The sequence below is a fragment of the Oryx dammah genome, unplaced genomic scaffold, assembly GCF_014754425.2.
Source record: "Oryx dammah isolate SB20612 unplaced genomic scaffold, SCBI_Odam_1.1 HiC_scaffold_2, whole genome shotgun sequence".
Classification (NCBI taxonomy): domain Eukaryota; kingdom Metazoa; phylum Chordata; class Mammalia; order Artiodactyla; family Bovidae; genus Oryx; species Oryx dammah.
Genome location: NW_024070186.1, coordinates 68,824,413 through 68,968,591, shown reverse-complemented (window position 1 = coordinate 68,968,591; position 144,179 = coordinate 68,824,413). Strand labels below are relative to the sequence as shown.

The following is a 144,179-nucleotide window of genomic DNA, read 5'->3' as shown; positions in this document are numbered from 1 at the left end:
ATTATTGGCCTGTTGTCAGATGGTTTGAAAGAGAGAGAGAGAACAGTTAGGGCTGTGAAGTTCACAGTGTGAGCCCGCCCAATCTTCCCTTCCTGTCTGCTTGTCCAACAGATTTTGGATTTGCTTAGACAGCCTTCATAGTCAAATAAGCTAATTCCTTGTAGTAAATCACACACACATACCACACACTGAAAGGGAAAGGATTAGTGGGAGCAGCAGTTTGGGGAGAGAAAATCAGGAATTTTCTTCCCGATGTGTTCAGTGTGAGATAGTTTAGATCTCCAAGTGAGGTCTAAGTAGGAGAGGTCAAGTAGGCATTTAGGTAGCTAGTAAATGCGAGGGCTGGAGATATAAATTTGGGGATGCTTATGTTAAATCACAGATCTCCCGAAACTGAATGAGATTGCCAAGGGAGAAAGTGTATGTAGAGAAGATAAGGGGAACCATGACTGAGGCCTGGGTGGTCCAACCTTTAGAGTCCCAACAGTGCAGGGGGAACAAGGAAGCTACATGGAAGAGGAGCAGTCCCTGAGGTAAGAGAACCAGGGGACTGCCACATTAGAGAAGCCATGAGAAGGCAGTGTTTCAGAAAGCGGGAGGCCAAATAAGTCTTATGCTGGAAAGCTGTTGAGGAAAATAGGTGACCATTGGATTTGATAATAACAGGACATATTTTGGAGCACTTTTGTGAAATATGGAATGTCAGTTTTTTCTCTCACACGAAGATATTGGAAGGTATTTATGATTATTACTATCCCTCTTTTCTTACCAAGGAACCGAGGCTCAGATAGAGTTCAGGGAATTGCTCAAGATTAAAGTAGTTAGTTGGGCTTCCCTGGCAGCTCAGTGGTAAAGAATCTGCCTGCCAATGCAGGAGATGTGGGTTCTGTCCCTGGGTCAGGAAGATCCCCTAGAGAAGGAAATGACACCCCACTCCAGTATTCTTGGCTGGGAAATCCCATGGACAGAGGAGCCTGGTGGGTTACAGTTCATGGGGTCGCAAAGAGTCGGACATGACTGAGCTTGCATACATGCAAAGTATAATAGCTAGTTATGGCAAACCTGGTTAGAAGCAGATTTCTTCATTCCCAATCCTGATTCTAAATCCTGGTTGGCGTAGGAATCACTTGTCCCATTTTCTAAAAATACAAACACTGGTGACCTACCCCAAATATGTTTCATCAAAGCACTCTCAGATAAAGGCTAGGGAATGAGCATTTAAAATAAAGTAAACATGTACGACTCAAGTTGTTGAGTATCACTCAGGCTACAATGTATTCTAAGCAACCTTTAAATTAGACTTTGAAGGATTAAAGTCAATGCAGAGTTTGGTTAACCAAGTTCACAAAGGTCAGTTGAAACTTCTTTGAGTTTCCTCAGGGTGGAAATGCTCATTAACCCAGTATGTTAATGGCCTCAGTTCAGTCTGCTGAGGTGTTTTCTTATAATTAGTCTCCTGCTTCTGAATGGAGAAAGCATTTCCCAAAAGACAATTCTTTCCTTTGTGGCTGAACTTCCAAATTAGACTTCATTATTTCATTAGGTGAATTTCCATGACTGGTTCCTCCAGGTTGAAAACCAGATAGTGTAGTGAGAGATACAACTGATGGAAATGTGTGGAGAGTCACCTGCACGTTAATGAAATAAGGATAATGTCCAAAGCATGAGCACTTCTCACCTACTACAAAAGGCAAAATTGTGCCTTACATGTAATTTTTTTTTTTTTGGTTGAGCTGCATGGCTTGTGGGATTTTAGTTCCTCAACCAGGGATTGAACCCAGGGCCTCAGCAGTAAAAGTGTGGAGTTCTAACTACTGAACTGCCAGGGAATTCCCACTTTACAGGTAATTTGAAGCAGGGACACAAACTTATTAAATTCGAAGGTACTTTTTGTCAAATTTCAGAAGCATGTGCTCACTCACTGAGGGGTATTTCCAGTCTTCCCCTAGGTGTCCCTGCTTCACCTCTTCTTTCCCTGGGGTGTAGTCAGTCCAGACCAGAGTGACCCCAGCACTAACCTTGCTTAGACACAGCCACTTAGAAGGACCCTCTTGCATCTGTCTATCATTCATTATTCTCCAATATATTTCCTATCTCTTCTAAGAGCTGACTGCACATTAGAATAATCTGTGAGCTTTAAAAAAGTAAAATTGATACTTAGGCCCCTACTTCCAGGACTTTAATTTATACTGCTTTTATTACCATGTATTTAGACCTCTACACCTTTAGTCTCCTACCAAACTAATCCAGTCTACTTATTCCTGACAGGTTACTCTGTCTAAAACCCATCTTGATGAATTTAGAAGATTAAAGATTTTAAAAATGACCTGCCTCTTCACACCATGTGTTAATATAAAAATTAACTCAAAAGGGCTAAAGCTATAAAGTCCTTAGAAGAAAACATTGGTGTAAATTTTGTGACTTTGGGTTAGATAGTGGTTTCTTAGATATAAGTACAAGAAATAAAAGCAAAAATAGATAAATTGGGCATCATTAAAGTTAAAAACTTTTGTGCCTCAAAAACATTACACAGATTGGAAGAAAATTTTTGCAAATATACTCCTGATAAGGGACTTGTATCTAAAATAGAAAAAGAGCTATTACAACTTAATAATAAAAGGACAAATAGCTCAGTTTAAAACAGGCAAAGGAAGAGAGAGTTCTCCAAGGACATACACCCTACTCAGTGAGCACACGAGAAGATTCTCAATGTCATGAGTCGTCAGGAAAATGCAAATCTAAACTGTGATGAAATATCAGTTTATACTTAGTAGGATGGTTATAATAATAATAAAAAAGATAATGTCAAGTGTTGGTGAGGATATGGAGAAGTTGGAACCCTCATACATTGTGGTGGGAATGTAAAATAGTGAGATATCTTTGGAAAATGTACTGGCAGTTTCTCAAAAAGAAACGGGAGTCATATGACCTAGCAATTCTGCTTCTAGATGGGAGAGAGTTGGAAACCTGTGCCCACACAAACACTTGCATACCAGTGTTCAGAGCAGCATTATTCATAACAGCCAAAAATATGGAAACAGTCCAAGTGTCCATCAGCTGATGAATGGATAAACGAAATGCAGTATATCTGCGTAAGGAAGTGTTATTCATCAATAAAAAGAAAGGATGAGGACTTCCCTTTTGGTCCAGTGGCTAAGACTCTGCGATCCCAATTCAGTGGACCTGGGTTCGATCCTTCGTCAGGGAACTAGATCCCATATGCTGCAACTAAGAGTTCACATGCCACAACCAAAGATCTGCGTGCTGTAACAAAGATGTGGCACAGCCAAATCAATAAATAAATATTAAAAGAGAGTGTACTGGTACATGCTGCCATATGAATGAATTTTGAAAACATGCTATTGGAAAGAAACCAGTTCCAAATGACCATATACTGTATGATTCCATTTACAGTATATGAAATGTCCAAAATAGGCAAATCTATAGTTAGAGAGTAGATTAGTGGTTGTCTAGGGCTGGAAGATACCAAGGGAACATTTCATGCAAAGATGGGCTCGATAAAGGACAGAAATGATATGGACCTAACAGAAGCAGAAGATATTAAGAAGAGGTGGCAAGAATACACAGAAGAACTGTACAAAAAAGATCTTCACGACCAAGATAATCACGATGGTGTGATCACTCACCTAGAGCCAGACATCCTGGAATGTGAAGTCAAGTGGGCCTTAGAAAGCATCACTACGAACAAAGCTAGTGGAGGTGATGGAATTCCAGTGGAGCTATTTCAAATCCTGAAAGATGATGCTGTCAAAGTGCTGCACTCAATATGACAGCAAATTTGAAAAACTCAATGGTGGCCACAGGACTGGAAAAAGTCAGTTTTCATTCCAATCCCAAAGAAAGGCAATGCCAAAGAATGCTCAAACTACTGAACGATTGCACTCATCTCACACGCTAGTAAAGTAATGCTCAAAATTCTCCAAGCCAGGCTTCAGCAATACGTGAACTGTGAATTTCCAGATGTTCAAGCTGGTTTTAGAAAAGGCAGAGGAACCAGAGATCAAATTGCCAACATCTGTTGGATCATGCAAAAAGCAAGAGAGTTCTAGAAAAACATCTACTTCTGCTTTATTGATTATGCCAAAACCTTTGACTGTGTGGATCACAATAAACTGTGGAAAATTCTGAAAGAGATGGGAATACCAGACCACCTAACCTGCCTCTTGAGAAACCTATATGCAGGTCAGGAAGCAACAGTTAGAACTGGACATGGGACAACAGACTGGTTCCAGGTAGGAAAAGGAGTACATCAAGGCTGAATATTGTCACCCTGCTTATTTAACTTCTATGCAGAGTACATCATGAGAAACGCTGGACTGGAAGAAGCACAAGCTGGAATCAAGATTGCCAGGAGAAATATCAATAACCTCAGATATGCAGATGACACCACCCTTATGGCAGAAAGTGAAGAGGAACTAAAAAGCCTCTTGATGAAAGTGAAAAAGGAGAGTGAAAAAGTTGGCTTAAAGCTCAACATTCAGAAAACGAAGATCATGGCATCTGGTCCCATCACTTCATGGGAAATAGATGGGGAAACAGTGTCAGGCTTTATTTTTTTGGACTCCAAAATCACTGCAGATGGTGGCTGCAGCCATGAAATTAAAAGACACTTACTCCATGGAAGGAAAGTTATGACCAGCCTAGATAGCATATTAAAAAGCAGAGATATTACTTTGCCAACAAAGATCCGTCTAGTCAAGGCTTTGGTTTTTCAGTGGTCACGTATGGATGTGAGAGTTGGACTGTGAAGAAAGCTGAGTGCTGAAGAATTGATGCTTTCGAACTGTGGTGTTGGAGAAGACTCTTGAGAGTCCCTTGGACTACAAGGAGATCCAACCAGTCTATCCTAAAGGAGACCAGTCCTGGGTGTTCATTGGAAGGACTGATGCTGAGGCTGAAACTCCAGTATTTTGGCCACCTCATGCAACGAGTTGATTCATTGGAAAAGACCCTCATGCTGGGAGGGATTGGGGGCAGGAGGAGAAGGGGATGACAGAGGATGAGATGGCTGGATGGCATCACCAACTCAATGGACGTGAATCTGAGTGAACTCCGGGAGTTGGTGATGGACAGGGAGGCTTGGCGTGCTGCGATTCACGGGATCACAAAGAGATGGACACTACTGAGCGACTGAACTGAACTGAACTGAGGGCTGGAAGGGGAAGGGGTATCGAGGAGGTTATGGTTAGGGGTGTGAGTTTCTTTTTAGGGTAATGAAAATATTCTACAATTAATTGCAGTGCTAAATGCCCAACTTTGTACATGTACTGAAAGTCACAGGATTGTAAGCTTTTAAACATGAGCTTCTGAGTTATTTTGAGTGCCCTTGGCTGGTTTTCACTATCTACCACTGGGGCTTCTACTCTGTTCAAACTTAAGTTTTATTTCCTTTTAAGTCACAGTGAAACTGGATTTCTCAGGGTTTCTTCAAACAGGCCGTACATTTCGTTTCTCCTTGTAATTCTGTCTGCTCCCTTTGCCTGCCAGTCTAACCTTTGAAAGTCCAAGTGAGACACCTCCTCCTCTATCTCTGCTGCTGCTGCTAAGTCCCTTCAGTCGTGTCCGACTCTGTGCGACCCCATAGACGGCAGCCCACCAGGCTCCCCTGTCCCTGGGACTCTCCAGGCAAGAATACTGGAGATCCCTCTCAATTCCCGTAATATTTTTGCTCAATCTTCTAAGCACTCAATTATGATAGAATATGGGGAAAACCTTGCCTCTACCTTTTTATTTTCCAGGCTGCCTCCATTTGATTACTTTTACCCTCTGTTCTTAATTACTACAAAATATTGTGAGTAATATAGTCAAAATTACTTTTGGCAGAGGGAAGAGTTGAGAGAACAGTTGTATTTTCTGTTTTGCTTAAGCTGTTTGTGGGGATGTTTGTATGTTGGATAGTGTGCTTTTAGAATATGACCATCAAAGTCAGGTTGGCCCAACAAGAACAGATCTGGGGAGAGAAATCTTTACTATCTCATTTTATCCTTATACCAATCCTTTCGGGAATATTGCAGATGTGGAAACAGAGTTAGAAAGATTAATAAATTAACCACAGGGAAAACACCCTATAGGCTAGACTGTGTGCTTGTTTGGCACTTGGTTAAGTTTCAGCGGTTGAGCGCTAAGTAAGGAAGTGTACGCAGATGTTCTGTACTCAATCGTAAGCCCTTTCAGGACAGCTGCCTTCTCTTACTCAGTCCCCAGAGTGCCCAATAGGAGCAGAGGCTCCTCAATAAATGTTTGTTGAATGAATGAGTGATGGTTTATTTGAGTCTCTGATGTACATGAATAATACATTTTGACAGTGAGATTTTGTGTCTTTTTTCCTACGTAGTTTCCATTTTTTCTGAAATCATTTTGTATTCAGACAATATTTGAAAGAGGGTTCCAGAGCTTGCCTGTATCAGGTACTTCTTAGTCAGAGAATCCTTCAGAAATAAAGAGAAAAACAGATTTTGCCCTCAGAAACTAAGACCTTACTTTAAAGTTGATTGCTTGTGTTTTGTAACTATAAAACTATTCTTAAGGATTCTCTGACTTAGAAATGCCTAATATTATAGGCTCTGTATGCAGAAGCTTGTCAAATAAGTATGCAAGGATAAATATTGTTTCAACAGTTTACCTGGAATTAAAATTTAATTCATTGCAAAGTGACACATTCATTGCAGCATTTTTTGCCTGTTGAAAATAAGCTCTGAGGCAGGAGGTGCATAGGTGGAACAGCAGCCCATTTGTCTTGGTGCTCTCAGTGCATGTCACCTGGGATAGGACTTGGTCGTGTTGCATGAATCAACCCTGTAATGAAGAGGTGAGGACACTAAGGATGACTAAGTTGGAGAAGTCTTTGGAGAGTTGACAAGACTGCTATCTTTGTTTTTTGTTGTTGTTGTTGTTTATTTTTGGCCACACCCCACAGCATGCAGGATCTTAAGTTCTCCAAACAGGGATCAAACCCATGCCCCCTGCATTGGGAGCACAGAGGGTTTTTTTTTTAATTGGGGTATAATTGTTTTACAGTGTTGTGTTAGTTTCTGCTAACTAACAAAGTTTCTTCATTGTTAGCACAATGAAGTAAATAGCTATATGTATATGTGTATCCCCTTCCTCTCCACCATCCCTCCCAAACCCCATCCCATTCATCTATGTCGCCCCAGAGAACTGAGCTGAGCTCCTTGCGCTATCCAGTAGGTTCCCACTAGCTATCTGATTTATGCATGGCGGTGCACATACGTTAATACCAATCTCTCTGTTCATCCCACCCCCCACCACGTCCGCATGTCCGTTCCCTACCTCTGTGTCTCTATTCCTGCCCTGCAAATAGGTTTATCTGTACCACTTTTTCTAGGAAACCCTGCCCCAGATCTGTGTGGGACACCGTGTTTTAACCACCAGACCACCAGGGAAGTTCGAGATTGCTATCTTTGGATATTGGAAGGCCTAACCTGTAGCAGAAGGAGAGCCAAATAAATACATGAGTGAATGAATATCGGATGCTTGCAATAGGTAGATTTTTATTTGTCACATATCTGCAGAAAAACAACTCAATCACAAAACCAAAACGTGGAAGAGGAAAAAGTTGCATTCTTTTTCTGGTTTTATTTTTTTCAGGGCATTTTTATGAGGCACCTCTTCCCCCCTGTTATTTGTTCCCTTGTTTTCTCCAAGGTTCACTGAATTCCCTGATTCAGCAGGAAAACTCCAGCTTTCTCTCAGCATATCTACTTTCTGGGGGAAGATGATTCTCTCTGGGTCATTATGTGCACAGTCCATGGCTGTAATCAGTTAAAAAATAAGATCGAAAACCATAAAAAAAAAAAGATCTAAGACTTGTGATAAAACATAAATCAATCTCAGGACTACCTAGACCTTTACAGCATTGTTCCTGATGAGTGTCATATTGCTAAGGACTCCTCACAAATCAGCGTGAAAAATTAGTCTCTATAGACAGCACTGTGTCTGTCGTCCTTGGTATTATTTGCATATTATCTTATTGTCAATATGTGTGGTATCTTGGATTAAATTTATTAGTTTTACCTTGATTTTTGTTTGGATGATAAAAATCTCAATTACTGGGCTTAAATTCAGACTTCATCCCTTGTTTGGAAAATGCAAGTAATTTAAGAGAAGTGCTGTGACTTAGAGAGATATACCCAGAGCAGGAACATAAAGTGTTCCAACCTGAAGTCTGCTTCAGAATCCTTATGTAATCATAGGTAAACTGTCCAACTTCTTAGGATCTCATTTTTCTACCCATAAAGTAATATTAACAGAAATTTACCATATTCTTCCTATTGAAGAATGGAGGTATGGTTAAAGATTTTTGGCATGAAAATATTAAATGGTCTTTGAAAAGGTCATATTGTTTTTTGTCTTAGTTTTTAATCTTTATTCATACTTCTAGCTTGCTTTCTCTCTTTTTTTAGTTAATGTATTTATTTGGCTGCTCCCAGTCTTAGCTGTGGTGCTTGGCATCTTCGATCTGCACTGTGGCATGTGAGATCTTTGGATGCGGCATGCAGACTGTTTAGTATTAGCATGTGGAATCTAGTTCCTTGGCCAGGGATCAAATCCAGGCTCCCTGCATTGGGAGCATGGAGTCTTAGACACTGGACCACTGGGGAAGTCCCTCAATTATTATTATTTAACAATTATTACTATTATATAAGCTAAAGGCAAAGAAGAAAAGGAAAGATATGCCCATTTGAATGCAGAGTTCCAAAGAATAGCAAGGAGATTAAGAAAGCCTTCCTCAGTGATCAATGCAAAGAAATAGAGGAAAATAATAGAATGGGAAAGACTGTTATCAAGAAAATTAGAGATACCAAGGGAACATTTCATGCAAAGATGTGCACAATAAAGGGCAGAAATTGTATGAGCCTAACAGAATCAGAAGATATTAAAAAGAGATGGCAAGAATACACAGAAGAACTGTACAAAAAAGATCTTCATGACCCAGATAACTACGATGGTGTGATCACTCAGCTAGAGCCAAACATCCTGGAGTGTGAAGTCAAGTGGGCCCGAGGAAGCATCAGTACAAACAAAGCTAGTGGAGGTGATGGAATTCCAGTTGAGCTATTTCAAATCCTAAAAGATGATGCTGTTAAAGTGCTGTACTCGGTATGCCAGCAAATTTGGAAAACTCATCAGTGGCCACAGGACTGGCAAAGGTCAGTTTTCATTCCAATCCCAAAGAAAGGCAATGCCAAAGAATGCTCAAACTACTGCACAATCGTACTCATCTCACACGTGAGCAAAATAATGCTCAAAATTCTCCAGGCTAGGCTTCAACAGTATGTTAACGGTTAACTTCCAGATGTTCAAGCTGGATTTAGAAAAGGCAGACAAGCCAGAGATCAAATTGTCAACATCCATTAGATCATTGAAAAGGCAAGAGAATTCCAGAAAAGCATCTACATCTGCTTTATTGATTACGCCAAAGTCTTTGACTGTGTGGATCACAACAAATTGTGGAAAATTCTTCAAGAGATGGGGATACCAGACCGCCTTACCTGCCTCCTGAGAAATCTGTGTGCAGGTCAAGAAGCAACAGTTAGAACCAGACATGGAAAAACAGACTGGTTCCTAACTGGGAAAGGAGTAGGTCAAGTATTGTCACCCTGCTTATTTAACTTATATGCAGAATACATCATGTGAAATCCTGGACTGGATGAAGCACAAGCTGGAATCAATATTGCCGGGAGAAATATCAATAACCGCAGATATGCAGATGACACCACCCTTATGGCAGAAAGTGAAGAGAAACTAAAGAGCCTCTTGATGAAAGGAGAAAACTGGCTTAAAACTCAACATTCAAAAAACTAAGATCATGGCATCAGGTCCCATCACTTCATGGGAAATAGATGGGGAAACAGTGGAAACAGTGACAAACTTTATTTTCTTGGGCTCCAAAATCACTGCAGGTGGTGACTGCAGCCATGAAATTAAAAGATGTTTAATCCTTGGAAGAAAAGCTATGACCAACCTAGACAGTATATTAAAAAGCAGAGACATTATTTTGCCAACAAAGGTCCATCTAGTCAAAGCTATGGTTTTTCCTGTAGTCACGTATGGATGTGAGAGTTGGACTATAAAGAAAGCTGAGTGCCGAAGAACTGATGCTTTTGAACTGTGGTGTTGGAGAAGACTCTTGAGAGTCCCTTGGACTGCAAGGAGATCCAACCAGCCCATCCTAAAGAAGATCAGTCCTGAGTGTTAATTGGAAGGACTGATGTTGAAGCTGAAACTCCAATACTTTGCCACCTGATACAAAGAACTGACTCACTGGAAAAGACCCTGATGCTGGGAAAGATTGAGAAGTGGACGACAGAGGATGAGATGTTTGGATGGCCTCACCGACTTGATGGACATGAGTTTGAGCAAGCTCCTGGAGCTGATGATGGACACAGAAGCCTGGCGTGCTCCATGGGGTTGCAAAAGGTCGGACATGACTGAGGGACTGAATGAACTGAACTATTGTATAAACGCAGAAGACTGGTCTTTTGTGTAGCAGCTCTTCATCTCTTGCCTTATTTCTGTTAGGGTTATGTGTGTATTTGGTTTACTTTGATGCTTAAAGCGAAGAATTATTAGTAAGGGAAGAAAATGTTCTCATTTGTGACTTGTAATTCTCAATATGGTCTTAGCTCAGAGGGTAGAAATTTCAGTTACATTGTCCCCATGGGTGGTACAAGTGGGTTTCTTCTGTGTGTCTGCGAGAGTCAACCAAGGTAGCAGAATTCATTTGTTGTCCTCAGTCCCCTCGGCAAAAGTAGTGTTTTGTTTTGTTTTTACCTAACTGGCATGTGGGGTCTAAGTTTCCTCACCAGGGATTGAACCTGTGCCTCCTGCAATGGAAGTGTGGAGTCTTAACCACTGGACCACCTGGGAAGTCACAAAAGTAGATATCTTAAAAGGCTCTGATGAATCTGGCACTGTTTCCTCTCTAGAAAATGGCGAGAAATCACCAAAGGGATTTTTAAAAATGTAACCACCTGTCGGTTTTACTTTTTCCACCAGCCAATCAGCTGCATTTTCCTGGGAAGAAAAGGCAAAAGGGATAATCAGCCCCTGGAGATGCTTGAGTCCCCTGTACCATGAGCTGTGGGGCATCTCAGGTCAGCCCCACACCTTGACTGTCCAGGATCTGTGCTTTGGGAGCAGACCTGGAAGCTAAAAAATCTTCCTTTGATCTCACATTAATTGTTTTCCCAAAGTGCTTCCAGATACATAGGAATGCGGCATGCAGGAATGCCAGAGGCAGTCACACCCTGGACCTGCTGCTCCCTTAACCTGGGGGAAGCTGGGGGTATCAAGCAGGGTGGATGGAGCCACCTCATTTCTTGACCAAGTTCCCATGACTCCTCACCCTTACCTTTATTCCTGCACCTGTCACACGTCACTCCTTGGTAGCTCTGTCACCACTGGGTATATGAAGGCCTCTGGTAGAGTGCTAAGCTCGCAGGGGCCCCATTCACATGGTGAGTGTGTGTGTGTGTGTGCTAAGTCACTTCAGTCATGTCCAACTCTGTGTGACCCCATGGACTATAGCCCGCCAGGCTCCTCTGTCCATGGGATTCTCCAGGCAAGAGTACTGGAGCGGGTTGCCATTTCCTTCTCGAGATCTTCCTCACCCAGGGATTGAACCTGGGTCGCTTATGTTGCCTGCCTTGGCTGGCAGGTTCTTTACCACTTGCGCCACCTGGGAAGCCCATGTGGTAGCTGGCATGAATGGCACCGCCTGGAGGTGTACCCTGCCCAGCCTGAGTAACCCCTCTGTAGCAGCTCTGCTTTGGGATGGGGTGGAGTGGGTGGTTAATACATTGCCCTTGTGTGTTTTTTTTTTTCTCCTGGCATCTGTTGCATGGTAGGTGCTCAACGAGCATTTTTTGAATGAATGAGACTGGCCTTACCATTTATTTTAAGTTGATTTGAGCCTTTTTCCTGATATGTGGATCTTTCCATCTAGTTTTCCTATTAGTATGAGATCCCTGCTCCCTTCATCCAGGAAAGTCATTCAGTTTTAAAAGATTGATGTTATTGATGTTTCTGTGCATCCAGCAAAGCTTCTAATGAGGTGTGCTCACAGGAGGAGGAGCTGGGCGTGTCCAGGCTGCTCAATGCCTCTGGGGTCTCACCTGTGGGGGTAACCGGGCCTGCAGGTCCATTTGGTCCATGCTGCACACACTTTGAAGGCTGAGGAACAACTGAGTGACCTTCTGGCTTCATTTTCAGTGTCACAGATGTGGTTCTGGAAAAGAAACCAAGTTTATATTTGCAGAATATAATAGCATTGAGTTTGGGTCACAGCTGCAACAAAATCAACCTGAAACAGATACACGATATGTAAGCAAAGTGTGGATGAGTTCAATCCATTTTTCTAATTTGGAATATGGATCTGGAGAGGGAGATTGTGGATAGATTATCTGTCTTGGATTTTTCTAACTGCTTGAATTCCTACTTCATTGAGGAGAAATTTAGCCCAGAATGCTAATGGTATCAGACTGGGAAAGCCTCTCAAGTTCAGTGGATAAACAGTTATGGGCACTCATTGTGTGTCAGACCTGGGGTGGGCAGGACGGTCACTTCCTCTGGGTCCTTTCTTTGTGCACTGCCAGCTTCATGTCCTAGGGGAGAAGAAAATATGTCATCCTTATGGCTTTGGAGAAACTGAGCTGCCCAGACCTGAGTTCACCTGATCTGCTTCTCAATTGTTAGAAAGGAACATAAAGGTATGTAGAAAATCCTTTTTTTCTGACAAAGCCTGCCTTTGAAAATCTATTGTGCTCTTGTTGCAGAACCCAAAATCATATATTTGGGTGTCAGAGACTGAATATGGAGTCTCCTCTATTGACATTCCTACTAGAAAAATCCTATCCCCTTCTGTCTGCCCAGCGACCTCAGAGTTGTGTGTCTGTCTGACTAGTGAGAAGGTCACTCACATGGAGATGCAAAAGAGGAAAATCCATTAATATATTTTAAAAATGTTGCCCATAAAACAGCATTTGTATTGAGGCAAGAGGATCCACAAATCCTCAGCTTCCCAGAGGACAGAAAATATTTCCTGGGGAAAGTGGAAAGAGACATGGTATCAAGTGTTGGGACATGAGGATAATGGTTTTCTCTCCCATTTCCCAGGTCGTCTGTGCTGCCGTCTCACACTTGACCCCTCCCTCTACCCTCTTAGTTACCTCCCTGACAGTGGAAGCATAGCAGGGTACATACAAGATTTGTGAAATCAAGTGTCTATAATTCTCTTCCTGAGGAGCAAATGGAAATAGATTGAGCTTGTTAATAAAGGGCTTGTAAGACTCGACAGGCCATGCTACAAAACCTAGTTTGGAAAAGGGGAAGCAAATCTTTGCTTTTGGTGCTCAGGAGTCAGTCCAGGATTGTGATGTGTGGTTTCTTTTCAGGTTTCTTCCTTCCTTCCTTTCTTTTCTCTTCTTAAGTTGGCAGGGAAATGTGGCCTAGATATTTCAGCTTGGAGGAACCAGATGGGGTGATCCATGGAGCTGCTCATCGCTTTTGCCCATGTGGCTGCAAAGCCAAGTGCCTAATAAATAATGTGCTTTGGTGTAACACATCCTTTTAAATGAGAGGCCGGTTTTCTTGCTGCCAAAATGACAGATGTCTTATCATTTAACTCTGCCAGTATCAGTAGATTGTTATTGGCTTCAATTTATGATTAATAATTGACACAAAGAGAAAATTTGATTTTCTAGTCTGTTTGTTCCTTCATAGATCCTTAGGCATTTAAAGTGGGTGAATTGATGTATACTGCTCTCTTTATTATCTTTCCATGTTCAGGTCAGGTTTTCTTCCAGGAAAGCAGAGAATAGGAATACTTTAATATGTTGGTGAAACTGTTTCCTTTTACTGAATTGCTTAGAAATTGACTCTGTTTTCAGAGACAAATGACAGACACTCAATTCCATCCACCTTGAGCAAAAAAGTGAATTTATTGACTGATACAACAGGGAAGTGCAGCCAGGAGTGGATTAGTTTCAGGCACAGCTGGATCTGGGGGGTTCAAACATTATCATCCAGGGCACTTTTCTCTCTCCATCTCTTTGCCTGTTCTTTTCTGTTCTATAGGCAGGTTCCCTTTGTCTGATAGGTAAGACAGGTGACAGTAGCTCTGGGTACATACTCTCCAGCTTGGCAACCCTGAGTGAAAATAGAGGCTTTCTCTTCCATTGCTCTAACATTGCCCTCAGAGAAGGTGCTCATTTGCTCTGCCTGGCCCATGAGTTCATCTTTAAACTAGTCCTTGTGACCGAAGGAAACGGTACATGTGAACTGGATCATGGAGCTAAGCTTCCTCGTGGTGGAAATGACAGGTACAAACTCCAGAAAAAGTTGCTTCACGTCTGATTGGCTGAAGTTCAGTCACTTGGCCAGCCCTGAGTCACACAGCTGACCAAGGAGATGGACTGCTCTGACTGGCCAGGCCTGAGTCACCTCTGGAGACAGGATAAGAACTGAGAGCAAAGAGGGGCTGTGCCCTAAGGTAATTGGGGCACTGGAGAGGGAGAGCAGGAGTTGGCTAGTTAACTAAAAACTGTGATGACACGTCAATAAAAGCTTGTACTTACTGTTTAACTGTTGAAGGTTGGATGTTTTTTATGCAACTCTATACTGATGCTAGGGGAGGGAGCAATAACTTTTGAATTCTAGAATTAAGAAACAAAATTTATATATTGATGATAAAAATCTCATTCTGTTATGCTTTTAAGCTACATTAATTTCATTGCAATTCATTCCTCAAAGATCAGACATTATTACCCTTTAAGCACAAGCTGGAATCAAGATTGCCAGAAGAAATACCAATAACCTCAGATATGTGGATAGCACCACCCTTATGGCAGAAAGTGAAGAAGAACTAAAGAGCCTCTTGATGAAAATGAAAAACGAGAGTCAAAAAGTTGGCTTAAGGCTCAACATTCAGAAAATTAATATCAGGGCATCCAGTCCCATCACTTCATGGCAAATAGATGGGGAAACGGTGGAAACAGTGGCTGGCTTTACTTTTCTGGGCTCAAAAATTACTGCAGATGGTGACTGCAGCCATGAAATTAAAACACGCTTACTCCTTGGAAGAAAAGTTATAACCAACCTAGATAGCATATTAAAAAGCAGAGACATTACTTTGCCAACAAAGGTCCATCTAGTCAAGGCGATAGTTTTTCCAGTGGTCATGTATGGATGTGAGAGTTGGACTGTGAAGAAAGCTGAGTGCCAAAGAATTGATGCTTTTGAACTGTGGTGTTGGAGAAGACTCTTGAGAGTCCCTTGGACTGCCAGAAGATCCAGCCAGTCCATCCTAAAGGAGATCAGTCCTGGGTGTTCATTGGAAGGACTGATGTTGAAGCTGAAACTCCAATAGTTTGGCCACTTGATGCAAAGAACTGACTCATTTGAAAAGACCCTGATGCTGGGAAAGATTGAGGGCAGGAGGAGAAGGGGGCGACAGAGGATGAGATGGTTTGATGGCATCACTGACTCAATGGACATGGGTTTGGGTGGACTCTGGGAGTTGGTGATGTACAGGGATGCCTGGCATGTTGCAGTTCATGGCGTCGCAAAGAGTCGGACATGACTGAGTGACTGAACTGAACTGAACTGACATTGAAACCTAAGGAAACATGTTTATAAATCCTTTTATTTATAGAATATGTTTGCTTTTATGAGGTTCTTCCTCCAGTCCTTACAAAGCCCAATTTGTTGTTCAGTCGCTCAGTTGTGTCCAACTTTGCAATGTCATGGACTGCAGCACGCCAAGCTTTCCTGTTTTTCACTATCTCCCAGAGTTTGCTCATGTCTATTGGGTTGGTGATGCCATCCAACCATCTCATCCTCTGTCATCCCCTTCTCCTCTTGCCTTCAGTCTTTTGCAGCATCAGAGTCTTTTCCAGTGAGTCAGTTCTTTGCATCCGGTGGCCAAAGTATTGGAGTTTCAGCTTCAGCATCAGTCCTTCCACTGAATATTCAGGGTTGATTTCCTTTAGGATTGACTGGTTTGATTTCCTTGCTGTTGAAGGGATTCTCAAGAGTATTCTCCAGCACCACAGTTTGAAAGCATCAATTTTTCAGTGCTCAGCCTTTTTTGTGGTCCAGCTGTCACATCAGTATGTGACAACTACCCCAAGGAGTGTGTAACTATTCCATTCTATGGGTGAGAAATCTACGGCACAGAGAAGTTAACTAGCCCCACACAGTTCAGTCCAGTTCAATTCAGTCACTCGGTCGTGTCTGACTCTTTGCGACCCCATGAACTGCAGCACGCCAGGCCTCCCTGTCTATCACCAACTCCCATAGCCTACCCAAACTCATGTCCATTGAGTCAGTGATGCCATCAAACCATCTCATCCTCTGTTCATCCCTTTCTCCTCCTGCCCTCAATCTTTCCCAGCATCAGGGTCTTCTCAAATGAGTCAGCTCTTTGCATCAGGTGGCCAAAGTATTGGAGTTTCAGCCTCAACATCAGTCCTTCCAATGAACACCCAGGACTGATCTCCTTTAGGATGGACTGATTGGATCTCCTTGCAGTCCAAGGGACTCTCAAGAGTCTTCAACACCACAGTTCAAAAGCATCAGTTCTTCGGCACTCAGGTTTCTTTATAGTCCAAATCTCACATCCATATATGACCACTGGAAAAACCATAGCCTTGACTAGACGGACCTTTGCTGACAAAGTAATGTCTCTGCTTTTTAATATGCCGTCTAGGTTGGTTATAACTGTTCTTCCAAGGAGCAAGTGTCTTTAATTTCATGGCTACAGTCGCCATCTACAGTGATTTTGGAGCCCCCAAAAATAGTCAGCCTCTGTTTTCGTATCTGTTTGCCATGAAGTGATGGGTCAGATGCCATGATCTTAATTTTCTGAATGTTGAGCTCTAAACTAAATTTTTCACTCTCCTCTTTCACTTTCTTCAAGAGGCTCTTTAGTTCTTCTTCACTTTCTGCCATAATGGTTATGTCATCTGCATATCTGAGGTTATTGATATTTCTCCTGGCACTCTTGATTCCAGCTTGTGCTTCTTTCAGTCCAGTGTTTCTCATGATGTTCTCTGCATAGAAGTTCAATAAGCAGGGTGACAATGTACAGCCTTGACATACTCCTTTTCCTATTTGGAACCAGTCTGTTGTTCCATGTCTAGTTCTAACTGTTGCTTTCTGACCTGCATACAGGTTTTGAGTTTAAATCTGTGATAACATAGTGGGCCAAGGGAAGCAGGTCAGGTGGTCTGGTATTCCCATCCCTTGAAGAATTTTCCACAGTTTGTTGTGATCCACATAGTCAAAGGCTTTGGCATAGTCAATAAAGCAGAAATAGATGTTTTTCTGGAGTTTTGTTGCTTTTTGATGATCCAGTGAATGTTGGCAATTTGATCTCTGGTTCCTCTGCCTTTTCTAAATCCAGCTTGAACGTCTGGAAGTTCACGGTTCATGTATTGCTGAAGCCGGGCTTGGAGAATTTTGAGCATTACTTTACTAGCATGTGAGGTGAGTGCAATTGTGCGGTAGTTTGAGCATTTTTTGGCATTGCCTTTCTTTGGGATTGGAATGAAAACTGACCTTTTCCAGTCCTGTGGCCACTGCTGAGTTTTCCCAATTTACTGGCATATTGAGTGCAGCACTTTCACAGCATAATCTTATTAGGATTTGAAATAGCTCAACTAGAATCCCGTCGCCCCACACAACACTGTTAGTAACCAGGGCTGACCCTACAGCCCTTGCATTTTTCACTCTTCCTTGCAGAGAGAAAGATGGCTGAGTGAAAGAATTCCAGTGTGAATAGGAGCAGGGCACAGATTCAAGAGAGAGTTCTGATGAGTTGTCAGGAACAGATTGCAGTGGCTCACTGAGGTTGGTTGGAGGTGAGGAGAGGCGGTGACTCAGCCTCCAGCTCCAGGGACGGGTGGGGTCCATGCTGTACCATTAATCTCTGTAGAGCTCATAGGCCATGGTGATTCCCACCTCCTCTGGTACCCCCAACCTTCCCACTTCAGTCATTCCTGATAACACCCAAGTAATGACCACCCCTCTTTCCCCTGTGCCTGCCCCTGTCTGGTGGGGCTCCCATTGGCCTTGGATCCAGTGGTCTGGCTGGATCTACCTTTTACGGTGGTCTAGGGGTCTAGCCTTTATGCCTTCTCAGAGTTCTCCAGGACTCAGGCTCCTTTGCTGCCAATTTGGACCAAGGTCTTAGGGATCCTGAGAGTGAATCCTGATGCATGGTTGGCCTGAGTTCTAGCACATAATAAGCTGCCGCAGTTTCTCCTCCTTAGCCTTAACACTCTAGACTGCTTGAGGACCTTCCCAGTGGCTAGGCCTTGGTGTCCAACTCAACTCTTGGAGTCTCTGTCTGTCTGACTTGCTGGCGTGTTGATTAGGGCCATACCTCACATGGACAAAGAGCCCTCAGTGATGATCTGTCAGCTGGCTCCTAAATATCAGCCACAGCCTGAATGTCCAGGGCATTCCTCTGCCTGACTATCTACCTGCCTGGGGAGCTTACCTCTTCCTAGAGTCTTAGATGGCACTTCCCCACATTGGTGTTCCTGCCATAGTTATGGGGTTGATTCTTGTTTTCTTTGCTGATCAGACTCTTCCCACCTCAGCCTTCGCCCTGCCCGTCTCTGGCAGCCCTCTGCCCCCAAGCCTGGTCAGCGTTTCCTTGCCATTCAGACTGAGCTTAAATGTTACATTTCTATTCAGTTTTGCCTGACCTCTTCCCTTGACTTTCTAGATTCTCACCCCATTTCTTGTTCCTTGTCACACTATAGATTTGGAATTCTTTTAGTTGGGTCATTCTTCCTTATCTGTTTCCTCATTAGAATGAAAGCTCCTGGAAGGCAGGGACCTCCACTCTTAAGCTCACTGTTTTATTGGAAGGCCTGGGACAGGTCCTTCAACACAGCAGGTGCTCACTGAGCTACTTATGAATGATTCTTGATTGCTGAGCCCTCATTATGCCTGGTCTATGCCAGGGGGAGAAGATGCAATGGATTTTTGTGCAGGCTGAATTGGAGGCTGTCCATTTGGAGCCATCCAACTCCCTTTGCTGGAACCGTCCACCTGATCTGTCAAACAGACCCCTAGATTCAGCTTGGAATTGCCCTCTCAATTACCTTACCTTGCCCTGACCCCAGAGCTGTACCCCTTCTCCCTTGCTCTCGAAACACCTCTTCCCAACCTTTAATAATGCACAGGTTGCACAGCATCATATAGTTGTTCGCTGACCTGTCTTACTTCCCAATTAAACTGTGAGTTCTTGGACAGCAAGAATTCTGTGTGGGATTATACAAGTTGGTGAGTGTGTTAATAAACTGGATGTACAAATCTGGTATGCAAGAGATAAGTCAGGATTAGTGATGCAATAATAAAATCAACTAATACAGGGCCGTTTATCCCAAAACCATGTCACTGACGAAGCCTTTGAAACTTTGGCCACTCATGTGCAAAAGAGCTCATTTCATCATTACTGTGTCAAATTAAGTCTGTTTGGACCATCCTCCAATCACATGCTCCTATTCATTAGCCTAGGATAGAAATTCAGAGTTGTGTCCTTGTTGTGACATTCTCAGTTCTTGACCAACTCTATTTTCATCTAACCTGAGTTATAGTCAGTAGCTCTTGTGACTCCAGCAGCATTAATCAAAAAAGCATCTGTACTGGAGAGGGCGCCTATGTCATCCTACCCATGATAGATTAATGACGTACAGCATGAGGGTTAGCTCAGGCTCCTTCTTTCCACTTTCAACTCATTGATGAGTTTATTTTGTACATCCCTTGGCCCACTATGTTATCACAGATTTAAACTCAAAACCAAATTCATTTTGTAATTTTATGTATGTCATCCCAAGATGAAAATTTTCATTGTGAAAGAAAATCAGTTCTTTATTCACCAACAATTTATAAATTGCATAGTACATTGCAGGCATCATGCTAGGACTTGAGGACAAGAATGAGTATGATGTGGCCTTGTCTTTGAGGAGCTGATAGTCAAAAGGGTGATGCAAGACACGAGGGAAGATGCTTTCAGTCTGTTCTGGTGAGGGCCTTGGTAGCGTGAAGTCTTGGAGGATGAATACAAACAGGTCAGATAAAGGATGGGGAACAGGGAGGAACGGCAAGAACAAAAGACAGGAAAGCATGGACCTGAAGTGGCACGAGACCAGACCAGAGCCATCTCTGGACCCCATAAGGCGCTTGAGTTTTAACCTGTAGACGAGAATTTTTCAAAACATATTTGAGGGAATACTTGTTCTGTGTGATGATAATTGTCCTTGCATGGTAAAAGGGTTTCCTGATTAATTTGAGGAACACTGATTTTAAAGGACAGCATTAACACTGTTTTTCTCAAGTGCTGTGCACCATCTTGTGACAGCTGCCGGGAAAGAAGGGAACAATACATATTGTCCCATGCTTGGGGCTTACAGGCCAATAAGGAAGACAGGAATTAAGCAAATGGCTGCAAATGATTTCTTTTCCTTTTTAATTTATTTATTTTCAACTGTGCTGGGTCTTTGTTGCTGTGAGTAGGGGCCACTCTCTCGTTGTGGTGAACGGGCTTCTCATTGTTGCGGCTCCTCTTGTTGCAGAGCACGGGCTCCAGGCATGTGGGCTGCAGTAGCTGTGGCGTGTGAGCGCAGTCGTTGCAGCTCCTGGGCGCAATAGTTGTGGTGCACAGGCTTAGTTGTTCCATGGCATATGGGATCTTCCTGGATCAGGGATTGAACCTGTGTCTTCTGTATTGACAGGTGGATTCTTTACCACTGAGACTGGAGGAAAGCCCTACAAATGATTTAAGTCTGTACAAGTGAGCCACATCCCAGAAAGAAGTTCCTGTTATAGGATATAAGCTAATAGGTTAATAAGGACAAGAATTAACATTCTTTCAGCCCATGCTATTAGGCAGACACTGGGCTGAGGGCTTCACAGTCATTATTATGTTTTCACAAAGCTAATTAGGGCAATGTTCTGGGTGGTTTTGCATTTCCTGATGTTGGACATAGTCACAGAGCATTTTTCAAATGGATTAAGCATGGAACCTTCCTCCCTCCCCCCCTCTCCTCCCACCAACAGATCACTCATTCATTTCTATGGCAAGTTTGGGTGGGGAGCCATCAAAGGGTTCCTAGCCTTGGGGAGATATGGTTAAGTTCAACTTTCCAAATGGCAGAAGACATGAACTTTGTGATCCCAGTGACTCAAAAATGTTCAGAAGTTTTAGAATCTTCAAACTTGCCAGTGCATAAGACTTACCTTTGCTTTCCCAAATACTGACCCATCCAATCTGAGTTTCCTGGAGAACAGTCTGTAGCTTTTATAAGCTCATGGTTACATAGAAAACTGGTACTGTTGGTTACATCTGGGGTCAGGTCCTGGGTGACTGTGTGAGAGAGATAGTAGGAAGACTCTCCACTGTAACATAGTGGACCATGGTTACATATTACCTATTACAAAATAAATGTGGAAATTAAAAAAGTCTCTGTAGATGGTCCAGATGTAGCCAGGATTGAGAACCACTAGAGTTAAATAGTGAATTAAAATAGTGAATTAAAAGCAAAATAGTGTAAAAAAATAATTAAGACTTTCTATTATAAATAAGATGTGCCAAGATTGATTTGGGCATTAGAAGGTTATTAGCTTTAAAAAAGGCAACTTTCTGGTGACGACGCAGAGAAGTCAGACCACGAGGGATTAATGAGACAGAGAAACAGAGAGTGGAGGGTTTTCTGGGGGGAACCCTGACCTGTCTACTCACTAGCTGACTAGCTGTGACACTTGGGAAAGGTTCTGAGTCCTGGATTCCTTACTGTAAGGCAAAAATAATATTAGCTTAGAGGGTGATGGGAAAATCAAATGAAATAATAAGTGAAGGCTTTACGTGCACATGCACACAGCAGTGAATATGGTTGCAGTTGTTCAGTTGCTCACTTGTGTCTGACTCTTTGCAACCCCATGGGCTGCAGCACGCCAGGCCTCCCTGTCCATCACCAACTCCCAGAGTTTGTTCAAACTCATGTCCATTGAGTCGGTGATGCCGTCCAGCCATCTCATCCTCTGTCGTCCGCTTCTCCTCCCGCTTTCAATCTTTCCCAGCATCAGGGTCTTTTCTGATGAGTCAGTTCTTTGCATCAGGTGGTCAGAGTATTGGAGCTTCAGCTTCAGCATCAGTCCTTCCAGTGAATATTCAGGACAGATTTCCTTCAGGATTGACTGGTTTGATCTCCTTGCAGCCCAAGGGACTTTCAAGAATCTTCTCCAACACAGTGCAGAAGCATCAAACATGGTGAACGTGGTGCCTCATGAGATGTGAACAGACAGGGTTGATGCAGACATTTTGGTTGGGAGAACAAAAGGCTAAATTATAAAAACGAAGGTACTTCACGATCCTGCAGAAGATAGAAGGGAAAGGGAGCAAAAGTACCAGCTGAAAGTGTTTCTTGGAAAGGAGGGGGACCCCTTTCCTTTTGGGGAAGGGAAGGAAGGAGAGGCTGGGTGGGTGTAGGGGTGACTTGGCAGCAGAGACGTCTGGAGGGAGGAGGGAAGCTGAAGGAGACACAGGTAAGAACCCTTCTCTTTTCTGCAAAGAAAGAGGCAAGGTAAGAATTGCATAAAATGTTTCAAGTGCCAACAACATTTGATGCAGGAAAGCCATGTTTCTGGTTACAATAAATTGGAGGCAGTCATCATATCTGGATATAAATACAGGCAGCCTCCCTTCTGTATCACTTCCCTGCTTCGCCTCCTTTTTGCTGTGTTACCTCTGGTACAGATACCTTCAAGGGTCATTTATTTATTCAGACCTTTTATTTTGAGGCTATGGGGCAGCGGACCAGGATGGTCATCACACTGAGGGCAGCACAGGGCAGTGGGGGTGGGGAAGAGTAGGGAAGAAGAGTACAGTTCACCTCTGCTTGTGCACAGTGTATGAACTTAGAAACTCAGAGAAGGCTGGATGTTTCCAGTGCAGGAATTGTGTGGATTTCTCTTTGCAGGGATGTGTTAACACCTACGTATTTTCCCGAATGAGCTGATTGAGATGAGAATGTGAATCTACTTGAGTAGACATGTCCCATTTGGCCCAAGAACGATGCTGGCACGCTGTATCAAAGAGCCTGGAAAAGAATATGTGAGTCAAGCTTCAAAAATATTCCTGAAACATAATTGTCCACTTTCTTAACAAGGAGAACAGTAGTGTTCAGTCCTTTCAGACCCAGTATCCCCTTCCTAGCAAATACTTCCCTATTCTGAAATGAGATTCATAGATAATATAGCTTACTTACATATGTTTTTTTTTTTTTTTAATCATGCCCAAACTGTATTATACAGGAGAAATTGAAGTTGAGTAAGTTCTTGTTAAGTATGTAATTCTCCATTCAGATCCTTGGGCGTGGCCACATCAGTGGTACAATGAAGTACGCTCCTGACATTTATATGGATAGTCACCATGGATGTGACTCTGAAAACATAGGCTGATTTGGGTTTTATTATATTAGTGACTCAAATACCATGCACAGCTTTAGTGATGGTGATGCAAGTTTCCAAAATGGCAAAGAACATTTAATAAAGTTCTAAATAAAAGAAATACACATGTCCATCAATTTTCTCAGCAGATGCATTTTGGAAAATTCAGTGAAGAGTGAAAAAATGCAAAAGCCACTCAAAGATAAGATATTTTGTGTTCATATGTAAAATGGCATTTGGTTTTACCTCAGATCAGTATTGACAGACTTTTCACCTACATGAATGTCTAGCGGGACTGTGGAAAGTTCCATGGCACTCTAGGTGACTCTGTCGTGTGGGACTTTTTCTACAAACTGCAGGATTCTGCTGCATCTGGCTGTCCACTCCAATCCTGGTGACAACTGAGAAAACACCCCAGAGGTTTCCACAGTGTCCACCAGGGGGTGGCACCATCCCCTTTGAGAACTGCTGCTGTGTATTGTGTGACTGTAACTGAACTCTACAACAATTAATACACTACACTATTAAATACTTGTTGGATAGAATGACTAAGAGTCTTGCCGATCCTTGCAACCATCATTTTGAACTTTAAGTCACACCATGGAGAGGCTGTAGATATAAATGGAGATCCAGACAGGGACAGCCAAATGTTTTTTTTCAAGCTTGTCCCAACTGGTTGGTGGTTGCTTTAATGCTATACACAGGAATAATTTCTGAGGTAGTCCCCAGCTTGTTTAATCATTCAGGAACTATTTACTGAGTGTCTGTGCTAGGCACTGTTCTAAGAGCTGGCAGTCCAGTAATGAATAAAGCAGACAAATTCAGACCCTCATGGAGCTAAATTTTTGAGCTCAGGAGGAACTAACATTAAAATTGTTTGCAGTGGGATCAGGAGCCCAGTAGATACAAATTTCCAGGACAAGGAGAGTTAATCTGAATCTCTGCTAACCCAGGAACCCTCGTGGAATTTTATTTTTAAAAATTAAGTGTCTAAGTTTATTTCTCTATATTCTGTCATCTTCTCAGAAAGAGAAACAGAAAATGAAACAAAACAAACATCTTTTAGTTAGTTGGGAATTATGATTATTTGAGTTCTTATTCACGGAGTTATTCTATCACTGTATTTTATTGAAAAATGAAGTTATTCTATCACTGTATTTTATTTATTTTAGTTAGTTGAGAATTATGATTATGAGAATCAAAACATCTTTTAGTTAGTTGAGAATTATGATTATTTGAGTTCTTATTCATGGAGTTATTCTATCGCTGTATTTTATTTAAAAATGAAGCATCTACATAGCCATGTTTTAATGGGTTTTTGGCCATGCTGGGCTTCTGTTGCTTCGTGTGGCCTTTCTCTGGCTGCAGGGAGCAGGAGCTACTCTCCAGTCGTGGTGTGTGGGCAGCTCACTGTGGTGACTTCACTTGTAGAGCATGGACTCTAGAGCCTGCAGGCTTCAGTAGTTGCGGAGCGTGGGCTCAGTTGCTCCACCTTCCTGGACCAAGGATCGAACCCATGTCCCCTGCATTCGCAGGCGGATTCCTGTACCAGGGAAATCCCTATTCTATCATTTTAAAGGAAGCATTAGAATTAATGACCACATGTCACTTAACAAGAAATGAGGGCTTGTTCGAATCAGAAGCAAGAATTTATCTAAAAGTAAGACACCCAGACCTATTGTCAACTAAAAATAGATGTACAACTTGAGAGTTGTGAGTTAAGTTTTATTGGGGGCAAAATGAGGACTGCAGCCCAGGAGGCGGCATCTCAGATAGCTCTGAGAGACTGCTCCCAAGCGGCAGTGGGGGAAGATCAATATATAAGGTTTTGGTGAAGGGGGACTTCAATGCCATGAAGCACTCATTTTACAAAAGGTTTCTGTTAGTCATGAGAATCTGATGTCACCATGAAGGATTTAGTGCTTCTCTACATATGAGGAGATGCAAGGATTGAGATCATAAAATCTGTTCCTAAAAACATCAGTTCAGTTCAGTCGCTCAGTTGTGTCAATAACTTTGCGACCCCATGGACGGCAGCACGCCAGTCCTCCCTATCCATCACCAACTCCTGGTGTTTACGCAAACTCATGTCCATTGAGTCGGTGATGCCATCCAACCATCTCATCCTCTGTCATCCCCTTCGCCTCCTACCTTCAATCTTTCCCAGCACCAGGGTCTTTTCCAATGAGTCAGTTCTTTCCAGCAGGTGGCCAAAGTATTGGAGTTTCAGCTTCAGCATGAAACTCCTTCCAATGAGTATTCAGGACTGATTTCCTTTAGGATGGACTGGTTAGATCTCCTTGCAGTCCAGGGACGCTCAAGAGTCTTCTCCAACACCACAGTTCAAAAGCATCAATTCTTCAGTGCTCGCTTTCTTTGTAGTCCAAATCTCACATCCATACATGACCACTGGAAAAAGCCATAGCTTTGACTAGACTGAACTTTGTTGGCAAAGTAATGTCTCTGCTTTTTAATAAGATGTCTAGATTGGCCATAACTTTTCTTCCAAGGAGCAAGCGTCTCTTAATTTCATGGCTGCAGTCACTATCTCCAGTGATTTTGGAGACCCCCAAAATAAAGTGTGTCACTGTTTCCACTGTTTTCCCATCTATTTGCCATGAAGTGATGGGATTGGATGCCATGGCCTTAGTTTTCTGAATGTTGAGCTTTAAGCCAACTTTTTCACTTTCCTCTTTCACTTTCATCAAGAGGCTCTTTAGTTCTTCTTCACTTTCTGCCATAAGGGTGGTGTCATCTGCATATCTGAAGTTATTGTATTTCTCCCAGCAATCTTGATTCCAGCTTGTGCTTTATCCAGCCCAGTGTTTCTCATGATGTACTCTACATCTAAGTTAAATAAACAGGGTGACAATATATACAGCCTTGACGTTCTCCTTTCCCTATTTGAAACCAGTCTATTGTTCCATGTCCAGTTCTAACTGTTGCTTCCTGACCTGCATACAGATTTCTCAAGAGGCAGGTCAGGTGGTCTGGTATTCCCATCTCTTGAAGAATTTTCCATAATTTATTGTGATCCACACAGTCCAAAGGCTTTGGCATAGTCACTAAAGCAGATATAGATGTTTTTCTGGAACTCTCTTGCTTTTTCAATGATCCAACGGATGTTGGCAATTTGATCTCTGGTTCCTCTGCTTTTTCCAAATCCATCTTGAACATCTGTAAGTTCACATATTGCTGAAGCCTGGCTTGGAGAATTTTGAGCATTACTTTACTAGCATGTGAGATGAGTGCAATTGTATAGTAGTTTGAGCATTCTTTGGCATTGCCTTTTTTCGGTATTGGAATGAAAACTGACCTTTTCCAGTCCTGTGGCCACTGCTGAGTTTTCCAAATTTGCTGGCATCTTGAGTGCAGCACTAAAACATTCAACTATCTAAAGATCTAAAAACATCCAATTGTCTAAAGACCTAAAAACATCCAACTATCTAAAGACCTGTCCCACCAGATTCCCTGGAGCACAGAGTGCCTCACTCCACCCTGAACTCCCTCAGGGGTTGTTGAAGGTCGACAGCTATAGTAGTATAGGGTTTAATCTCCGTAGAAAGTGAAGTGAAAATCACGTTGCTCAGTTGTGTCCGACTCTTTGCAATCCCATGGACTGTAGCCTACCAGGCTCCTCCGTCCATGGGATTTTCCAGGCAAGAGTACTGGAGTGAGCTGCCACTTCCTTCTCCAGGGGATCTTCCTGACCCAGGGATTGAACCCGGATCTCCTGCGTTTCAGGCAGGCGCTTTACCCTCTGGGCCACCAGGGCTCAGTGAATCTCTGTAGAGGCAGATGGCAAATGCCTTTGTTGTTCAGTAGTTGGCAATGTTCTTGTTAAGTGCCAATTTGTAGTTTACACTATCAAAACTTGTGAATATCCTGACTCTATGAAGACCTGGCCTCCAACATTCCCGGGCAGACCTTGAGAGTAAGACCCACTTCCTAAGCCACTGAATGAGAAGGCCACTTACTGTCAGGAAAAGCTCAGCTTTGCATTTGATCCCTTCTGGAGTCTTGGACTCCCTCCTCCCTGCTGTGGCTTTGTGATTGGGTCTCTGTGTCTTCATCTGCAGAATGAGTGCCTCCCTCCCTCCTTGTGTGGTGTGACTGAGGGAAATGATTTTCCCAAGTCACTGAGCAAAATACCATAGTACGGGGCTGCTCAGAATGCCTCAGCTATTATAAGTTGTCTAAGAGAAATGGTTCAATAGCATCACTGACTCGATGGACATGAGTCTGAGCAAGCTCCAGGAATTGGTGATGGACAGGGAAGACTGGCGTGCTGCAGTCCATGGGGTTGCAGATAATGAGACACGACTGAGCGACTGAACTGAACTGAAGAGAAGTGGAGTGAGGGTAGATGGTTGGGTTCTTTTTCTTTCTAGCTGTCACTCAGCAGCTGAGGTGGGGTTGTTCTCACATTATTGTAATTCCTGGAGGGGAAATGACTTGTCCTTGCAAACTAACTTATGGTTGCATGTACTTTGTTGTGGTGGCTAAGTTGTGTCCAACTCATGTGACCCCATGGACTATAGCCCACCAGGCTCCTCTGCCCATGGGATTTTCCAGGCAAGAATATTTGAGTGGGTTGCCATTTCCTATTCCAGGGGATCTTCCTGACCCAGGGATTGAACTTGGGTCTCCTACATTGCAAGCAGTCTCCTGCATCACAGGTGGATTCTTTACTTGACTGAGCCATCAGAGAAGCTTCATATTTTTATTGGATCTTAAAGGTGGAAAGAGATGGGAATACCAGACCACCTGACCTGCCTCTTGAGAAATCTGTATGCAGGTCAGGAAGCAACAGTTAGAACCAGACATGGAACAACAGACTGGTTCCAAATAGGGAAAGGAGAACATCAAGGCTGTATATTGTCACCTTGCTTATTTAACTTATATGCAGAGTGCATCATGAGAAACGCTGGGCTGGATGAAGCACAAGCTGGAATCAAAACTGCCGGGAGAAATATCAATAACCTCTGATATGCAGATGACACCACCCTTATGGCAAAAGTGAAGAAAAACTAAAGAGCCTCTTGATGAAAGTGAAAGCTGCTGCTGCTAAGTCGCCTCAGTCGTGTCCAACTCTGTGTGACCCCATAGACAGCAGCCCACCAGGCTCCCCCGTCCCTGGGATTCTCCAGGCAAGAACACTGGAGTGGGTTGCCATTTCCTTCTCCAATGCATGAAAGTGAAAAGTAAAAGTGAAGTTGCTCAGTCGTATCTGACTGTTCGCGACCCCATGGACTGAAGCCTACCAGGATCCTCCGTCCATGGGATTTTCCAGGCAAGAGTACTGGAGTGGGTTGCCATTGCCTTCTCCGAAAGTGAAAGAAGAGGGTGAAAAAGTTGGCTTAAAGCTCAACATTCAGAAAACAAAGATCATGGCATCCAGTCCCATCACTTCATAGCAAATAGATGGGAAAACAGTGGAAACAGTGACAGACTTTATTTTTGGGGTCTCCAAAATCACTGGAGATAGTGACTGCAGCCATGAAATTAAAAGACGCTTGCTAGAGAAGGAAAGTTATGACCAACCTGGACAGCTTATTAAAAAGCAGAGACACTACTTTGCCAACAAAGGTCCGTCTAGTCAAGCCTATGGCTTTTCCAGTAGTCATGTATGGATGTGAGAGTTGGACTATAAAGAAAGCTAAGCGCCGAAGAATTGATGCTTTTGGACTGTGGTGTTGAAGAAGACTCTTGACAGTCCCTTAGACTGCAAGGAGATCCAACCAGTCCATCCTAAAGGAGATCAGTCCTGGGTGTTCATTGGAAGGACTGATGTTGAGGCTGAAACTCCAGTACTTTGGCCACCTGATGCGAAGAGCTGACTCATTTGAAAAGACCCTGATGCTGGGAAAGATTGAGGGCAGGAGGAGAAGGGGACGAACAGAGGATGAGATGGTTGGATGGCATCACTGACTCAATGGACGTGAGTTTGGGTAGCCTCTGGGAGTTGGTGATGGACAGGGAGGCCTGGTGTGCTGCAGTTCATAGAGTCGCAAAGAGTCCAACATGACTGAATGACTGAACTGAACTGAAAGGTGGAAAATACTTTAAATATCTGCTCCAACCCCTGCATTGCACAGAGGAGTAAGCTGAGTTTCACGGAGGTCTTGTGATGTGGAGCAGAAGCAATATTTAGGATCCCAAGACCAGGCCCTCAAGACCTATTAAACCCATAACCCATGACCCAGGGTTTTCTAGTGCGTGAATTGTAGGACCACCCGTATTAGGATCACATGAGGAGCTTTTCAAAATGCAGGTTCCTGGGTCCTACACCTCAATGATTTGATCAGAATCTCTAAAGATGGAGCCTGAGAACCTTAGGTCACCCTTGAAATCAAGTACCACTCACATAGTGATCAGTGACCTTGACTTACATTATTATAAAATATGTCTGTCTCCAGTGCCACCTGGTGAAGACTTGGTCACAGTGGATTTCAAACAAGACCATAAATCAAGGGCTCTCGAACCATCTAACAATTTCAGCTATTGTTTGTTAGTTTCCCCTTCAGTTATACAATGAGCTTTTTCTATGCCAGGTTGGCCCAGTTCTGTAGCTCTTGTGAGGTTGTGTAACTCACTGTAGCCCTCTGCTCTTAAACATGCCCAAGAAATGAATTAAGGCATGTAAAGTCTTAGAACTGTTCCTGGCTCATAGTAACTACTCAGTGAGAGTTAGTCATTAGTATTATCACTCATCGGAGCAGGAAGAACATCTGTAGAGAGGTGACACTGATTTCTCTGACACAGCCTAGATCATAGGGTCCGTGTCCATTTGATTAGCAAAGATGTCTGGAGTTAGGCATTATGAGGAAGGACAAGAAAGGTCCCATCTGAACCTCTGTAAATGTGTAGCATGGCTCATACTCCCTTATTGTTTGTTTTTCCTACAGAGAGAATATAAGATCAGTTATTACCTTAGTTTTGACAGTTTACATTGCTGCTTGCACCAGCAAAAACTACTCATACCAGGATAATTACTCAGTTTGGGGTTTATTTAATCTCTGACAAATACACAGCATCTCACAAAGAACATAAGCTGTTGTATACTTTTTAGGTTGTTGGGATTTGTACATCTCTAAATTTGAAGACAAATATAGTTCTCATGAACATGGAGAATTTCAGCTACCAAAGAATTCTTAACTATATAGTAAGTAGTGTGTAATTGAGAGAAATGAAAATGAATGAGGAAGTGGTTTCTCCAGCCTAGTGAAAGGGAGAGATGGTTCTTTTTTTCCCCTTGAGTAAAGCATCTGTTCAAGGAAAAAGAAAATGAGTGTGGAGCCAGGAATCCATGATGCCAGCATTTTGCAATAACATCCCCTTTCATCTTCAGATTTCACTGCAGTTTGTGGGCACTAATTAAGTTTCATCTTACTCATACCACTCACACGGAACTTTATTTATTTTTTCTACTAAAGAAAACCAGGGTGGGGAATGTATAAAAGGTTACTTGAAGTTACAAAACTGGGGGAAAAGCCTCCAGTCCAGAGAGGGAGGGGGCCCAAATGGTGGGCTTGATGGTTGACTCACGTAGGAAGTGATCCCCAGCTACTCTGAAAGAGTGAGCTAGGGACTCAGGGAGGGTCTTAGGGACCAAGAGTGGGACCAGGGAGTCAGTCAGTCAGTCCAGTCACTCAGTCATGTCTGACTCTTTGTGACCCTATGGACTGCAGCACGCCAGGTCTCTCTGTCCATTACCAACTCCCGGAGTTTACTCAAACTCGTGTCCATTGAGTAGGTGATGCCATCCAACCATGTCATCCTCTTTCATCCCCTTCTCCTTCCACCTTCTATCTTTTCCAGCACCAGGGTCTTTTCCAGTGAGTCAGTTCTTTGCATCAAGTGGCTGAAGTATTGGAGTTTCAGCTTCAGCATCAGTCCTTCCAATGAATATTCAGGACTGATTTCCTTTAGGATGGACTGGTTGGAACTCCTTGCAGTCCAGGGACTCTCAAGAGTCTTTTCCAACACCGTAGTTCAAAAGCATCAATTCTTTGGCGCTCAGCTTTCTTTATAGACCAACTCTCACATCCATACATGACTACTAGAAAAACCATAGCTTTGACTAGACGAAAATTTGTTGACAAAGTAATGTCTCTGCTTTTTAATAAGCTGTCCAGGTTGGTCATAACTTTTCTTCCAAGGAGCAAGTGTCTTTTAATTTTATGGCGCAGTCACCATCTGCAGTGGTTTTGGAGCCCCCCAAAACAAAGTCTGTCACTGTTTCCATTGTTTCCCCATGTATTTGGGAAATATGAGTCCTAGGGACTCAGGGAGGATCTCAGAGACCAAAGGTGGGGACCAGGGACTCAGGGAGGGTCTCAGGGACCAAGAGTGGGGACTAGAGATTCTGTGTCCAGTGAAGGTCCATGTACCTGGCCTCTCTCACCACCGCACTTCTTGTGGCTTAGCTTGTGTGTTCCTGAATGGATGCATTGGGATGGCAATCCATCCCAGCCACTCTAGGTTCTTCTTGGGTGGAGTGTGTTAATGGGCACTTGCTGTAAGGGTGGGAGGGTACTGGTGGACAGAGAGGCCAATCAGTTTCCAAGTGAAGGGGCACCAGAACGAAATCGAAGGGTAACAGGTTAAGTTACTCCTTTCCACTTACCATCATAACCCTGTGTTAAAAAGAACAGCACAGGCTAGGTCTGAGGTCAATCTCAGATGGCCAGTTGTGCCAGCTATTTCTAAGACATACCAGGCCCAGACTTGTCCAGGACCCCAAATAAATCTGCCTGGATCTATCAGAACTTTTGAACTGGAACTGAAAGTAATTTAAATTAACTCACTTTCTCTGTTCACACCGTCTTAAGATGATTTTATTAAAAGATTCTACATGAGTGTTTTCACTTGGGTGGAACTAGAATCATAAAATGGGAAGCCCCAGGCAGGTACAAATTCAAATAGGAGGTCTCAAAGGCTCGAAAAGTACCATATTTCTGAAGTTGATTCAAATGCATAAAAATAGCAGCAAATCACTCACTTCTTCAAAGAGAGTTACATATTAAATTGCAGGGAAATTTATTAGCACATCTAATCTGAAAAAGAAAGTTCTTATATATATTTATAAGGCTGTTACAAGCAGGAGGTAGATGGGGAAAAAAAATCTAGTTGCTACCAGTTTTTATTCCAAATTGTATGAGTTTATTAAAAACAAATAATTTACGAAGGAAGTAGTCCATAAGTCTAGTAGAAAATTAATACAAATCAGAAGTATATATATTTTTCATTAAGTGATATTAATACAGTTGCAGGTAATAGTTAATATGGCTATATATACATGATGTTTATAGATGAGATTATGCTTACCTTCTTGCCAACACCAACGTTTTGGAAAATGTTAATATTGATGGTGGTTTAGTTGCTAAGTCATGTCCGACTCTTGCAACCCCATGGACTGTGGCCTACCAGGCTCCTTTGTCCATAGAATTCTCCAGGCAAGAATGCTGGAGTGGGTTGCCATTTCCTTCTCTAGGAGATCCTCCTGACCCAGGAATCTAACCCATGTCTCCTGCATTGCAGGCAGATTCTTTACCAACTTGGCATTCTGTCATCATCATTTCAGTGAGCTGCAATGTAATTTATGTTCTGATTTGGTAGTATTGAAAAATCCCCCACATGTCCTTTAGTTATCAAAGAAAGATAGAATATCATTTGATACAGTGTTTTTGTTTTTTTCAACTTGAAAGCAGTCAGTGTTAATTAGGGGCTTCCCTGGTGGCTCAGCAGTAAAAAATCTGCCTACAAAGTAGGAAACCTGGAAGATATGGGTTCAGTACCTGGGTCAGGAAGATTCCCTAGAGGAATGCCAAGTAGACTACTTTTGCTGAATTTTTTTTAAGTAAAGATAATATTATCTTGAGGCTTCCCTTATAGCTCAGTTGGTAAAGAATCTGCCTGCAATGCCGGAGACCTGGGTTCGATTCCTGGGTCAGAAAGATCTCCTAGAGAGGGAAATGGCAACCCACTCCAGTATTCTTTCCTGGAGAAAGAAAGAGGACAGAGGAACCTGGTGGGCTGTAGCCCATGGGGTTGCAAAGAGGCAGAGGACACAACCAAGTGACTGAGCACAGTGTTTATTACCTGAGCAAATTACAAAAATAATCATGGTAGATACCTTAGTTCATCCTTGTAATGACCCTGTTGATCTGGTCTTCCCTGTTGTTGGCATTTCCACTGTCTGCAAAATGGGTGGTCTTTTTCTTCATTCCACCTTGTGAAGAAGACAGTTTGAAGGGCCACAGGAAGTTGTTTCCTTCTTTGAAACAGTTCCCAACAGTACAGTTCAGTTCAGTTCAGTTCAGTCGCTTAGTCATGTCCGACTCTTTGTGACCCCATGAATTGCAGCACGCCAGGCCTCCCTGTCCATCACCATCTCCCAGAGTTCACTCAGACTCACGTCCATCGAGTCCGTGATGCCATCCAGCCATCTCATCCTAGGTCGTCCCCTTCTCCTCCTGCCCCCAATCCCTCCCAGCATCAGAGTCTTTCCCAATGAGTCAACTCTTCGCATGAGGTGTCCGAAGTACTGGAGCTTCAGCTTTAGCATCATTCCTTCCAAAGAAATCCCAGGGTTGATCTCCTTCAGATCTCATGAATCAGATCCTCCATGCAGAAGATCCCATATTTACCAAGAGATTGAGCAATCAACTTGTTATCCATCAGGGCAATTTGCTTCTTGCTGATTTTGCCATAGCCACACTTGCAGATCAGTTCATTTATGGACTTTAGATTTGGGTACCCCAAAACAATGTATGGTTCCACAGTTCCCAGCATGTTAACTGAAGTCTTGGTGAGCTTCACAAAGGTGCCACTGAAGATCTGTGAAAGGCGAAGAAGCTAAAACACTTTTCAAACATTTGTGCTCACACCATCAATACCTCTGATCCTGATGACAAATGCCAGTTTGGGTTCCGCCATACATAGATTGATGACTTTTTGTGCCACCATAGTCAGTTGAATTTCAGTTCTGTACATCTGCCTGTATTCCTTGTGATAGTGCTTGGCTTTTTCATAGATAAACTTCCTCCTTGCCTTATGAAGCTTCTTTTGGGCAAGCTTCTTCCTCAGGCACCTGATCTTAAATTCTGCAAAATTCTTTCACTTTTTCTTAAGGGTTTTTGGCACAGCAGGAACCATTTTTTTGATCTCTTCTGGCACCCTTCACGGTTCCAGCTGGGAAAGAGGTTTGCTACAGTTCTGTTTTTTTTTTTTTTAACTTTTATGTAGTTTTAATGGCGAGTTATTTTATGACCCTTGGAGTATTAAAAATTTGTTAAATCACATATGGTCTAGAAATGAATTCTCTTAATCAGAAAATGTAATAAACAAGAAAAATCCATCCTCTAAGCTTGCACTCTAACAGAAATTTTTTAAACTTTACTTTTAATTTTGGAGGATAATTGCTTTACAATGTTGTATTTGTTTCTGCTGTACAGCATCGTGGATCAGCCATGAAGTATATACATGTCCCCTCCCTCCTGAACCTCCCTCCCACCACCCATCATCTTACCCCTCTAGGTTGTCACAGAACACTGGATTGAGCTCCCCCCGTGTTATATAGCAATTTCCCATTAGCTATCTACTAATGTATATTCTACACACACACACATACACAAGCTCAGACAGTAAAAGAATCTGCCTGCAATGCAGGAGACCCGAGTTTGATCCCTGGGTAGGGAAGATCCCCTGGAGAAGGAAATGGCAAGCTGCTCCAATATTCTTGCCTGAAGTATCCCATGGACAGTACAGTCGTGAAGAGTCTGACAGGATTGAGCAACCAACACTTTCAATGTAAATTCTAATGGAAAAACTTGAAAGGAATAAAGGAAATGTGGACAGGGCAAAACATTTCCTCTTTTTATAAACCTTGAACTGATATGCCCTTCACCAATTACATAGGGTCCCTTGGGGCTCAGAACTTTCCACAAGCGTTTAGGTCTCTATGGCGATGCATGACAGATGTTAAGGCGGCGCCCGGCTCTGGATGAGCTTGGAAAGTCTGGCCGCAGAAGCCACGGAGGGTCGATCCTGAACCTTTTGGATGGAGCCCTCCGCCTTGCCAGGAGTCTGCAGAGCCGCCTGGACAGGCCTGTCCTAACCTCCCCACTCGCCAGAGGAGCGGGCGCGGCACACCCCAGGTGGTTGCTCTGGAGGCGCAGATGCGCCTGAGGACTTCCCCTGGGACCCCGCTTCCGCTGATGTTTAAACTTCACCCTTCTGGCGCCCTCAGAGGCTATGAATCTGCTGCAAGGAGTCCATTTTGCCTAGGCCCCTGGTCTCATGCAGCCGTTCAGCATCCCTGTTCAAATTACCCTCCAGGGCGGCCGGAGACGTCAGGGGAAGTAAGTCACCCCCAGAATCTCTCAGCCTTTATCGGCATCTCGCTGAACAACTGGTTAGAAGAAGAGCAGCCTCAAGGAGTTCGGGGGTTGAGTCTGGTCTTTATCCTCAGAGCGTGTCCACTTGTCATGCCTCCCGAGGGAGCCTGGAGGCTTCCCCGGCAGCGCTATCATAGGGTGCATCCACCTTCCTTGTCGGCTTCCTCCTCTAGATGGCAAGCTTTTGGAGGCTAGGACTCTAGCCTCCCTGGCTCTGCAGCAGTAGAACTCTGCCCAGCACACAGTTGGTGCTCAACAAATGTCTGTCAGTTGAATGAAGTTACTATCAGCATTGGTTTCGTTGGTGAAAACTGCTTGGCTCTTGGCGTCACAGCCTGGGTTCAAATCCAGCTCGCTTAAATGGCTGTCTGACTGGGGGCAAGTCACTTCACGTCTCTCTGCCCCATCCCCTTGTCTGCTGATGGAGGTAGTGATGGTCTCTGCATGCCTTAGTGTAAAAGCCAGTGCTACTTTCTATACTGAACCATTTTACATTTCAGCTGCTGTTATCAACCACCCGCCTCTACTGTCTAAGGGGAAGTGAGACCGGTTATCTTGAGGACCTCTTTCCTCCCCAGGGGAATGCAAAGCAGAGGTGCTGTACATCTGCCTGCCCCCAGGAGTGAAGCAGTAGGGCACTGAAGTGGGCACCCACCTGGAGAGAGGAGCAATGCCAGAGGGTGTTGAGGAATGAGATATTAAGGCTTGCCAGCTTACTCCTGGGAGGGTCCATTTCATAGCTATGTTTGCTCACTGTATCTGGAAACCTGGGTGGTTTGTTAGCTTGAGTGGAGCTGGGAGCTGAGAAAGTGGAAACAGTATAAAGATCATAATGGTCATCACATCGCTCACTCCTATCTTCTGTAACTACGCTCATGCACCTTTGAGAGAGAGAATGCAGGCAAGTGAGAGAGAGGGGTTTGGATGGAGGTCGGGGCTGGAGGAGGAAGAAACAGAAGAGACCGAAGCAAAAACACTTCTCTCTTACAAATGAACTAATGCTTTTGTGAGAAGACAATTAAAGTGAATCATTGTATGGCAGAAGGTCAAATGACTAACATGCAAGGGAACAAGTTCTAATGCCCCATTCACAACACAGTTAACTAGCAGTTAGAGCAGTTGTGTTCTCCCCAAAGCAATACAGTGTCCCATTTCCACTTCTGATATGCACAATTGGATCACCCATCTTGCTTCATGGTGAACTTCACAGACCATATTGACTTTCCTCAACCTCCTTTGCTGTTTCGAAAGAAGTTGTTATATAGATTTGTAATTAAAAAAAAAATAGAAGGGTAAAAATAATTACCCACATCTCTGCAATGCAAATTATAAGGAAATGTTAATTTAACACCCAGTGCTTAAAATTACATACACATGTGAGATGAGTGTCAGCAGAGCTATCAAGCCCTCATGAACCTCAGCATCCTTCTAAGGAACATTCTGCCCAAGAAGCTGTTGGAGGGAGAGGCTGCTGGCTTCCTCCGGGATCACATCCAGGTGAACATGTTCAAGCTCTTTGAGTTTGCCTCAGGCTAAGTCAGAAAGCACCCATAGCAAATGTGGTAGTTCGGGCAGGTGAGAAAGTCAGTTCTGAAATCAGAGGAGCAACAGGAAGGGGTGGGTACTTCCATGACTGTGAATAAAATCCCTCCAGGTACACACATTGGTTAGAAGTGAAGATTATTGCTGGCAAAAAGGAATGAAAATGCTATTCACTCATCTTATTGGCTGAAGAGCAAAGTTAGATCACTCTTAAGCACTTTGAGGTCCTTGGATGAAAGGTACTTGTAAATACCACAAACTTAATTACAGAAATGTTTATGGCCTGGGGAAACTGGAAACAGTTTAATATCCAACAATAGAGAAATGGTTAAGGAAATTATGGTGTATCCAATTAATGGAATATTATGTAACCAGCAGAAGGGTTATGAAGAATTGCTGCCAACATGGGAAAGTGGTTATTATGTTAAGTGAAAAAGACAAGCTTAAAAAGAGAACCCACTATATCCAGTATGATCTCACGCTATTCAGTTTTTAAATTAATTAATTTGTTGGCTTTGCCATGCTTCCTGAAGGATCCTAGTTCCCCAGTGAGAGATCCAACCTGTACCCCCTGCACTGGGAGTGCAGACCTAACCACAGGACCACCACAAAGTTGCTGCTCTCATTCTGTTTAAACAATATAGACAAAGGGAATAACCCAGTAAGTGAACAGTCATTGTCATCACCTTTATCATCATTTTAATTAAAAAATTTAAATATTGAAATTTTATTGTTATTATTTTGTGAGGTTAGTGTCTTTACTTACCTGTTTACCCTGTAATTGCTCTTCATTTTTGACTGACTCTTGGCTCTTAGACTGGATTGTTTTCTCTCTGCCTGAAGTAACTGCTTCACCTTTTTCTTTATTGGGGGTCTGTTGATGGCAAACTCAGCTTTGTGTGTATCTGAAATGCCTTTATTTCTTAACTCTTGTGAGATATTTGCTGGGTACAGAGTTCTGTTTTTTCTCAGCATAAAGGCAATATTCCTGGCTTCTGTTCTTACAGAGAAGTAAGTGCTCAGCTTAATTGTCATTCCTTTGAAGTTAATCTTTTTCTCTGGCTGTTTTTAAGAATTTCTCTTGTCTCTGTGCAAAATATCTGTGATGTATGTAGGTGTGGGTTTCATTTTATTTTATCCCACTTGGCTTCTGGAATCTGTGGACTGGACCTTCATCATTTCTTTAATATTATTGTCTTTTAAAAATATTACTTGGCCTTTTTTTTTTCTGGAATTCTGATTAGACTTTATGCTAGACCCTTTCTGTCTATCTTCCGTGCTTCTTAACCTTTCTTCAGCATTTTCCATTAAAGAAATCTCTGTATTATATACTTTAGCTATTTTGCAGATCAAACTGTTTACTAATTATCTTTTCAGATGTATCTAAATTACTGTTAAATCTATCCACTAATTTTTTTTATTGAAGTATAATTGATTTACAATGTTTTAGGTATATAACAAAATGATTCAGTTATATACATACACACACACACACACATATGGGCTTCCTAGGTGGCAGAGTGGTAAAGAATCTGCCTGCCTTTGCAGGAGACGTAGGAGGCAAGGGTTCGCTCCCTGGGTCGGGAAGATTCCCTGGAGGAGGAAATGGCAACCCACTCCAGTATTCTTGCCTGGAAAATTCTTTGGATAGAGGATCCTGGTGAGCTGCAGTTCATGGGGTCACAAAGAGTTGGACATGACTGAGCACACACACATATATGTATAATATGTATATATATATTTTCAGATTCTTTTCCACTATAAGTTATTATAAGATATTGAATATAGTTCCCTGTGCTATACAGTAGGTCCTTGTTATACATTGAATTTTTATATCAATTCTTTTTCATTTCTAGAAATTCTACTTGTTTCTTTTTAATACTGTCTTGGTCATGCTTTAGAGTCTCTTCCTCTTTCTGATATCCACCCCCTCCTTTTTTTTTTTCAAACATTGTAGATATATTTTTATATATTGTCCAATATCAGAAAGTTTTTTTTGGATCTGACTCTGTTGTGTATTTTTCTCACTCCAAGGCCCTAATTTTGTGTTTTATGACTTTGGAATGCGCGCACACACTCCTTGAAACTTTGTAGGATTCCTTAGAGACCTAGGTCGGAGGAGAGCTCCTCCAGAGAAGTCATACACTGGCTCCTGTCTGCTGCCAGAGGGTACCAGCTACTTGAGAGAAGACTGAATGAAATTCTCAGCTTGAGGTTTCTGAAATTTCCCAAATAGTGTGAATTCTGGCCATAAACTCTCTTGAGGCTCTCCTTAAGGTTGTGAAGTCTCAGGGGAGATTGTCGTTTTCTTCCTGTATGCAGTGTCAGGGTTTGAGAAAGGCTCTTTCCTGGCGGTCTCCTAGGGAGTTGTGTGTGGACGGTGGGTACTTGCCATTCCACCTCACACTGAGTATGAGGTCTTTTGGATCCCGGCTCTAGCTGCAAGCGTTAACTCCCATACCCTGGATGGGCTCTGGGCATTGTCTCCTGTCCCTGTGTCCTTCCCACAAACTGTGAGACTGAATCTCAGGGTCACCAAGTTCTGCAAATGCTCTCAAGGTCAACTTGTGCTCCAGTCCACTTTCTCCTCTGGGTTCTTATTTTCACATAGTTTTTGTCCTTTGCATATTTCAAACTCTTTTTTTTTTAAGCTTTGACCAGGATTTTTATTATTTACAGTTAAAGTGGTATCTAGTTTATTTTACTAGAGAAATAGAAGATTGTTGTTATTGTTATAATAGTAAAATATAGCTGTATATTCATTTTTAGCAATTATTGTTTATTATCTTTCCTACCATATATGAAATAATTTCTTCACAAGGTGTCTTTGAGGTTTTCAGCTTTTCATAAAGCCTTTAAACAAAGTGGACAGAAATATTAGAAAGAATAGTCTATTATACTACTAGGTCTTATTCCCCAGTTATGCCAGTTTTGTACATCACAGGTATAATTGGGTATGTTAAATCAATAGGTCAGAAATGGCCAGAGAGGCTTCATAATAATCCTCTCCATGCATGGATTCTACAGATATTTGACAATAAGCCTCTGGAGATTTTACAATATAGAGCAACTAAAGCCCAGTTTCAGAACACGAGGGAAATGCTGGGTGTTGGGTATTGGGAACCTGGTGGTTTAATCACTAAGTTGTATCTGACCCTTTGTGACCCCATGGACTGTGGCCTGCCAGGCCCCTCTGTCCATGGGATTCCCCAGGCAAGAATACTGTAGTAGGTTGCCATTTCCTTCTCCGGGGGATCTTCCCGACCCAGGGATTCCAACCATTGTCTCGTGTCTCCTGCAGGGGCAGGTGGGTTCTTTACTAATGGGAACCTGGAAAATAGCCAAACCTTCCTTTAGGGCTAAAACTCTGAATCAAACGAACACAATTGTTGAGAAACTATAAAATATGCTGGCTCAGATGTCATTAAATTCCCCCCCACTGCCCATTCTCTGAAGGTGGGATGATAGACAGAGGGTGAATAAAATATCAAAGGAGACTAAAAATCCCAACCCAGGGCTTTGATGCCCAAAGCAGTGTAACGACAGAATTGTCATCTCCTGAAGGCAGGGCCTCCCAGAGCAGGCCCCCAGAACAAACTGGATTGCCCCACATCCCCCTCACTCACACTCTTTCTTTCGGCTGAGCCACGAGGCTTACAGGAACAGAGTCCCCCAACCGTGGATTGAACCCGCTCCCTCAGCAGTGAAAGCACACGGTCCTAACCACTGGGCCACCAGGGAATGCCCCCAATCTCACTCTCTTGTCTGAAGATATTGCCAGGAGAAAGGGAATTAGGGAGAGAAAGAAGGAAGGATGGAAGATAAGGTATAAAATACGCTTTCAGAAGGCAAAACTAGCAATTCTCTCTACAGGGTTTTTGCTTCACTTCAAAATTTTAGTAAGCTTTTTACACAGCTTGATGGAGCCTGCATTTTTACCATTATGGCCGCATTTGTTTGGCTTAAGATTTCGTTAAGCTTCTTAAAATGGAAATACCTCTGGGGCAGAACTGCCTGCTGAGCAGGGCGCAGTGACAGTGACCGCAGGCAGTGGTGGGACTGTGGAGGATTGGAGAAGACAGGCCTGTCCCCAGGGGCAGCCTCTGCTCGACTCGCCAGCTGTTCACAGGCAGTGATGTGGCCTTTGTGATTTTTTTCAAAAGTAGAAATCTGCATTTGTGTGAGAAATTTCATGATTTTTAAAGTGTTAGCAGCTAATCCCACAATTAAAAAAACACACAGGAAAAGCCAAACAAAACACATCTGTGGGCTGGATGCTGTCCATGGGCCACCAGTTGGTGACCCTTGTGTTGGACTTGGTTCACTGGACCGCCCCCTTGTGAAAGAATTTATCACCTCCTCTGCTAAAACAGAGCAGAGAGAGGGGAGAGATGGAGGGCCTTGTTTATGGAGCTGTGTGAGGACAGAGACGAGGTGGGCAAGGGGAGAAGCCACAGCGAGACCCTCACTGTTCTGAGCAGACTGGGCCCCTGGCCAGAGAGCCCTGGATGTGCTGTCTTCCCGGCAGCTGGACATGAAAGAGCAAGTCAAATCCTCCTTCAGGAGGCTGTTAATTCCAAATGGGAGCCTGCAGAGTCATTCTTCCCATATGGAATTCATAAAGGAATGTAAAAACTATTTTCTGGGGGAATATACAATATCCCTGAGAGATAAGTAAGTTCACATGAAAGCTACTTACAGGTGATTCTTTCCTAGTCATTAAACAGATCGCTAAAGACTTTACCCAGGCAACATTCCTTAGTCTTATTTGTTATATTAAAAAAATATATATAACATGTCATTTTAGCTTGTTTAAGATGGACCGAGCTCTGAGTGTAAGGTCTCCCTGTGTTGCTTCGAGTCTGCCCACACCCTCAGGTGAACAGCAGAGGGGATCATCCCTTCACCATGGGTTGGTAAATGTCCCACTTTTTTTCTTCCAACATTTGTCAAGAAAAAAGAAAAAAGCTTTATGTTTGAAATATGACGAATGGCACGTATTTAAAGTGTACCCCTTGGTAAGTTTTGACATATGTGTGTAACCATCACCCAGTCAAGATGAGAAACATACCCGTCACCTACAACCATGAAAGTTTCCTTGTGACCCTTAGTATGTCCCATATGCTGCCTGCGTGCTAAGTCGCTTCAGTTGTATCTGACTCTTTGTGACCTACAGCCTGTAGCCCACCAGGCTCCTCTGTCCATGGCAAGAATACTGGAGTGGGTTGCCATTTCCTCCTCCAGGGGATCTTCCCAACCCAGGGATCGAACCCGCGTCTCCTGTGGCTCCTGCATTGCAGGTGGATTCTTTACCACTGAGCCACGGGGAAAGCCCATAGCATGTCCTCCCACCCCCAGGTAACCGCTTAATCTGCTTTCTGTCACTAAAGGTAAGTTTGCATCTTCTGAAATTTTGTTGGAATGGAATTATACACTGTGACCTCTTTAATTTGCTCGGCATTTTTCACTCAGCGTAATTATTCTGAGGTCCATTATGAGTACTGTGTTTATCAGTTCTGTTGCTGCATACTATTCCATTATACAAATGTAAGAATTTATACTTATTGATAAAAGTAATATCATATATTTGGGTTGTTTTCAGTTTTGGGCTCCTTACAGTTAGGGTGCCAAGAACATCTGTGTACAAGTCTTTGTATGATCGTGTGCTTACATTCTGCTTGGTAAATAAATACCTAGAAATGGAACACCTTGGTCATATGGCCCCCTATATATTTAACTTTTTTAGGACATACCAGCTGTTTTCCAAAGTGGTTATACCGTTTTATAGTCCCATCAGCAGTTCAGGAGAGTTCCAGTTCCTTATATCATCTCCAATACTTGATACAGTCTGTTGCTTTGGTTTAACCCATTCTAGTGGGGATGATGTGGTATGTTGATGCAGCACATAACGCGATCTTATGTGCTTATTTGCTATGCATATACCTTCTCTGAAGTGGCTGCTGAGACTGTTAACCGTGTTGTGTGGCATTATTGAATTTGAGAGTTCTTTATGTGTTCTGGATTCAAGACTTTTATCAGATATATGATTTGCCAATATTTTCTTCCACTCTGGTCTTGTTTCTCATTCTTTAAACAGTGTTCTTTGGAAGAAGAGAAACTTTAATGAAGTCCAGTTTACCAATTTGTTCTCTTTGTGCCTGTGTGTCAGATTGTGCTTGTGTGTTGCGTCTAAGAAATATTTGCCTACACCAAGGTCATAAAGGATTTTTATTATGCTTTCTTCCGGAAGTGTTAGAATTTAAACTTGGGCTTTTAGAAACAAATATTGTTTATTTAATTTTAAAAATTGAAGTATAATTGACCTACAACACTATGCAGGTTCCAGGTGTGCAACGCAGTGATTCAACATTTCTATATCATGCAAAATAATCACTACTGTTCCCAACTGTTTATGAGAACTGGGGTCCCAATTTATTGAAATATCTTCTTCCCTGTTCCCACGAAGGCCAGCCTTTTCTACCTCAGGGACGAGGAGAAACACAGACCACAATGATGGAGACCCACCAGACGTGCATAGGAAGCTGCCATCCAGTGCTGGAGAGGACCAGGCCATGCTGCTAGGGTTTGCAATGATGGGTTTCTCTGTCCTAATGTTCTTCGTGCTTGGAGTAACCATCCTGAAGCCCTTCTTGCTCAGGTGAGAACAGAGAGAGGAGACATAACATTCATCCTAGGTGTAGGCACAGTGGTAGAGGAGGAGGGGGCGCTGACTTTGCTTTTTCCAGAAGCCCTGTTCCTCTCAGTGCTTGGAGGCAGCTGGGTGTGGAGGAAGGGGTGGTGAGAAAGTGAAAGATATTCCTTTACTGCTCCCCTCCTCCAGTCTCCAAAGTCTTTCAATAGGGGGTCCACATATTCGATATCCCTGCAGGTAATACATTCAATACACTAACATCCTAGGGAAGGAGATGAGCATGAGTTTCTGCATGAACATAAAATTTTTTGAGTCTGAGTTTTTGAGTTTGGTAATATCTACCTGGCACATAGTAGTTGCTCAATAAATATTAGTTTTCTTCTTTTTAAGTAGTCTCCTTATTAAACACATGTAATAAGTTACCATTAACTTAAATATATACTGTATATCAAGCATATATTTTATCCCTATATAAACTTACAGCAAGTCCATGAAGGAAACATTATTTTATTAGTTTGATTTTCACTTTATGAATGAGAAATCTCAGGCTCAGAAGGGCCAAGGAAAATACCCAAGGTTAATACCACCACAAAGTCTTCAGGGGCAGGACATTTGTCTACCCCTTCTCACTGTATCTATGACATTCTATGTGTGTGGTGTGTGTGCAAATCCTCAAGGAACGTTTTCCAAGTGATATTTAAAAAAATAATTATCTATGTATTTGGGGCTATGCTGGGTCTTTGTTGCCGCACAGACTTTTCTTCAGTTGTGGCAAGTGGGGCTACTCTTTAGCTGTGGTGTGCGGGCTTTTCATTGCTGTGACTTCTCTTCTTGTGGGGCACCGGCTCTGGGGCACCCAGGGTTCAGTAATTGTGGCATGCGGGCTCAGTAGTTGCGGCTCCTGGGCTCTAGAGCACAAGCTCAGTAGTTCTGGTGCAGGGGGTTAGTTGCTCCGAGGCATGTGTAATCTTCCTGGATCAGGGATAGAACCTGTGTTTCCAGCATTGGAAGGCAGATTCTTTACCACTGAGCCACCAGGAAGCCAAGTAAAATTTAGTTCAGTACAACACTTATTGAGCCTCTACTATGTGAGAGGCATTGTGCTTTCTGCTTTGAGGAACATAAAGATGCAGAGGATATGTTTCTTGACCTTAAGGAATTCACTAATGTTAAAATATGGCAAGTTATCTAATGGGATTCCTCATATGATTTGCACTTGCCTCTTAAGGGAGGGTAAATAGAATGGCTAAGTTGCCTAAGAGCCCTGTGGCTGGACTCCATCCAAAGGCACATTTTCACCAGGACAAGCCAGTGGGCAGATCTTGAGTTGATGAGGCAGGAAGAGATGGTAAGATTTCTGAGTGTGAATTTTTGTGGTTATAGTATTTAGGCTAATATTGCTAAAAAGTATGTTTCCCCAAACACCTTAAATACTGTTAAATTCACGGATTTCTGGGCCTCAACTCAGACCAACTGAATCCAAATCCCTGGAAGTCATAGAGCCCATGTTTCAACAAATTCCTCATTTTAACAAACCCATTCAGGTGATTCTGAAATTCGAAAATCATTGATCTATAGTGAGAAATACGCCAGGAGGGTCATAACTGAGATGGAACTTGGTACCTTGCTGCTGTTTATCCCATTGCAAGTTTCTCTGTGCTCCTGAATCGCTAAATGCCTTCTATGATGGGTCCTACGTTGCTTTGAAATAGACAGGTGCCTTGGGTTATCACATTAGAAATATAGGACTAAATTGTCTAGGGTTGAAAATCATTTATTTACTTTTCCAAATGGAAACACTCAGAGAGAAGAATCAAACTGCACTATCATTCATGCGCACGTCATGGACCACTGGATGGACTGTGCATTTTCCTGTGGGATGGACTGCCGAGGTCAGGGCAAGTACCCGTGTCTCCAGGTGTTTGTGAACCTCACCCATTCAGGTCAGAAAGTGCTCCTACATTATAATGAAGAGGCTGTCCAGATAAATTCCAAGGTAGTGTAAATTTCATGTGTGAAAGTGTTCTAATTACAGCAACTTTTCCATGGCAGACTGTCCCTAGCAAGGTGCTGTACCTAGGGCCATCTCTAGATAAAGCTATTTTCTTCCAGTGAACGTATCAATAGTGACCCAATCAGGATAAATGAAGCTAAAAGCATTCTTGGAGGAGAAATGGGGTATACAGAAAAGAGAGTTCATGTTGGTGTCTGGAATTTAGACTTAAGACGGTGAACAAAATTATTTGTAAGTAGTCTTAACTTATTGTTGGGAAATCCCATTCCTCATCATATCAAAAATGTTAAAATGAACATACAGCCCACCTTAAATCAAACAATAATTCTTATCAAAGAAATTTAAAGATTATCCTTTAAAGGATACTCAACAGGTTCATGGGAGAAGGCAATGGCACCCCACTCCAGTACTCTTGCCTGGAAAATCCCATGGACAGAGGAGCCTGGTGGGCTGCAGTCCATGGGGTCGCACAGAGTCGGACCCAATTGAAGTGACTTAGCAGCAGCAGCAACAGGTTCATATGATTTAAAGAGTACATTTTCACCTAACTATAAAAGGTTGACTTAAATTAGCTGACACTTTACACTTCTTTGTGTTCACTAAAGCACTCATTTCAATCTGGCGATTTCTGTTCGGGACGCCGTAACCTTTAAGGTCTGAAATGTTTTTGTAGGCCGATGGCAAGGTCTTGAGTGCTTAGTGGATATGGCAATAAACCTCAGTGTCTTTATTCCCACATCTTTGTGTAGTGCTCAGAAATGGCCAGTTCACTATTTGCCCTCCTGGTACCCCTTCACCATGAGCTATGTAATGGGTCTTATCACCTTCAGAGATTAAAACTCTTAATAGCTTCAGTTGTGATTTCAGAATTAAAACTTTAAAGCACTTGATTTCAGAGCCAGTGCCCTCATTTTTCTTCCTCCTCCGTATTCCTAGTGCTTCTACACACCTAAGTGCCACCAGGATAGAAATGATTTGCTCAGTGGTGCTCTGGACGTAAAGGAATTCTTCGATCACAAAAATGGGACCCCGTTTTCATGCTTCGACAGCCAATCCGAAGATGTCATTCTCATAAAAAAGTACGACCAGATGGTGATCTTCCACTGTTTATTCTGGCCTTTGCTGACCCTGCTGGGTGGTGTCCTGATAGTTGGCATGGTGAGATTAACACAGTACCTGTCCTTCTTGTGTGAAAAACACAGCACTGCATTTAGAGATGAGGTAAGTGGCAAAGTTCTTTACATGGCACAGCATCAATTCAAAGTGTGGCGTGTTGGGAGGAGCAAAGGAAGGAGCAGAGAACCTTAAGACGGTGGCCAAATTCAAGTCCTGGCCTTCAGATACCTTCAGGGTCTGCACTTGAGGACCTGATCATGCCTAAACGCAAACTAACGGTGTAGACACAAAGCATGGTTATTTCATGTGGGAAAGAAAAAAGTTAAAAAGTCTCATTGTATATTCTATTCTATAAATAAATATAAATCCACCATCCTTTTTATTCCAAATCTCTCCCCATGAGCCAGAGAAGCACCTTCTGTTTCCACAGGGTAAAAGGCACTCACGGTCATTGTGCTTCATCTAGTATCAGCCCCTGCTAGAACCTGTCACTGTCAAAATAAGTGATGCAAGTTTCCAACCTGCTGAGCATGGAACAGGCAGTCTAGTTCCATGGAATGCAGTGTACATCAAAACACTTGTCAAAAAAGTCTTAGTGAAGAGCAGTTCATACACTACAGAAAGATAATAATCTGGTAATTTCAGAAAACATGGACCTACCATTTTACCTCATCACCCATGAGAAAAGAGGAAAGCTGCTGCCTGGGAAATTCACTAAGCTTAGTGTTATCTGTACTTAACCTTGCTATGTACCATGTGGTTTTTCTTTTAGAAACATTTCTTTCTAGTTAATTATGCTTCCCGTAAGTTCATTTTGCTCTTTGTGTACACTCTGAAGGGAGTGGGAGAGGTGGCTAGAAATGTTATCAAGTTAGGGAGAAGCTGTACCGGATAGAATTTAACATTCATCTGAGATAATCCGCGTCACAGAAAAGTCCCACATGGATAGTCAACAATTGTCCGTACTTTAATTAATGAATCAACCATGGTTATGAAATAGTATCACAAGACTCTCCCAACAAGTGCTTTTCAGATTAAGCTGAATATGAGTTGAAAACAGACTTCATTTTGAAAACCAATGTTCCTCAAAGTATCTTTACAATTTTACTAAAAAATCTTACATCATGGACAATAAAAAGGATGACTTTTGAAGTAACTCTGATACCTAGATGTAATCAAAACAAACTTTGATTCTAAGCCAATTTAATGCCTTTTAGCAATAATTGTAAGTCACACATTAGTAAACAAACTGAATAATAGAGCAATATTGACTTGACCAGCAGTGAACAATTTGGGTATTTTCTCCTCCTTCTAGTGTGGAATAGTGGAGAGAACATGTGTCTCAGAGAACGATTTTTAAAACATTGGTAGGCCATAATTACAGCTTTTTAGATATGTGTCCTTGGGCAAGTCAGTTGAACTGAGCCACTCTTCTTGTCTGTAAGATGGGGATGGGTCTTTTCTTTCATGAGGTTATTTTTAGGGAAGAAAAAAGTCAAAGTATTTAAAATACCTAGGTTGGTTTCTGGTACCTAGTTGATAGAAAACAAAACTTTTGCTAAGTTTCAATTTTTAGTTAGCCTTATTCCTCTTCTGGGTATATACCCAAAGGAAATGAAATCAGTACCTTCCAGAAATATCTGTACTCTCATGTTCACTGCAGCACTATTCACAACAGCCAAGATATGGATCAATCTAAGTGTCCAGCGACGGATGAATAAATTGTGAGATATATATATGTGTGTGTGTGTTTGTGTGTGTGTAAACATACATACAATGGAATATTTTTTATCCTGAAAATCGGAGATCCTGACATTTACAACAACATGGATGAACCTGGAGGGCATCATGCTAACAATCATCCAGACACCGAAAGGAAAAAACTGCATTTCACTTATACGTGGAATCTAAGAGAGTCAAATACACAAAAAGCAGAGAGCAGAATGCTGGTTACCAGAGGCGGGATGGGGAAAATAGGGGAGACACTGGTTAAAATGTACAAACTTCATTACGAGATGAATGAATCTCATGATCTAATGTACAACATACTGACTATAGTTAATAATACTGCATTGAGTACCAGAAGTTTGCTAAGAGTTTAGGTGCTCTCATCACACACACACACACACACACACACACACACAAAGGTAACTATGTGAGTGATACATTAACTAGCTTGACTATAGTAATCATTTCACTATGTATATGTATATCAAATCACCATATTGTAAACCTTGAGTATGTACAGTTCTTATTAAAAATAAAATAATTCAACAAGCCTTGGTACTTTTTGTTGGACAGCGGGAACAGGGGCTGGGTAAGGAGCTGCAGGAGCTGATTCCTCCCCACTTTTTCTTGGCCAAGCATGATATGGATCTAGAGTTCAGAACATGCTATTTAGAAGGCTGTAGTAGATTATTTTGTATGCCAAAGACTTCCTCGTAATAAAATGTATGTGTACATACACTTTTTAAGTCATTCCACAAATTGAGATTCTCTAGATTTCTTAAATTAAGGTCACATATCTATTCCATTTCTTAGTAAGTTTGACACCCACCTAACAATATGCACTTCTTTGGATTTTTCTCCTAACAAATTAAAAACAATCGAAAACCTAAAGCATATGAAAGTGTGAAACCTGAAGTGTTTCAAATACTATAGTTTTCCATTTATATAGTAGCTACTTGGCTCATCTCAGGAAAGAGACATAACGCTTGAAGAACAAAGTCAATTTACAACGTTAACGCAAATCATTTGGCAAATGAAAATTTTAGCAATTATTTGCTGTGAATTGCTTAGAAGCACTAAATATCAATGCCCATGTGCATTACTGGTCCAAGAAAAGCCCAGACTTACCTTTTGCAAGGTTTATGATAGCTGAATGCAAAACCAGTTTGCTTCCAGATGAACTTCACTTTTAGGTTCTGGTCATCAACTGACTTGGGAAAAAGTCTGTCCACACATACAGACACATTCATACATGTATACGTACACATGTAATCTCTGCTTAAAATACAAGCATATAATTCTTCATGTTTAAAGGAAGTTAATATTTAAACTGATATTTCTCCAATATTCATCATGTTACTGCGACAGAAAAATTGGCTTTTAAGGCATAATAGTTTCAGGTTTTCAATCAACTATACTTAGTCATTGTTGACAAGAAAAATTCAGCTAAATTTTGATTATTACCAACAGTGGTTTGCTGTTAAGTATTAAAAAGATGGTTTGCTGTTAAGTATTAAATGGCATATGTAATTATCAGTTTTTTTGTTCAACATATAAGTACACTAAGGATTGTTTGGACACAAGTTAAAGTAATTTTTTTTTTTTTTTAATAAACAGCGTGATGTTACAGACTGCAAAGTTAAAGCAGACATTGACAGTTTCTGATGAGCACAAACAGTAAGTGCAGTCACAGGCCAAACTTCTTGCCAGGAAGAGCATGACTGGGACGAGGTCTTAAATTTAGTGACACTGTTATTATTCTATGTTCTCAGTACAGTAACATGCACTTGCTGTGTCAAATACTTTTTTGGGCCATCATTAAAAGAACATTTAAAACATTTTCCTCCTGACTAATGTGGTATACTACAGGACTCTAACTCAATGAACGACAAATATAGATAATATAGGTAAATAGATCTGTGACAATAAATGGGGCTAAAGAGGGTGATAGGAGCTCCTTTTTGAAGCTTCCAAAGTCTACACTGGAGGTGTCAGTAGTCTGTGGTAGTGTCACATTCCTAAGATGTTGAAGTGTTATGTTCTAAAAGGATACATTCTTTTAGAGTTTATTCAACGGAAATAAAGTCTTAGGACTGAACCACACTGAAAACATTAACTGCATTTGAAACTTTGGTTCCATAGCCAAAAAAATTTCTAGAAATTATGAAGGCCAAGCTCTCCAATAGGAATATAAATCTGATAAGAGTTTTTTTCTTACGAAATCAATGGCTAGTGACCACATTTGGAAATCTGCACTAGAATTAGAGGTTAGTCTTATTAAAGATATTCTGAGAAAATAATAGAACAGTGAAGGTTCTGCCTCCTTGCTATCCTAGAAGGATTAACAAAAGTAAGAATCACCAGAAATATACACGGCTCTTAGCATAACCACAGAATTATTATAGTGAGAGATTAAATAATATTTTAGATAGATTCATAAACTTAATGCTTACGAAATGCATTATCCTTCCCATACTTACCAACAGGAGGACTGGAGTCAACTGTTGGTAGTAAAAACCAGCTACCCATTATGCTAATATATACAGTGGACTGATCTTTTTTCTTTGTTGCTAAAACTCTTAAATGTAGTTGTGTAAAAATTAAGTCATAAGATTTTCTTATGGCTCATAACTCTCTTTATGCTAACTAGCATGGCTGAAATATGAACATAACTAAAACCAAGCAAAAGGAATGGTGCTGCATTGACAAAAAGTGCAAACCCTTACTCAAGTGAAGTTCTTGAACGAAATAAGCTTGTAAAAACTAACACCCCAACTTGGGAAACTCCTAATTGATTCTAAACTCTTCTGAATTTTAGAACCTTGATGTTTACACCTTTTATAAATGATGTCTCTTGACTAGGGTTAGCAAGTACTGTGTATACAAATATAAATGTCTGCAAATATACACACATCAATTTCACTAACAATAACAACAAAAAACTAATTTCAAATGCTAAATTCAGGAACCTAGTACCATGAACGTCCTAGCACTGCTGCCTTTTCCAAATGGCTGAAGCAATGATAAAATTTTAACCCAATTTTTTTCTAAATGTATCCAATGCCATTAAAAACAGGACATGCCAACTCTGACTTTATAAATCAACTCTGACTTTATAAATCTAAAATACAGTGCTCTGCAAATTTCTGTAATATCAGAGCCAAAAGTATTGAATTGTGACTCATCTACTTTTTTTCCTTATTAACCTTCTGAGGTAGAGTTACCCATCCAATTTTATCAGGACCATAGTTATCTTGAGAGGAACCCTATATTCTTTTCAGAAAGTGAAAATAACTCTTAAGAGAAAAGAAAAAAGGCTTCCCAGGCCATGGTACACAAGATACATTTACAATTTTTAATGTGATAATTAAAAAATAAAAATGGTTTGTCTTTATATTTTAAAAAACAGCCCAGCTGTATTATTCTGTATCACCAAGAATTATTATCTGAAGATTTTGTCAGTGCTGTATAGTTTGTATAGTGATCTGTATAGTTCAGCCTTCACAATCCCATCCTTGATAAAGAATTAATTCCCTCATGGTGTGCACAATATAGTCTCACAGCTTTCAGCCTTCTTAGTGCCCGATCCAAGCAGGATGGATATGAAGAGTGTAACTCATTCAAGCAACTCCTCCTTGTTCTGCCCCCTCCCTTCACATTCCCCTCTTCTCAAAAATATCTGAAGTATGAAAGTTGTTTTTAAATAGTAGAAGCACCACAATCCATTAACACCACATATGGTCTTTAAACTGAAATATTTTAGTGATGCCTTAGACATCAAAATCAATTTTTAAATGGATTCTGAATGTGTGGGTCCAGCCCAGGTCTGCAGTTTGTGCAGATAATAGAAACAAAAGGAATTTATAACATTCAGAAAAAGTTAACTTGCTATGTTTAAAATAATGCTGGAAATTACATTTCTTCAAAATGTGGCAAACATGGACTATTGACCAGGATATGAATTAAATGGATTTATAAATCATTAAGAAACAAATCCAAGTTTATGTACTGTGAAATTTCCATGATGCCTTTAAAATACATAGGCAGCTCATACATTTTTTAAATAAATGCCAAATCACTAGATTTTTGATGAAAAAAGAATACAGATGGACTGTGTTTTACCTATGTGAAAATCACCAATCCATTTAAAATAATCTCCAAGAGGATATATACATTCTAATCAAGTAATTGATTATTTTCCTGATTAATAAGAACTACACTTTACACAAAATACTTTATCAGCAGCTGTTTTCTTCAAAAAACCAATAGTCATAGTTTCACAGTTGAAAAAGTTACACATTAAAATATTTTACAATTCATTATATATTCACCAGGTTCCCATTTCCTAAAGGGCTTGTAATATAAAGCAGATTAGAAGGGAAAACCTCAAAAGTTGATTACTTCGACACTAAGTTTTACAGAGGACACTAAGAACCACAAAAAGCTTAGGTTCTATCATAAAATAGTGACCAAATTCCATTCTTTTTTAAAAAATCCAATTAGAAACATCTTTTTTAAAAAACCAAATTCTACAACATGATTAACAGATTTCAAATTAACAGCATTCTGAAAGTCTTCAAAATAAATGATTTTATATAGCTGAAAATATGATAAAAAGTTAAAGCATGATTTTCAAATAGTTGATTATTTCTTGTGAGAATGTATTTAAATTGTTTTATTTTCTTTAAACCTATTTTTCTTTTCTCCAAAATAGTCATTAAAGGAAATATTGCTCAACTGACCAAATGAACCTGTCAAGTCAACAGTCAGTTATACCACATTCAATGACAAGGACGGTTGGTCATAGAAACTGGCCAATAGGAACTGATCTCTGATACTGAAGTACCGGAAGTAGCTATATTATCACTGACTTACTTGAAACATATCCTAGTCATCCCATGTAACATTTAATTCAATTTTTGGTTCCTTGCCTTCTGAGTACTACTTGTCCCCTTTTTCCTTATTTTTAATGTTGTTTGCATAAACTCTGCCTGGATATGTTTGAAATATACTTTGTTTTTAGCTAGTTCACTTAATCTACAGTCTTTATAGAATCTGTCTACATTTCATCCAATGGAATTAATTTGGTTGTAATAATTCTTAAAATTTGGGATAAAAAAAGCTATGTGACTTGTCTTTTAGTAGCAGAGAGGTCCTATGGGAAGGGACTATCTGGACTGATGTGAAAAATGCAAAAATTATATAAACTTTGTACAAGGAAGCTCAAAGTTTTTTTGGCACTCAGTAAAACACAGTTAGTTCTCTGTTAAAATCTCAGTTTCCACCATCAAAACTTCTTTCAGAATTGTATTATTTTACTGAGCGTTCCTGTAATTAATCCCTAATACAGAAAATACGGGGATGTTAGTATGTATTAACTGAATAAATCTAAAAGACAAAAAACATTAATCACAAAGTTTTAATAAGTTTGAAATTTCAGATATCTGCAAAAGAATCTATCTGGTCTCCTGCCTTAAAACAGAGTTTAAATTCTCCTTAACTATTCCAAAACAGTTTAGAGAAGTTTCCCTAATTTTCAAATTAATCTTTCTTACTGGCAATATTATGTACACACTTTAGTGAGGTACCTAAGTCTCCAATAATTATGCCCTTTAAGGGTTCTAAAATAGCCAAATATTAAGAGTATCTGTATTAGAGTCCCTGTTTACTATCCAAGACTTCTACTATAGGTCTGATTTCATAAGTGGATATTTTTAAGTGATGCTGTATACAATATGCACTCTTCATAAAGTTGTACTTCAATAATAAGCCTAGTCTAGAAAACTGTCAGTAAATTATTGCACTTTTTCTGGTGTGGCACCTGGACATTTGCTAAAGCTATTTCCTAGGGCATTAATCATTCATTTCAAATACTCAGTAAAATATCAGATTGTAGAGTGATGACTAGCCTGAGCCCCTACATTCTGGGTTAATGTTTTTCAAAATGTTTAAGAATGTATCTTGTGCTCAAATGCTATTTAATAAAGTTGGAAAGTGAGCCCTGATGACTCGGAAATGGGACATGATCTTAAAATGGTTTAAGGTCCTAATTTTACTAGGGAGATACTGAGTAAATAGCCTTAAAAGGTAAAAAGTTCATGATTTCTATTCCCCTTATTATAAAGTAATATTCATGAGCATACTTGGGTTGAGGGGTGAAGCAATTAGGAAAATAGTCTAAATTGTGTTAATTTGGCAACTAATTTCATATGATTGAGGCATTCTCGACTATAAAAGAGGATGGAAGATGGGCGATTCAAGTGAAAACAGAAGAAAATAAAAGGAAAGAGGAGAACTTTTAAATGTGTTTTCCTTAAGTAGTTATATACTAGTCATTGGTATGAGATAGTGCCTGAACCTTACCCACAGATCAAGAAAAAAGCTGACCATGCTGCTACAAACAATAAAAATTTGGGGTGCAAAACAATGCATGACTATGGGACAGATCATGTAAATAAAGAATATATATTAATGATAGTTTCTATAATATAAATAGCCTTTAATAAAAAAAATAATCTTTTTAATAACATTAATACTCACTTCTATTTTCTGGAAAACATGCATGAAAAATGTATTCAATTCATTGCAAAAGGAGAAAAAAAAGTCAATCTAAGGTGAATACTGTACAATTCTGGAGCAAGAATTATTCCTGCTCATTCTTTCTCTACGATGATTATTTTACTTTGTGGGAGCCCAGAATTTCCCTGGGAAATAAGAATCAGATTCTTGTAAATACTGTCCAGGAAAAAAAAAAACCACCTCAAAATACCACCTTATAACAGGTCTCATTTGTGACTGCTTCCCAAACTTTGCAGATAAGACCCCAAATCATCAAAAGTTTTGATTTATTAAAAAAGAAAAGTCTCTGTTGAAATCTCAAGAGTCCCTTACACCCCAAGCATTTTTCTTCATCAAACAAGGAGTCAAAAACCCACTTCAAACTATAAATTGAACAGCAATGGAAAAATAAGAAATTTTCATTATTTTCCAATCTTAAAGTAATTTAACATCAAACTCCAGTTTACTTGGACCTAATGCAATAATAGGTTTTGTTGTGTCCATATTTCAAAACAGAAAACATTTGCAAGACAAAAAGAGAACATCATCCTTTTTCCTTCTCCATCATTTCTATATATTTTGGGGTTTTTGTTTTGTTTTGTTTTTTAAAAAAAGATACAAACAATCTTTAAAGTTTACCTTTTTGGACTTAAGGCATAACATGAAATTGCGCATTATTCTAAAGCTTAATTTTGAAATGAACTAGTTTAGTGCTATCAAACCCTGTTTGCATTTACATTATTTAAATTATATAGTATTTTATTTCTGTTCTTGCTGTAAATTCTAATGCTGTTCATGGATTGTGCAATTCCTATGCAATCAGTCTTTGCCTGTTGACAGTTATTACCAGTGCAGTATAGAATCCAGATACTGAGCTTTTAGTTTCTTAGTTATCATTTCAGTTCAAAGCATGCTGCTTAATTGTGTGGAAGATCCAATCCATTTTTGTTGTCCAGCCACCATGATGTGCATCATTCATTTGTTTCATGAAATATTCCAAAGCCTCTTGCTCAGTTTTATCTAAAGCTAGGGTCTTTCGAATGTATGCAATATCATCAAAAGATTGTAGTTCTGGCATTCCAGAGCCAAGCATCATTGAGAAAAGATTTATGAAGAGATTGGCATGCTGACGAATAGCTAGATAAGCCTTGTAACACATCTCCTGAAACCTACAAGTAATAAGAACAGTTTGGTCAGTATGGAGTAAATCCTGTTAATACCTTCAGGTCTCTGCTCAAGTGCACATAGTTATACAGGCCTTCTTAGACAAAACTATAACATATAGGATTCTTCTCCCTATTCCTCTTACCAACACTTTCTATTCCCTGACCTGACACTAGAACGTGAACTCTATGAGTCCATAAGAAGTTTGTTTATTGCTGTCACCAACCCCCAAAATAATGCCTGGCACATTAGGAATAGAATAAGGATTTATTAAATGTATGAACTGGTCTATACTAAAGCTTTTAGGGTTAGGTTAGGGCCAGGACTGAGCTATACATAAAAGATAATTTTATAAAAGGTTTTTAAAAGTACATTAAGGTTTTCAGATAGACTAATGAAACTCCATAAGGTGGTAAGAAGAATTATGAACAAACATGATATTTATGGCTGACTCAATTCCTTACACTGTATGACTAAAAAGTATTGTATGTAGCACACTATACATGATTTGTTAATACAGAGAAGGTGGACTCCAATTTTTAAACAGCAGTAAAGAAAAACTTACTGTACAAAGAAGTTTAAAGATCACTTCCTTTTTAGGCCTTAACTAATTCAGTAAGTTAAACTGGTTTTTCTTTCCATTTCCTTCACAGCATTACACAATAAACACATGAAATATTCAGTTTATGCTACAATGTTAACATAACATATATTATTTTAAATTGCTTGAAAAATATCAATTGCGTATTAACAAGAATTCTTTAGCTTGTGCTTTTGATTTCTTCAGCTTACCTCTCAAATTCTCTTGTCTTTGTGCATTCTTGGGCTCCTTTACTAATCACTATTAAGAAATCTTGTGTCAAAACAAACGGCACGCGCTCTCGTTTATAACCAAATTTTTTCTTCTTGTGATCCAAAAAGTGTCCAAAATCTATATGAAACAGCTTCCAAAAATAAGAAATTATGTTAGTTTGACAAATGCAGAAATACAATGTCCCAAATTAGTAAATTTAAGAATGTCAACATATTTAAAAAGAGGAAGCTATTACTTGTCCATCATCTTTAACCATGATATTACTATTGTGACGATCTCCAATTCCCAGGATGAAGGTTGCAACACAATATCCAGCACATGATCGTGTAAACAAATCGATGGCTGCATCATATCTACAAAGAAATAAGCATGCGTTAGTATGGAAGTACAGAATGATCCAGTCCAAACTGGGAAAACATGGTCAGAGTCTCTAGTGAAGTCTGTATGAAAACAATGAAAACAATCACTGACATTAGGGGAAGATAGTAATTATGTTCAAAACTCTGATGAACTTTAGGATTCTGAAGTTATCAAAGGTTTCTAAGAAAACTTCCAGATATTCTCTGACCAAAGCATAATTCTTATAGTGAAAAAATACTTAGTGTGTCATTAAAATAAAATTTTTGAATCATTTTAACAATGAATTGGGAGTAAAATTTTTCATTTTAATTTTTATTAACTTAATTTAACATTAACTTCTAAAAAAAGAATAAGCATTAAGAAAAACAGATTTTAGATTCTTGGATTTCACCAAATTATAAGCAATTCTGATCATTTAAATGCAGTAACCTCAAACATTTCAAAGGCTGAAGATACCTTTTTCCAAAGTAAATACAACTTTTTCTTCTGGTCTAACTCGACTTATATACAACCATTAAAAATTTTATCTATCAAAAACTTACATTAACATAGAAGAAAAGGATAATAAACTCACATTTCTCCCTTGTTCTTGTCTTTGAGCCACTGATGGAGTGTGTGGCTGTTGAACTGCAGTGCACCCTTCAGGCCTCCTTTACACTGAATCTGCATTATAGTGTGAGAATTTCTCACCACCTCAATAAGTCCCACACAATCACCAATTGACAGACATCCATAAGGTAACATTCTGAAAAAGGATCAAGACATTTGCAATTACTTGATGAGATTTTAAAACAGCAAATATTTTATCTTTTTTTTTTTTAATGTGAAGATCTAATTGGCTTCATTAGGAGATTCATGAATCAAGTGGCATTCTGTCTAGCAAATAGAAGGGTGCTCCCCCAAATAGCAAGTATTTTAATGGGCTAATAAAGGAATATTCTATGTGCAAATTTGTCAAGTGGGACCCTTACTCCTTTAATCTAGTTTTAATTTTCTTTTATTACAGAATGACAAACATTCCTAGAAAAATCCTCAAATTATCTGCCATCATTTATTGTAACCTTCAACTGTGAAAGCATTTAACTGTACTTAAGCATGAAGATCACTGTGGCAACTCAAAGTTTATAAACATTTATGACTAAAAATATGGGTGAACTTAAAGAAGTTTAATGAACATCTAAATGATACCTTAAGGTATCAGTTCTTAAGTTTTTAGTTTCAGGACTCCTTTGAACTCTTAAAAATCATCAAGGATACCAAAGAGCTTTTATTTATGTGGGTTATATCTACTGACACTAGAAATTAAAATTTAAAAATTTCAATATTTGTTAATTCATCTAAAGTAATATTTATATTTCTTTACATAAAAATACTATCTTTTACAAAAGAAAAACCTTAAAAACCAAAACAAACAAAAAACCCTTAGAACAGTGATACTGTTTCTCATTTTTTCAAATTTCTTTAATGTCCAGCTTAATAGCACCGAAGTGGCTTCTCATGTATGCTTTTGTATTCAATCTTATGCAAAGTTTTAACTGAAGCATATGAAGAAAATCTGGCCTCACACAGGTATGTAGTTGGAAAAAGGAGTATCGTAGTAGCCTTTTCAGATAATTTTTCTTTTACACTGTTTTAAAACTTGATAAGTGATAGTTTCTCAAGTTGCAGTATGGAAAGTGAAACCATATCAGTAAACTTTTCATACTCTGTAACATGAAGACCCACCCATTTGTTCATCTTGCCTCTGAATGGAACGTTTACCCATACATGACTTAGTAATATCCTACATTATTTGGAAGATATTAGTTCACTCAGATATGGAGATCTTTCAAATTATGGTACTTTTTTTCATTATATCAACTGAAAAAAAAATTACAGTTGCTAACATTGTCACTGATCTCATCAGAAAAATCTTTAATTTGGGGGAAGCTCACAGTAGTAGATACAAGGTTCTCAAAATTCTAATTTTTGCTTGAAAGCTCAAATTTGATCCTTCACAACAAATGCTGTCAGTTGTTCTCTCTTAAGAGTCTCATACTGTTCACGCTCAAGAAATTGTTCATGCTCAAGAAAATGTCTGCCAAACAGAATGTCTGAATAACCACATTCTGTCTATTAGTTGTTCTTTAAGTCAAAATGATGTTCCAGGATAAAAGCAGTTAGTTTAGCTCACAGCTCAAATAACCAACCAATGCTTTTCCTTGATGCAAGCATACTCTGACATGAAGCAGAAGTGCTTTAGGGATACTCCCATTCACCACACAGAATATAAAAAAGGACAAGTAGTCTCAAGCACAGAGATGTGATTTACAGAGACAATGAAAAAAGTATCTAAGTACTAAAGTATGGTTTTTCTTGCTCTGTTGTTCTCATAGGCTACTTTCCATCTTTCCTTTACTTCTTAAATTCCTAAAAGAGTAATAGTTTAATTTATTTTCACTTTCTCACTTAATTCCTTGTAGCCTAATTTCTGTGCCTACCATTTTACTGACTCTTCTAAAAACTAACCATGAATCATCAAATCCAAAGGCTTTTTCATAGTCCTTATGTTCTTAAACTCCTGAAGCAACTGATACTGTAAATTGTTTGTAACTCTCTCCCCTCTTCTGGGATCTGTGAATTACTTACTCTGGTCTTCCTACCCTTTTGATCATTTTTCTTCTATGATCTTTCCTTCTATCTGTTCTGGTAAATATAGGAATTTCTTAAGGTGGTACTCCTGACCATCTTTCCTTATTTTAATTTTATTATTATTAAACATGCTCATAGTTACATAATGGGTTACATAATCCAATAAGGATTTTCTAAAGGGTTACATAATCCTATAAGGCTTATTATTAAAAAATTAAACTTTAAATTTAAACTTACTTAAGTTAAAAGACATAACAACTTTCCAAAGATCCATCTTACTTTTCAACAATATAGTTAGCTTAACTTCAGATGCTTTTTTGCACAGTCACTAATTTGTGATTTGACTCAAGATTAAAGAGTTTATAAAGTTTCAGAATTAGAAAATTAATACCATGAAAGAAACTTTCTTTTAAATTCTTAACTTCTGAATGAAAATTGGGGCCTTTTGTGTCTCATGTCTCCTATGCCCTGTTCCTAAATACAGTTGGCCCTCCCCAACTGTGGGTTCTGGCTACTTGGCTTCAGCAAACTGCAGATGGAAATTATTTGGGGGGAAAAAAAAAATCCAGAAAGTTCCAAAAAGGAGAACTTGAATTTGCTTCACATAGGCAACTATTTACACAGCCTTTAGTGATACTAGGTATTGTAAGTAATCCAGAAATGACAAAGTATACAGGAGGCTGTGCATAGCTTTTATGCAAATACTATGCTATTTTATACAGGGACTTGAGCATCTATGGACTCTAGAATCAGCAGGCGTCTGGGAACCAATCCACTGCAGATACCAAGGGAAGACTGTTAGTGACAGTATGGAGGCAGCTGCAGAGTCTTTACTAGCTCATCAGAGACAGTTCTAACTTTGCTGAATCTCATTAGCCATTCTGAGCCAAGGAAGAAGAGGACAAATGGAAAGTACCACAGTGTACTCAACTAGTGTTAGTTATTACTCTATACATTTATTTATAGATATATGACTATATTCTTTCTAATTAATATAGCTTACAATTAATATTTAATAATGGTTTACTTTTTCAGGACAACTTTAAACATACATGTCGCCTTACTGGTTACCTACCGAAGATCAAGACCTTGATTTTGCCAGATATTTTCCATAATGCGAATAATCTGAAGGGTTAGCATATCTTGCCGTAAATCTGAAATTCAAATAATATGTACAGCACCACTTAATGCCACAAGCACAAATCTGAGTATCACATCATCACAATGTTTTTAAACAGAAAATATACAGAATTATATTTGCTCTTCAAAATAATCTGTAAGGAAGCAATAATCTGAGTTTTTAACCCATTTCTAAAGTATCTGCATAAACACATCTGTATAACAATGTAGGATAAGTGGGCACATATTTCACAAAAAAATTAAAATATATAAATTACTTATTTTTCTGAATCCTTAAATTTGAATGTTTATATTAAAATATTTGGATTAACAGAATTCAGGGCTGAAAGGTCATTTCCTAGTGAAAACCTATCTATGATGTATTTCAAATGTATATATAATATAAAATATAAAAATATATTCCTCCACAGCCTATTCTCCAAATGACTTAGGACCTTCTTTTATGACTCCTTAGCAGACTATATCTACCAGGTTGTAGTTTTGTTTCTGTAGTTATTTGTTCAATATCTCTCTTTTCCCTGCTAGACTATAAACTCTAAGAAGGCATGGATTCCGTTTTGTGTATTCTTACAACCTCAGGGCCTAGCATGTCAAATATTTATGGAGTTAATGGATATACATTTAAGCAAAATGATTTTCAGGCCTTCTGATTCTAAACCTAATACATCTTTTCATTTCAAGAATTATAAATACATATTCTAAAGGTTAAGACATCTGCTTAATTTTACCACAGCATATTCCTTAAATGGCTTTCAATAATCTTCATGGTTCATAAATATCCTGTGTATAAAAATATAGCTAAGTTCATGTATCATAAGTCCATTAATACTCTTACCATCCCCATTTTTAAAGATGATCTCATTGTTCTGAAAGAGTAATTCTGACATGATGTCTGGGTTCTCCCAATTCAACCACAGTGGCCTTTTTGCAGAAGACATAATTCGACACTCTTCAAGCCTTTAACAGAGTTGAAAATTTTACTCGGCACCTTAGCTTTGTTATTCTTTATAGTCTCAATTTATTTCAAAATACATATACTGTATAGCTTTTTGAACTGTTATAGCAATTTTAAACTTTCTCCTCAGTTTTATGTATGAAATAATTTCTAAGAGCATATAAAGAAAAAATACATAACAAAAGCTTAAAAATTTCTTCTACATAGAGTATGAATTTTCCACAAATATAGGTATATATCATTAGTTTTACAGATATTACATTCTGTTTCTTATCCAATGATATCACAAATTCTGGCCATAGAAAGTTTTAAATTCTATTGTTAAAGCAGTAAAAACTCATTCTGAATAAATGCAGTTCGAACTTAAGAAAATATTACTACTCTTGTTTTGCAGGGTAGGAAAAGGAAAGAGATGCATATATTATTGAATACGATTATTATGGACATTTTGACTTTTTTCAAGATTTTCTGCAGAGAACATATGTGTTTAAATATATCAATAAAACTGCCAATAAAGTTCCTTACCTGAGATTTCCCAGCTGATGAGCAGGGTTTAGAGGAGACAGAAAGCCCTGGAGAGCATCCATGAAATCTGGTCGCCGCATTTGCTCAACTAAAAACTTCATCTGTACCTGATAGATAAGCATAATCATGGTTAGAAATTGACTTGATAAAAGGTAAAACTAACTGCTAGTATCTTTTACCCATTGGAGCCTCATTAGTGTGTAATTTTTTAATCCATATCCTGGACTGGCTGCATTCTAACTAGAAGGATCTCTATAACATTCTATAACACAGAGCAGCACAACTCAGGCAGAGAGGTGAGAGTTACCTTCCTGTAAGAAGGTACTGTATCCTGACAGAGGCTATGTTTTGGCTCTAGATCAAAGCACGGTCAACTGTGGCTTGTAAGTCAGCTGCCTGGTTTTCTAAGTCAAACTGCATTGGAACACAGTCACATCTATTCACTTTGATAGTTGCTTTTACACTAGAATAGCAGAGTTGAGTAATTAAAATAGACTGTGTGGCCTGCCAAGTCTAAAATATTTACTATCTGATTTTTTAAGAAAAAGTCCGCAGATCTTTCTTCTAGAGGAAAAACTATGGAGACATCATGTTAGCTTAGCTTAATAGTCTGACTTTTAAGCTTTTCAGAAAACACCACATTCTTTGTTCAGTAAAGAAGGTTTAGGGGATTGTTGGGAAAAGTCTCATGCTACTAAGTTCTAGTACATAGCTGGAAAGAAACATCCTTTTTAAATCACTTTTTTAGTCTACTGTATCACAGCCAACCAATCATATGAAAACTTCATTTTAGAAGAATACTTAAATTTACAAATTTAATATCTAATTTCTTTTTTCTTACCTTAATTACAATATAATCAATTTTACTATTTCAAAGCAGTCTAATTTCCTCTCACTCACAATTCCAGCAGCAGAAACAGTACAATTATTTTCCAATAACCTATATTTGAACTTACATACTACAAATGCAATAAAATCAACTCAGTTACATACTGATATTTAGATTAATACACTAACTTTCTTTAAAAGTTGTTTCTTTTCAAGCTATATTAGTGATGATGTTGAAAAAACTTATTCACTACTACTAATTTACATTGTCCTTCGGGGACCGCCTAATAAACTGGAATTTTCTTTTTTCATTTCACTAGAAGTGAGGAATAATCTCACTTTTTACTGTAGGATGTGTTGGATTGAATAATGGATAAGGAGGAGGAAAAGATCATGAGAAACCTTTACATCTTGTGTAACAAAGTTGCACAAGATGTAAAGTTACACTAAGTTACACTAAGTTAGATTGTAGATGACTTGAATGTGTGAACCATTCACTGCGTGAATGAGTCCATTTTAAACTTAGAATACAGGAACTAAATTTCTTTTCACTCATTTTCAGGGTCATTACTAACAGAAAAGAAATGACACAGAGTAAGGAAAAATCAATTTCAACACTTAGGGCTAAACAACAAGGTCCTAATGTACTGCATGGGGAACTATATTCAGTATGTTGTGATAAACCATAATGGAAAAGAATATTAAAAAGGGCTATATAAAAGAGAAAGGAATGTAAAGAGGAAGGAACTAATGTTGACTGGGCATCTTCCATGTTCTAGGGACTATGATAGGTACTTTGTGTATCTGGTTTGCTTTAATTCTCACATCAATCTTATGAGGACTGTATTAGTCCCATTTTATAGATGAGGAAAATGAATTTCAAGAGACTAAATAATGTGTCTCACATTACATTGCTTGGATCAAAATCTTAAACTGCCTAGTTCTAAGGCATATATACTGGGCTCTCAAATAACCCTGCTCTACTGCAATGAAGGAGTCTCAAAAACACACTATAGGGTCACATACCTTTTGTGTTTCATCCTTCTTCTCTTGTTTGAGAATGTCAGTCAAGTTAATGAGCTTTTCCATAGCCTCAACTTGCCTATTAAGGTGCTTCAGATACATCCCACATGCACGGCAATAGGACTCCAAAAGCAGGCCAAACCTCTGACTAACTGTTTTATTGTGCATCTCAGATCTAAAAGATCAATGCAAGTGAATGAGAAAGAAAGAGAGGAAGGGAGGGAAGGAAAGAGGAAGGGAAAGAGGGAGGGAGAGAGAGAACTGTAAATAAGTATACATAGAACCTTTTGTACGAAAATAAGAAAACCCATTTTCTAAATTCAAAAAATATTATACTAATATTCACTAATATAATCATACTAATTATAAAACCTATCTTAGGAGCAAAACAATCAAAGAGTTTCAGGTAGTTTCTGAAAATATGAATTTTTAAAAACCTAGAATTTTAGGTTTATTTCAACTACCTTTCATTTACTAGTCTTAGCACAAAATACATAAACATGAAAAAAGGAAATCAGGCAGAAAAATAATAAAACGAACAGGGAGGGAATGAAGAACTCAGTGAGCACTATTTGACTCTTCTGACATACATGTCCCTCTTCTGTACTGTGCCTGAATTTAAGTTATTTTAAACCTAGCTTCCAGATTCAATTTTTGATTTAACATAAAAAAAAACCATGTTAATTATAAACCTGTTTCTGAATTTATAAAAACATGCATGGTTTATGACCTCTAACTTTGTGTAGTAGATATATCAATTCTGCAAAATATTTTTGTTCTTAATTATCTTATTTTCTAGTAAGGTTTCATCATTACTGCTCTGAATTCCAAGGGAAGATTTTTTTGGGGGAGGAGGGTTAAGGAATATCTTAATCCACACGTACAGTGAAATCAATTGCAACATTAATCTAGACCTAGCAAACTTTACTTTTCTTAAAGTAGAATCAAAGTCTTTAAAAATATTTCAGCTCTCATTCCTGTATAAAATTTAGTTTTAATTTTACTGCTTTTTTAATGTTAAAGAGAAAAAGCTGAGAAAGTTCACTGGTACAACATACTTTCAGTATGGAAAACTCTTCTGGACAAACAAAAACAATAGTAGATAAGTAATACAGAAGTATATATTAATACATGTATACATTATACATTATAATACAAGTAATATTTATATAAAGAATTAAATGGAAAAATAATTTGACTTACTTTAAATGCCAAAAGAAAAAGTGACCGATCCTTTGATTAGTTAATGCTTTTTTGAGTAAAAATCTCACAAGCAGGTTATCCAAATACTGTTCATACTTTAGTACCTATGTCAGTAAAAACATACATAAAAACAAAGCCACATCAATTAAGTTTCTTCATGGCTGAATTTAAAGAAAAAAATTTTTAGGAAGAAAATAGATACTCCTGATAATAAAACTGATTTTTACAAAAGTATAAAACCAGCTAATACAGCATTTTTTGGAAATTGCATGGATTTAAAATAAAACATTATTTTTCTATTTTACATTATTTTACCTGTACTAGCTGAATTAGGTACTGAGAAAGTTTGTCATCTGTTAAATATTTTTCTAAACACCGAACAGCAAAACCTCGAACCATAGGATCTGGGTAATTGCAGTCCAGAAGCTCCATAGCCTGTTCAGGCTTGATTGGAGGCCAATCTTTTACCAAGCAGTACATCTGTGTATGAGTGAGATAATAAATTATATGTAAAAAGCAAAAATAGTTGTGAATAAACCCTCTAAGACACTGTCTTAATTTCTCACTGTAAAATTAGATAAAAGCCCCTCTGATGAATTCAGTGCTTAAAATGTTTAATTCTAATTCATTTTTTCAGTGAAAGTTACATAAATGGTATTTTTCTTTACTACACAGATCTTCCTTGACTTATGTCTTGATAAGCTTATCATATGTTGAAAACAGCTCAATGCATTTAGCACATAATCTACTGAACATCATAGCTTAACTCAGACCACCTTAAACATTCTCAGAACACTTATATTAACCCACAGTTGGGCAAAACCATCTAACACAAAGCCTATTTTATTACAGCTGTATGGGTACAGACTAGTTGTAAGGATACTGGTTGTTTACCCTCATGATCACCTGGCTGACTGAAGCTGTGGCTCACTACTGCTGCCCAGTATCAGGAGAGACTATTTTACCACATATTGCTAACCTGAGGAAAGATCAAAATATAAAATTTGAAATAGTTTTCACTGAATGCATATCACTTTCTCACTACTATAAAGTCAAAAAATCTTAAGTTGAACTATGGTAAGTTGAGGACCATCTGTATTATCATTATTAATTAATTTAAAACACAGTCTATTTCATCTCTTACACTTATGCAGATTTTCTGAGAGAAAACAATTTGAACAACATACCAAATTTATGCAACAGTTATTCAGTAATTTCAAACATGCATTTACCTGAGCTACTTCATCTCTAGAGTTCCATTTAACAGACAGAAGCAATTTGGGAAGAATTTCGGGAATAGTTACACAATAGTGTCTATGTGGAAAAGACAAGACAAAATAAAAAAAATTCTTACATGTTATTCAAAAGACCTAAATGTCTAAATTTGCAACTATGCAATCTCTAAAAAGTTCCAAACATTTAAAAATTTCTTACCATGACTAGCCTTTCTTAAAATCAAAACAAATCTTTGTTTAACACTATAGCTACACCTATATATATTTATAGACAGTTATAAATGGCATGGAAGACAAAAGGAAAATCCAAATGGAGGACAACTACTTAGGAAAAATTATGAATTTATAACATTCTTTACATAGTTTCTCTTATTAATCATGAACCATGGGAAGAGTTCCCACTTTTACTGTGGTCAGTGGACAAAACTTATATTTAAATGGACTTCCTGCAGAAATGCACTGCAACTTTATTTAAATAAACCAGTGTACACATACCAAGCTGTAGGGTAATTTCTTCAAAAGTAAAAATAGGGGATTACATTGTTACTTTCAGGAAGCATAAGAAAATATGAAAAATGGAAGGAACTCTTAAAAATGGAAAATATCTAGGCTAACTAAATCACAATTAAATGGGTCTAAAACTACAGGTATTTTTTGGGGGGTGGATCTTAAATTTTATTTGAAAACAAAACCAAAAAACCAAATCTAAGAAAAGGTCATGTTAAGGATTCAGAATTTTAAAAAAGCCTTCAATCTGCAAGCTTAGTACCAATGCATCATGATTTTCTAGAAATACTGATCTACATCCATAATTTTAAAAAGGATAATGCTTATAATAAAATAAGTATAAATTATGCTTTATTTACTCTAATAGGTAATGGCAGAAACATGGCAAGATCAAGCCAAAGTCAGTTATTTCTTGTGAAATAGAAGAAATAGAGACTCTATTTTAACACTTACCTGTGGCTCCACAGAAAATCTTTCTCTTGCTCAGTGATTTCAGATAGAGGATCTCGTGTACAAATTGCTCGGAGCTGTTCTTTATCATTTTCTCTTAATTCATTGTCTCTAGCTAGTCTGTTACTCTGTAAAATAAAGTAACATCTTATATAATTTTCTTTGTCATATTTCCTAACCCTCTCCCTCGATTTATGAGTGATCTGCAAAAAAAGATTAACTTTCAATAAACTTTACATTGATTATTAACTGTTGAAAAAGTTTATTCTCATTATAAGACTTTATTTTCAGGGATAGGGGAGAACTAGTTTAAATTCTTTCATAACCCTTGCCTAAATATATCCTTATAATCACTGCAAGGTTTTCCAATTTCAAAAGTAAAAATAAGGGGAAAACAGGAAAAAACAAACAAACAAACAAACACAACAACCCACTTTAAAATACCGCACACTGAATTTTAGAAACTAAAATGAAAATACCATAACTTTTGGTGTAATTCCAAGATTCCAAGTAATGTATTTATTCCCTTTAAATACAAATATATTAGCCACATTAACTATGAACACATTAATATATGATGAAAAACACATGCCATTTAGGATGGGTTTATTTATTCTTAATGGCTAAAGATGAAAGCAGACATCCATGATACTTGGTTTTTATTTAGAAAGTCAAAGTGTCAGTCACTCAGTTGTGTCTGACTCTTTGGATCCTGTGGACTGTAGCCTTCCACGCTCATCTGTCCACAGAATTCCCCAGGCAAGAATACTGGAGTAGGTAGCCATTTGTTTCTCCAGGGAACCTTCCTGACCCAGGGATTAAAACTGGGTCTTGTCTCCTGCACTGCAGGCAGATTCTTTTATCATCTGAGCCATCAGGGGAGCCCCTGGTTTTTATATATTTAAATATTGTTAATTTATCCAACAGCATAACAAAATATTACTAGCACATATTCGCTCAACAAATGTTTAATACATGGATTGTGTAATTTGGTCCTATTCTTACTGCTGGGCTCAGAAAATAGTAAAACACTCTGTATTAACAGAGACTCTATTATAGTGGAAAATTAAATGAACAAATAAAGCTATTGGAGAGTCAACATAGACAGATGCTGTGAGTGATGTGACAGAGAAGGACGGGGTGATTACTTTAGATTGAGTGTTCAGAAATGGTCTCTAAGAACGTATTAATTTGTTATTCAAATGCCAAGAAAGAACCATCCACACAAAGACCAGGGAAAGATGACCGCAGAAGAAGGAAACAGTCAAAGTGCCCCACGGACAGAAAGAGTTTGGTGCAGATCAGTGCATCTGAAGTCCAGTAGATGAGGGAGAGGACAGGAGGTCATAGTCACAGCATGTAAAATTTGCAGGTCAGGGTAAAAGGTTTGGATTTTACTTTTAGTGAAAGTTATTTACAGGATAAATACTGTTTTAATACTTGATTTATCTTTTATAATTTTATTATTCTGGCTGCTCTGGGTTAAGTGGGAGACCAGATAGGAAGCTACTGTAATAGTCCAGGTAAAAGAATAAATATTTAACCTTCAACTCATCAGAAAAAGTAGTCATTAACATTAATCATTTGGGTTCCAATGGACTCTTATTCTTTTACTTATTTTTGTTTTTAATATAAAATAATTTAGAGAAGAATAAAATATAGTATACACAATTTAATAGACATCTTAATAAGAATTTAAACATAGTAAAACCAAATTTATAATCCAAAATGGGCAACATATGTTGAATGCAACAAACTTGCTAATCAACTGTCCTGTGTGAGCCTGAAACATATCCATCTTGTGAATACTGATTCCAGATTTCAAATACGTATCTCCTAAGTTCTAGCCTATCTTACTTTTGGTTTTTCTTCTCATACTTGCATTTTTAAAATATAATACTTTTGAAAACTCTGATGACTCATAATTTTGAAGAGAAGATAACCATCTTCTTTGCTTCATAAGTGCAAAACATTTCTATTTTTTATACTTACAGATATCAATCAGAATAATCAATCCAAGGAGTTAAAACTTTTCTACATTACTTTTCTCCTTCCAGTAGCATTTAGCTACTTACAAAGTAAATTTTGGTACACAACATCACAAAAGTTAAAGAAAATACTGGAAAAGATATGGTGTCCAAGTTTTTTTTATTTTTTAATTTTTTTGTGGTCCAGGTTCTTACTAAGACATATTGCGTGATAAAGTCATTGCTGCAGAATGACTAACTCGAGTTAGTCATTTTTTGTCCTTGGAGATACACTGTTCACTCACTGTCTCTTGAGTCTGAGAAAATTCATCTAGGATAGTGTCGTCTGATGTTTCACTTAATATGATCAATTTTAACATCATCATTTAAGTCTGGAGTAGTGGTTCTCAACTGGGGTGATTTTGTCCCATCTACCTCCCAGGAACCACTGACAGTGTTGGGACACATAACATTTATGATTGTTACAAGTTGTGGTGGTGATGTTACTGACATCTCATATGTAGAGGCCAGGGATGCTGTTAAACATCCTGTAATGAATAGGTCAGTCCCTACAGCAAAGGAATTTTTGACCCCAAATGTCATCAGTGTTAAGGTTGAGAAACTTTGCTTTAAAGCACTATTATCCATTTCTTTGCATTCAAATTCTGATTTAATACTTGTGAAATATTTTTCTCTGTCAAGTTTTCTTCTCTTTGCCACTGTGAGTGGAAAGGGGAAAATTCTAAATTATTAACAGTGTTCAATGAAAGCCTAAAAACTAACAAAACAAGACTCTAAAGATGGTGTCTGCAGACTTCTTTATACATCTGGAAAGATGATGGAAAACATTGAGCATTGCAATAAGACTGACGGATGATGTAAAAGTGATGATTTACCTCACTACTGTATCATCCTTCTAGTTATTCTATCCTTCTATATTTCCATATTATATATATATTTTAACATAGTTGGAATTAATTAATGAATAATGATTAAATAGTAAAATGTCTTAAGATACAAGAAAACTAAGAATCCCATTGTTGTATCTTACTTAGATTTATGGAAGTTTTCCATAGATCCAATGGTAATTAAAAGACAGAATCAGTTTTATTCTATTACAAAAATAAACAGTTTTTCTTTGAAATAAAAAAAAAATTCGTCTAGGAAGAAAATGTCATAAAATATCAATCCTTAAAAAACTTAGAACTGCTCAAAAAGGAAACTCAAAAGCTAAAATGGGCTGTGGCAAACTGAGTTCAATGACTAAAATATGAATAAAATAGGAAATAAATGAGTTTTCAAGTATGTGACCTAATTCCAGGAATTCAGTTAATTTATAGGTATAACTAATTGGATAGAGTTAACGGACATTTTATAGAAATGCTTAATTTCAAAATTAAAGAATCAAGGTTATTATCCTTTTTATCTTAGTTAGAATGGTTAAGAGCAAAAGACTTAATACTTATTTAACAGTGACACTGGATAACTTATTTAAACTCCTTAAACCTTTTCTTTTCTGGTAAAATAGGAGTTAAAATGGACTTCCCTGGTGGCTCAGATGGTAAAGCGTCTGCCTACCATGCGGGAGACCCGGGTTTGATCCCTGGGTTGGCAAGATCCCCTGGAGAAGGAAATGGCAATCTACTCCAGTACTACTGCCTGGAACATCCCACGGACAGAGGAGTCTGGTAGGCTACAGTCCATGGGGAAGCAAAGAGTCGGACACGACTGAGCGACTTCACTTCACTTCAGGAGTGAAAATAGCACCTACCTTCATTGAGACTACTTTTAAGATTAAATGACGGAATATGTGAAAAGTAATTGGAATGGCATTTAGTACATAGTAAGCACTTAATATATGTTAAATATATTCAAGGAATTTAATGTACAAAGTAGTGGTTACATTTTTCAAGCAAGAGAATCCCTTTTTTAATGTCAAAAAAGCTAATTGTACTTGTAGTAAATGACAGAATTCAGAAATGATTTTAAATTAATTTCTACTTAACAAAACACTTTGTACACAGCTTTGAAAGCACACAGGCTGGAAGATTACTATCACTATTATTATTATTCTGTTTACAAAAGTTTGGTAAACTCCTTACTGAGAACACAACTATTAATAATAAACTTAAACTAATAAAGTTTCTAAGTGTAGGATTCCAGACTGCCTCTGGGTGCACTATTACTGGGGGTAGGCATGTTTCAGGACCCACATTCATTGAATGGTCTATCTATAATCTTTAATTAGGCCAAAGAAAAGTGACAAATTAGGAACCTGGGAAAAGAGACAGCAAAGAACAAAAATACACTCTTCTCTCAGTACTGATACTTTTGCCTTGAAAAATAAGGGAGAGTTTATGATCCTTGAACCCAGTTACATTGTGGTTCTAAAACTACAGCCAAGATCAGACAAACAGATCAATATTTAAACTCCATTTTATATATACTGTTTAATAGCAGAGACTATGTTGTTATTGTTGTTTAGCTGCTAAGTCATGTCCAACTCTTTTGCAACCCCAGGGACTGTAGCCCACCAGGCTCCTTTGTTCCTAGGCAAGAAAACTGGAGTGAGTTGCCATTTCCTTTTCCTCCCAACCCAGAGATCGAACTTGCATCTCCTGCATTGGCATTTGAGTGCTTTACCACTGAGCAACCAGGGAAGTCCAGCATAGACTACTGTGATATGCTATTTCCTCTGCTTCTGGGCCCAGTTAACAACACATGTACACCTTGGTTTTAAGTTCAAAGTTATTATCCCAGAGAGGTCTTTCCTGCGCCCAAGATACACTATCCTTTCTCCCCAAATAGTTCCTTATTCTTGACACACTAACTATTATTACCTTAATGGCACTCAGCATAATTTGTAACCTTGTATTTCCGCTTTTACCAGTCTCAGGCCTATCTTCACCAGCACACTATAAACAGCAGAGGTCTCTTCAGGTCACAGCTTTATTACCTGGTACCTACTGTGTCAAGATCAAGTAGAGACCGAAACAACACATTGAAGAACGGTACAAGAAAGATCTTAACGAACTGGATAACTACAATGGTGTGACCTGTCACCCACAGCCAGACATTCTGGAGTGTGAAGTCAAATGTACCTTATGAAGCACTGCAGTCAATAAAACTAGTGGATGTGATGGCCTTACAAATAGCTGTGAAAAGAAGAAAAGCAAATGGTAAAGGAGAAAAGGAAAGATACACCCATCTGAATGCAGAGTTCCAAAGAATAGCAAGGAGAGATAAGAAAGCTTTCCTCAGTGATCAGTGCAAAGAAACTGAGGAAAACAATAGAACAGGAAAGATTAGAGCTCTCTTCAAGAAAGTTAGTGATACCAAGAGAACATGTCATGCAAAGATGGGCTCAAGAAAGGACAGAAATGGTCTGGACGTAACAGAAGCAGAAGGAATACTAAGAAGAGGTGGCAAGAACACACAGGAGAACTGTACATAAAAGGTATTCCTGACCCGGATAATCACGATGGTGTGATCACTCACCTAGAGCCAGACATCCTGGAATGTGAAGTAAGTGGGCCTTAGGAAACATCACTATGAACAAAGCTAGCGGAGGTGATGGAATTCCAGTTGAGTTATTTCAAATCCTAAAAGATGATGCTGTGAAAGTGCTGCACTCAAATGCTAGCAAATTGGGAAAACTCAGCAGTGGCCACAGGGCTGGAAAAGGTCTGTTTTCATTCCAATCCCAAAGAAAGGCAATGCCCAAAATGCTCAAACTACCACACAATTGCATTCATCTCACATGCTAGTAAAGTAATGCTCAAAATTCTCCAAGCCAGGCTTCAGCAATACGTGAACTGTGAACTTCCAGATGTTCAAGCTGGATTTAGAAAAGGCAGAGGAACCAGAGATCAAATTGCCAACATCTGCTGGATCATCGAAAAAGCAAGAGAGTTCCAGAAAAACACCTACTTCTGCTTTATTGACTATGCCAAAGCCTTTGACTGTGTGGATCACAACAAACTATGGAAAATTCTTCAAGAAATGGGAATACCAGACCACGTGACCTGCCTCTTTAGAAATCTGTATGCAGGTCAGGAAGCAACAGAAGAACTGGACATGGAACAACAGACTGGTTCCACATAGGAAAAGGAGTATGTCACCTAGTATACTGTCAGCCTGTTTATTTAACTTATCTGCAGAGTACATCATGAGAAACGCTGGGCTGGATAAAGCACAAGCTGGAATCAAGATTGCTGGGAGAAATATCAATAACTTCAGATCTGCAGATGACACCACCCTTACGGCAGAAAGCGAAGAAGAACTAAAGAGTCTCTTGATAAAAGTGAAAGAGGAGAATGAAAAAGTTGGCTTAAAGCTCAACATTCAGAAAACTAAGATCGTGCATCCGGTCCCATCACTTCATGGCAAATAGATGGGGCAACAATGGAAACAGTGACAGACATTATTTTGGGGGGCTCCAAAATCACTGCAGATGGTGACTGCAGTCATGAAACTAAGATGCTTTCTCCTTGGAAGAAAAGTTATGACAAACTTAGTGTGTTGAAAAGCAGAGACATCACTCTGCTGACAAAGTTTCGTGTAGTCAAGACTACAGTCTTCCTAGTGGTCATGTACGGTTGTGAGAGCTGGACCGTAAAGAAGGCAGAGCACAAAAGAATTATGCCTTCAAACTGTTGTGCTGGAAAAGATCTGAGAGTCCCTTGGACAGCAAGGTGATCAAACCAGTCAATCTTAAGGAAATCAACCCTGAAAACTCATTGGAAGGACTGATGCTGAAGATGAAGCTCTAGCATTTTGGTCACCTGATGTGAAGATCTGACTAATTGGAAAAATCCCTGATGACGGGAAAGACTGAGGGCAGAAGGAGAAGAGGGCATCAGAGCATTACCGATGCAAGGGACTTGAACTTGCACAAGCTTCAGGAGAAGGTGAGGGACAGGGAGACCTGGCATGCTGCAGTCTATGGAGTCACAAAGAATTGGACATGGTTGGGTGACTGAACAACAACCTACTGTATAGTAAATATATATGTATAGTCAGTATTAAATAAAATATTTGTTAAATGAGGCAGGCTAAACTAAGAAGACTGCAGAAAAAATATTAGCATACAGAATTGTATTCTATTGCAACACTGTTCTAGAGTCTGTAATACTAATGCCAGTGTAACTAAAACACATGAAACCTTTTCCGTTCAAAGAGTAAAAGTAGGATGCAAATGCACTGATTATGCCTGATACTTAAGGAAAATTCTGCGATTCGCCTTACCAGTCCTGCATGGGAATAACTAAATCCTGCTTCACGGGATACAGACCAGTTGGCATGCTCTTCAATCACTGACATATCTGGAAACTTTACCACACTGCTGAACCAGTCAAACTCCAACTCTAAACATGGAGTTTCCTAAGAGATGGAACAAAAGTTATACATATTATACTTGACTGTCACACATATTAAAAAAAAATCTAATTTATGATAATAAAAAGCTTACTTTATTTGGATTTGATCCAGTAACACCAATAGGGTTCAGCAAATCTTCTAGTCCATGAGGTACTGGCCAAAGATTCAAAGCCATTTTTCCAGATACTAGAGTATCTGTGTAATCAAATAAGTTTATATTTCCCCAGGCCAATGGACAGTGTTCCTTAAGAAACAGAAAAACGTTCACTATTCTGTACATTAAATTATAAAATGCATTTCAAAATACTTTTCTTTGCCAGAAAGGAGAATTCAACAACTGCCTTTTAAATTGTATCTATAACAAATCACATTAATTTTTTTCGAAGTGTAGTTTCATTTTCCCCATTTGAAAGTACACATATTTTAAAAATTATAAACAGGAAATATGAATCAAAGCAAATGACATATTTACGTGTAGTCACTGTGCACATTAAAAGTTTTATCAGTATGAACTGAGGACATATTCATCATAAAATAAATTCTGGAAGCTCTACTAAGTTATTCTTCTTTAAATAAATATATTATTTTTAAATGTTTGATTTATTAATTTTTAAGTAAGGGAAAAAATATCCATTTCTTGAAAAATTCAATCAGCAGTATATTCAGGGGTTTTTAGGAGTGAATATTACCATTCTTTCTGATACTTTACCTCTTTAGCACCCTTTCGGCCTTTAACAGAACAAATGGAAAGGCAAAGTCGAGCAGCACGAGGAAGATCAGGAATGTATATATCGTAATTCAGCCATTCATTCCACCTATGAACAATTTTAAAGAAAAAAAGAATTTACCAAAGAAGACTTTATCTAGACTATAGAAATGATTCCTATAAATCACTAAGAGAAAGATAAATCAAAGGAAAACCAGCTCAGAGACTGACTGGAACAGAAACTTTACAAGATCAAATCTAAATGGCTAATAGACATGAAATAGTCAATATCATCTGTCATCCAGAAAACGCAAAAATAAAAATAACACTATAAAAGAGAATGGCTAAAATGATAAAGACTGATGATACTGAGGGGTGGTAAGGATGTGCATTAACGGGAAATCTCATACGTGCTAGGGGAGGTGTAATTTGTACAACCAATTTGGAAACCATTATCTACTAAAACTGATCCCTAACTTGGCTCCATTTCTAGGTATAAAACCACACAAATGTATGCAATCCTGAACAGAATGCTAACAGAATTATATACAGTATCTCCAAACTTCAAAAAAAATCCAAATGTCTAACAGTAAATAGATAAATGGTAGTATGGTCATATAACGGCATACTGTATATCAATGGAAATGAACACTATTTACAATATAGATGAAATCTTATAAACATAATATTGACTGTAAGAAGCTAGGAACAAAAGAATATCAACTGCTTGAGTCCATTTATATAAAATTTAGAAACAAGCAAAACTAATAGCATTAGAACAGTTACCTTTCGGTAGGAGAGAAGATTAATGGATTGGGAAGGAGTATGAGGAGGGGTTTTTGGAATGCTGGTAAATGTTCTAATTCTTGACCAGCATAGTGGTTATATAGGTGGTTATATAGGTATTCATTTTGTGATAATTCACTGAACTATACAATCATGATTTGTATAATTTATGCATTTGTGCTGTACTTCGGTAAAAATAAAAAGCAAATTCACTTATAGAAAATGGAAATAGAAAAAGGAAACTAAAAAGTAAAAAACTAAAAACTAAAAAAAAGAAAGATAAAATTAATTTCCTATTATGATTAAAATTATATTTAATTACTCTTATGTATGATGTAGTTTCACTCAGAAGAGCCTGTTAATTTAAATAAGTCAGTAGATAAATAAAATAAAAGATACATAAGGAGAAAGTATTTAAATTTCAGAAAGTATTTAAATTTAAACTACTTCACAGAAAGTAATAAAACTTGACATAATGAGAAGAAAAATGTTACTACAAAAAGTGATATAAATTATTCAAATTTTCATAAGTTCCCTTTAACTTACTGGTTGTTACACGTGAAATTATGTCTATGTTTGGTATACATACTTATAAAGAACCAAATACAATAAGTAGTTCTTTTTTTTTAATTAAAAAACAGAGTAATGGCTAAAAATATGAATTCAGAAGTCAGATTGTCTGGAGTAAAATCTTGTTTCTATTTTACTAAATGTGTAACCCTTGTTTTGTTTTCTCATCTGTGAAATGGGACTAATAACAGCACCAACTCTCATACAGCTGTTGTGAAAACTAAATGAGATAACATACGTAAAGAAATTAGAACAGTAACTGCTGCTGCTGCTAAGTCGCTTCAGTCGTGTCCAATTCTGTGCGACCTCATAGACGGACGGCAGCTCACCAGGCTCCCCCGTCCCTGGGATTCTCCAGGCAAGAACACTGGAGTGGGTTGCCATTTCCTTCTCCAATGCATGAAAGTGAAAAGTGAAAGGGAAGTTGCTCAGTCGTGTCCGACTCTTCTTGACCCCATGGACTGCAGCCCACCAGGCTCCTCCGTCCATGGGATTTTTCAGGCAAGAGGACCAGAGTGGGGTGCCATTGCCTTCTCCAAGAACAGTAACTAGTCCATATTAAAAGCTCAAGTGTCCATTTATACAGAGAAGACTTACATTTAAAATGGGGAAACTCAGCTAGAAGGAAATCTAAAGGGAAAGTAAACAACAAATGCAGGGAAAAGAAATACTGTAAGCTTTGTTAAGTTCATAGTAATTCAAGAAAAATTAGATGGTGTATCTCAAATGTACCTAGTACTTCTTATGACACTGAAACATTCTGAACTGCTCATAATTAATGAAAAATTTTCTGCACACTTTTTAAGAGAGCTGTCTTATTAATCTATTATAGTTGTTCAGTACTGTGCTAACCAACTAAAGCATATTCTTTAAGTCCACACAAACACACACAACCCAATTAAGTTCTTTAGTTTTAAGCAATGGTTTTATATATATATATTCCAAATTTATTCTGATTTTGGGAGATAACTGGTAACATTTATATGGAAATCATAAAGTATCTAATTTATTTAGCATCTAGAAAGCACAAATTTGGAAAAATCATTTAATCTCAGTAAGAACTTTTAAGATTCTATCTAATAACTTCATATATTTTTATCTGATTTTTAAGTACAGAAAAGCTCAAAAATTTACTTAAGTCTTTATAAAACTACTTCCATAGGGATTTTACCTTATAGATATTCTTAAAGAAAAGATAATAAATCTATCTAACATTATTTTGGGGTCTTTCCTTGGGCTTGTTGAACCCTTTAGGTTGTTGGTATTATAGTTTTCACCCAAATTTGGAAATTTCTGGCTATTATTTCCTCAAATATTGTTTTTAGGCTCCTTGCAAAAGCACCCACTTAACCTGTGACAGATATGCTGTATGAATGGGAAACAAACTTTTGTTGGTCTAACAAAAATTTTAAAAGATTCTGGTGTTGTCTATTGCCACAGTGTAACTTCTAACCTGAATGATGTGCTTTCTGACCTACAATGGTTCAGGCAGGATGGCAATTATATTCCTTCTTCCTGGTAGAGAAGGCTACCATCTCTCTGAACTTTACCTGTGGTCTAGAAGGGTGGCACCTCTAGCAATTACAAGACCAGAACTTTTCCCTGACTTTTCTAGAACTCAGTCTGAATTCATTATGAAACTTACTTCTGAAAGATCCATTATTAGCTCTACTGCTAGTAACATTTAAAACCAATTTGAGTTCTCTTAATACTACTATATTCAGGAATAAACTTTTACTCCCAAATGATTCTATAAAGAAAGGCAAAGAAATGGCAAGATGGAAAGTTGCTGAATTGTACTACCTTTTTTATTTCTTCATTTTATCTAGGCAGTAATCATTTTTAAACATTTCCAATAACTCCCCCTCCCACTAAGAAATTGGTTTGTTCCCCCAAATTCTTTACTTGAATGTCATAAACATGTATTCTTGGGAGTGTTGTAAAGGAAACTGCCTCAGAGTAGTACAGCTCTGAAGTTATTTGCCAACTCTCACTTCTTAATGGAAATGGAGTTTAAAAAGGAATAAAATGCAAGGTTTTTAGATCTACTGTAAGGAATCATCAGCACAACACAAAACTATAACCACATTCTGTTTTCTCCTCGACACAACGAAAGAGAGAATCAGAAAAACTGTTCCACTAACATTTTAGAGAAAATAAATAAAGTGATCCCGGAATGAGTATACTTACTTGATGGAATGTCCTTATGTTCTATATTAAATGTCTGGGAATTATATATGACTTGCATAAAACTGATAATGTAAAATATGCTACTTTTACTTATTATACTGTTAAACACTAATATGACTTTTGAAAATATAAATTCATATACTTCCTTACCTGGGATTGGAACAAGGTACTCTTTGAGTGTTCACATTATCACATAAGGGTTCTCCTCCATGGTAGATACCTGTTCGAACATAAATCTAAGGGGAAAAAAAGTTATGTTTATACACATACATATACGCATGCACATATACATACTAGACAAGACCATACTAACCATTATCAGAACAATTTAACTGATATGAATGAGAGAATCAACTAAAAGTTTTTGTTCAGATGTAGCTTTTCTATTCTCTTTTTCTTCCCATATATAGTAAATTAATAAATGATGTAGATTTTTCTCCAATATGTTGCTGCCTTCAACACAGGCCCACAATCCCTTTTTAGGCCAGTTATGTAATTCAGTTTTACAAATTTCAGAACGATAAATCGGTACATATACTAAATATTACTTAGTACTCTTAGCAGTTAGAGCAGCACTTCCTAGAGAAATTATTAATATTTCTGTAACAAAACATATGGATATTTACACTAAGTGGGATAAATAAAGACTATAAAAAACCTTGCTTCAGATTAGGTCAGGTTTTTCTGCCAAATGAATTCTATAAAAGTTTGGTTTTAAGAGCTTAGAATTACAGATATTAGAATTATTAGAATTACAGAAAAGGACTATAAACTGAGGTAGATGTTTTCTAGCCAACTGAAAATGTACTGCAGGTCAACAGATTATGATATAGTTCAATAAAAAAGATTTATATAAAATAATTTGTCAATTATAAATAGCAACATGACCTTACCTTGTCAATGTCTCGAATATTTACATTCACATAGGTTGCACAAAGAATTTTTATTCTGAGTGCACTATTTATAACCCAAAGGGATTTTGTAGATGTTTCTCCATTCATATATGGCGTAGCTGTGGAGATGCGTCTGGAATATGATGGCATTGTAAAACAGTCCATTGGCAATTGAGAGTAGAGGCTTTCTTTAGCCATCAGCATCAAATTGGGCATCCTCCCAAGCATTATACAGCTTCTTATATACTGTAAGAGATTAAGGTGGGAGGGGAGAAACCATTTCTTGTAAGGTTTTCATTTTAAAAGCAAAATGCAAGACTATTATGAGATAATTTACATACTAATCTGCAAAGGTGATCAAACAAATCAAACATTATAGATATTTTTTAGCAGTTGCTATATTTATAACATTTAAAACACTAACATTTGGGAGTTAGGTTACAGCACAGATAAGCTAAGCACCTCCTGGCATATAAATTGTATAAAAGAAAAGAAAAATCAAGGTCAGCTTTTGAGACTATAGTTCTACCTTCAACTGGAAAAAAAAAAAAAGAAAGAATTAAAAATAAGGATCAGGACATATTCATTATGAAAACACTGTACTTAAAGGAAAAGGCAACATATTTAGAAAGCCTCTGTCATTCATCGTATTAAGTCATACTGATGTAAAATGCAAGAGCTGCTGCCCACTTGTTCTTTTGTCCCAACATTTCTTGAGAAACATTTCTTAAAAAAAAAATCACACACACACACACAAAGAGAAGAGACTAATAATTATGAAATATGTTTTAAAAAATATTAAAATGCATTGGTTTGAACTTTAAAATGATAATCAAGATAGAGATTTTTAATATAAATGCTACTGTACACCTCTAATCTCTCAGTAGGTGAAGAATTCGCCTGCCAATGCAGGAGACACAGGTTCGATCCCCAGGTTTGGAAGATCCCTTGGAGAAGGAAATGAAAACTCACTCCAGTATTCTTGCCTGGGAAATTCCATGGACAGAGGAGCCTGGGGGGTTACAGTCCATGGGGTCACACAGAGTCGGACACAACTGAGAGACTAAGCACATATACATATAGCACTACTGTACACATATTTAAAAAATCTACTTTCTTACCCACAAGCCCTAGTAGAATGTAAGCAAACTAAAAGCCAAGACCATGTCTTACTTGGTACTGTAAATCAGTACTTGACATATGCTTGGTACAAATATGGTTGCTTCTTATAGGTATTTATTTAATGAATAGAAAAATGAGTAGAGAAGTATTAACAGTACATCTTAATTAACTGTAGACCATGGATTTTGAAATGTTTAATTCCTTCTACTGCCACTGTTTGGAAAGGGATAAAAATCATTAAATGCCCCATATTTGGGTGTTAGTGTAACTGCCATTTTTTTTTTTTTTTTGGACAAAGAACATTTACTTTATTGCTAACACTGCGTGTTCAAATACAACAAGCCCTTTTCTGAAAAGTATGGCACATGAAAAGCCTTTTGGGCAAGTTTCATGTTATTTAAAATTCCTATTGGCTATAAATGTATTTCTACTATAGAACTGGAACAATCAGAAAAAATGATAATTCATTTTTTATAGAAACCTGAAACATTATTATATCTTACCTCATGGCACAATTAAATAGTCACCAAATCAAATGTTTGTATCTAAATAATGACATAACTATTGTTACAACTGTAAACTGTTACTCAGCTTACCCATATACATGTAGTCAGGTCCCCAAATATTAATCATATAAAATCTAAAAGAATAGCATTGGTCCTCTCAAACCCATCAGTCTCTCAAACTAAATATAGTGTAAAAAAATAAACTTATTAATGCTATTTACTAATACTAATTATTTAGTTTTGGGAATTCCCTGGCAGTCTAGTAATTAGGACTTGGTGTTTTCACTGCCAAAAGCAGGGCTCAATCCCTAGTCAAGGAACTAAGATTCTGGAAGCCAAGTAGTGTGGCCAAAAAAATTAAATTTATAAAAACTGCATCCTAAATACAGATACCAGTTCCCAATGTTATTACCTTTTAAATTTAAATTAATATCTTTAAAACTTGTTACTCACCTTATACTGACTCAGAGGATATTTTTCTAGGAAGTATTCATCACATCCACACACTTTTAAAATATACTTGCCCTGATATTCTAAAACACAGAGTTTTAGTTGTTCAGATGATAGCAACATACTTCGAGTTTTTTTCCTGATTGCTTCAGCAATTACTTGTTCTGGCACACAGTCATGGTTGATTTTCAGAGTATACTTCTGTTTGTCATTATTTGGAGAAACTATTACCCAAATCACCACTATTATTTGCCCTAAAATAGAAAAATAATATTAGATGCAATCACCACATATATTTCATTTTTCAAGAGACAAGTTTCAAAAAGTATGCAGTACCATTACTCTAACCACAAACAGACATGACTTATAATCAACCATAATTAAATACAGGTAAATGTCAGGTAGAAAGAGCAAATCTTCAAATCTGATAGGGCTGACAAACCATGCCCCAACCTCATGTTTTAAGGCAAGCACACAAACCTGTGACTACTGTGTGTTTCTTGCAAGTATCTTGAGACCAAGCTAACTTCCATTCTAAACTGCATGACATACTTCATACATACAACCCCTCTGAAGAGTGATTCATGATAGCATCAAAGGTTCAACAGTACTTTAAGTACAAGTGTGTCTCGTAACTATGGGAAAGAACCATGGAGACTTAAAGAAAGATGCTGAATCAGAATGAGAGAAAAGATGGGGGAGGGAAGGGGAAGAAAATAAATTTTCTATTTTTTTCCTTTTAAGATTAATGAAGTGTAAAGCTAGAGGACCAATAAAAAGAAGATGAAAATGAAAAGATTAAAAATATGTTGGAGTGGCCAAGGTATACACAGTAAAATTCTTTCAGATTTTCTCTATGTTGGAAAATTTTCATAAAGAGTATTAGGAAAAAATGAAAAGATCATTCCATTTTAAAAACTATGCTAATAAATGAATTTTAAATGAAGATCTTATGTTATATAATCATTAAGCTACTTTGAATAATATGGCTGAAATAGTAACAAGATGCCTCAATTTATGTTTAATAAGTAAACCTATTCTATAACTTTCCATTAAAAACTTCACTTTGTTACCTTGAAAAACACAAATATTTATCTGATACAATGATATTTTCATTTCTAAAACAACTCAGTTTAAATATTCTCATGTTCACTTAATTTTAGAAACTGATATACTGTCAATAATCAAGTCATTATTATCACTCATTATGATCAGAGTTAAACACTGCATCTAACATTTACTTTTTCTTTGTATATAGTAAGAATGTGTTAAAAAAAAAAAAAGAATGTGTTAACTTTCTCCATAGTTTCATAAAATTCCTATTTATAGTTGTTTTTATTTGTAAAAATATAATTAGCTGTAATTCTGTTAACAGTGAATTTGAAATTCAATGTTTTCTTTTCAGTTTTATAATGATATAGGTACAGATAGAAGTTTTCATTAGGGTGGCCATTTATGGTAGATAAATAATTTTCTTACCTTTATCCAATTTATTATATATGTGCTTTGGCAGTTCTGGTGAAGATTCTACATTTGGAGGATAAACATACATTGCTCTACTATGAGGTGAATTAAGATCCCTAAGATCCACAGCTTCTTTACAAACATTGAGAATATTTCTTCGGAAGTCCTGTACTTCTGGATCTTTAACCATATCGAATTCACATACTGGCATGCCGATAGCAAAACCTTAAAGAATATAATATTCTGTTAAACACACAGTAAGACCATGCTTGTTATAAACAAGGAATTTGTTAGATATGGACGATCACAATAAAGAATTTTTTGTGTTAATAAAATTTTTGATGAATACATACAGTAAGAATTGACAAAATCTCAAATATGTTTAACATATAAAATACGATATGCTCAGTAATTTGGAGCAAAAGTAGCAAACATTATTATCAATTATTTTTTAGAAAACAAAACTGGGATATAACAAATATAAATCATCCCTCATTCCCTCATATGATACTTCTTAAAGAAAACTTTACAGAATAATACCAAGGTGTTAAAAATAGTCCCTTAGCCTAACAGTCAAAAAATACTTTAGAATTGTAATGACTTTTATTTTGAAATCTATTTAACCAGTTCAGACAAAATATTTTATTAATGAGAAAACAGTTAAGCTGCATAGTTATTTGCATTTAGAATGGGATGACAATGCCATTTCAAAATTTTATCATACCAATTTCTCGATTGAGGATCTTTTCTTCACGGTTGCCTACTGGTTCAATTACTTTTAAAAAGGGTTGAAAAAGCCGAAGGTCACAAAGTCGTCTTGTTTCATCAAAAAATTCTTCCCTTTCTGCTTCTTGGGTAACACTTACGAAAATGTAAGAAGATTCATCTTGAAGAAGTTGATGGAGAGGGTATTTTCTTGCTTCTTTAAATAGTTCATGCTTTATAGTTATTAATGTAGCCTCACGGAGGCATTCTAAAGTCACTATCATCCCATTTGGTAGTAAACATTCTACTAGGATTCTTGGGGGCATCAAGTGGATGCCCCACAGTTCACCTGATGATGGTCTTGGAGGCATTGTTCTGATCCTTTACAAGTTTTACATATAAAAGTACTTTAAGGAATTAGATGTGTGGCTGTCGCAAAGCAGAAATCTAAATCAAAGAAAGAAAAAGTATGTTAAAGGAGGAACCATCAAAGAATACACTTATGGCATTACTAAATGTAAAATTTCATTTTCTGTAGTTTGAAATGATTAGAGTAAGTAATTATAGTTCATCTTATATTACTGTTCCTAATTAGGCTAAAAGATGGCTTTCCTGGTAGCCCAGACAGGAAAGAATCTGCCTGCAATGCAGAAGAGACCTGGGTTAGATCCCTGGTTTGGGAAGATGCCCTGGAGGAGGACATGGAAACTGACTCCAGTGTTCTTGCCTGGAGAATCCTCATAGACAGAAGAGCCTGGTGAGCTACAGTCCATGGGATCGCAAAGAGTCAGACGCAACTGAGAGACTAAAGACTAAGCACAGGCTAAAAGAATTGATTCCAAACCAGAAATTAGAAAAAACAATTACTTGTATTTAATCACATTTAATAAATTCATTCAATAAAAAATTCTTATTTGAATGGATTTTTAAGGTTAGATCTTATCAAGACAGAGCTGGAGCTATGGAGAGAATAAATAGTAAGCTGCAATTGAAACCAAAATTCCCATTATATATCATTCTTTTCTATTTTATGGAACAACAGAATTTGGCCTGGAAAGTACCTTTTAGACCATGGTTCCACTGTTCTTAAAGATGAGTAAAGTAAAGGCTTTTAGGCAAGAATAATGAAATGGCAACCCACTCCAGCATTCTTGCCTAGAAAATCCCATGGACAGAGTAGCCAGGCAGGCTACAGTCCAAGGGGTTGCAAGGGTCAGACATGACTTAGCAACTAAACCACCACCACTGTTTTTATTTTAAAGATCAGTAAAGTAAAGGCTAGAGAAATCAAATCCTTTTCCTTTTACACTACTACCTCTACTCTGTGGTAACTAGAATTTACACAGTTTAGTATTTTTTTCTTTCTTAAGAAAGAAAAATCTTTGTAATTTCCTTTTTTTGTATTGATTATTGTCTAAGTGATAACTTTGATGATTCTGTCTTTAACTATAATTTAGTTATATATTCAGTATAATAAAAAGTGTCATCAACGCATTTTCCTTGAGATAGGATGATTAATTTGCAATGATCCGTCCCTTTTACCAAAAAGTAGTAGTGTTAGTCGCTCAGTCATGTCCAACTCTTTGCAACCCCATGAGCTGGCGCCCGCCAGGCTCCTCTGTCCATGGGATTCTCCAGGCAAGAATGCTGGAGTGGGTTGCCATTTCCTCCTCCAGGCATCTGTCCAACCCAGGGATGGAACTTGGGTCTCCCGCATTGCAGGCATATTCTTTACTGTATGAGCTACAGGAAGTCCCACGGAGCACAATTTTATTTCTTGTGGTTTATATTTTGTTATTCAGTAAGCTAAACTATGAAACTATAAGAAAAAAGTAAGGTCAGAGATATTAAGAAAATAAAAAAGAAATAAAAGTTAAGCCAGAGGAATGATTCAAAAAACCCCAGACAACTTACTGTATTCAATTACTCTATCAGGCACTATAGACAATAGCTATCAATGACCCTATTCACCAACAATGTATTGGTGCTGTCCCCAGGACCATGTTAGGTACTGGGAATAAGATGATGAATAAGACGGGCAACCTCGAGAGTGTGAAGGTTATGTGTATGCTGGTGTGGGGTAAAAAATTCACACGTATAAAACAGGGGAAAAAAAAACCTCTCATGAAGAAGTACCAGGTGCTTATAAAAGTACACACAGTGGTCATTTAACTTAATGGAAGTTGGAATGAGGCAGTTTTCCATAGAAGGTAACATATAAACTAAATTCTTTAAGGATAAGCAGGAGTGGAACACACGCAGTGAGAAAGAGGTAAAGAGCAGGATATACTTAATCCAGAAACTGTCTGACTCCTTTATTTTGTACAAGCCAGTATCTAATTCATCAACAAATTGTGTTAATTCTATATCTTGAATTTCTTACTGTCTTGGGTCAGTCCACTACTATTTCTTGTCTGGACCACTGCAAAGGCCTAAACTGTCTTACTACATCTACATTGAAAGTGAAGTCGCTCAGTCGTGTCCGACTCTTTGCGACCCCGTGGACTGTAGCCCACCAGGCTCCTCTGTCCATGGGATTCTCCAGGCAAGAATACTGGAGTGGGTTGCCATTTCCTTTTCCAGGGGATCTTCCCGACCCAGGGATCGAACCCAGGTCTCCCGCACTGCAAGCAGACACTTTAACCTCTGAGCCACCAGGGAAGCCCCCTACAATTCCTCTTTCTCCACACAGCCTATGAAACCTAGAGAGAGGAATAGGATCTATTTTGATTAGACATTTTTGCAGTACCCATTCTCAGCTGCAAACAAGTGTTTATGGTATGCTTCAGAGTTTAAACATATGAAGAAGGAGATGAGGAGTAAAATAGCAAGAATTTCAAGCCCTCTCCCTACCTCTGGAAATACAGAGATCAGTTGAAAGACAATAAGGAATGTACAATTTTTGTTAACACTTGAAAATATCTTCTTCAAATTTATAAGAGACTCACCGAGGTTATAGGATTTAAAATATAATTATCCTATTCTCTATACTTTTAAAAGAAAATTCATTGGCTAGTAAGAAAACCAGATGGATCAATCTGAGCATAATTACAGAAATGAGTTAGGCTACGCTTTTAAAAAACACACAAAAAAATTTGAAGAATGCAAGGGGAAATGCCAAATGATTACTTTTAAGTGATGATCTGCCTGCAGAAAAAAGTTCAAATAAAAACAAAACCAAACCACAAACCATACCAAAACAGCAGCTGTGTTTATAGTTTTCTTTGTTGAATGGCACTAACAGGTCTATGTTATGGAATCATGAGGGCAACTATTTTATATAATAAATAACAATTCCCATATGTTTCCTAAGAATTAGCCAAAGAGAAGTCTAGTACCCAAGAGATCACTGATTCTAATCCTTATTCTACTTTAGTATATTTATGGGCAATTAACAACTATGAAATACTTGAGACACACCCTTCTCATTAAGAGAATAAATGTGATCATAGCCATAAAATACTGGAAGATCCTGGAAAGCAGGCACTGGTCCACACTGGTAGTACTCTACAGGAGGGAGAGGAAGCTAACTTTCTTATTTGTCCTCTTACCCCAAGCCTTATTCTGTTCAAACCATCACCTCAGAGCTCACAAGAACAGAAGTGTAAAACAGACAAATAGAGCTAACACTCACTATCTGGTAGATATCTTGCACTTATGCATGCAATAACCCTTTTGGGGTAAGTAATAAACATTTTACATATGAGAAAACTGAGGGTCAGAGAAGTAAAGTTATTTGCCACCAGTAAATATTAAATATTTTGAATCCAGGTCTACATGACTTCAAAGTACACATTATAACCATACAGTTATGGCAGGAATATTCACTGGTGGTGAATAATGGTGACTAAAAGAACGGGCTCTGAAGTTACACTGGATTCAGATTCTGTCTGCCTTAGTTAATAGTTGTATGGCCTTAAGCAGTTCAATTCATCTCACCAAACCTTCTATCACCACCACCACCCCTACCCTGGCCCCCTGCCCCAATTTGTTAAGTTGGGATAATAGCATATACTTCATCGGACCATGGTATTGATGAGGTAATATATGAAAACCATGTAAGCAAAGAGACTGGCACACTGTAAGCACTCAAAAAATGTTAAATATAATTAGCAAACCTGTCAAGTATACCCATAGTATCTTTTCAAGTTTTTATGAATTATTCAAGAATGGCATCTATTAGTGATAGGAAAAAGAGGACTGGGTTCTTTTACAGAGGGGGGCAAGTAAACAAGAAGTTTCAGCTTCACAAAGCAGTACCAGAGTCAAGTGCTGAAGCGTGAAGGCAGAGCCGGAACTGTAAGACTCAAAGACGAATTTGGAACAGTACTGAGTGGCTCAGATGCTGGGATTTTTGCAACTGTGGCTTGTTCCCCAGACCCCGTGTATCCCTATTTAATTAGTACAGCTATTTATGGCTTAGATGTGAGGAATCCCTGGCTTAATCGCCCTTTTTGGAGAAATACTTGTTTGTGCCAGGTTCTAGGTTAAACAGTATGAAAACAATGGTAAATAGATGCTTTCTCTTTGGTTGTTGAGTTTGTTGGGGAAAGACAAGACCCAGCAACAACTTTAACAATGGAAAATTGTTATAAGCCAGAATAGGAACTTTGGAAAAGTCACAAGAAATCTCCAACTGCCTGAGGAGGCTAGGGAAGGAAGGCATCAGGGAAGTTTACGTACAGCATTACAGATTAATAGGGATTTTGCAGAGAAGTGGCTTGGACATGGGGCAGCTAGGTGAAGAAGGAGTTTTAGACAGCTATAAAAGTGTGTGTACAGAGACCATGAAAAAAATGCAGCCTTTACCAGCAATACAAATTTGATATTTTTTACTACTTGAGTATGAAATGCATGGAAATAGGTAGGATATGTGATAATGAAGGAGGACTGAGAGATACACCGGGGCACAAGAAAAGTGGACAGACTCCAAGTGAAGGAGTTTGAATTCTATGTAGTATACTCTAAGTAAAAGGGAGTCTCTAAGTATTTTGAACAAAAGAATACCATGACATTTTTTCATGATTTTTAAATTCATATTTCTTAAAAGTTTTATTTTCAAATAAATGATATAACCAATTAAACAGTAAACCAAGGTATAAAAACACACCTTTAAGGACAAAATATGCAGCAGAAATGAACAGCAGAAAATAGTCTCAGACTCTCCATTGTCATTTGACTTTTATAGCAAAAGGTTTCTTAATTTAATGGGCAATTCAGTATTTGGAACACCAGACGTGTGCACTCTTCCAGCCAAAAAGACAATGACATTTTGACAATTTGGTTTTTAACTCCTTAACTGAAAGCCTTTCTCCATTTATATTAGAATGGTATTTCCAGATTTTATCATTTAAGGCAAGAGTTGTCCAACTATGGCCCTAGGCTAAACCCAGCTAATCACCTGCTTTTTGTAAATAAAGTTCAACTGAAACACAGCCAAGAAACCACATTTATGTACCATCAACGATGCTTCCACACAAAAACAGTAGAGTTGAGCAGGTGCTACAGAGACCATGTGGCCTGCAAAATCTAAAATATTTACTATCTGGCCTTTTACAGAAGAAGTCTGCTACCTCTGAAAACATGTCAGAACTACTTGATATCAACTAGAGAATTTTCTAAATATACACTGGCTAATAAGTCATCCCAATCCTGCCTTTGCAACCTCAATCCCACACTTCCAATCTAAATATTCTGAAAACAAAGAGATTAATGTTATGTCCGATTCTTTGCGACCCAGTGACTGTAGCCTACCAGGCTCTTCCTTCCATGGGATTCTCCAGGCAAGAGTACTGGAGTGGGTTGCCATTTCCTTCTCCAAATGTTAAGCCAGTCAAGTTAAAACCTTAAAACACTAAAGTACCTTATAAGTCACCTAATTAAAGTTCAGTAGCAATTTTCAGTGTTAGGAGCTCACCTATCTGATACAGAAGTTTTTGTGAAGCACTTCTAAAGTTATTCCTAAAGGTTGTTATTCTTACACTTCTTTATTCCAACAGTCTGCCTTCTATCTCTTCACATATTGACAAAGACTTAAAATTTTCCCTGGTTCTTTTATCCCCAATTCCTTTCATCATAATTCAAGTGAGATAGCTTGTTGTCTTCTTTGCCATCACTGGATGTATTCTTTTGCTGATAATATTCACCTTGAAATGCAGCAACTAACATCGAGTACAATACTCTACAGTCAATATCATTAAGGTAGAGTACAGATAACTGTTAGTTAACTGTGGATTATAAGTCTATATACACTGGCTAAGATAGCAGAGACTTTCTAACTTAAAATATATAGAGAGCATATCTTATATATTTTAAATTTTAATTTCAGAAGTATATTATGTTTAAAAATTATTTGCTTCTAAAATATCAATGTTACATTTGCTTCAGAAAATCACTAAAAATAAGGAAGCTATTTTGTTGGTAGAATCATTATGGAGAACAATATAGAGGTTCCTTAAGAAACTAAAGACAGGGCTACCATATGACCCTGCAATCCCACTCCTGGGCATATATCTGGAGAAAAGCATGATATAAAAGGATACATGTATCCCAATGTTCATTGCAGCACTGTTAACAACAGCCAATAGCCAAGGCATGGAAGCAACCTAAATGTCCATCGATAGAGAAATGGATAAAAAAGATGTGGTACATATAAAAAATGGAATATCACTCAGACATTAAAAAGAATGAAATAATGCCATTCGCAGCAAGTTAGACGGACCGAGAGAGTGTCATACTGAGTGAAGTTAAGTCAGAGAAGGAGAGATATTGTGTGTCATCCCTTATATGTGGAATTGAAAAAGAAATGATACAAATAAACTTACAAAACTGAAAGAGACAGACTTTAAGAACAAAATTCTGCTTCTCAGTGGGAAGAGATAGTTAGGGACTTTGGGATGGACATATACACACTGCTATACTTAAAATGGATAACCAACAAGGATCCACTGTATAGCATATGGAACTCTATTCAATGTTATGTGGTCAGCCTGGATAGGAGAAGGGTTTGGGGGAGAATGGATACATGTATATGTTGGCTGAGTCCCTCTGCTGTTCACCTGAAACTATCACAACATTGTTAATTGCCTATACCCCAATACAAAATAAAAAGTGAAAAAAAAAAAAAGAAAGCTATCTTGAAGTAAACACTTGCAAATTTAGGGGATATCTATACTAACGCTGCTGCTGCTGCTGCAAAGTTGCTTCAGTTGTGTCCGATTCTGTGCGACCCCAGAGACGGCAGCCCACCAGGCTCTGCCATCTCTGGGATTCTCCAGGCAAGGACACTGGAGTGGGTTGCCATTTCCTTCTCCAATGCATGAAGGTGAAAAGTGAAAGTGAAGTCTCTCAGTCGTGTCTGACTCTACTGTAGCTTAATCACCTTATGTGTGCTCGGTCGCTCAGTTGTGTCTGATTCTTTGTAACCCCTTGGATTGTGGCCTGCCAGGCTCCTCTGTCCATGGGATTTCCCAAGCAACAATACTGGAGTGGGTTGCCATTTCCTTCTTCAGGGGATCTTTCCGACCCAGGGATTGAACTCACATCTCCTGTGGCTCTGGCAAATTGGCAGGTGGATTCTTTACCACCGAGCCGCCTGAGAAGCCCAAACAGCCACAATCTGCTACAACAGGCACCCTGTATTTTAGACAGATATACATGTCCCACAAATACAGAAGCTGCATAAATGCTGAATGACCAAAGGCTTTACACTTTTTATAACTGATAGATTTAACATGTTATCTGATTTAACTAATACATAAACAAATGTTTATCTACTTAGACATATACTGACAAGATATTTTCCACCCTATTCTCAGATAAGTCAATAGAGAAACATTAGTTTTGTGGCTTACTCAGTTGCCAAAGTTGCATCTCAGCTGCATCTATTTGCTCATAAACTGGAAATTTTATGCTCTTCTGTTTTAAAAAAATTACAAATCAATCTTTAATTTATTTAGAACAAGAGAACAAAAACTTGCCTCTACACTTGCTACAGAAACAACATGACCAAAATCTCAATAATTCCATGGTCTGATTACTCTCTTTAATATTTACTTCCAGAGTTAATTACTTCCTTTCTTAATGTTAGTCAGCTTCTTACATGTATTTCTGTAATTGTACCTTAATATGTTATTATTAAAATTATCTACATCCATGTTAGACTTCCTGATAGACCGTGAACTTTTCCAGGATAGGGTTTTTATTTGGGTCACTATAATCCTAGAGCATAAATGAGTAAGTAGGAAAACTAATATGTTGAAATTATCCCAGGGAAAATGTAACAAAGGCCTAAACAAAAAAGTGGTAGCAATTAGTAAAAAGCAAAAAAGAGACAGATGAAGATACCTTGTAAAGGAAAATCAAAAGCACTGAGAGACCAATTGGATTTGAGGGATAAGAAGAGTAATTTTAAACATTTCACTGCAGAGGTTATGCAGGCATGAGAAGCAAGCGTTTTTAGTACAATTATTCTGAGTCCCAATTAGGGCCTCTAAAATTCTCTTCCTCTAAGAGTCACTGAACTGTTGTTGAAGTGAGTCCAAAGGCACAGCTCTAATATACGCTAGCTCTGGAAGGATGCATATAATCCATTTCTTTCAAAGTGCTATCCTTCACTGACCTTTATATGCAGATCATGAGAAAACAGATCTAACATTCTTTTAGTGATTAGGAGAAAATCAGGTTGGAAAATCAAGTTCTCATGACCAGGATATAGAAAATTTAAATTCCTTTAGAAGAGAATGCAATTTATTTTCACTATTAAATGTGTACTGCTATAAAAAAAGGTGTTATAACACTGCATTTCAGAGATTTAATGCATTATATAACGTGCTTAGTCGCTCAGTTGTGTCCGACTCTGTGACCCCATGGACTGCAGCCCGCCAGGCTCCTCTGTCCATGGGGATTTTCCAGGCCAGAATACTGGAGTGGGTTGCCATGCCCTTCTCCAGGGTATCTTCCCAACCCAGGGATTGAACCCAGGTCTCCTACATTGCAGGCAGATTTTTTACCGTCTGGGCTATCAGGGAATTCTTCAGGCCAGAATACTGGAGTGGGTATCTGTTTCCTTCTCCAGGGGATCTTTCCAACCCAGGGGAAGATCCCAGGTCTTCCTGGGATCAAACCTAGGTCTCCCACACTGCAGGCAAATTCCTTACCAATTGAGCCACCAGGGAAGTCCATTATATAAGATAAGCATTCCCTAGCGTGAGGTCCACAAACAGGTTTAGGAAGGGTTTTGCTCATAGATTTTTAAAATAATGACAACACCTAGGTCAGGAATATCTATACTGATATAGACTTTTGATTATCAATAAAAATGAACAAGAACTTTAAAGTGGTTAAAAGAATCCAGTGTGAGAGGCAGAATCAGATGTGCTAAACATAAAAGGCATTAATAAGGTGAAATATAGATTAATGAATCTTGAAATCTGAGAATTTGATCTCAGATTACTGAATTATGAATTTTCAAATTTTATATAGATAAATGAAGAAAACATAACAAATCTCAAAATATAGTACTAATTTCCCCAATCTGAACTTACAAAAATTCAAATTTTAGTGTGACAGGATAAATTAAAATTGCTTAAAATTTAAGCTCAAAAGTAACTAAATACTAACTAACAGAGGTGAAAATCAGAAGGACAAGATTATGAAGTAAATATAGTTAAACAATGTGGAAAATACAATAAGAGAGATTTCATAGTAACACACAGTTTAATAGGACAAATGATTCCATAGTGATGTAGCTTTCCAGGAAATATTTTTCTTATCTTTGTGATGAAGTCAAAACAGATTATCATAGCTTCACATAAAACAAACAGCAGGCAGTCAGAAGTAAACTGCAAATCAGGTAACTCTATAAACCCCACTTACTTTTCAGATGAAGATAACTATATTTGGTTAAATTAGTATTTTGAAATATAGAACTAAAAGAATGACTAATACTTCAAATAAAAAATACAGTAATAGTTTGCCTTGTTTTTCTAGTTGTAGAAAATAGTAAATTCTAATTCTTTGATTCCTCTTTATTAACCAGGCTACCTTGTGACTAATAGCAAGCACTGGTAACACAGGTGGATAGCATTAGGAGTACCTCCTTCTGCCCAAAAGGAAGAGCAAAGCTAACCATTCCATAAAGAGAATCTAACCATGACTGCAGCCTTAATGTCTTAACACCTGTAGCAAATGAGTAAAGAAGGGACCAGAAACATTTTAGAAACCTCTACATTTTTTCAGTGATGCTATTATTCAGTATTTAGTAGCAAAGAGAACATATATGAAACCAGTCTTGTTCTAACAGCAGAGCAGAAATGGTCTAAATTGAAGGTTTTCCTTTGGTTCAGGTCACTACTCCATCACCCTCAGCATTACTGACCTTGTGGAGAACTCTGCAATTACTAAGACTTCCTCAGGAAATTTCGGGCAGTTCCTTATTAGCACCAAGTGAAAAAAAAAAAAAAAAAGTTACTACCTCATAGTGATGTTGTAATAATTAAATAAGATAACACATGTTAAAAAATCCTTAGCATAGTGCTTGGAACATAAAAATTCAATAAAGTTTCCCTCTCTCTTATCTATAAGATCAATGCTATCAATGCCTTTCTGTCCAGAAAGAGACAGAACTTTATTGTTTCAGGTCTAGTGTAAGAAGATGATAGATATTTTAAAAAATTTTTTGATGCAGAATAATTTTATTGATATATTTGGTATCTGAACAGATGTCTCTGTCCTCATCTTTATATTTGTCTCTATTCTTATTCAAACATGAAATCCCTGAAGGATGAAGCCTATATCTGTTTAACTCAGTCTGTACACTCTCACAAGAGCATAAGCATCAAATGGTCATCTGACACATTCCAACAATGACAAAACACAAGAGATTATTCTAAAAAAGCAAATGGAAATAGAAAAAACTGTTATTTTAGAATTATACTATACATTATTTGTAAAATCTATTTCTTTAAGTTTATACATGAAATTATATTGGTTTTCTTATTTAAAGAAAAGGTAAAAATTGCAATGAGTAATAGAAATAAAAATACAACTCATGATAACAAATATTTTTGGCTTTTTGGACTGAAAAAAAAAAAAAAAGACCAGTGAGGAAAAGCAAGTAGTAAAGAGGAATGAAATAGACTATACTATCAAATTTCTCCTCATGCTAAAATAAATGCCTTTTAATCATATCTGAATTGACCGGAAATAAGCAGGGATGATGGTGATCTTTTGGATTAAAAACCAACAATACAGTTCATGTACATTTATTAAGATACTATTTAGTTCACAGAAGCAATACTTAAAGGCTGTATTATTTGGTATAATAGGGTGATTTTTTTAATGAGAAAAAAAGATACTTTCCTTGAAAAATGGTTTAAAAGTAGTATCTTTTATATAAAGAGAGAAACAGCTCTATGATATTTAAGTTTGACAGCTATATCTCCATTTAAGCGTTTAGAGTATACTCCAACACAACAGTGAAAATAGAAGCCTAATCATGCACGAATGCCTCCATGAAAATTCAACCAATATGAGATCAGTGAAGAGACCAGCCCAGTAAGGAAGCATCACCCACTATAAGAAAATGCAAAATATGGAGGGGTTCTAGAAATGTTACTCCAATTTTCTACTAAGCAAAAATTTTAGCCCATGAAAGATGAAGAGAAAAGGTCCTAAAAGTTTAATCTTTTACATCATGTCAAAGTTTATAACCAAACTTACTACTGATGATAACCAAAAAATGGGGCTCACAGTACTTTCTAATTTCCCTTTTCAGATGAGATCGGACACAGTTGGTGGTACGGCCACAGACTCTAATTTTCCTTTTCAAATGAGGCTCATGTCCCATATATTTAAGGAAGACAATCTATTTATTACTTGGCATTATTTGGATGATGCTAACCACACACCATTCCCTTCTTGATTGATGGGTTCACTTCCAAAAGTATAAAAGGGCTCTTACTCTCCCATTTTTCTCTCAAAAGCCTGGGTGCTTTACCAAAAATAACTTCACTCTTTATTATTCTGATGAAGCTAACACCTATCCAGGACTCAGTATAGTCTTTTGAAGAGACAAGAGTACATCATCCAGGGCCCATCCAGAGAAATTCATTAAAGAGTTTAAGAATGTCCTGAGTAAACATCTTAATCAAATTAAAACATCTAGTAAAAGGTAACACTAGCAATGTGTCTTCTAGTGTTGACTTGATTCTTTTTAAAGACCTGTAATAAGCTGAAGGCAAGATGCTTCCACAAGTCATCAGGAATGAGAACTTCTCTTTCTAAAGTTTATCAACTGGTCTTTCCTCTTTCATTTTTGTTTCTCTCTGGCTTAGCAAAATGCCTTCACAAGACTTTCCATAGCTTTAAATATCTCAACAGCCTTTCAAGTTCTCCCTCTACTACGGGTGAGGATGGATGAACTTCTGGAAAACATCTGCTTCACACTGTTCCTCTTTGTCTTTTCTTCTCTTTGTCTGAGCCACCAGGGAAGCTGTTTGTGTCCACAGAGAAAGAGAGAGAGAGAGAAACCTAAATCCCCAAATAGTAATTTTTCACTCTAGTTTGATCCAATAAAGTTGGAACTAGCAATTTTGACTGGGGATACTAGCAGACAATATATTCACCTAAATGCTTCCAGATATATCTCATTGAAAATCTCTGCACAGCATTATTCTCATTTTTGGTCAACTCAAAATTTATTCAAATTTTCTAGATTTATACTATCTGTCCCAAGCCCAAACTTACCTAGAAGAGAGAATAAGTGGCCAATCATAAAGCTTCAACATGGTCTACAGTTTCCAACGGATTTCTCTATCTCCTGAGTTTTATACAGTGTCATAAAACTTCAGCTATGGTATCTGTGTCTATTATCATCATATACTACCAGGCACAAATGACGAACAAAGCATATATTTATATATCATTGCTATAACTGGCTGTTGCAGGGACTATTTTCAAAATCAAATGACAAGGTCTAGCATGCACTGCAACGATCACAGTGGTGATTCTGCTAGTACTCACAGGCTAAGGAGAAAGTACAAATGGACTCTGCCAATTTCCTTTATAGCAGGAAAAGGGCCTGCTGCTAAGTGAATCAAATAAAAACATTAATGTAAAACTGCGGAGTACTTCTTGCATATGTGTATCAATCTTACACAGGGACCAGGACTAGTCTTCTGCTGTCATTCTAATTTTAGCGTATATTCTGTGGAAATAGGTATAACTTAATGAACTTTTACTAAAAATACTAGGGAAGACCTTACCTTTAGCTTCATTCATCTCAAGGCATACTCCCCAATGTTTGTACTACAAAATTAAGCATCAGCACAATACAGTGCCATGAAAACCTATTTTAGTTTTTAATTTAGATTTGATTTAGATTACACTGGGAAAATCTGAGTGAAGATGTACTGCACAATCTAGGTTGTCATATCAATACACAGGTCCCTGCCATTTTTGTCTAGCTATTTATCTATGCTAGCTATTATCCTTTTGTCCCAATATCACAATCCCACCCTTTGTCCTTGAACTGATTACCTTTCTTGGAGGGCACTACTACAATCTCTTTAAGCATTCTTATTTGTATACCATACTTATTGATATATTACTGGCATTCTTACAAACAGATACAGAGCATAGAATGCAAAGGGTACTGGCTTTTATTTCATTAAATTTCACTTAAGATGATCATATAATGTTTATTTTTAATTTGCTTATTCCACATACCAAATTTACTGGCCAAAACAAAAAGTCCCTCATTTTACCAAACTTAATCAAATAAATCCAGAGACAGCTACTTGCAAATATGTTCCATTTTCTTCAAACTAAACTCTAAAAAAAGTAAGATAGGTATTATTTGTTTAGTGAATACTACCCAAGTCTATCTACAGGTAATAGTACAGTTCAAGAGGAATGCTACAACACTGGATGGCAGACATGAAACAGAGTAGAAACTTGATTTTAAAAGTGTCCCTTTTCAATGATAAAGACCAAACAATAATACTATACTCTGTAGTAACTGCTTGCCATCTGGTCCATTTTCTGGCAGTAACAGAATACTTTAGTATTACACTAGCAATGCAGAGAAACTCCCCTGGAAGCAACTATTAACCAAGTTAGTAGTGATTTATCAGACTTCAGTATTTGCTCTCTAGTATAAAGGCTACTTCACTAAAGCAAGATTTGAAGTAATTCAGAAGAGCTGTCTGGCAAGCAAAGGAATACAGATCTTTCAGTGTGCAATCAGAGAGAAGGTAGCTTAATTTCAGCACAAGCATCCCCCAGTTGAGATGTAAAGACAAGGAGTCCTATGAATGACAGCAACAACAATGTGGAGTCATGTAAGCACAGATTTGTTTTTTAAAAACTCGATTTTTCAGCCAACACAATATAGGTAAGATATCTTAGAATCTATTTAATGGTTGATTAAATAGATGCATTTCACATTGCTCTCTCAAATATTTACTATTCATTTATACTTGATACAGTACAATGCACCAAGTAGCTGGGAAATCATACTTACTATACACTTTAAAATGAGAGCAATGAGAATGACAAACTGAAGTGGGTGTGACTGTGTATAAATGGCAACATAAGGGATCAGTAAGTAGAATATTTCCATTTCATTCATTGCTGCTTAGTATGTCACCAGTCAACTGCCTGACACATAAAGTTAAACAATAAATTACCATATAAGTCAAAAAGTTAAAGCACTTTTTAAATCTGTATCAACTGACAAAACCTTGAAAACTGACTAACATAAGTCATTAGATTATTATCGAACAACTGCTTCCCACATTATGATTCATTAGTTAATTTTGCTGAAGTTAAAATAAATGCACAGAGGGAGATAAAAGAAAGTTTGAAAAAGGGAACTTAGCTAAAATTCTAAACCTTCACTAGGGAGTACTATTATCTCAAGAAAAGGAATGACTGCAAAGTTTACAGTTAAGAGATAAGGGAAAGTTCCTAGGTTAAAGAGAGCCGCTATAGGAGAGAGTAACAGAGACTTATGTGTATGTGCCCAATAACAATTATTAGAAGAATGGATACCTTGATGGAGAATCCTGATGTGGTGAAAATTCAGCAATAACAGCATCTATTATAGAACACAAATAGCACATTTAAACCTCTATTTCTTAAACTGCAAGATTAAGGTTAAACTGGAACATAAACTTTAACTTCATCTTGTTGTTGTTCAGTTGCTAGTTCAGTTTAGTTCAGTTCAGTCGCTCAGTCATGTCCAACTATTTGCAACCCCATGGACTGTAGCACACCAGGCCTTCCTGTCCATCACCGACTCCCAGAGTTTGCTCAAACTCATGTCCACTGAATCGGTGATGCCATCCAATCATCTCATCCTCTGTCGTCCCCTTCTCCTCCTGCCCTCAATCTTTCCCAACATCAGGGTCTTTTCAAATGAGTCAGTTCTTCGCATCAGGTGGCCAAAGTTTTCAAGTTTCAGCTTCAACATCAGTCTTTCCAATGAATATTTAGGACTGATTTCCTTTAGGATGGACTGATTGGATCTCCTTGCAGTCCAAGGGACTCAAGAGTCTTCTCCAAAACCACAGTTCAAAAGCATCAATTCTTCGGCACTCAGCTTTCTTTACAGTCCACTCTCACATCCATACATGACTACTGGAAAAACCATAGCCTTGACTAGACAGACCTTTGTTGGCAACGTAATGTCTCTGCTTTTTAATATGCTGTCTAGGTTGGTCATAACTTTTCTTCCAAGGAGCAAGCATCTTTTAACTTCATGGCTGCAGTGATTTTGGAGCCCCCCAAAATAAATTCTGTCACTGTTTCCCCATATACCTGCCATGAAGTGATGGGACCAGATGCCATGATCTCAATTTTCCGGATGTTGAGTTTTAAGCCAAGTTTTTTTTTTTCCCCGGCATCCTGTTGCATTTTAATGTATAATATTTGAGATACAAGCAAGGTGCATCTAACTGTGTTATAAATAAGACAGATCAGTCATCAAGGGCTCCAGAGTGAACAGCATATTCATAACCTCCATGCTTATCATCTTTGCTTTCTGGGTGTAATTTAATAAGGTCATCAATTCAAAGAATGGTAATTGCAGCTTCAGTTGCAACTTTCAAGCTCTTAACTTTAACTATGGTTGGTTCAAACACCCCTGCTTGTTTGTTGTCACAGGGTTTACCTGACCAAGTCAAGACCAATCCATTTTAGATTTTTTCGTTCTGGGTTAACCTGAGCCTCATTATGAAAAGCTCTTAATTTTGCAACCAGATCTGTGGAGTCTTGGGCAGCATTAACTGCCAGAGTATTAGGAATAACAAGAAGAGATCTTGCAAACTCCGCAATAGAGAGTTGTTCCCGGGAGCCCACGCTGGATGCTTAGTTCTCAAGGTAAATAGAAAGGGCCGCCTATACAGCACCCCCACCTGGGACCACAGACTTTGACTCCAAAACTCTCTTCACCACACAAAGGGCATCATGTAAGGAGCACTCCATCTTGTCACACATGAAATCATTAGCTCCACGTAAGATGACCGATGCAGAGGTACAAGGCTTAGTGCTATATAAAACAATAGCGACAGTCTTATATCAATTCAACAGTAGTAAGTCCATGGAGAAATTCACTTCTACTTACACAGGACATTCAGACAGGGAGGCAATGTCTAGATCACGGAGAAGAGATGAAATGGCAACTTTACCTCCATTTACAAGGGCTCAGTATTGTTTTATCCCATGCATATAACTGCTCATATCACTGAAGGACTATAGCAGCAAATAAATGGGAAGTAAGCCAACTTTTTCACTCTCCTCTTTCACTTTCATCAAGTGGCTCTTTAGTTCTTCTTCGCTTTCTGCCATAAGGGTAGTGTCATCTGCAAATCTGAGGTTATTGATATTTCTCCCGGCAATCTTGATTCCAGATCGTGCTTCTTCTAGCCCAGCGTTCTTCATGATGTACTCCGCATATAAGTTAAATAAGCAGGGTGACAATATACAGCCTTGAAGTACTCCTTTTCCTATTTGGAACCAGTCTGTTTTTTCCATGTCCAGTTCTAACTGTTGCTTCTTGACCTGCATACAGATTTCTCAAGAGGCAGGTCAGGTGGTCTGGTATTCCCATCTCTTGAAGAATTTTCCACAGTTTACTGTGATCCATACAGTCAAAGGCTTTGGCATAGTCAAGAAAGCAGAAATAGATGTTTTTCTGGAACTTTCTTCCTTTTGATGATCCAGTGGATGTTGGCAATTTGATCTGGTTCCTCTGCCTTTTCTAAAACGAGCTTGAACATCTGGAAGTTCACAGCTCACATATTGTTGAAGCCTCACTTGGAGAATCTTGAGCATTACTTTACCAGCATGTGAGATGAGTGCAATTGTGCTGTAGTTTGAGCATTCTTTGGCATTGCTTTTCTTTGGGATTGGAATGAAAACTGACCTTTTCCAGTCCTGTTGCCACTGCCGAGTTTCCCAAATTTGATGGCATATTGAGTGCAGCACTCTCACAGCATCATCTTTCAGGATTTGAAATAGCTCAACTGGGGTTACATCACCTCCACTAGCTTTGTTCATGGTGATGCTTCCTAAGGCCCACTTGACTTCTCACTTCAGGATGTCTGGCTCTAAGTGAGTGATCACACCATCATGATTATCTGGGTCATGAAGATCTTTTTGGACAGTTCTTCAGTGTATTCTTGCCACCTCTTCTTAATATCTTCTGCTTCTGTTAGGTCCATACCATTTCTGTCCTTTATTGAGCCCATCCTTGCATGAAATGTTCCCTTGGTATCTCTCATTTTCTTGAAGAGATCTTTGTCTTTCCCATTCTGTTGTCTTCCTCTATTTCTTTACATTGATCACTGAGAAAGGCTTTCTTAACTCTCCTTGCTATTCTTTGGAACTCTGCATTCAAATAGGTATATCTTTCCTTTTCTCCTTTGCTTTTTGCTTCTCTTCTTTTCACAGCTATTTGCAAGGCCTCCTCAGACAGCCATTTTGCTTTTTTACATTTCTTTTTCTTGAGAATGGTCTTGATCCCTGGCACCTGTACAATGTCACGAACCTCCGTCCACAGTTCATCAGGCACTCTGTTCATCAGGTACTCAGATCTAATCCCTTGAATCTATTTCTCATTTCCACTGTATAATTGTAAGGGATTTGATTTAGGTCATACCTGAATGGTCTAGTGGTTTTCCCTACTTTCTTCAATTTAAGTCTGAATTTGGCAATTGCTAAGTCATGTCCAACTCTTTGTGACCTCATGGACTGCATCTAGCCAGGCTTCCCTGTCTTTCGGTATCTCCCGTAGTGTGCTCCAACTCCTGTCCAATTTATCAGTGATGCCATCCAACCATCTGATCCTCTGTTGCCCACTTCTTGTGCCCTCAATTTTTCCCAGCATCAGGGTCTTTTCCAATGAGTTGGCTCTTTGCATCAGGTAGCCTAAATATTAGAGAGTCAGATTCAGCATCAGTTGTTCCAATGAATATTCAGGACTGATTTCCTTTAGGACTGACTGGTTTGATCTCCTTGCTGTCCAAGGGATTCTCAAGAGTCATCTCCAGCAACACTAAGAATCTCTATTATTGGAGAGTTGCTTTATGGTCTATATGTTTATAACTTGATAGTCTCATACCAATTTTGAGTGGTATACGAAAAAAGGCACAGAAAAAAAAATTCTTTAAAATCTCTCCACTGTCACTATGGGAAGTCAGAAATTTACTTGTCTGTCACAAAGTCCTCAAAACAATGAAGTACTTAAAAAAAAAGGAAAAGATAAAAGTATGTTCTATTTTTATAGCATAATCAACAAAATCACAGTTAACTATCTTATCAGTTTTTCAAAAAAATTATCTAAATACTTTTATATATCTAGGAATCAGCTAATTAAAACCTGTCTGTGGTTCCTTTGTTACAACTGACCTTACAATGCTAGTGTTCTTACCCATCACTACTCTACTCACAATAGTATCACTAGCACTAAGATCCAAATAACAGTGGTATATTTATGACTGCACTTCAGTTTCCACAAAAGCAAAATTCTGAGAAAAGTGTGAGTCATTATCCCCAGGGTAAAAAAAATAATGTTTCTTTGGTCAGAATATGAAACTTATTACTGAAACTAGTAAGTTAGCCTAGAAGTTCAATTTCTGAATAAAAGGAACAGAAAGTTTATTTCCTCTACTAGAACACTCCAAAACTAGGATAACTGTCCATCTGTCTGCTTCTACTATTCTCCATATCTGCTGTGTGGTGACAGAAAAAAACAACCTTTACTCTAGCTATTTTCAATACTGTTCTTTTGTTCTTCTGTCCTGTCAGGATGTCATTTCCCAGGACCAAAAAAAAGACACATACACTCAGGCGCTCACTCATACATCCTCTGCCTCTCTCACTGTTTGACCTACCTATCTGTAGAAACTCTGTAATAGATCTCACTATCAATTACAAAGTTACTACAAGACAGTATGAGAACACTCTAAAAGTGGCTTCTTTCTACAATGGTAATTGTCAAAAAGTTCCCAGGTACATATGTTACATTTTACTTTGAAATACTTTCAAAATTAGAAGATTAAAATTACAAAGTTAAGAAGCTATTAATATTATAAACGATTTAAAGTTTTCTCCCCAAATTTCCCCAATAAAAAGTCTAAATAATCTTTCTGTGATATTATTCTGGTCTCTTTATTTGCTTCTTTCATTGGTAACCCTTACTCAACTTACTATGCAAATGTGGGGACTTTTCATGACATTCCTACTCTATCAATCTCTAAGGTTAGATAGAAACTTTGGAGATGTTTCTTGCATGCGGCCGTTTCCACCCACTAACCTGTTCTGAAACCCACCTTCTGTGTTTTTCTGGCCATCTTCTCTGTCACTGTGTGCTCAGTCGCTCTGACTCTCTGAGACCCCATGACTGTAGCCAAGCTCCTCTGTCCTCGGGATTTTCTTTCTCTCACTATTAGGTCCTAAAGAGTTTTCACATGGAACAATGACTTATTTATAATTCAATGAGCATTCATAAGCAAGTGCTTTTTCTAAGATGAAATGAAAAGAATGTCTGACAGGTACAGTGGGCACAGCAGGTTAAGCGGGCAGCAGGAAGTAAGGCAAGAAGCCCTGAAAGCATACACTATTTAATTTCTCCCCTCCCCAATTCATTACCCAGTGTCACTAAACACATCTAATCATACAATTACTCAGTTACAATAATATGATGAATCCCTAGTATCTACAGAATATAGCTCAAACTCAAAGTCTCACAAATCATTACAACAATGCTCTGCCTCTACTCTCCCACTCTTTAACCACCCTCCAAACTCTAACCTCACTGGATCAATCTTTGTTCTTCCGTTTTCTTTGTAAATAAAGTCCAGGATCTTTCTTCTGTGTCTATTTATTGCCATTTCAATTATTCCTTAAATTCAACCCAAATGCCTTCTTTCTAGTTCCTCACAGTCTCATTAAACTTGGCTTTCCATCCCAAATGAATTTGAGAATCATTTTGTTAAGTTCAAAAACAAAGCTCAAAGCAAAAATTGGTCATATTTTGATTATTGAATACTTGATTTATGCTTAGACAGTACTGACATTTTTACAAAATAATCTTTCTATACAAGTATGTATCTCCACTTAACTATTGTTCAGTGTTCCCCAGTAATAACATTTAAAATTAATACAAAATTACATTTAAAATTGAATTGTTTACTCACTAAGTCATGACTGACTCTTTCGTGACACCATGGACTGCAGCTCACCAGGCTCCTCTGTCCATGGTGTTTTCCAGGCATGAATACTGTAGTGGGTTGCCATTTCCTTCTCCAGGGGATCTTCCTGACTCAGGGGTCAAACTCGAATCTCTTGCATTGGCAGTGAGATTCCTTACCACTGAGCCACCAGGGAAGCCTAAACTGAATTATAACTAACATACAATGAACTGCTTATACCTTAAATGTTAAGTTTGATGATTTTTAACTTTTTACATCTATGCAAACACCACACAAGATATTGACTATTTCTATAACCCCAGAAAGTCCCCTCATATTCTTTTCCAATTAACTTCTCTGTCCCAATCACATTTTGATTTTTAATCCATTAATTGATTACTACAGATTAGTATTTCTGGTTCTTCATATAAACTGAATCACATAGTATATACTCTTTTGAGATTTAGACATGCTGTTAATGTATCACTAGTCAGTTCTTTTAAATCACCAGTAGTACTCCAAAATATACTACAACTTGTTTGTTCATTCTCTAGTTGTTGAATATATGAGCTTTTTCCAATTTTGGCTATGGACATTTTTACATCAGTTTTTATTGTATTGTTTAGTGGACATATACTTTTATTTCTCTTGGTAAATACTTAGAAGTGAAATGCTGGGTTCTACAAGACTGTTTATCCCTAAAAAGGCCTGCTTACAAAGTTGGCCCATAGTTAGTGTCTGGGAAAGTGGATCTTAGATACTGAGAGGATTATTCTCAACCCCTAACTGCTAAGAGTGGCTCACTGTGTCTGAGCTGTTTATGGAAACAATATGGTTTGCATCTAATAACCTGCTTTCTGTCTGGAATTTGGGTATGTGCTGGGCAGAGGGATGAATCTCTAAGGCTACACCTGTGCACTGAATCTCTAACAAGCTTTCCTGGTTGGATACACTTCAGCGTTGTCACAACTCTTCACTGGGGAAATTAATGTACCTTGCATGACTCCACTGAGAGAGGTCCCTTGTAAGCTTTACCTGCTCTCCCTTGGATTTCTCCCCATGTACCTTTTTCATTTGCTGACTGAGCTCTGCATCGTTTGCTATAATAAATTACAGCAATGAGTATGACCACATGTGAGTCTTCTAAGCAAAACCACTGAACCTGGTCTTAGTGAACTACTGACACAGGAGGTAAATGTTATGGTTAACTTTATAAGAAACTGTCTACCAGTTCTCCAAAGTAGTTGATAACTTTGCATTCCCACCAGCAATAAAAGAGAGTTCCAGCTGCTCTACATACTCATAAATATTTAGTAGTTAGTATCAGTTTTTAATCTTAGCTATTCTAGTGGGTATCTGATATCTAGTGGGTACTGATATTTCTACAAATAAACACACAATGATTTTAATTTGCATTTACCAATGACAAATGATGTTTAAAATCTTTTCATATGTTACTGGCTATTTGTATATCTTCCATGAAATGTTTTGCATCTTTATATTAGGTAGCTGATTTTTTAAAATGTTGGTTTCAGATTCTTTATATATGCTGAAAATAAGTTTTTTATGTCACTTATAAATATTAAGAATTTTTTTCCATTCTGTGGTATGTCTATTCATCTTCCTATTATTTTTTTATAACCAAAAATGTTAACTTTGATAGTCCTATTTATCTTTCTTTTATAATTAGTGCTTCCCATATTCTGCCCAAGAAATTTTTGCCTCCTCAGTAGAGTTTTAAAAGACTTCTTTATGTAAGTTCTGTTATGGCGTATTAAGTTTATTTGTAGATAAATGATCTTTTTGTTAACTTTTGTGAATGACTTCTTCTTTTCCATTATATAATTGGTTATTGTTCATATAGAATAAAACTATGGTTCATTTATATATTAATGTTATGATACCAAGAAATCATACAGAAAAAAATGGATAAAATGACTAAAGAGTCAAAGACTTTTTTGGTGAAGGTTCTTCCATAAACCAAACTGTAAGACCACTGGCAAACAGGGAAGATGTGTTTGCAACATATATGACAAAGGACTAATTATTTTTTTTCTTGTAATTTACAAATAGCTCAGGAAGGGAAAAAAAGAATGATAAATGAGGTGAGGAATATTAAATTTAAGTGCCTATAGATAAGAAACAAGCCATTTCTCACAGAACCTCAGAAAGGTTCAGGACAGGAAATACCCCGAACTATTAGAATTTCAGGTCTCCAACTTCACTTAACGTAGTCAATGACTTGCCAATCTTTCGGAAATCAGAAGGCATAGTTTCTGGAAAAAATAAACCCAAGAGACTGTGGACTGAAACAGATACAGAAATAGCAAAGAGTAAAGTTGTGAAATAAAGCCAGAGGATAATGCGAAAGTTTAAATGAGATTCAAAGTTCTTTTCTTCAGTAAAGCTCTAAAACATAAGTAGTCCCACATAAGAGATAGTAGATTTTTCTCCAAAAAAGGATCCCAAACTGACTAACCTAGAGAAAGAGCATGACACTGAAGTATTTCCTAAAGCACAGTCCACCAACAAACAAGAGCCCTGACTCAAACTGAGCTTTTTATCAGCTTTTAATGCTTTTTAAATATGAATGACCACCAAGGATCTTTATGTATTTGAGGAAAGTCTCCAAATATTAAAGACAGAGACCAAGATAAAACAGGAGTGCTGAGAAACACTGAGAATGATGGGACAGAAGAAAATGTTGAAGAAACTAATTAAAATATCGTCATGAAAGAGAAAATATTGCATCATTTAACAAGAAGAGGAACGAGTAAGAAAAAAGAGAGAGAATACGAGCTGAAAAGAAAATTCAATAGGCATTTAAAGTCAAGGCAATTTTCCAGAAGGCAGAATACAAAGGAAGATGAGTAATAGGGGGAAATGTAAAAAACTAGAAAAAGCAATTCAGGAAGTCTAATATCTGACCTGAAGGAATTCCAGAAATAACAATGAAAATGAAGATAAAATATTAAAAAAAAGTAAGGCAAGAAAATTTCCAAGAACTGAAGGATGTAAGTCTGCAGAAAGCAAGGACCTACTGAGTACACCACACAATAAAGGAAGAGACCCATACCAAGAGACAGTGCCATAAAATTTCATGGAACATAATAATAACTTCTAAAGACAAAAACAACCCCCCTCAAGCCAAATAAATGATCAGGAGCCAGAATGGCACCTGATCACACAATAGCAAAACTAGATACCAGAAGACAGTAGAACAGGAATATTTTAAAAATTCTGACTAAAATGATTTTCAATCTATAGAGTTGTACACTCATCTAAAATACCATATAATTGCAGGAATAGATTATGACATATTCAGGTATGTAAAATCTCAAAAAATTTACCCCTAAGTTATCCCTTTTGAACATTCAAAAAACTAAGATCATGACTTCTGGTCCCATTACTTCATGGCAAATAGATGGGGATACAATGGAAACTGACAGACTTTTATTTTCTTGGGCTCCAAGATCAATGCAGATGGTGACTGTAGCCATGAAATTAAAAGACACTTGCTCCTTGAAAGAAAAGTTATGATAAAACTAGACAGCATATTAAAAAGCATAAACATTACTTTGCCGACAAAGAAACATCCAGTCAAAGCTATGGTTTTTCCAGTAATCATGTATGTGTGAGAGTTGGACCATGAAGAAAGCTGAGCGCCAAAGAATTGATGCTTTTGAACTGTAGTACTGGAGAAGACTCTTAAGAGACCCTTGCGAGATCCAACCAGTCCATCCTAAAGGAAATCAGTCCTGAATATTCTTCAGAAGGACTGATGCTGAAGCTGAAACTCTAATACTTTGGCCACCTGATGTGAAGAACTGACTCAGTGGAAAAGACCCTGATGCTGGGAAAGACTGAAGGCAGGAGGAGAAAAGGACAACAGAGGGTGAGATGGTTGGATGGCATCACCAACTCAATGGACTTGAGTTTGAGCGAACTCTGGGAGTTGGTAATGGACAGGGTAGCCTGGTGTGCTACAGTCCATGGGGTCACAAAGAGTTGGACACAACTGAGCAACTGAACTGAACTGAACTATCCTTTTTCAAGAAACCACTAGAGCATATGCTCTTATAAATGAGAGAGTATACTATGAAGGTATGGGACATGGGAAATCAAGGCTCCAACACAGGAAGCAGATGAAGGGAATTTCCAGGATAAGAGCAAGAAGTCATAAGACAACAGCTGTGAAACAGACCTAGGGGGTAGTCAAGATTAAATCAGAAAAACTGAAGGCTCTAGGAACATTTCCCAGGTGGGACTACTGGTAAAGAACCCATTTGACAATGCAGGAGACATAGGAGATGCAGGTTTGATCTCTGGGTTGGGAAGATCTCCTGGAGGAGGGCATGGCAACCCACTCCAGTACTCTTGCTTGGAGAATCCCATGGACAGAGGAGCCTGGCAGACACAGACCATGGTGTTGCAAAGAGTTGGACACGACTGAAGTGACTTAGTATGCACAGGAAGGTATCTTACAAAAGTAATCAAACTAATTACCCTATGGGTGAAAGTTATTATTACAAAGATGGTTTGCCGCCTCTGGGATGACCGAGTCAGATGTAATCTTAACTAAGCGAAATTTTTAAATAAGTTAATTATTTAATTAAAACAGCAACAAGAACAAAAACTGTACCAGAAAAGACATATCATATGCACTTACCATGAGGTATGATTTTGGTTGTGTTTTCATTGATATTCTTTATCAGAATGGAAAAGTTGCCTGCCAATTCCCAGCCTGCTGACCTCTTTATGCATTTGTGTTGAATTTTGTCAAATACTTTTTCTGCATCCATTGAGATAATCATACAATTTTTCAATTTTATTTTATTAGCACTGTGTATTACATGGAATTGATTTCTAGAAGTTAAACCAGTCTTTCATTGTTCGGATAAATCCCACATGGCCATGATACATTTTCCTTTTCATATCAATATACTGTTAGATTTAATATGCTAATATTTTGTTATAGATTTCTGTGTCTATATTTGTGAGGAATGTTCACTGCTAGTTTTCTTGTGATGTCTTTGTTTGACTTTGATATCTGGGTAATACTGCCTTCATAAAATGAGTTGTGATGTTCTCCTTACATCTGTATTTTCTGAAAATCTGGGTAGGAATTATAATTTTTCTTTTTTCAGTGTTGTCAGAATTACCAGTTATGGCATTGGGGCCTGAATATGGTTGTTGTTGGAAGGTTTTTAATTACTAACTGAATTTCCTTGTTCTATATAAGTGTATTTAGATTTTCTATTTCTTCTTGAGTCAGTTTTAGTCATTTGTATTTTTCAGAGAACTTGTCCATTTCACCCAAGCTGTCAAACTGATTGGTATAAAGTTGTTCATAATATTCTTTCATTATCTTTTTAAGTAGCTATAGATCTGTAATGATATCTATTCCTTCATTCCTAACATTGTTAATTTACTTTTTTATTGATTATTCTAGTTAAAGGTTTATCAATTTTACTGACTCTTTTAAAGAATGAGATTTTCATCTCATTGTTTTCCTGTTTTCTATTTACTTGAGTTCCTCTCTGATCTTTATTTTCTTTCTTTTGTTTACTTTGATCTTAACTATTTCTTTTTTAGCTCTTTAAAGCAGAAGCTTAGATAACTGATTTTAGACCTTCTTTTCTAGTATTAAGCATTTAAAGCTATAAATTAATTTCTTAGTACTGCTTTAGCTGTATACCAAAAATTTTATACACTGTATTTTTATTTTCATGCAGCTAAAAATATTTTCTTACTTCAGTTAAAAATATTCTCCAATTTCCCCTGTGAATTCTTCTTTCACCCACAGATTACTTAGAAATATGTGATTCAATTTCCACATATTGGGAATTGTCCTTCTTTCTGTATTGACTTTTAATTTAATTCCTTTAAATTAAATTGCCACTATGTAATTTCAACACACTGCATAATTTCAATCTTTTTATATTTATTAACAAACTTTATGTTTGTGGGCCATTATATGGCTCATCCTGATGAATGTTTCAAAAGCACTTTGAATGTGCTGTTGGGTATGGTATTCTGTAGATGTCAGGTCAAACTGGTTGACTGCCTTATTCAAGTCTTCTATATCCTGCTTTTCTGTCTACTTATTCTACCAGTTGTTGAAAGAAGAATACAGAAAATTGCAACTCTAAATATTTAACTGCCTATTTCTACTTTCAATTCTGGCAGTGTTACTTCATGTATTTTGTGTCTCTGTTGTAACTGCAAGTCTATTTAGAATTTCACATTTCCCTGTTTTGTTCATTCCTTTATATCTCTAGTATTATTCTTTGCTTTAAAATATATTGGGTGATATTAATGTAGTTACTTCAGCATTCTTATACTTGTTTTCCACAGAGGAATCACCTAGCCTCCTCACACTGTCATTACTAGAGGATACATTTATTTTGATGATGAAAATTAAAAATTTAGAAGGGAATACAATGATAAACTCAGAAGATATTTGAACAAGAAAATGTTGATTATAATTCTATACTAATAAGGCTAAAATCTGACTTTAAAAGTATCTTTTTTACATAAATATATATTCCTGTATTCCCTCCCATTTCCCCCTTAAAATTAATCACATTACTAACAATGGCTACACTTTGGAGAGCAGGATACAAGTGGGTGGTTAGGACAGACAGAAATGAATACAGAAAGTAAAATTTGCAAATAATAATTTACATCTTCTTTTATCATACTTGTCTCCTTTCCCTCATTTAACTGTACCAGTATTGTATACCAATACAAAAAAAGTGAGAAAATAGCTGACTGTTCCTTATGTTATTCATAACATGAATAGAATGTGAATCCTTTGTAATTAAGCCTGTGTGAAGCTTCTGGCTTGGGATAGCTACTATTTAATATATCAAGGAACAGCTTTCTATTACAATTTTACTAAGGTTTGTGGAGTGGAGGCAAAGAGGGAGTGAAAACTAGGCAGCAATTAAAAGCTATTGGAAAATGTTCTGACCAGGAATTTTATACCCAGCAAATTATCATATGTAAAGAAAATATAAAGTATTTCCATGGATTTTACCTCCCATGACCCAGTCCTAAGGCACATGAGTTATTACTCAAGCCAACCAACAATGGAGGCCAAAAAACAGGAAGATACATGCTAGAGATGATAGAACTGACTCAGAGGCTGAATTACATAAATAATCTTATTTATATTATGAAAAAGAAATCCCAGGAAAAGTTTTACACCAATCATAGATAGTAATAAGCCCAAACTAGAATGAAATCTATGTGGCCAAAGTAAAAAGTATTCAGAAAAAACAATCTCACAGCTTTTAAACAGCAGATAAAAGAAACGAGGCGTCACTAAGTATAAATGGCATACTGAAGAATATAAATGCTTACTTTCACAATAGGAAATAAAAGAGAGGAAAAAACTTTAGGGAGGAAAAAACAACAAAAATGTATAATAAAATCAGGCTCAAAGTAAGAAGGAAAACAGCACAATTTTGAGCAACTTGTGGCATGTATAAAAAGAGTAACCATGTGATCTAAGTACTAAGGATATTCTTTGTGTGGTTCATGATGTTGAATGCAAAAAGAAATCTATTATTTGGTTGTGGAGTGAAACATTTTTATATAATCATACCAAGTGGTGCAAGTGGTAGAGAATCTGCCTGCCAATACAGGAGATATAAAGAAACTGGGGTTTGATTCCTGAGTCAGGAAGATCCTCTGAGAAGAGAATGGCAACTCATTCCAGTATTATTGCCTGGCAAATCCCATGGATAGAGAAGCCCAGCAGGCAACCATAGGGTTGCAGAATCAGACACGACTTAGCATGCATGCAAATTAATGTAAATACTATTAATATCAGGTATTACAATCTACCTAGAGTCAAAACATAAGTTTTAAGTATGGTCACAGAATAGAATGTAAAAGTTACCCATTACTTGACAATGTACTAAGTAGCTGGATATATACTGTTAGGGAAGGTGGGACAAAATTTAAAGGAAAGACAGGGTACTGTTATCACTGTATAACAGTGGGATATGAAGAATATTATTATAAGTTGATGCAATAGAAAATGGACATTTGACTGTATTAAAAGCAGAAAGTAACAACAAAAGCTAAAGAAAGGGAGAACAAAAGGATAGTGAGATGCTGATTAAACATGGTAACAAAATTAACAGTAACAGGAAATTTTAAAAATTAAGTGCTCAAATTTAATGATTTCCATGTCCAGTGACTATTAAGAGAGGTAATTGTTCAATTTCTCAAATGCTAATATTTACTAATGTATTTCAGCTTAATATTGGAGGTTAATTTAGATATTTGCTTTTTACAAAATCTTTTGAGACACTGACTGAAGAACTCTACTTGGAAATCTTTATAAGATGTAACAGTTTGTCAAGTGTTTAGTGTACTTCAAAGTGTGGCACCCTAATTTCCATTTTCTTGATTTTAGTTCCAGAAATATTGGCAGAAAAAGTAAAAAGCTGACAGCTGGGTGCAAGGATATTACAAGATGACTCTAATTATCTAAAATGTTTCTTTTAAAAGAACAGTTGCTACTAAATATTTCATTGCTAACATTTGGTTTAAGCCATAGCTAGATGTATTCTATGGCACACTGGATCTGAACTTTGCAGCTGGCCGTTGATTTCCATCAACACATCAAGACTGAAGTACCAACACTGAACACAACCAAACTCTGGAAACTGAACTTGAAAAAAACACAATGCAAAACCACTTGAATACTTACATATGTACTATACGTGTGTATATATATTTATATATATAATTTTTGTCTTAATTACTGCAGAATAAATGGTAAGTACATTAAGTGTTGGCTGAATTTAATTACACAAGTTATTTGTGGATACCCCACTAGGTACTATATTATGGCTTCTGAAAGGGATACAAAGCAGAGGATAACACCAAGCAATAACAGCTTAATATCCAGTAATCTGTTCTTGCCCTAGAGGAATATATATTATTTATAAATTGTGAATACGATAAAAAAAAAGTTTATTAAAACACCCCCCTCCAAACATGACAAATACATAAACAGGAAAAAATGCTTAAAAGGCTGTGTGTGTGTGTGTAATTTTACAGTGATAATCTGTCTACGTTTCCTGTAGACTAAAACCAGAAAAGCAGCCAGGTATCTTAGGGGCAAATCTCAAGTCTATGGTACTTACACGCTGGGTAACTGTCAGCAAATACTTAATTTTTTAAGACCTCATCTTCCTCACTGAAAAGTGAGACTAACCACTCCTTCCCTGGCTTCTTTATTGAGCTGTTATTGATATGACAAACATTTATTATGCAAGTATGTGCCAGGCTTATGCTAAAGGTACAAGGTAAGTAAAATGACATCTCTGACCTCAAGAGGCTCACAGTCTACTGAGGAAGAGAGATACATAAATAAGGAAGCATAACTTAGTGTGTATGTGTTGCAATAAGCAGAGGCTGTGCTGTGCTTAGTGTGTCTGACTCTTTGGACTGTAGCCCCCTAGGCTCCTCTGTCCATGAGACTCCCAGGCCAAAACACTGGAGTGGGGTGCATTTCTTACTCCAGGGGATATTCCCAACCCAGGGACTGAACTCATGTCTCTTGCGCCTCCTTCACTGGCAGGTGGATTCTTTACCACTACATCACCTGGGAAGCCCTGCTGCTGCTGCTAGAAACCCTTCCCAGGCTGCTAAGTCACTTAAGTTGTGTCCGACTCTCTGCGACCCCACAGACGGCAGCCCACCAGGCTCCCTCATCCCTGGGATTTTCCAGGCAAGAATACTGGAGTGGGTTGCCATTTTCTTCTCCAATGCATGAAAGCCCTAAGTAGAGGCTATAAAGGAGGGAGAGCTCTACTCTGCCTAGGAGAGTTGAGACCAGGAGTACTTCATAGAGAAGCTGAAGACAGTGTGCCAGGTCAACAAGTTACTGGCTAGGGGCAGCCATAGCAAAAGAGGCTCTGAGCAGCAGAAACAGGATGAGCACAAGCACAGGAGGCCAGAAGGGCCTAGGTGGCCCTGAGGCAGTTCTAGATGGCTAGATTGCAAAGTGTTCATGAGGGACAGTGTAGAAAATGTACAGAAAGTGTGCTGGTGCCAAGTTGTGAGAATTATAGTAAATGTGTAAGAGAGCCCTTTAAGGTCAGTGTTCCTCAATATCTAGTCTTGGGATCACATGGACGAGGCTCAAGCGCATGAACCCTTGTTAAAATGCATGTTCCCAGGCACAAAGAACCATCTAACCAGAATTTCTAGGCTTGGGTAATTCATATTTTAACAAGTTCCCCCTGGTGATTCTAATACACCTAAAGTTTGAGAAGCAACAATGTAAGTCACAAGGAATAAGTTTTAAGCACATCAATTTTGTATTTTATGGTGTATTCGACAGTGTTAATCTCCCCTGCTTTTCCCCCATACAACCTATTATACCACATACACAAAATTCTGCTGATGATTTACATGTCTGATAATTCTGGCGGCGGTAAAGGTAAAAGAGGAGTAGTAAAGTGGAGAAACTTGTTGGGATACTTCAGTGGTAAAGGAAAGGACTAAACTAAGGCAGTGACTATGAAAACAGATGGAGATGAAACCAAGAGGCATTTCTACAAGATTTTGGTGATCAGTTGGAGTTAACAGGTCAGAGATTATCGATAAGAGTCCAAAATGAATAGAAATTCCTAATTTGGGCAGTAGTGATGTTATTAACAGAAAAGGATCACACAAAAGAGAACCAAGTTCCTTTTTAAAACACTTTCCACATTCTCTTTAACTTAGATGTAGATTGTATTCATATTTCTGTCAAAGTAAAAGTAACCCATGCATATTAGAGATAATTCATTCACTTAAATACTGACAAATGTCTGTGAAGACCATGGGACTGTGCTCTGTATCTATGCAAAATACAGTGGTACATGAATCAAGGAGGAAAACAAAACAGTGAAAAATGCATCTGAGACAACCATTATTACCAGTCTCTTACAGATATTTCAACGCAGTCTCTTACAGATTTTTTAATATGCATATTTTGTAGTTTACTTCATGGTTATATAGTTGTGCTCAAATAGCCTAATAATTTTATATCTTGCCTTTTTCCCCACTTTGAAAACATTCCTTCAAATTACTGTAAATTCTTCATGAACAACAATCTTCTTCTCACTGCCTATTTCTATGGAAGATATAGCATAGCTTACTTGACTACTTCAACTGTTTTAAAATTGACATTATTATCATAATGCCCCAAATGCAATTAAGGGATCAAAAGGTATGCTAATTTTAATGGGAAAAAAAAAATCGCTGACTTCCTTTCAGAAAGGGTTGAATCAATTTAGGCTGCCAACAGAAATACATGAGCAAGCACATTTCCCAGCATCTTCACCAGCAACAAGAAACTTCTTGCTAATTCAAAAAGTAAAAATATATCACTGTATCTTACAGTTTCACTTCTTTATCTTTCTGGGAAAAAAAATTTTCCCATATGTTTTTATTTTCTCTTTAGTAAACAAACCTGTTTTCTCAAGTTCTTTGCTCATTTATATGGATCTTGGTGTTTTTGAAAGTATTTGTATGAATATCTTAAAGTTTAAACATCTGTATGTTACATTTTTGCAAATTTCTAATCTTAGTTTGTACATCTTTTAGTTTGTTTGTTTGTATTGGGAAGTGGAATAGGAGGGGGGGTGGGAGATAAAGACAGAATAAATGCCAATGTTTTACATGAGAGTCAAATGTAACAAACTTACTCTTTGAGAGTCTCTCATTCTTGTATGTTTGGAAGTTACTTCCCCATCCAAACAAATATCTTTCTTAAATGAGATTTGTTATTGTTGTTCAGTCGCTCAGTGGTGTCCGACTCTGCCAGGCTTCCCTGTCTGCCATCTCTTGGAACTTGCTCAAACTCATGTCCATTGAATTGGTGCTCCTATCTAGCCATCTCATCCTCTTGTCCCCTTCTCCTCCTTCCTTAGATCTTTCCCAGCATCAAGGTCTTTCCAATGAGTTGACTCTGCGTCAGGTGGTCAAAGTATTTGAGCTTCAGTTTCAGCATCAATCCTTCCAATGAATATTCAGGACTGAAACTGGTTTGATCTCCTTGCAATCCAAGGGACTCTCGAGTTTTCTCCAACACCACAGTTCAAGAGCATCAATTCTTCAACATTCAGCCTTCTTTATGATCCTACTCTCACTTCCATACATGACTACTAGAAAAGCCATAGCTTTGACTATACAGACCTCTGTTGGCAAAGTAATGTCTCTACTTTTTAATATGCTGTCTAGGTTTGTCACAGCTTTTCTTCCAAGGAGCAAGTGTCTTCTAATTTCATGGCTGCAATCACCATTGGCAGGGATTTTGAAGCCCAAGAAAATAAAAGTTTGTCACTGTTTCCACTGTTTCCCCATCTATTTGCCATGAAGTGATGGGACTAGATGCCATTATCTCAGTTTTTTGAATGCTGAATTTTAAGCCAGCTTTTTCATTCTCTTCATCAAAAGGCTCTTTAGTTCCTCTTCATTTTCTGCCAGAAGGGTGGCATCATCTGCATATCTGAGGTTATTGATATTTTCTTGGCAATCTTGAATCCAGCTTGTGATTCATCCAGCCTTACCATTTCGCATGATGTACTTTCACAGAAGTTAAATAAGGAGGGTGACATATACATACAGCCCTAATGTACTCCTTTCCCAATTATGAACCAGTCTATTGTCCATGTCCAGTTCTAATTGTTGCCTCTTGACCTACATACAGATTTCTCAGGAGGCAGGTCAGGTGGTCTGGTATTTCCATCTCTTTCAGAATTTTCTACAGTTTGTGGTGATCCTCACAGTCAAAAGGCTTTGGCATAGTCAATAAAACAGAAGTAGATGTTTTTCTGGAACTCTCTTGTTTTTTCAATGATCCAACAGATGTTGGCAATTTGATCTCTGGTTCCTCTGCCTTTTCTAAAACCAGCTTGAACATCTGGAAGTTCATGGTTCACATACTGCTGAAGCCTGGCCTGGAGAATGTTGAGCACTACTCCGCTAGCGTGTGAGATGAGTGCATTTGTGTGGTAGTCTGAACATTCTTTGGCATTGCCTTTCTTTGGGACTGGAATGAAAACTGACCTCTTCCAGTCCTGTGGCCGCTGCTGAGTTTTCCAAATTTGCTGGCATATGAACAGAAGCACTTTCATAGCATTATCTTTTAGGATCTGAAATAGCTCAGCTGGAATTCCATCACCTCCACTAGCTTTGTTTGTAGTGATGCTTCCTAAAGCCCACTTGACTTCATACTCCAGGATGTCTGGCTCTAGGTGAGTGATCACACCATCGTGGTTATCTGGGTCATTACGATCTTAGCATAAAAATATTTATTTCACTTAACCCTTCAATTAATCCAATTTATTCTGTTATAGAAGATGAGATAAAGATCAAATTGATTTTGTTTTTCTATTTAATGCTCTCAAAAACAATTATTGAATGTCTTCCTTTTTCTACTGATTTCTGAACTCCCTTTTTACATTCAGAATGTCTGTTTCTGGGATCTTTATTTCCTTTACCAACTTTACTATCAATGCTTATACCAGTATCCAAGTCCTTGATTTACTATTAGCATTTTATAGTTATTTTCATATCTGACAGGGCGATAGGATTAGCTCTCTGACATTATTCTTCATTTTTCACTTAGAATTTATTTCATTTTACCTGTTTTAGTCTCTTGTTCAAATTTCTGAGATTTTGAAGAATTAGGATTATGTTAAATTCATAGCTGTGCTTGAGACAAACTGGTACTTATAACAGTTGCAATGACACTCTCCTCATTGTACCCATACTCTGTCTATATTTCATTAGTTTTTAGGTTTCTTCACATGAGTTCATATATTTCTTATGAACATAATTTAACTCTCTTCGGTATATTGTTAAAAATTATTTCTTTTATATTAAATATATTTTCTAAACAATTATTGCTACCATAAAGGAGAACCACTAATTTTAATCTATTTGTCTTAAATCTAGTTACTCTATATTCTTTTCTTACTAAGTCTAGTAATTTCTCAATTAGTTTTCCTACAAATGCAACTACATCATACTGAAAATGGGATTGTGTGGCTTCTTTTTTAGTATTTACTCCTCTTGTTTCTATTTCAAGTCTTACTGTATTGGTCAGAACTTCCAGAACAATTTATATAACAATATAGTGATAATAGGTTTCCAAATTTAAAAAAATGGTTACTTCTCTAGTGTTTCACCATTAACCATTATTTCAGCTTTCAGTTTGATATATTTTGTTAAAACTTCTCTTTGTTCCTGGTTTTTAAAGAAACAAAAGGAAATTATTACTTTCTTTTCCATATTTATTGATATGATCTTTACTTCCCTTATTGGATTTATTGATCTATGAATTATAAAATTTCATATTAAGCCACCTCTTCACTTAGAATAATTTCTATTTGGTAATCATAAAATAGACTTAATATATTGTTGACTTATTTTCCCTCCTATTTTATTTACAGTTGCTATTTCATTTGAGTTCTACATCCTTGGGGCTTCCCTGGTGGCTCAGATGGTAAAATGTCGGCCTGCTATGTGGGAGACCTGGGTTTGATCCCTGGGTCAGGAAGATCCCCTGGAGATGGAAATGGAAACCCACTTGGATGGAGGAGCCTGGTAGGCAACAGTCTATGGGACTGCAAAGACACGACTGAGCTACTTCTACATCCTTAAAGTTTGCTTGCATAAGCTCACTTCTGGAACACAGTGTGTGTGTGTTAGTTGCTTAGTCGTGTCTGACTCTTTGCAACCCCACAGACAGCAGTCCACCAGGCCCCTCCGTCCATGGGATTCTCCAGACAAGAACACTGGAGTGGGCCGCCATTTCCTTCTCTGTCTGGAACATAGTACTACCCTGAAAATATCTCTTCAGTCACTAGCCACACAGCATCAACTTTTCAGGCTTATGAAACATTAGTGGCTTATTCAATGTCATGCAGTTAGCAGGTAGGTTAGATATTCTGGTTCTGATCTAGCATTATAAGCAAATGTCCTACTTCACTGTATCAAGCCTTTCCTCCCCTGCCAATGTAAGAAAGAGATCATGTCTTCATGGCCCAGGAGACATGTCTTCTGGACCAGCTAAAAAAGAATAATATCTGGCAGCTCAGCTCTTTCAAAGGACTGAAGGGAAGTTCTTCTTCCTTTCACAAACCAGATGGGAATTGAAGAAGGGGTTGTACAAAGGGAATAAATATTACATAAGGAGGTAAGAATAACACATAAATTTGTCACCTTATTTATATTTTCTATCCTCTAGTCTTTCCATTTTTCTAGGTGAAAGAGCAGAAACCCATTTACGTTTTCATAAAATAAATTCTGTCTAGTATGGTTGTACTTCCTTTAGCAAATTCATATACATATAAAAGAACAGATGGGAAAAAGGAAAGAAACATAAATAACAGTAAGTCTAGTGGTCATATTAGGACCAGATGTTATGAGACAGTTGTAATTTCTAATATTCTATTTTCTTATTGTTCTAATATGATTTAAGACTAATCCATCTGGGGGATAAAGCAGATTTTTCAAAAGTGCCTTCAAAATCTGGGCTGAGAAAATGTGATCACTATATGTATATTTTTATTTAAAAAAACTTAAGTTGCTGAATGATTAAACATTTTTTCCCCATTTATTCAATAAACCTTGTACTTGGTAACATGCTAGGTCGTGGGTGTATAGCAGCAAACATCACATACATAGTCTGTGGATTTAGTCAACATTTTCCTGAAAAAAGGTCTCTTAAATCCCCCATAAATTACAATGTATGTTTTTTTGTACACCACCTTGTACAAAAATATGTTTTGTGTAAAGATAATATATTAATATATACATCAACTTAGAACACAAAATTATATACAGAATATATAAAATATATCTAGTATTTAAAATGGTGTGGATTTCCGCATGTCCATGCATGTACCAGAGAGATGATAATGTGTTGTGGTCATGTCTATAGGCCACCTTAGAAATCAACACAATTGCTCAACAGGTCTAAAACAACAGTTTCTCTTTCAACACTGGAACATGTTGCTGTTTCTTTAGTTCGGCACTAGAGAAATGGTATTAGAGGTCATACTGTATGAACATCACACATGTCTGAATAACAGAATCATGCTCCACACAGTGAGTCCATGCCTACACACTGAAACCAGTTTGAGGTAACAGCAAATTCACATCTTTAATTTCATTTCTCCTTTAAGCAAAAGCTCAGTAGTGGAATGTGACTGCAATATTTAAATGATTGCTTTCATCATGCTTTTACTTTTGGCTTAGTATTAATATGTATAACTGAATTCTTGTAAATTGAATGTGATACAATTCCACTGTATTGATTAGATATGGAACTTCAGTTTCCTAACCTGTGAAATGAAGAGAGGATGTGTACTGAAGTGCTACTGTGAGGATTAAGGGAGTAACACGCATAAAGTCCATAACATTCCCCTTTCCCAGATTCATGATATTAAAGTTTGCTGCTGCTGGGTTTGAGGTAACTAAAAAAAATTATATATTAGTAGGTACATTTAGAAAATAAAAGAAATTTTCTCCCACAGACTGTCAATTAATTCTTTGTCAGTACAAGGGCAGTTCACTGCCATCTTATTTTTTTCAAACTTTTCATTATGCGTGTCATTCCCCCCTTCCCCAAAGACACAAAATTCTATACAGTTTTACATGCATAAAAAATGCTTGGGAGTATGTTAACAACTCTTTAAGAGCAAGTAATAATGAAAAATGTTGAACAATTATGCCAAAAATGATACTTTCTTAAGCAATCTCCATATAAATTAATTACAATAATATATGAAGTTTTTTTAAAGTGTGCAGGTTTTACTGCTATTATTTTCCTGTTATATGATAGATATACTATGGAATCATCAACTTGAGAAAAATAAATTACTTTGTATGACCATCAAGAGCGGTCTAGTGAAAACTGTTAAAAGCTAAAAGAGGTAAGAAAACAAATTCACACAGAGTTACCCAAAACATAAATACTAACTGTCTCATTTATATAAGGTGCCAACCATGGTACTGAAACCAGGTAGGTGATGCCACATAAACTTCCATCTATGATGCCAGGTAACTAGTTACCTTAGTGATTAAGGCAAAGACTTAAGAGATAAAATGATGAAAATATTCAGAACACATGACTGCTTTCCTTATTTTCATGTAAATGACTTGTAAGGTTTACACAATGTCCAGTCAGTGTAAACTAGGTAACGAAAAGAATGATTCACAAGAGTTAAATCTGTATTCATTAAGGCGTCACAGCAAGTATAATGGAGAAGCTTTAAAACATGACATGAGAATTCTACAAAAGCCATGTAACACAACAGCTATGTGACAATATGACACAATCATCTAGTGCATGAAGAAAGACAAGGAAAGGAAATACCCAGTAGCATGTAACAATTACTGCTTCAATTTGTTGTTTATTTGTTAAGCCGTGTCCGACTGTTTGCGACCCCATGGACTGTAGACTCCTCTGTCCATGGAATTTCCCAGGCAAAAACACTGGAGTGGGTTGCCATTTTCTTCTCCAGGGATCTTCCTGACCCAGAGATCAAACCCACGTCTCCTGCACTGTCAGGCAAATTCTTTACCACTGAGATACCAGGGAAGCCCCATGGTAGAGTGCTATTAAGATAGTTGCTGGGGGAGGAGGGGCGGTGTGCAAACAAAAGTCCAGAACCAGTGGGCTTCAGAGGAATTCTATCAATTATATAAAGAAGAGCTAATATCCATACTTCTCAAACTATTCCAAAAAAACTGAAGAGGAAGAACACTCTCAAATTCATTCTATGAGGCCACCATTACCCTGAAACCAAAATCAAACAAATACTACTACAAAAAAAGAAAATTACAGGTCAATATCTCTGATGAATATAGATACAAAAATCCTTGACAAAATATTAGCAAACAGAATTTACAAATATATCAAAGGATCACATACCATGGTCAAGTGCATTTTATTACAGGGATGCAAGGATAATTAATATCTGCAAATCAGTGTGATATCCCATATTGACAAAAGAAAGGATAAAATCACATGATCACCTCAATAGATGGAGAAAAAACATCTGACAAAATTTGGCATCCATTCATGATAAAAACTCTCAGCAAAGTTGGTATAGTGGGAGCATATCTCAACATAATAAAGGCCATCTACGACAAACCCAGGGCTTCCCAGGTGGTTCAGTTGTAAAGGATCCACCTGCCAAGCAGGAGACATGGGTTTGGGAAGATCCCATGGAGAAGGAAATGCCAACCCACTCCAGTATTCTTGCCTGGCAGGCTATATTCCATGAGATCGCAAAGGACTGGACATGACTTAGTGACAGCAGCAGCAGCATGATAAACCCACAGCTAATATCATACTCAATGGTGAAAAGCTTTGAGCTTTTCCTCTAAAACCAGGAACAAGACAAGGATGCCCACTCTTGCCACTTCTATTTAACACAGTACTGGAAATCCTAGCCACAGAAATCAGACAAGAGAAAGAAGTAGAAGCCAAGGAAAGAAGTAAAACTCACTATTTGTAGATGCTGCTGCTGCTGCTAAGTCGCTTCAGTCGTGTCCGACTCTGTGCGACTCCACAGACGGCACCCATGACTCTGTGCGACCCCACAGACAGCACCCACCAGGCTCCGCCGTCCCTGGGATTCTCCAGGCAAGAACACTGGAGTGGGCTGCCATTTCCTTCTTCAATACATGAAAGTGAAAAGTGAAAGTGAAGTTGCTCAGTGGTGTCTGACTCCTAGTGACCCCATGGACTACAGCCTACCAGGCTCCTCCGCCCATGGGATTTTCCAGGCAAGAGTACTAGAGTGGGGTGCCATTGCCTTCTCCAATTTGTAGATGATATGACACTATATATAGAAAACTCTAAAGTTTCTACACAAAAATTATTAGAACATGAATTCAGTAAAGCTGCAGGATACAAGATTAGTTTATATGAGTCGGTTGCTTTTTTAATACACTAATAATGAGCTACTAGAAGGTAAGAAAACAACCCCATTTAAAATCACATCAAAAAGAATAAAATATCAAGGAATATACTTAACCAAGGAGATGAAAGACCTATATTCCGAAAACTATAAAACACTGATGAAGGATACTGAAGATAATACAAAGTAATACAAAAAATCCTACATTCATGGACTAGAAGAATTAATGTTGTTAAAATGTCCATCCTACTGAAAGCAATCTACAGGTTTAATGCAATTCCTGTCGAAATATCCAAGACATCTACAGAACTAGAACAAACAATCTTAAATTTATATTGAACCACAAAAGATCCCAAATAACCAATACAATTTTGAGAAAAAAGAACAGAGCTGGAGTTAAGATTACACTACAAAGTTACAGTTATCAAATCATCAAGGTATTGGCACAAAAACAGATTCATGAAAGAAAATAAAGAGCCCAGAAATAAATTCATGCACCTATGGTTAACTAATCTACAACAAAGGAGACAAGAATATAGAACAGAGAAAAGACAGTCTCTTCAATAAGTGGTGCTGGGAAAAATGAACAGCAAAAGAATGAAATTAGAACATTTTCTCACACCATAAGCAAAAATAAACTTAAGATGAATTAAAGACCTAACTGTAAGACTGGAAAACATAAAACTCCTAGAAGAACACATAGGCAGAACAATCTCTGACATAAATTGTGTTTTCCAGATCTGTCTCCTAAAGTCAAAGAAAAGAAAAGCAAAAGTAAGTGAAACCTAATTAAGCTTAAAAGCTTTTGCATAGCAAAGCAAACCATTAACAAAACAAAAAGACAACCTAAAGAACAGGAGAAAATATCTGCAAATGATATGACCGATAAGGGGTAACATCCAAAACATATAAAGAGCTCACACAACCCAACACCAAAAAAAAAAAACAAAAAAACAAACAACCCAATTGAAAAGTGTGCAGAAGACCTGAACAGACATTTTCCCAAAAACAACCCACAGACAGCCAACAGGCACACAGAAAGATGCTCAAGCTTGTTAATCGTTAGAGAAATGCAAATTAAAACCACAACTGAGATACTATCTCACACCTGTGAGAATGGCTATCATCAAAAACACCACAAATAACAAATATTTGTGCAAATGTGGAATAAACGGAAACTTTGTACACTGTTGGTGGGACTGTTAATTGGTGTGGCCACTGTGGAAAACAGTATGGAGGTTCCTCAAAAAACTAAAAATAGAATTGTTATGGGATCCAGCAATTCCTTTTCTCCTGGGTATATATCCAAAGAAAACAAAATTATAACTCAAAAATATACATGTACCCTAATGTTCATGAATATTGCATGCTTAGTCACTCAGTCATGTCTGACTCTTGGCGACCCTTTGGATTGTAGCCTGCCTGTATCCTCTGTCCATGGGACTTTTCAGGCAAGAATACTGGAGTGCGTTGCCATTTTCCTCCTCCAAGAGATCTTCCCGACTCAGGGACTGAACCCACATCTCCTGTGTCTCCTGCATTGCAGGCGGATTCTTTACCAGCTGAACCATCAGGGTTATACCAACATTATTTATAACTGCCAAGAGATGGAAGCAACTTAAGTGTCCACCAACAGATGAAAACGGATGAAGATGTGTTATGTATGCATACAATGGAATATTACTCAGCCATAGAAAGAATGAAATTTTGCTATCTGCAACAACATGGATGAACCTCAAGAGTATTATGCTTGGTGAAACAAGTCATAAAGACAAAGAAATATTCTATGTTACCACTTACATGGAATCTAAAAAATAAACGCCAAAATAGAACAGAAACAGACTCACAAATATTGAGAACTAGTGGCTTCCAGTGGGGAGGAGGGAAGTGGAGGAGAAATATAGGGGTAGGAAGTCAAGAGCTACAAATAAATAAATAAATATAAAATAAACAGGCTATAAGGACATACTGTTCAGCATATGAAGATAGCCAATATTTCACAAAAACTTTAAATGGGGTATAATCTAGAAAAACATTGAATTTCTATGTTGTTCACCTGAAACTAATTTAATATTGTAAATCAGTCATACTTCAATAAAAAAAGAAAAAAGATATCTGTTGGGGATTCTGAGATTCTAAGAATGGACAGGGAAAATTAATCCATAGGAAACTCAGATTAGATGTGAAAAATGTACATCCATTTACTTAATTCCTTTCTGTCCACAAATCCCTCATTCAAATTACGCTAAATCTCTATATGCTAATTTCTCTTAGGTATGAAATAGAATTCAAATTCTCAGAGTGAGTATGAAACTTTAAAAAACTGTAATAGAACAAAAGCAAGCAGTAATGTCAAGAAGTTTGTTAGCTGCTGCTGCTGCGGCTGCTGCTAAGTTGCTTCAGTCGTGTCTGACTCTGTGCGACCCCATAGATGGCAGCCCACCAGCCTCCCCCATCCCTGGGATTCTCCAGGCAAGAACACTGGAGTGGGTTGCCATTTCCTTCTCCAATGCATGAAAGTGAAAGTGAAGTCACTCAGTCGTGTCCGACTCTTAGCTACCCCACGGACTGCAGCCCACCAGGCTCCTCAGCCCATGGGATTTTCCAGGCAAGAGTACTGGAGTGCGGTGCCATTGCCTTCTCCGGAAGTTTGTTAGACAAGAACCTTATCATTCATTCTTCAGAGATAGGATCCATTAGTAAATTCTCAAAATGGCCAGGATTCAATTCACTACAAAATGTTAAAACCCCAAAATGAACTAATGAACATGACATGGTTAGTGCTCTCAAGCAGCATACAGATATTTGCTGAGTGCTTACTATGTACTCGGAGAAGGCAATGGCAACTCATTCCAGTACTTTTGCCTGGAAAACCCCATGGATGGAGGAGCCTGGTAGGCTGATAGTAGGCATTGTTCTAAATGCTTTCATGTATTTGGCATTTAACCTTCATTATAATATTATGATGTAGGTACTGTTATTATCCCTCTTCCACAAATAAGGAATTATGTATTAACCCAGAGAGGCCCAGCATGCTGTAGTCCATGAAGTTGCAAAGAGTCAGACACAACTTGGTGAATGAACAAGAGACTATTTAACCTAGACAGGTAAATAATTTTGCTCTTAATTACAAAACTAGTAATTCTGATAGTCTGGTTTCAGGGCACATGCTCTTAGCCATTGGGACATATATTTAGGAAAAGAAAAATTGAAGAAGCCTACACACACTGACCATATTTTATGGATTTTCTAAGACTGTTCTGACTTTAAATATTCTGTACGGTTGTTAAGACTACCTGACCCCATTGTGACTGGGGAAAAATATTATCTGCAAGAGGAATGTACTCAACAGATTTATGTATCTGATATTTAAACTCAACAAAACACCATCACATGACACGTTTAGCTGTGCTTTAGTCACTGCACATCAGTAGATCATTTAGCGGAATATTAGTAGTGTCTGTGAACAACACAAGGCTTTAGGCTCTCATTGCATAGAAACAGTCAAAATTATTCACAGTGATTTTGAGTAAATCTTAAGTCCTACAATATCACTAAGAAAGTTGAAAGTTGGTCCCTTATACTGAAGAGAAAACAAACTACCAGTCTCTGAACCATAACATTACTAATATTATAAACTGCTTTGAATCTTACTACCATGTTAATTATCAAGTACAGAAACTGCTTTGAAAAAGTCATGTCCAACTTTTACAATTGGTATATAGAAAAAGAATACAAATATCACTTTCATAAATACTTTAAGATGCTGCCTATCAAGGTATCAATTGCAAAGAAAAAAAGAAGCTACTAGATTTTAAGGAAATCTTCATATGGAAAATAAAATGATGTTACTATTAATCTTTACAATAAGTATAAAATGACAATGTGAAAATGTAATTTTTCCTTTATTTGCTGTCATATGTAGTTTGATTTCATACTGACTTTACAATAGTGCCTAATTTCAACCTTTTTCCCAATAATTTTTACCTTTAATGCTGATTTACTTTTGATGATATGTTCCAAAAATCTACATTCCAGAATACTAGCTTATTTGGCAGAAAACTCGAAGGATTTTGTACCTGTCAAGAGGTTAACCTCTTAAGGAAAAAACCCAAAACACACACAATTCACTTGCTTTCAGGCTAAAGGCAATCAATTGTTCCAAAATGCAATAGTACTTTCAGGTCTAGACCTGCAGTAAATCCATGAGAAAAGCACTTGGAAAAGCATGATCTGTCAAAGAAGAGCAACAGAAATCTGCTTAGCTTGTTGAAAAATGAAGTACATGATCAAAATAATTCTACATAATATCTCATTACCTGAACAGTTTGCTGGTTAAAACCTATTCAAAAGTTGAAAGTGAGTGACTTGAACATTTATAGAAACAACAAATCAATAGCATACACATCACTGTTTCCTGATTAAGGACAATTAGTTTTGTCATCTTTTCATATATTTTTATGTACAACAGAGGACACGTCTAGAAAAAAGAGCCTTACTATGCCTCTGGAATTATGTTTCTAAGATTAGAACGTATTTTCTGAAAACCAACTAGTGGGATGGGTTACCAAAGGAAATTATGGGACATATTTTCCTAGAAGTCTTTAACTAAAGTAAGGAAGAGTGCCAATGGCTATTAAGGGTGCTGAGACAGGTTTGCCAGCCTTCAAAACCCTGGCAACTGGAGTGCAACGGATGATCTGCTCTCAATGTCTCGTCAGAAACTTAACTGCTCTCAGTGCCAGTAACCAAAAGGGCATGCCTGCTATAAGTTGGATCCTCCCAAGTCCCTGACAGTTTTGGAGAGAAAGCAAAAAATCTTTCCAGTCCATTCTTTTCTGATGGCAGTTTTTTCTGTGAGAATTTCACAGAAGGGCCTTCAAATATGTGCAAATTTATAAACAAGTAGATAAAAGAGATTTTCTCTTCTGAAGATAACAATAAACTGAGTTAGGCCATCTTCTCTCTAGGGAATGGCTTACTTAGTCCTCCCTGAAATAAAAAATAGGCTTTAAAATGCTAGGAATCAAACAAGTGCTAAAAGGTCAAGATCTAAGGCCAAAGAGCTAGATAGAACCTAGATTCTCAGACTCCTGATTCAGTGTTCTTCTAGGAAATAGCTATTCCTAACCTATTAATCTTTGTTAAAAATGTCTACAAACATCAGTAGAAATATGCAACTAGTTTACTTATAGAAAAATATCTCCTATAATTCGAATCTATATACAGTAAATGATCAACTAAGACACATAGCAATTTATTAATTTTCAGATACTTTAAAGTATACAGCTATTAACTGATAGAAAGATAAGTGTTTTGATCCCCAATTATGATTCTACTGCAAAAATATCACTTACTGATCACCTACTTTTGGGTACTATGCTAGGTGCTAAGGATACAAGAATGAACACAGTCTCCTCCTGTTAAAAAAATTTTTTTCTGCTTAAAATTATCCTCATAATACTGCTTTAAATCTCTATAGTGCTTTATAAGATGCATCTCTCTACAGAATTTTACTAACCCCTGGTGAGTCTGGCAAGAGAATTATGATCAGAACAGAATGTTTCTATCCTAATGCAGCTATTTTTACATCACAACACTGACTTCCCTGGTTTCCACTACACAAATATTTAAAACCTGAAGTGTACCAGATAAGCATTGTCTGTAAGAATACTTAACTTCTACCTTTTTTAAAATCTCACACTTATTTCAAATGGTAATGCTGGCCCTAACACAGTGACTCCTTTGTAACAATTCCAATTAATATTAATACTAAAAGATACTAAAACTTAACCTCTTATAAATGAGTGTAATTTAGATAAACTATCAAGCCAGCTAGCAAAATGATATGAAGAGATGAGTGTTTAATTGTCAGACCAAACGCTGAAGTGTATTATTCCTGTACTAGGTATAAATTTAAAATAATTAGTCTGTATACATTTTCTTTTAAATAACTGTATAGAACTGGGATTACTTAAATTATCTCATTAATTAATGAGTTACTAGAAAGTAGCATATTAAAGAGCAGCAAAGATGTGATATGGTCTGCCTCCTTTCCCCTATAGACAAATACAAAGTGGCAGTTTGGGATTGGAATTTGGTCTTTCAGCCATCCAAACCAGAGCATTATAATCCATTCTAAAAACAGTTTCACTGTAAGAAACATTAAACTTGAAGAAATAGCTCTAAGCCACCACTTTTATTATAAACTTTTTATTAAAGTATTTTGACATTAAACTCCCCAAATTGTATAGTTGAGGAGAGGGAGAGAGAACACATAAAAATTTAACCAGTATCAACTGATTCATATTAATAAAGGATTAAATACAAATAACATAAGTGGCTATAAAACATTATCAGTTTATCTAAGGCTGAATAACCTTTCTGAACAATGGAAATCACAAGCCTTTAAGTCGAATCCTTAGACTTCACTGTGTGTTGCCTCATGCTTCTTTATTACACCCTTAGGACTTCAGTTTCTCTACCACTATTTTTAATTTTTATTACAGTATCTTTTCTTAAAAGATAATTAATAAAGTTCATTTTAAATATAAGCTTAAGGGACGTCCCTAGTGGTCCAGTGATTAAGATTCTGTGCTTCCACTGCAGGGGGTGTGGGTTTGATCCCTGATTGGGGTACTGAGATCCCACATGCCCTGAGGTGTGGCCAACAAATAAAAATAAATATATAAATATATAAATAATACGTTAAAGTCGTTAAAAAATCAAAAACAAAACAAAGACATAAACTTAAGGGAAAACTCAGACAAGTTAATTTGATTTATAAAAAAATAAGATTGGCATTAAGAAACTTCAGCAGAGATATTGTTACACTGTGTCGCCAAATAAATAAAGGTTACTAAATAAATAAAGGTTAAAATAAACACATAAAACTAAGATACAAAGCTCCCAGAGAAAAATATCAATAACTTCAGTTTGCTAACTGATACCTGTAACTGCTAATCTGACATCGAGAACAATCTTCTGCAATTGGTCCTGACCAGAGGTATACTTCCTATATCTCCTGGAAATTACTAAATAAAATCACTGTTTACTAAATAATTTTTACTAAAATTTACTAAATAAAAAAACTCCCTGAATTTTAAGGCCTGGCAAACAGAGACGTCACCAAAATCTGAGTCTTTTTTGTAAATCACCCTTAGTTTTAATCTGTTCCATTCTTTTGGAATGGTCAGGTCTGATTTTACTGATCTTTGGCGATGGTATGAGGTCATCAGTTCAGATTCTCCCTTCCTGCATATTATGTATTATGATATAGAAATAGCTTGATACTTGCTACCCTGTCATGGTGGCATAGTTGCTAAGTCATGTCCGACTCTTGCGACCCATGGACAATAGCCCGCCAGGCTCCTCTGTCCATGGGATTTTTCCAGGCATGAATACTGGAGTGGTTTATCATTTCCTTCTCCAGGGGATCTTCCCCACCCAGGGATCAAACCTGGGTCTCCTGAACTACAGGGAGATTCTTTACCCACTGAGCTATCAGGGATGCTCCTGTCATGGTTCAAACTTCAAGGCATAATTATTTCCCAGGTAGGTTAACTAACACCTGGATGTTTGACAGTGGAATAGGGTTCTAAGAAAATGAAACTAAAAGCCACGTGGTTCTTGGTCCCTAGTCACACCTGTAAAGTTAGCAGTCAGCAAAGTGGAAAACAGGATGTATTACATATATTACATAAATTATCTTTTTTCTTATCTCAGATAAGTCCACTCATGAGATCTAACACTTTCAAAAGGAAAAGGAAATGAACACGTATTAGGCATCTGATCCTGGCCAAAACTTTCTTGGATCTACACTCATTTAATTCAACAAAAACAAAAACAATAACAACTCTGTTGAGTAGTAATTAGTCTTATTATACATATTAAGAAATCTGTCCAAAGTAATTCTGCCAGTAAGCATAGAAGCCAGGGTTTGAACCAAGGAGGTTCAGATTTTCCAAAGTCAGTATTTTTAGTACTCATAGGTTTTTAAGGCTAAAGCACTGAGTAGTACCATGTAGAGCATTCAGTACAATTCCTCTATTACAGATGAGAAAACTGAGACCCTAAAAGATTGAGACTTGCCCAAGGACACACTCTTGTGGTGAGGTTAGGATCAGAATTCACATCTCCTGATTTCTAGCACAGTTCTGTGTTTAATTATTTGTGTGTGTGTGTGGGGGAGTTTGAGTGTCACTCTTGATATAATTTATATGTACTTTAGAACATCCCAAATGTCTCCAATTAAAATACATATGTGTGGCAGGTTAGGGATGTATATTTTTAGTGAATAAATATAGTATAAAAACTCAATAGGCATTTGTAAATTATTAATGTTGTAAAGAAGTCTGCTGTCAATATATTTATTTACTGAATAACTCTACTATGTACTGGCTACTGTGCTTGACAATGAGAACATAACTGTATAAGATAAAACCCCTAGAGTTCTCATGAAATTTACATCTTGGTGGAAGATACAGACAAATAAATTGGCAATTGCCAATGCACTGAGTCAATGCTCTGACAGTAGGGGCACAAGATGTTATGCGAACAGGAAGCAAGGGCACCTGACCCAGACTAGACTTTTCAAAGGAATTGATATGAAAAATGAGTAGGAGTCAGCCAGTTAAACAAGGGGTATGGAGTGTGCAAATGTCTCATGAAAAGCAAATAGCACTGGCACATGAAGCAGGAAAAGGCCAAGGGAGCTGTAGGAAGAAAAAGAAGGGATGAAATTAGAAGAAAAGAAACAAACCATACAGGTCTTAGAAAGCAAGGGCTTTACAATCTTGTCTATTAGAATTACCGGGGGAACTTAAACAGACGTCTGGGCTCCATCTCAGACCAATTAAACCAGAATCTCCAGGAACGAGACCCTGGCACTGATATTTTTAAAAAGCTAACTAGACGATTCTAATGTGTGGCCAGAATCAAAAACCACTGTTTAAGCTATATGGGGAATTAAACACATCCATTTATTACTACAAATAAGGGAAAAGGTGATCTATGGGCTCTAGTTTCTTTATAAAAAAGCAGGCTGAAAAAAAAAAAAGCAGGCTGGAGCAAGTTAGAGGTAGCATAATAAAACGAAAGGAGTCACAAAGCATTCATTTTGTCAATGAGCCTGTCACCTGATACTTGTCCGACCTTAGATTAAAATGTCATTTCTCAGAGACAGCAATACTGCCTTCTCTACAGGATTGTTTTGTAGCTCAAGATAAACATACTTAAAAAAAACAGCTCAATAACTATACTAATATAAACCTTGATTTTCCAAGGTTTATGCTTCTAAACTTGCACAAATTTAAGATCATAAATATTTTCAGAGATAAATCTTTTATGATGCTTAAGAAACACATTTCATTGACAGAATCACCCCTCCCTTGAAATTCAAGATATTTAAATAATAAAATAGAGAAGTGATCCTTTTAATGCTATTTTTGTTGCTAACGAGATCAAATGGGATTAAGTTAGCCCTTTTCAAATAAACAGATCAACAGAGCAAATGACTTTTAAATGGTAATAGTAAATGTTATAAATTCTTAATTCAATAAAGGAAACAAGCGAACTCTTTTTGGAAATGTGTGACCTATCTTATCATTTAAGTATCTTACTTGTAAATTTACCTTTTTTTTTTTTTAAGGCAATATTTATTTGGGATGGAGAGGCTCTTATACTGACAGGAAGGAAACTCTGCTTTAAGAAGAGGTTGTTCCAGGCAAAGCCACTGCTCTTTTACAGTCCTCCTTTCACATATATCTAGCCCATGAGAAGATACACTTTCACGCAGTAATTTTTGGGTTTACAGCATTTGTATTTAGTGACATCTCCTTAATGCTATATTTAACTTACTAAAAATTGAGAAAAAAAACTTTAGACATATAAAACACTGTTCTGCATTTATATGTGGTTCATTTTTAATTCTTTTTTTTTTCATTTTTAATTCTTGAACTAAACTGATAGGAATGTCTTTCAAACTTTATATTCACAAAATCAATGATAAAATATTAAGTTAATATTCACTCATTTTCTTTTTATTTCCCCCATGATGCTATGACTGTTACCATGTGCGATCACTTCTTTCAATCATCTATTTTGTGATTTTAATAGGAAAACACTCTATTTTACAATGATGGAAAAAACCTATAAGAAACTTTTGAAAAAACTTACAGATGAAATTTAATTTTATCCAAAAAGGTGCGATGAGAAAACTCAGAAAACCAAACAAAATACCCCCCACCCTACCCACCCCCCGCACACCCCTACTGGGCCCTCTTCAGATAATTCTGGCTGATGACACTGCAGAACAGTTAATCTGATAATTAAAATTTTCCAGAACATGTGATGTTTAGATAGAGATCTATGCTGTCAACCAGAATTCAATGATTCAGTCTTAAAAAATGTTAAAACTTGAATACAGACATATTAACAAATTCTTACACTACAGTTGCTTCTAGGATCCATTAATAAAGACGTGCTGTGATTTATATAAATTAAGTTAGCAACGTGGTATCTTAAGTATTTTGTAGGTCTTTCCTTAACAACACGCAATCCAGCACATAAACAAATTTTGTACAGTGCAATGTAAGCAAATACCCAGAGAACCCAGCTTCTGAGCAGGAAAACATGCGACCGGTATTGCCCACAGTGGTTCAAATGTGGCCATAGTAATTACCCGATGACTTGAGTTAACAGAAGTTTACCTACCCAAGTTTTCCAAGGGTTCTCCCAGGCCTCACAAACTACGATTCAAAACATCATCTCGCCAACCCATGTACTGCATGTGCCTAAAGGCGCAGTGCTGGAATGAGGAAGCTTCACCAAACGAAATCACAACTCTACTTCATTAAAAAATATGAAGGCTGTTTTCACAGAAGCCCTTCTTATTGCGCTCCCCTTACCCTTTATATAACTACGTAAACAGCTTCCCAATTACTGACATCCAAAACAGCTTTCGATTCCTAAGCCTGGTAACTAGCCATCATCACCACTATTTCTTTAGCATCCTAAAATAAACCCCTCAAGCCGCGATCAAAACACACTGGCTGAACGTCTGGTGTTTACACAGTCCAATTCTGGGCGCTACCCTACCTTTCCGAGCCACTTAGGAGCTATGAAGCAGGCATCACATATTAGACTTACTAAAGACACAAATCGCGAGACAATGTCTCAGGTCTATGAATGAAAGATCCAATACGTTTGACTGTCTCGGTTAAAAGGGAAAAAACAACTTCGAGAGGAAGGGTGGGAGAGGAACTACGGGCTACGGGGATGTAGCCTTCCAAGCCGCAGCCGGGCGATTTAAACCCAGTATGAGGCAAACGCAGGGTCGCCGGGTTGGCGCGGTCGGAGTCCTCGGGCGTGACAGCCCCTCAGGAAGAGCTCGCGGTTTGGCAACGGGGATCGCTCACGCCGCGGTGCTCGCGGGTCGGGTGGATGTGCAAGGGCGCGGGGGACCGAGCCACCGCGGCCGGGGCGGCGGCCCTGGGCGCACTTCCTCAGTCTCTAGCCGCCCCATCCCCAAAAATGGGAGAGGAAGGAAACGAAGAGCGAGGCGGCGGCCAGAGGGAGAAAAGAGGGAGCGGCGAGCCCTCGCCTCTGCATCTGGGTGAGGCCAGCGGCAGGCGGAGGAGAGCGGGGATCGCAGGCGAACTCTCCTGCGAGCCGAAGCTGGGAGAGACGACGGGCGGGCAGCCCCCGCCCAAGACGGCGGGCGCGCCCGGGAGTCCCCAGCGCCCACCCGGCCCCATCCCGACCGCGCCCGCTCCCGGCCTGTCCGCGTTCTACTCACGCTCGGGGCTCCTCGAAGCTCCACGGCTCTAACCGCATCGGGTCCCAGCCCCGCGGGCGGCGGCGGCGGCGGCGCCGAGGGAGAGGAGAGCGGGCGGCACAGCCCCCGCCTCCCGGCCCCTCTCCCCCGCCGCTCCGGAGCTGCCCGGCCGGGCCCGAGCCCTGCCTCGCCGGCGGCCCCAGCCCCAGCGGCCGCGGCGGCAGCAGCCCGAGACCTCAGCGGCCGCAGCGGCGGCACCGGAACTGCCGCTTTCTCCTTCTTGCTGCCTCTCCTAGCTAGCCCCCGCCACACGCCCCCGCCCCCGTCTCCTTTCTCTGTCACCCCTGTTTTTTTTCCTTTTGTTTCCAGAATAAACTTTATTGGTCTCTTTTTCCGCTCACATCGTGTAAACAAACAACGAACTCTTCCCCACCCCCTCGACTCCCCCCTCCTCGGGTAGAGGAGGGTAAGAGCTGAGGAGGGGCCGAGCCTATTGTGCCCCGGAAGTAGAGGACCAAACGAGGGGAAGTGAAACTGCGGAGACCAGGAGGGGGAAGTGGGCAAATCGGGTAACAGGGTGCCAGTGCGCCTGCGCCTTGGTTTTGTGCCCGAAGTTTGAGTGGCTTTGTGGCTCATTTTCGTGCCGCGCTGGTATTTAACGCTGTCGTCTTTTGCAGTGGCGAGGCTGTTTTGTCATCTTGTGGAGGCATAGGTGTACGAACAGCAGGGATGCGCCTATCTGTTTCTACGAGCTGTAGGGCTGGGTTGAGATATAGAAAGGCGTATCGGGAGCAAGCGGGTCCATTCACTTTTACGCCCATAGAGGAAATGAGACTTAATCTCGTATAAGGGCGAGGGGAGGGGACGTAGTGGCTAACCGCCTCTGTCAGTGGCTAACCAGAAATGGATATCGATACTAGAAAGAAGGCCTTTTACAAAACGTTGCTTCGCGTCCTTTTGCCAACGTAAGGTTAAGTTGTAGCCCATCCCGAAAGAGGAATGCGCTGCCGTAGCCCTCTGCAATACTTTGACTCACTCAGGGAGACCTTTTGCAATGTCCTTTTTTCAGATCTGAATCAGCTTGTAGGATTCCATTCTGACCATTCAGAACACGTGCTTTTTTCGCGTAGTGCCCACGAAGACTTTAGAAAAACCATTTTGGTTCCAGATTAGATGCAGGGTGGTGGTTTGATACTGCGTGCCATGGAAGCTTCTTTTTGCTGGAGAGTAATAGGATCTGTTACGTTTTGAGATCACTACTGATAAGGGTCAGGTTTTCGGCGTGTTTCTCCCCCTAGTGGCCTTTCATCGTATTAAAAAGACGTAGAAACTGATTAGCAGAAATCTGCAATACAAGTCCTCAAACTAGGGCCCTCTCTTGCATTTTAAGGAGTTAGAGGACTTGAAAGTGACCCGCCCTGGAGATGTTACAATCCAGCTTGTCATTCAGTGCAGAAAGCTGACCGATAACCAATTTTGCTCAAACACCACACATCCTTACCAATCCTAAAAAAGAACCATTCCTTTATGTGGTCATAGTTTCATTTGACTGTGTTTCTGTATTTCCTGTGCTTTTTCTCTTTTCTTAAGCTCTGGTTTTCATCTCATATTTCAGGGGTCTAAGTTTCTAAATATTTCCTTGAACCAGTGTTTTTCAGCACTTTCAGAACACTGTGTTACTCAAGAGAAAGGAATTTAAACAAACAAAAAAAAGCAATGATATTGAATTACTAGTCAAAGGAAACATTAAGGCATCATTTCACAAATTTGTGTTCCCAGGCCCAGAGTTTAGTGAGATCTTAATAAGTGGTCCATAGTGGGGAAAAATTGCAGTAAATACATGTTTTTTTCTAAAATTTGTTTTAATAGAAAGATGGTACATGCATTACATGATTTTTGTTGTGTAATACCCTGCCTTTGAGGCTTCCCTGATAGCTCAATTGGTAAAGAATCTGCCTGCAATGCAGGAGACATTGGTTAGATTCCTTGGTCAGGAAAATCCACTGGAGAAGGGATAGGCTACCCACTCCAGTATTCTTGGGCTTCCCTGTGGCTCAGCTGGCAAAGAATCTACTTGCAATGTGGAAAACCTGGGTTCGATCCCTGGGTTGGGAAAATCCCATGGAGACCGGAAAAGCTACCCTCTCCAGTATTCTGGCCTAGAGAATTCCATGGACTGTATAGTGCATGGGGTCACAAAGAGTCGGACAGGACTGAGCGACTTTCACTTTCTTCCACTTTGCAATCTGCCTTTAAGAAATCACGTGTCACAACATGTGTCATGCTTCCCAGGTGGCGCTGGCAGTAAAGAACCTGCTTGCCAGTGCAGAAGACTTGAGACTCAGGTTCCATCCCTGGGTCAGGGAGATCCCCTGGAGGAAGGCATGGCAATCCAGTCCAGTATTCTCGCCTGAAGGATCACATGGACAGAGGAGCCTGGTGGACTGCAGTCCATGGTGTCGCAAAGAGTCGGACACAACTAAAGCAACTTAGAACGCATGCAGGTCACAACAGAAAATGTCATACCTGGTACTTGTATGATTACTCAATGGTACAGGATTAACATTTACTGCTGAATTCACAATTGCTATATTTGGTTTATATGGTGACCATTGATATGTTGTCTGCTTTATCTTGTTTCTGAAGGTGTCTGCACTGTTCTTCAGTGTTTATGTTAGGCCTCTATATGATGAAATGTGTTGCGTAAGGTCCTAAGACTGAAAGAAGAATGTTTTACAAGAATAATTGAAATTGTGATTCTCAGACTATAAGACAAAAAAAATGGAATACTTTAGAATTAAAGACCTGTTTTTAAAGTAAAGAGGTAGAATGTCCAAGGTGACACTGTTGTTCCATTCTAACACATAGGAGGTATTTAAAATAGTTACTTGCCTTTTGGTTTTATTTCCATTGAAAATAAAGATAACTGATACTCAAATGTGTATTGTGCACTGAAACACACTCTGTAACAAACACTGAAATTACAGCTAAGCTTTGAAGTCATTTGGAAACAAGAGTCAACTTGATTATGAAGCAATATACTCTGGATTTATAAAATTGCCAAGTCAAACAATAAAAACTCACCAAAGAAGAACAAAAATGAACTACCATGTAGCGCTTACTAGTTTGGTTATGATCAGAAAACATACTTTAACGATTTCAGTTCTTTTCTATTTGTTAAGGTTTATTTTGCCTGAATATCTTGGTAAATGTCCTTTTGTTGCTTACTCGCTAAGTCGTGTCTGACTGTTTGCGACTTCGTGGACTGCAGCACGTCAGGCTTCTCTGTCTTTAACTGTCTCTGAGAATTTGCTCAAATTCATGTCCATTGAGATGGTGATACTATCCAGCCGTCTCATCCTCTGTTGCCCCCTTCTCCTCCTGCCCTCAATCTTTCCCAGCATCAGGGTCTTTTCCAATGAGGCAGTTCTTTGCATCAGGTTGCCAAAGTATTGAAGCTTCAGCTTCAGCATCTGTCCTTCCAATGAATATTAAAGGTTTAATTTCCTTGCTGTCCAAGGGATTCTTGAGAGTCTTCTCCAGCACTGCAGTTCAAAAGCATCAATTCTTCAGCCCTCAACCTTCTTTATGCTACAACTATCATATCTGTACATGCCTACTGGAAAAACCATAGTTTTGACTGTATGGACTCTGTTGGCAAAGTGATGTCTCTGTTTTTTAATATGATGTCTAGGTTTGTCATAGCTTTTCATCCAAGAAGCAAGTATCTTTTAATTTCATGGCTGCAGGCACCATCCATAGTGACTTTGGAGCCCAAGAAAATAAAATCTGCCACTGTTTCCATTTTTTCCCCATCTATTTGCCATGAAGTGATGGGACCAGATGCCATGATCTTGTTTGTTTGTTTTTTTTTGAATATTTTTAAGCCAGCTTTTTTGCTTTCCTCTTTCAGTTTCATCAATAGGCTCTTTAGTTCTTCTTCTCTTTCTGCCATTATGGTGGTGTCATCTGCATATTTGAGGTTGCTGATATTTCTCATGGCAATCTTGATTCCTGCTTGTGATTCGTCCAGCCTGGCATTTCACATGATGTACTCTACATCTGAGTTAAATAAGGATGGTGACAATATACAGTCTTGACAAACTCCTTTCTCTATTTTGTACCAGTCAGTTATTTCATATCTGATTCTAACTATTGTTTCTTGATCTGCATACAAGTTGGTACCCCTATAATAAAACATTTTATGTGTGTTATTGGGTGCAATGTTCTATGTCAATCATGGCAAGTTAGTTGATAATGTTAGGTCTTCTATATCCTTACTGGATTTCTGCAGTAGTTCTATCAGTTTCTGAGAGAAGAGCATTGATGTCTCCAGCTATAATTGTGGCTTTGTCTATTTCTCCTTTCGCTTCTGTGTATTTTTGCTTTACATATCTTAAAGCTCTGTTGTTAGCTGTACACACATTTAGACTTATGTGTTTTTGATGAATTGACTCTTTTTACCATTATGTACTATCTTAATCCCTTGTAATATCCCTGATCTGAAATCTACTTTTTCTAATATTAATGTAGTCACACTACCTTCTTTGGTTAGTATTTGCATGATATATGTATTTCCTATCTTTTATTTATCTATATTGTTATATTTAAAATGAATTACTTGTAGACAACACATAAGTCTCTCTTTTTAATCCAGTCTGACAATCTCTGTAATTTCTGTATTTAGATTATTTACATTTAATATTAATATAATTGTTGATAAGATTGCCTTTAAGCCTACTATTTTATTGTTTATTTTCTGTTTGTTCTCTATTTTTTTCTCTTCCTACTTTCCTACCTTTTTATGGATTATTTGCATATTTTTAATAGTACATTTTAATTAATTGGTATATTGCCTTTTTGGATATATATCTTTGTATTTTTTTAATAGTTGCTCTATGGCTTACAATATATATACATAAGCTTTCACAGTCCACTGAATGTATTACATCACTTCAAGTAAAATGTGGAAAGACTCCTTGCAGTCACATAGGTCCCTCTTTGCCTCACTCACTGATCTTTAAGGTATAGTTGGTATATGTATAAATTTATATATGTGGAAATCCCATTAGATAATTTTATAAGTTTTGCTTTCAACAGTTAGCCAGGCATACTGTATTTTATCATGTTTCATTTTATTATACTTTGCAAATATATTCTTTTTTTTTTTTAACAAATAGAAGGTTTGTGATAACCATGAGTTAACAAGTATATTGGTGCCATTTTTACAATAGTATTTGCTTACTCCATGTCTCTGTGTCACATTTTGGTAATTCACATGATATTTCAAACTTTTTCAATATTATTATATTGTGATCTGTGTTCTGTGATCTTTGTTGTTACTGCTCTCATGGAAGGCTCAGATGATGGTTAGCATATTTTAGTAATAAAGTATTTTAAAATTAAGGTATGCATTAGTACATTTTTGATATGCTATTGCACATTTAGTAAACTATAATATTTCATGTAAACAGAACTTTAATATGCAGTGGGAAACCAAAAAATTCATTTGACTTGCTTTATTGTGATATTTGCTTTATTGAGGTGATTTAGAACTGAACCTGCAATATCTCTAAGACATTCCTGTACATATTTTAGAGAGCCTATGTGGAAAAAAAATAATCTTTTTGACTTACCCAGCCATTTCCATTTTTCTTCATTCTTTCCTGAAAACCCATGTTTCCTTCTGGTTTGTCAGTTCAGTCACTTAGTCGTGTCCGACTCTTTCCGACCCCATGGACTGCAGCACGCCAGGCCTACCTGTTCATCACCAACTCCCAGAGTTTACTCAAACTCATGTCCATTGAGTAGGTGACGCCATCCAACCATTTTGTCTTCTGTTTTTCCCTTCTCCTCCTGCCTGCAGTCTTTCCCAGCACCAGGGTCTTTTCAAATGAGTCAGTTCTTCACATCAGGTGGCCAAAGTATCGGAGTTTCAGCTTCAGCATCAGTCCTTCCAAAGAATATTCAGAACTGATTTCCTTTAGGATTAACTGATTTGTTCTCCTTGCAGTCCAAGGAACTCTCAAGAGTCTTCTCCAACACCACAGTTCAAAAGCCTCAATTCTTCGGCGGTCAGCTTTCTTTATGGTCCAACCCTCACATCCATACATAACTATTGAAAAAAACCCATAGCTTTGACTAGATGGACCTTTTTTGGCAAAATAATATCTCTGCTTTTTAATATGCTATCTAGGTTGGTCATAACTTTCCTTCCAAAGAGCAAGCATCTTTTAATTTCATGGCTGCAGTCACCATCTGCAGTGATTTTGGAGCCCCCCCAAAATAAAATCTGTCACTGTTTCCACTGTTTCCCCATCTATTTGCCATGAAGTGATGAGACCAGATGTCATGATCTTTGTTTTCTGAATGTTGAGTTTTAAACCAACTTTTTCACTCTCCTCTTGCACTTTCATCAAGAGGCTTTTTAATTCCTCTTTACTTTCTGCCATAAGGGTGGTGTTATTTGCAGATCTGAGGTTATTGATATTTCTCCCAGCAATCTTGATTCCAGTTTGTGCTTCATCCAGCCCAGCATTTCTCATGATGTACTCTGCATAGAAGTTAAATAAGCAGGGTGACAATATACAGCCTTGACATACTCCTTTTCCTATTTGGAACCAGTCTGTTGTTCCATGTCCAGTTCTAGCTGTTGCTTCCTGACCTGCATACAGATTTCTCAAGAGGCAGGTCAGGTGGTCTGGTATTCCCATCTCTTGAAGAATTTTCCGGTTTGTCGTGGTCCACATAGTCAAAGGCTTTGTCATAGTCAACAAAGCAGAAGTAGATGTTTTTCTGGAACTCTTTGGCTTTTTATATGATCCAACGGATGTTGGCAATTTGATCTCTAGTTCTTCTGCCTTTTCTAAAGCCAGCTTGAACATCTGGAAGTTCACGGTTCACATACTTTTGAAGCCTGACTTGGAGAATTTTGAGCATTACTCTGCTAGTGCATGAAATAAGTGTAATTGTGTGCTAGTCTGAGCATTCTTTGGCATTGCCTTTCTTTGGGATTGGAATTTTTACTTTTAGCCTGAAGAATTTACTTTAGTATTTCTTTTAGAGCAGGCCTGCTGTTTGACATACTCTCTTAGTTTTCCTTCACTAGAGAATATTTTTATTTTGTTTTTTTATCCCTGAGGGATATACTCATTGGATATAGAATTCTGATTTAACCAGATTTTTCCTCTTATGACTGTGGTCATTCAGATATCCATTGTTTCCCCCTTATATGTAATTTGTCTAGAAAATTTTCTCTAGATTATTTTAAGATTTTACATTTTTTGAGTCCAACTGTTTGACTATGATGTGCTGAAGAGTTTTCTTGTTTGTTTTGTTTTTGTTTGAGTTTATTCTCTTTGGGTTTGCTGAGATCTTGAGTTTGAAAATTTATGTATTTTACTAAATTCGGGATGTTTTCAGCAGTTATTTCTTCATGTATTTTCCTGCCAATTTGCTTCTCCTTTCCTGGGAACCCAGTGATGAGAATGTTAGACATTTTGAAGTTGTCCTCTGTCTCTCTAAGACTCTGTTCATTGTTTAAATCTTTTTTCTCTCTCTTGTCCATACAGGATAATTTCTACTGATCTGTCTTTCAGTTCACTTACTTTTATCTCTTTTATATTCATTTCAGCTTTTGAGACCACCAAGGAAATTTTAAAATGTCTG

At 37.9% G+C, this 144,179-nt stretch overlaps 2 protein-coding genes, 1 non-coding gene and 1 pseudogene across 3 annotated transcripts; 1 reads left to right on the top strand and 3 right to left on the bottom strand.

The window, feature by feature from the left end:
* Positions 1–33,445: 33,445 nt before the first annotated feature.
* Positions 33,446–34,964, bottom strand: LOC120881750 (annotated as a pseudogene).
* A 761-nt stretch (positions 34,965–35,725) lies between these two features.
* Positions 35,726–55,709, top strand: KCNMB3 (potassium calcium-activated channel subfamily M regulatory beta subunit 3). The gene is made up of 5 exons (XM_040251338.1): positions 35,726–35,867; positions 43,912–44,103; positions 45,895–46,093; positions 47,048–47,332; positions 47,694–55,709. Exons 1-5 carry the CDS (start codon positions 35,806–35,808, stop codon positions 47,853–47,855), a joined length of 900 nt encoding a protein of 299 aa, XP_040107272.1. The 5' UTR covers positions 35,726–35,805; the 3' UTR covers positions 47,856–55,709.
* Positions 52,357–136,603, bottom strand: PIK3CA (phosphatidylinositol-4,5-bisphosphate 3-kinase catalytic subunit alpha). The gene is made up of 21 exons (XM_040251301.1): positions 136,533–136,603; positions 85,106–85,533; positions 84,397–84,606; positions 82,921–83,171; positions 80,840–81,085; positions 80,097–80,182; positions 76,404–76,509; positions 75,786–75,938; positions 75,563–75,697; positions 68,352–68,476; positions 67,389–67,470; positions 66,472–66,636; positions 66,157–66,260; positions 64,957–65,128; positions 63,103–63,209; positions 62,458–62,579; positions 61,558–61,636; positions 58,426–58,596; positions 57,727–57,844; positions 57,470–57,621; positions 52,357–56,682 (listed from the first exon to the last, which is right to left on the bottom strand). The coding sequence occupies exons 2-21, from the start codon at positions 85,455–85,457 to the stop codon at positions 56,412–56,414; spliced, it is 3,207 nt and encodes a 1,068-aa protein (XP_040107235.1). The 5' UTR covers positions 85,458–85,533; positions 136,533–136,603; the 3' UTR covers positions 52,357–56,411.
* LOC120859902 lies at positions 101,736–101,865 on the bottom strand. The gene has a single exon (XR_005720181.1). It is a non-coding gene; the product is annotated as a small nucleolar RNA SNORA20 (small nucleolar RNA).
* Positions 136,604–144,179: the final 7,576 nt, after the last annotated feature.

Coding starts and splice junctions, on each gene's coding strand:
- PIK3CA (XM_040251301.1), bottom strand. CDS start 85,457: ATGCCTCCAAGACCATCATCAGGTGAACTGTGGGGCATCCACTTGATG. Junction 63,210..64,956: donor AGAAGGATGAAACACAAAAG/GTATGTGACCCT, acceptor CTTATCTATCAG/GTACAGATGAAGTTTTTAGT. Junction 56,683..57,469: donor AAGACAAGAGAATTTGAGAG/GTAAGCTGAAGA, acceptor TATTACTTGTAG/GTTTCAGGAGATGTGTTACA.
- KCNMB3 (XM_040251338.1), top strand. CDS start 35,806: ATGCAGCCGTTCAGCATCCCTGTTCAAATTACCCTCCAGGGCGGCCGG. Junction 35,868..43,911: donor GGCCGGAGACGTCAGGGGAA/GTAAGTCACCCC, acceptor GTTCCCACGAAG/GCCAGCCTTTTCTACCTCAG. Junction 47,333..47,693: donor GCACTGCATTTAGAGATGAG/GTAAGTGGCAAA, acceptor TGCTTCATCTAG/TATCAGCCCCTGCTAGAACC.